The following is a 137416-nucleotide window of genomic DNA, read 5'->3' on the forward strand; positions in this document are numbered from 1 at the left end:
AGAGCACAAGCAGTGCTTGTACCTATTTCAAATCCCAGCATGTAAAATTGCAGAGTGGGTTGAAGGTGATATAATGTTATAAAATGCACTTTGAGTAGAGTAAACACACTCGAGGGGTGTATGGTTCCTGGGAATTGTCATCTCTGCTGCCTGGGGAACCTGTTATGTGGTGAAAAACAGTATTCACTGAGATTTCTAGCATTCATTCAAGCGACTGGGCTCAGGGGGAATATAAATATGAGTTATTCCCTCCATTTTTGCATCATTATAAAAGCTGTTTTCACTCAGTACCCAGACAAATGGGTGCGGGCAGCACGGGGCAGAAACAGCCTCCTGCGAGCAGGAGCTGCGGTAAAAGGCGTGGATGTGTCGGGTTTCCAGCACGGGGCAAGGCGAGCTCCAGGAGCCGGGGAATCCTCAGCCCGGATTCAGCGCAGAGCCGCGGAAGGAGCTCTGAGCAAAGCTCTCCCGGCTCACACACGCTGGGTATCCCCCACCTCTCCCAGGCGTGAAGCTGAAGCATGAACCCGGTGCAAAAAGCTCCGTATCCTCCCGGTTCTTCTCCAAAACAACTGCAAATTCCCAACCTGCATCTTCTCCCGGCCACCTTTGCTGCTGACAGGGGACGTTGCTGTGGCACAGGAGGGCAGTGCTGGGCACAGGCAGCCCACGGGAGCTGCACACAGAGTGATCCGTGTCCCCGGGCGGTGCGTGGTGCCAGGGCAGGGCACAGCAGCCCCTCTGCCCGGGCTGGATGTGCCCGAGGCCGGCCCGCCTCAGCCCTTCCCGTTCCCAGGCCGGGGGACGCTGCAGGGGCTGGATATCAAAGGCCTCCTGCGAACCGCGTCAGCCAAAAAAGCGTAAATAAATCCTCCGGAGGAGTCACAGCAGTTCCTACGACAAGAAGTTACCAGCGGTTAACAAAGGATAAAAGCGAATCCCCGAGCCCCCGGTTCCTTCCATCGGCACCACCCTGGAGCAGGAGGGTGTCCATCACTGCGGGAATCAAAGCCTTCCTCTCCATTGTTTCCTCGGCGGCCGGGACAGCCCGTGGCCGCCTGCCACAGCAGCGCTGCAGGAAAGGAACCCGGAGCCCCCGGGCAAGGGGAGCCGCGGCTCCGCCCGGAGTGTCTCTGCCCCGCGGGGCTGCGGCAAAGCCCCCGAGCAGAGCAGAGCCCGGCTGGCTGTGCCCCCTCCCAGCCCTTCACTGCTGGGGCACAGCCTGGGGCTGGCACAGCTCGGGAATGGCACAGCTTGAGTAATGGCACAGCCTGGGGAATGGCACAGCCTGGGAATGGCACAGCTTGGGGCTGGCACAGCTCGGGGATGGCACAGCTCGGGGATGGCACAGCCTGGGGAATGGCACAGCTCGGGGATGGCACAGCTTGGGGCTGGCACAGCTCGGGAATGGCACAGCTCGGGGATGGAACAGCTCAGGGATGGCACAGCTCGGGGATGGCACAGCTCGGGGATGGCACAGCTCGGGAACAGCACAGCTCGGGAATGGCACAGCCTGGGAATGGCACAGCTCAGGGATGGCACAGCTCGGGGATGGCACAGCTCGGGAACAGCACAGCCTGGGGATGGCACAGCTCGGGAATGGCACAGCCTGGGAATGGCACAGCTCGGGGATGGCACAGCTTGGGGCTGGCACAGCTCGGGGATGGCACAGCCTGGGGCTGGCACAGCCTGGGGAATGGCACAGCTCGGGAATGGCACAGCCTGGGGAATGGCACAGCTCGGGAATGGCACAGCTCGGGGATGGCACAGCTCGGGGATGGCACAGCTCGGGAACAGCACAGCTTGGGGCTGGCACAGCTCGAGAATGGTACAGCCTGGGGCTGGCACAGCCTGGGGCTGGCACAGTTCGAGAATGGCACAGCTGCTTGCTGCAGGCTTGGGAGCATCCCCAGCCCAGCACCCCAACATGATGCTCAGTCCAGCGTGGTGTTGCTGCTCCAAACTCATCATCCTTGCTGAGCTCTGTAATTTGGATGGTTTCTTACACCTGTGCTGTCGACACGTGTAAGAGGAGAGGTTCTGGGATGGATCTCAAGTGAGGGCTCCAGGAGCGCTGTGTTCCCGTGTCCCTGGCTGTGCAGCATTGGCCAGCTGGGATGATTTACCATCCTCTCCCTGTTTTACACACACATCACTCTGCTCCTATTCCTGTACTTCCCCCTCAACATCTCCTGGACGTCACTTCCAGGACCAGGCTGGAGGAACCTTTGATCCAGCAAACCTTTATGTTTCTTAAGGGAAGTTAATGACAGAGTCTGGATGAAACTATTTTGACTTAACCACCTTTATGGTGTCTGTTTGGAGAGTTTGGCCACATTGCAGCCTGAGCTCTGCTGGTCTCCCCAATACCTTTGCAAGGATGTAAATCTCTGCTTCATCCACTGGGAACTTCTCCAACAGGGTCTCCATCAGTGACAGGTTGTTACAGTGACCTGTAACAACCAAGCAGAAAGCAGTTGCTGAATAGGGAAGTAAAAGCTCTGCTCACCATTACCAGCAAAAGCAAGGTTTGCTGTCATGGACTATCTTTCAGGGAAACTCCTATCCTAAATGGGGCTTTTCATCAGAAATCCACTTAGTATTCCTCTAAAATTCCAGGAGGGTGAAATCCCCCACTCCTTCATCTCATTAAGGATGAAAGAATTCCAGGTATGTGGCAGGAATCTGGGCTGAGAGGAGGAGTGCGGTATATTTTAACCACGTTGTAAAGTGGGAAAAATAAACTGATCTAAGGATGAGGATATGAAATATATTTCCCAGAGCTGAGAAGCAATGTCAGCCAGGAGAAATGCGTTAGCGCACAAGGAACACAAAACTGAGTTTAAGGGTGACATGTCATCGTGGATGTGTTCAAGAAAGCACTTTGGGACCCTCTGAAGGCATTTTGCCTCTGGAGCACTGGGAGTTTATCAGCTGATGGCTTCTAGATCAGGTGCATTGTTATCTAAGTGTAGCAGACAAAATGCTGAAATACAGCTGGTGCTCGAGGTGAGGGGGTGACAGAGAGTTCTGTAAACCACAAGGAACTTCTGGTCATTCTGGCAGGGACTGAGTTGTTTCTAAACTTTTATGGGGAAGCCCTGTGAAACCCTCAAAGCAGAGCAGGAGGATCAGACCAACAGGACTGTTTCTCATCTGGATGCAGTGGGGCTGCAGAAACAAGTGTCCGTGTGGCAGGATAGTTTTACCCATTACTATTCTCCTTAGAAGAGTATGAAAACATCCCAAAGAACAAAATCTCCACATCAAAATACTTAGTGGAAAGATAAGACCACCCACAAACTGTTTTCACAGACTGGAACTCACAAGACAGTGAGTTCCCAGCCTCCCAAGCTTGTACAGGGCATTTTTTGCATTGGCATAAGGAGCTCTTGGGAGCACGGAGTACACTCCAGGGAGAGCTGCAGAAACAGGGTGATCATTTAGAGAGGAGGAAAATCAGCCTCTGCTGCAGCCAACAGCCTCCCAACCCTCCTGGGCATCAGAGCACTCAGGAGAGTGTCACCACAGCAGCTTTGAGGCTTTGGGGGCCACAGGTTGCTATCATCTCTCAAACCTTCTCCCACCCAGGGGACCACCATGCATCCTTGCCCTTCACCTAATAAGGAAGGCACCCAATGCACCGTGGTCTCCCTGCTATCCAATACTCTATCACCCACTATATTCCCAAAAAACTCAAACAAGAGGAGCTTCCCAAAGGTCTCTCTCCTCTGGAATTCACTTCACATAGGTATGAACAAAGCCACACCTTTTCCTTGCATGCTATGATGCTCATTAGTCCAGGCAGGGCTGCCACAAGCTTCCCTGGGGATGAGCTTCCTCCTGATGTAACAGCCTGACTACTAGAAGAGCAGGAGCCTGGATGCCTTCACAGAACATCACTGACAACATAAAAATGCTTTCCCCATCAGCACTGCATATTTGCCTCCTGTCAGATGAAGGGAGAAGCTGTTTCATACTTCCCCTCAGTTCTGAAATAATTTAAAAGCTAAAAAAACACTGTCCTGATTAAACCCAGGAAATTTAAGAGCACAAAAGTTTCTCAGTCAGACCACAAACCCAGCTCGCTTCATACTCTGATAGTGGGGAACAGCAATCACTTAAAAAAACCAAAAGGATACCTGATTTTCACCATACTTGAGCCTTCTGCTGGCTTCAGGAAATGCATGGTTTGAAGATTTTTCCACTTGGCACACTATGCATTGAGCACAGATGGACCAAGTCTCCATGATTTTACTAGAGCTCTCTCCTTCCCCAGAGGAGCTGTGCACTCTGTGAAAGCCTCAGCCAGCACCACTCTCAAGTTGGCTCTGCTGAGACAGAACTGAGGGCAGAGCAACAGCTGTGAATTGTCACAAGCAAACACTGCTATGAGCTGGATCCATGAAAATGGTTCTTCCATCACGGCCTCTGCTGCATTAGAAAATAGGAACCAAGTCCAGTGCTCAAAAAGAGAAAGACAAGACCCCTAACGGTGTAAAAAAAGAAATATAACTCAAAATTAACCAAAAAAATCCCTTGAAACGATGACACCTTGCTAACATGAGGGCTGAGATTGTGTGAACAAGGAGTGGGAAAAGGTGTTTGTCAACTACATACAGGAAGCTGAGTGCCTAAAAATGAATGAAAGGAGCCTGAAGAACTCTTGGCAAACCATGCTGAGGGTCTGAGCCATTCAAAACCGCGTTCTGCTGCAGCTGATGCTCAGGGAGCGGCTCTCTCCCTGCACAGAGCAGTGGGAGTGAGCAGTGGGATCAGCACAGCTGCTCTGCGCCTGGCATTCCCAACCATCGGGTGGAAATCCCACCATATGACTTTGGGGATAATGTTAAATCCATTACAGCATTCTCCTCTCCCCTGCTCATCCCACACAAGCTTCAAAACTTGTGGTTTATGACTGACTGCCAGAGGATCACTGTGGGCTGTCTCTGGAGGGATAATCCTAAATTTTAAGTGACAGTTCACGGGCATCTCCTCTTTCTTCCGAGATGCTGTCTTACACAGCACATTAAGTATTCCAGAGATTAATAACTGGAGCAGAGAGTTCTAATCTTGGTGTCCTAGCAGAGATTTAGCAAAGAACATGTTTGAAGTTGCTGTGGCACAGGAAGCATAGGAAGCCTTGAAGCCCCAAAGCGAGGTTTGTCGGCAGCTCCAGAGGAAATCTGGGACGTGGGACACGTGATGGATGTTCAGTCTCCAGGGCTGCTCGCTGACGTGGTGTTTCCACCCAGAGCAGATCTTAGGGACCCTGTGAAAGGTGGGACCCAGTTTGAGCTCTCTTTTAAATAGACCAAACTCAGCACTGCTGTGAAATTGTACTTTTCGCGTTCTTTGACCTGAATTAGGGCATAACTGAATTGTATAACCAGGTTACAGGTTGCTTTGAACTTAATTTACCAAGGACCAAATGGAAACCACTTGGCCATCTCAGAACAGGCAATTGTCCTGGGTCAGCTTGGAGGACACCTGCCAGGATAAACACAGCAGTGATTCTGAGGCTGCTGGCACAGCAGCTCACTCAACAGCAGCCCTGCCATCACTTGCCTAAGGCCCTCACAGCAGCACTTTGAGACTCCTGTCCACAGCAGGATTATTTTTCCTCCTAGTGCTCCTCACACAACCAGAAGTCCCACTAAAATGAGGCCTAACAGGCATCTTTTGGCCTGTTCCCCTCTCAGGGGGCATAACCCAATGACAGGAGACAGCCCAAGCCCCTTCTGGGTTTGGAGAGCCCTGTGCCACTTACATGGAAAACAAGCAAATTCTTCTGCACCTGCACTTGCTACAAGTGTCCCAAAGGGGAAGCTCCACAAGGACTCCAACACTCCTGTCCAAAGTGACACCGTTGTGTCCTCCTGCCCTCAGCACCACGCACACCTTCCTTCCATTTCTCCCCTGCCAGCACCCCAGCTCAGGTGCCACCACAGCAAATCATTACCAGGGAACTGAACTGAGTAAAATTCATCCCCTTCTGCAACATCCATGCTTTTCATGGCGCTGGAATGGCCACTAGCACACTCAGAGCAGCCTGTGACAGCGATCACCTTGTCCAAGTTCATCAATTACTCTGGCTGCTGTGACACAAAGTAACAAATTAACAGCCAATATTCAGATTATAAAATTATGCTTCCTTAAAGCTGTTTAAGCAGCTGCTCTGGCACCTCTTTGCAGAATTAGACAGCTCTGCTTTGAATTAATGCAAAAGAAGTGGCTGGCATGATTTGGCCAAAGATTTAGACTTCACATAATCATTCATTATAGATGCCCTTTCAGGCCTGCATTCTGGAACGGTTTTATGCACAACACACTTATTATTTAGCAGGCAACACCAAGTATCAGAACTATTTCCATACCTTGGGCAGTCCTTCTGCCTAAATTATCTAAAGATGGGTCAGAAAGGGGTCAAATAGCAATGGGACATCATTTACTCCAGGTCACTGAGACCAGAAAAGACATGTTCGGGTGTAACTTCGCTGGTTTCAGCACAGCATGTTTTTCCACATTCTTTACCACCCATAGAATTCCCTTAATTGTCCTAAAAACTGCCTCCAGGCAGCCAGGGATAGGATCAATAATCCAAACTCGAGGTCACCTGGAGGCAGCCAGCTCCCTTCTCCTGCCCTGCCCAACAGCCTGTGAGGAGCAGGCAGTATTCCTACCAGGGACTGGCTGGTGCTGGGAGCCACAGGAATGGTGTGAGAGCAGGTCTGCAACAACCCTTCCCTCACAGGCGCTCTGAGGAACGCTCAGTGCACAGGTGAGACCTCAGTATTGGCCCACAAACATATCTTTTTTCAAAAATTGTAAATCTTGGTAATACTTTTGAATCCAAAAATCTCATCCTGTGGCAACCAACTTCAGCACAAGCAAGTTCCTCATGTTCCTTGCTTTGAATCTGCCAGATGACAACTTACCTTGATGGTCTGCAGCCTTTGGAGACACCAAATCCCCACCTCTACACCTTCTTTATATCAGTTACTTCAGTCTGGATATTTTCCCCTTCACCTTGCCTTTTCCAGCTTTTGCCTAGGAGTCTCCCTAGGTTTGGGTTCAGCATACAGAATGGATTACTCTTTTGGGAAAGCAACAAGTTGCTCAATGAGACAGTTGAATCCCCAGGTAAATTTAAGCTGGAACAAACTGTACAGCAGGACAGGGGCCTGGCTGCAAACCCATGTTTTTAAGCAAGGTAAAACCAATCAAATCCATCCTCATAGCTCTAAAGAGCTGAAATCACTGAAACACATAAGTTAGTGGTAAAGCAAAAGGCTTTGCTTTATTGCTGCAATGACTTCTGATCAAAAAGTCCCATCAGAGCTGCCTTGCTCAGCCTGCAGAGCCACTCAAGGGCAGCACGAGGCTTGGCAGTGCCTCTGCACCGAGCTTCACGGACGGTTGTGTCTTTCTGTGCCCAGCTCTCCAGTTTCAACCACAACATCCGTATCTGCCATCGATGCAGACAAGCAGCAGGCACCGGCGATTTGGAGGTGGTTTAGCAGAAAGGAGACGGAACACGAGGCCTCGGGAGGCGGGGCACGACCCGCCCGACATGTCCCGACAGACGACTGTGAGACGGGCAAGGGGGACACCTGCTGGGCTGCCTGCCTTGGTACAGCCCGGCTGCAAGAAAAACCGTAAAAAACCCGGGCATTTTATTACATTTTAAAAAACTGTAAAACACACACTCTCCAAAACCCCTGAGCCTTACTCTGACAGTCTCCAAGAGGGGATTTTCCTCTCCACGAGCCGCTGTGCGTGAGCGGCACCGAGCGCTGCGGCCGCGCCAGCGTGTCCCATCCTCCCCGGCCGAGGAGCTGGGTGGGATCTCGGTGCTCCGGGCAGCCAGCGGGGCTCCGCCTGCTGCACACCAGGAGCTGCTCCCTGCAGCGCCGGGCGCCACGGACACGGCTACGCCTGCTCACCGGGGGTGCCGGTGCCCGAGGCTCTGCTGGGAGCCTCCGCTGCCCGCGGGGCTTGCTTGGGAAGGCGGATGGGAACGTAGACGTTGGAAGCACAGTGCTCCTTGAGGTATTCCCCTCCTTTCTCCTCATAGTCCTTCCTGCTTATCCAGCCTTCCTCACGGGTCATGTACTCCACCGCCCAGTCCCTAGCCCCGTACCAGGCGTCCAAGACGGGGTTGGAAGCAAGGCCAACCTGGATGGAAGGAAAACAGAATGACGTCAGTTCAGCACAGGAAAGGGAAGCCCTTTTTACCCTGGTTACACTGGTACATTGACACAAAGAACTGAATTTCAGAAATCTGAGGTGATTACTCGGTGTCTCTCAGAAAGAGCAATGTTAGGAAGGGGTTCAAGTGTGTTTTCACCTTGTTATCAATCTGCAAACTTCCAGCCAAACATGCTTCTGTGTGCATGGTCCTTTAGCAGAAGCAGACTTTCCTTTCCCCTACTCACTATGCTGTCTTCACAAAGAGAACTGAATCTTTGCTTAACCTGCACCTTCTCAGGACAAAAAGCTGTTTGCAGAGTCCTGCCTTAAAACCCTCTCCAAGCCCATGCTCTAAGTACCCCTGCTCTGCACCTCACCCAGCTACACCTGAACACAGAACAGGCTGTTCACATAAACATCACGGCAATCCACAGACCTGAAAGGATGACTGGAATGGACTCATTTCCAGGAGTTCTTTTTGGATTCTGGCTTTCAGTCCAGGGTACATCGTATTTCCACCAGTGAGGAAAACATTCTGGACGAGGATAGCCTGTTGTTCCTTTGAATACCTGTGAAGAACAAGAACAACTTCAGCCTGGAATAGCTGTGGGGAGTGCTGATACCTTGTCCCAGGATTCACTTTGAGAAATTTCATTTTCCTAGCATAAAAAAACTGTTTTCTGGAAATTCTTGGGTGGCAGAAGAAATCCTGAAAGCACTCAGTACCCCACAAATCAACAACTGGTTTTCTTTCTAGGGCTGGAATTCTTACCTTTCAGAAAATGTGATCTCCTATGTTCATGAAGTTCAGGGGTGACATTTCATGAATGCTAATTTGTCTGGAAATGTCCAGCAGGTGTGCCTGTATCTTAACTTTAAAATGTTACCCCTTGTTTTGGTCTCCCAAAACCAAAGACTGTCAGCTCACTGTTGCAAGCTTTGTTGTCTCCCTCAATAACAACTTGGACCAGGGATCTCTAAAGAGGGATCTGTTCAAAAGAATCCAGTGGGGTGCAGGAAGAGAAATTGACAAGTACACTTAAATAGTGTTTATTTCACTTTTATCTCATTCTTTTTCAATTTCTATTTCTGTGCATGTTTTAAAATGTTCATAATGCATTAGTTCAGTAGCAGCTGTAATTTACAAATATACATATATTGGAGGTGTGCTCAAAAAGTTTTCATTGATGGGGTTAATGATCAAAAAACTTTGTAGACTCACTGACTTAAAACAAGCAGAGTTACACATGGCTTTTAGGAAGACATGTCTAACCTGCAATGCTTGACCCCACCAAAAAGAACGATTCAACATTTTTTCTCAAATTACTGCTAAACTGCCATCATTTCAAAAGCTGGTATCAAATGAAGAACAGCTTGTCAGAAGTAAGTAGTTCCGTAAACTCACCTCTCAAGGACATACTGCATGGTTTCTGCTATACCAGCCTGGTCCTCTCCTATCAGGGAGGGCTGGAAGACAATCTCTGGAGCCCTGATTCTCTCAGTGCCAAGGAAAAGCTGGTGGTACTCTGCCAGGTTAAACACGGGCTTTGAAAACATTGAGAAGCAGTGGGGAATGATGTTAAAGAACAGTAATATTCTAGAATAAGCAACATTTCCAAACAATTCTGTACAAAAACCCAGATGGTAATGCTCCCAAAGAGACACAGCATCATGCTAAATGTTCCAAAAGGTCAGGGAAGCTGGACTTTTCCTATCATTTATTCTGCTTGGAGTCACTTAATTCTAAGGCTCAATCTCAGAAGTTGGAAGCTGTGTCCACTCGGGTATCAGGCTTTGGATCACAGACAAAAACACTTGAGCAGAACTTTTTTCCCCTTAATAACACAGCACTGCAACACCAAGCACTGCCTGCAGAGTGAGCCAAAAGGGAATTCTCTTCCTAAACCACCAGCTAGGAGTGCCAGGATTTCTCTCTTAAAGTCGTGTTCAGGTAGTTTAAGCATTTCTTCCAAGAGCAGGCAAACAATGTTTGCATGAGGAGAAATGTCAGCAGACTGGCTGGACAACTGGGATGCAAACCCTTGGCACGAGGTGTAAATCCAGAAACCAAACCTGCACTGCAGCAACAGGCTTCTCAACTTCAGGCTGCTCCTCAGCAAATAAAGGTTCAAACTCATTAATGCTTTCCACATCCTCCAGGGACTGTTCACTGCCCAGGGGATCCAAGTCAGGAGTCTGGAAACAGAGCAGGTATGTTATGGTAGGTTAGCTCAGGTGTGATTTCAGTTCTGGTGACATGGCTGGAAAACTCAGCTTCCTCAAACCTCAGCTCCTTAACATGCCTGAAAGCAAATATGCCCAGAAAATAGAAACACAGATATTCACACAAAGCACAAAAAATCAAACACTTCCAATAAATTTATCCAAATGCCAGCTCAGAAATCCAGGCCTCAGGCTGGCTGCCAGGATCCCGGCAGCCATGTCCTAAGCATAATAGCATATTAAAACTTAGTAAAATAGCTTTTTATATTTATAAAACCTGGTACTCTCCCAGCACCTCTAACTGCTCTATAATTACCATTAAATTCCCTATTTTGCTTGTGTGGGACTGGAAAACAAATATTTGCTAGCTACAAAGCCACCACACAATTTTTGAGAGTTTCAACTGTCTACTATTTGCTCACAGGATGCACCAAACCCCCTTTTCTTTTACACAGATGTGAAGCTCTTTCCTAATGAAAAGCATCACTCAAAATCCTACAAGACTCCTGCTGTGAGCTAGGAGCAGCTTTTAAATTACATTCTTTATTTTCTGTTACAATGTTACCTCTGGGGTTTTATTGCCAAATATTTGTTTTGGTTATTTTAAACTTGAAACATTTGTTGCAATGCCAGGATGAGCAAAAATTAAGCCCTCTAAACATTCTTAAGTATCTATATTATATCTACTTGACCACATTCAATTACTAATACTGAAGTTTAGAAGTGTTCATTGTTACAGCAAAAAATGAGGTCTCATGAAGTCCTGTTAAAAGCATTTCTTCTTAAATCTTATTAAAAAAAAGACAAAACCAGAAAGATACACAGACCCCAGCTACACGCTTGGTCTTACAAAGGGATCCTGTGATAATTCCAAGTGCTCTCTCAAGGCACAGACCAAATAACAAAGCTTGTGGATTCCTCCTGAGGTCTGAGATCGCACCCAGCAAAAAGCAGGCGTGTGGGAGGTGCTGGAATTTAGGCACAGTCACTGAGACAAATCACAGGTAACTGCTAATCTTTCAATTCTCTTTTTTCTAGAATATCTTCTTTTGACAGAAGGCAGAAAGATTCTTCAGCACAATGATAAGCAATCATCTCCCTGAATTTTGCTGAAGCACAATCATTCTGGTTTTTGCACTGATAATCACAGAATCATGGAATGGTTTGGGTTGGAAGGGACCTCAAAAGCTCATCCAGTTCCACCCACTGCCGTGGGCAGGGACACCCTCCACCAGACCAGGCTGCTCCAAGCTGAACATGTCCAGGGATGGGCTAGCCACAGCTGCCCTGGGCAACCTCAACAAGGATCTCCCCTCTATGCTTCAATTTTCTGTTCTTTTTTCTACCTTTTCCCTGAACAAGAGGCTGATAAAGCTAAAAAAGCTCTGTCTTATGTGACTTGAAAGGCAATTGAAAGCACATGCACAACCAGCCTTAGAGCACCTCTTGGCAGCAGCTCCCATGTGCTGGGCTTGTGTTAGTGTGGCAAAGCAGACAAGGAGCTTCTCATCTGCAAGACAACTCCAACAACCAAGTGTAGGAATTAATCGTTCATTAAGGAACCAAAACAAAACATGCTGCTTAAATGCACCAAAACTAGACAGCTACAATGAAGGCAGGGTTGGCTGTTTACCATAAAGTTCCCTGCACCTGAAGGGGAAGAACAGAAAGGAAAACAAACACTGTTTTTAACGAAAGATTGATGGGTTCCTCTGTATCTCTAATAGAAGACTACTGAAGAATAAGGATGGTTGTTTCAGAACATTATCTCTGAAAAGAGAGAAGCAGTTGCCAACTTAATAATGACTTGCAGTGTGCTAAAGAAAAGGCTTAGTTCATCAGTGGAAGTCTGAAGGGACACATTTTCAAGCACAGAAGTTTAATTCCTCTCAGCAATAAAACAAGGATTAACTCGGTGAAAACACCCTACCTCTGGCTTGCTGTCCACAACATCCACTTCAATATTGACTTCTGACTGTAGGATTTTCTGCTTCGTTTGCTCAACAGACAGACTCAATTTGTTGATGTAAGACTGAAGCTCTTCTGCAGAGTCCATGTTCAGCTCCACCAAAGCTTTGTGGAACTGATCCATCTGCCCATCTTCTAAAAGTTCCTGTGGACAGGTCAGAGTTAGCTGTGATGAGCAAGGCAGCGCAGTCACAGCAGTCAGCAGTCATGTACTGACACTCTGCTCGCATGATTAGAGACTATGATGTGCACACTTTGACAGCATTTGAAGTACTTCCCAAAAGAAGTGCTGTTCAGAAACTGAAAGCATCCCCTGCATCAACAATCTCTCTGCAATCTCGCACGTAACCTTGGCAAGCTCCTATCAGAGAACACCCACGGCACTCACAGCTTCTTTACCATGATGTGTGACCTTCTGATAAAGCTCTGAGGGCAGCCTGCCCTCCTCCCAGGATACCACACTGAAACTCTGCCTTCATCACCTGCACATACAGCAACCTGTCCAGCCTCTCCTGGTCCAGCTGCAGCTTCTCCTCCCGGCGCCGCGCGTTGAGCTCCTGAAGGCGCCGCAGTTGCTGCTGCCTCTTCTCCTGCTTCTCCTCGGATGCCACGGTGCTGCCCAGCAGCTTGTTGGAGAAAGGCAGCTGCATCTTGTGCACGTTGTTCTCGTAGTACTCTGGGCACCGCCACTTCTGCAGCTCTGGGCATTTGGAAAGCAAAGCAACTTTTTGTTCTGGCAGCCCAAAACGATGAATTGCGTGTTGTCTGTACCCCACGTGAAGGATGAAAGGTGAGGAAAGAAGGCAAAAATAGTGCAAGCACAGAATTTTGTCATCTCTTGGCAGCTGTTCCCAAGCTTGGCTGTCCCCTCTGAGGACTGCCTCCAGGTCACACACCCAGTGCAGGCAGCGCTGAGCGCTCTGACCTCCAGGAAACACCAAGTACTACAAATGCAAGTGCACACTGAAGGGAGGGAGAGGAGCTCTCACACATTTCTAAGGAAGACTCATTCACAAGTGACCAATTAAAAAAAAAAACACTTTTCTTCAGGTACTACTTCAGATGACACTTGCCACGGAAATTTTAAAACTTATTTAATTCACACAAAGCCATGAGAAATGTCCTGTGCAACTTTGGAAACCTTAAAGCAGATAGGAAACACAGAAATCCTAACCAGCTTAGAGGTTTTGTTGATGTATAAAGGAAACAATAACCTCATTTTAAATTCTTTTCCGTTGAAACCATCACAATTTTTATTCACAGAGAAGTTTGAACCAATAAGATTTTTGTTGCAGTAACAGTAGCTAAATTTTATTTCTGCCTTAATTTTAAATATTAAACCACTGTTAAGCATGAGGCAGGTTACCACAAAGAAAGCAAAACAGGAGCAGAATATTTCCGGAAGAATTCGAACAAGGGGTAGAGAGGACAAACCAAGTGTGGGTGGTGAACTAGAGCTGGTTTTACCTTCTATGTAGTCCTGGGCGATGTAGCTGTGCTCGTGCAGGATCTCCTCCATGCGGCTCAGCGTGATGGCTGCGAAATGCCCGGGGTATTTCAGCTGCAGCAGCCGCTGCAGGTACACGGCAGCCTGGCAACCCCCCAGGTTAATGCGCTTGCAGTTCTTGGCATCCAGCCTCAAAATGCAAACAGACACAGCTCAGACTGGGGAAACTCACAGGAAATCCTCCTGCTTTTCCCCAAATTATTTCATTTCTGTCGATGAATATTCGCAGGTAAATATTTCCAGGTTCAGTTACCAGAGAATCTAACACAGCTGCTTTTATCAGGCAATAGCACAATCACTGCTGTGTTTATTCTTTTATTCTGAAAGGCTCTGTTCTGGTTTAAAAATCCCAAATATTAAATAATTTTGGCTACAGCAAGGATATGTTCTGTTCTAACAAGAGAAGTGATGGGTAGTGGTGTTAAAAGTAGTTTTTTAACCTTTGTAACACTTAGTGGTTGGACGAGTGTAAAACTTGAAAATTTGAAGCAGTCACCAGATATAATAAAGGCATCTTCTGCAGTAAGGATTAGAAACGAAAGAAAAGGTAAAAAGAGAAAACAGGGCAATGTAGCAATATAATCAGAATGATAAAAGGCTCAAGCACCGCAGAAGTCTCACACACAGAGCACTTCACCTTGCCCCAACGCTGCTTTTAAACCTAAAATATGTTTTTTAATGCCCAGTTTCACCTGGGGCACATATCCCCTTCTCCCTTTGAAGGTACACACCAAGGCACAATTAGCAACTAAAGCACAATGTTTACAAGAGCCGCACTGCTTCTTCAATTCAAAACTCAACAGAACCCAGCACAATCTGCAGGCCTGGTTTTAACTCATCAGTATAATTAATACAAGAGTTAATAGTGCAAGGCTGGAGGAACAGGTATTTGCATCCCTTGAAGAGCCAGTGGCTACACCAGACTTGAGACACCCAGAACTCACCTGCCTTCTAGGACTGGCAAAATGTGTGTGCACTGGTAGCCTGAGGATATCACCAAACCACTGCAGGGCCAGTTCTGCCTCCTGTTGTGATAAAAACTGTACAGACTGTCCACGCCATAGGACACCTTTGGCACTTGGTAGCATTCGAAGAGGAGCTCAGACATCATTTGTCTTGAGTACAGAGGATTGCAAACTGCTTCTGTCAGAACAATTGGGTGATCCACACAACCCTGGGAGAGTCAAGGGGAAAGAACAGTACCAAAGCCATGAAAGGAAAATCCAGGGTTAGTTATTTCTGCTTCTTCTTTCAAGCATCAGCAAAAACTCCTCCAAAATGGGCATGAGAAAGCACTTTATGTGTAGGGTATTAATCATGAAAGTTAAATTATATCTAGTGTTTAAGGGGGTAAAAAAGATGCTAATGTTAATTCAACTAAAGAATAAATCATAATGGTGGAGAAGAATGGATTTTAAAGGCATGTAGAAATTATTAAAAGCCTAAGTAACCAAAATCTATGCAAAGAGGAGGTGATTGAAAACCAGTGGAAGTTTAGTTCCAGTCCGGGTAAAGCTTTCAGACTGGTGTTGTCATGCATGCAAACGGCTCCATGGTCTGAGAAGAAACTCTCAACACAGCTGGCTGTGCAAGCGGTCAGTTAACGCCACTAATAACAGCATTACCCAACAGTAAGGTGAACGGAGCACGTTTAGATTAGATATCAAGAGAAGATCCCCCCCGTGAAGGTGGCGAGGCAATGACAGGTTGCCCAAGGAAGTTGCGGCTGCCTCATCCCTGGAAGCTCCAAGTCCAGGCTGCATGGAAATCTGCGCAGCCTGGCCCGGTGGAAGCCGTCCATGCCCACGGCAGGCGGTGGAGCGAGGCGCCCTTCCAGCTCCCTTCCAACCCAAACCACCCCGGGGCGCGCAGCGGTACCTGCGAGGAGACGCCGAGGCGCTGGAAGACGTGGTCGAGGAGCAGCTCCTGCAGCTCCAGCTGGACGGGCACGTTGCGGTCGAAGGGCGAGCGCAGCAGCCACCGCAGCGGCTCGGGGCTGCCCAGGTCGTTCCCCACCTGGGTCTCCGCGCCGGCCCCGCCGCGGGCCCCGCGGCTCCGCGCCGCCAGCGAGCGGAACCGCAGCAGCGGCTCGGCGGGCACGGAGGGGTCGGGGCAGGCCCATCCCGCCCGCGTCTGGAAGGAGCCGTTGTCGATGACCAGCGGCGCCGGCTGCGGGCTCCGCACGGCCGCGCTCGGCTCCAGCACCGGGTCCGGGGCCCAGCGCGCGTCCCGGAACGCGAACACCCGCGCGGGCGCCGCCATGGCGGGCGCGCTGCCGCCGCCGTCCGGCCGGGAACTCGGGCCCGCACCGGGGTTCCGGGGCGCCGCCGCGGCCAGGCGCGGGGCCGTAAAATAATCGAGGTTATCTTAAATGAGTGTGTTCCGTCATGGGAGATCTTCGTGTGCTTCTAAACCTAACCTGCAGGAGAGGAGGCCCAATCGGCGGGACAGGAAGCTGCCAACACAGCACAGAATCGTGGAATGGACCTTAAAATGTCCCACTCCATCCCTGTGCTGTGCCAAGCCCATCCAGTGCCACCCCTGCCATGGGCAGGGACACCTTCCACCATCCCGGGCTGCTCCAAGCCCTGTCCAACCCGGCCTTGGGCACTTCCAGGGATCCAGGGACAGCCACAGCTTCCAGGGCCTCCCAGTCCTCCCAGTAAAAATGTTTCCTCCTATTATCGAACCTGAATTTCCCGTCTTTCAATTTGTACCCATTCCCCCTTGTCCTGTCACTGCAGTTCCTGAGGAAGTGTCACTGCCCAGCTCCCCTGTGGCTCCTTGGCACACTGGAAAGGTGCCATGAGGTCTCCACACAGCCTTCTCTTCTGCAGGTTGGGCAGCCCCAGCTCTCCCAGCCTGTCTCGAGGTGCTCCAGTCTCCTCAGCAGCTTCGTGGCCTCGCCAGGACTTGCTCCAACAGTTCCATGCCCATCTGACAATGGAGACACCAGAACTGTGCCTGTATTTGAGGTGGGGGTCTCACTAGAACAGAGTAGAGGGGGACAATCATCTACTCCAGCCTGCTGGCATCCCTCACAGGATCAGCTGGGTTGGAAAATGCTCCCCAGATCATTGAGTCCAACCCACGACCTAACCATGTCAACAAGATCAGAGCCTCCTCCAGCCCTGGATATTGTCCCTGCTGAGCTGAGTGGCCCACAGCTGGATGCAGGACTCGAGGTGCCCCTCTCCAGTGCCCAGCTCAGGGCAGGAATCACTTTCCTGGTCCTGCTGGCCACAGCACTCCTGAGACAGCCCAGGGTGCCACTGACATTGTTGGGCCCCTGGGCACCCCTGGCTCATGTTCAGCCGCATCCACCAGCACCCCCAGGGTGGAACCCATCAAGATTATCTTAATTGATGTAAGACCTTTGTGTGCTTTCAAGCCTAATAAGCAAGAAAGGAGACAGTAACAGTGGACCAGGCAGCAGGATCATTCCTTAGTTAAGGACCTCTTGAAGCTAACAAGCCTTAAGGATGTAGCGGATGAAGATGTTGATGTATGTCCCTCTATATATTGCTAATTTGGCAAAATACTCAAGGTCCGTGTGTCCTAGAAGTGAACATGTTCTTTCTAATACTAAAAAAGACCTTTCTCCTGCGAATGCATAGAAATTGCCTGGGCTGGTGTAACTTGCATGGAACTTACTAACGAGTCCTAAGAGAGGGGCTTAGAAAGTCACTGACTGAAGCTTTGTGTATAAACAATGGCAGGGAAAGTCCACGGGGGTGCACTGGATTTGTGGAATACCACTGAGCACCCGGCCTGGGCAGCTCTGAAATAAACAATATTGCTCTCCAGTGTGTCTTTATTGGCTTGTTACACAGCAGGTAACAAATCCAATTTTGTGGGTATCACCATCAGCCTGGGGCTGGGCTGTACCCCTCTGACCCTTCACATAGGGCCCCCTGCCCTTTAAACTTGGCCTGTGAAACCTCCCCAATGGCTGTAGCTTGTGTGGAGGTGAAACCCCACAGCCCTGGGCTGTGCCACTTGCCCAGGCGGCCACTGACACAGCCCAGGCATCTGCCACTCCTGTGCCACCAGCTCCTCGGGGATGCAGGGATTGGGGAGGGCCTTTCCCTCTTATTTCAGCCCTCATTCCCTGGGGAGATGGGGTTCCAGGGTGGGATCCATCCTGCCATGGCAACAAGGATGTCCCAGGCTGGGTCAGCTCGGTGAGAGCCAGTGTGGACTCCAAGGGCTTCCGGTGATACAACTAAGAGACACAATTCATCATTAAAATTAAACAGATCACAGCTTCAGCTCCTTTCCATGGCTCTCAGCACTGCCTCTGCAGACAAACCATCAGCAGCCTGATTTCCAGAGGTGCCCCCAACCTGCCACCCCCACTGTGTGAAATGGGGACTCAAATATTGAGCATCCTTGAAGCTCAGGGCATTAATGGCTCTCCTCACTTGTTTACCCAATGCACAAAGCACGGCTAATAGCTTTCTTTTATCATGCAGAGGCGTTATTAATGTGAATTAATAAGAATTTGCAGAGTTCATTTAGACCTTGGGATTAAAAGGCTCATTTCAAGGGGCTGTTACTACATGAAAACATGCACACGCTCCCAAGCAAGAACATTAAATGCAGGCAATCATTTGTAACGTGCACGTACATCACTGCTCTCTTCTCCTGAGAGCTACACAAACAATTAATCTAGCCAAACAACCCCCTGTGAGGTAGGCAATAGATTATGGCTTTATTTTATTGAAGGAGAAACACACAGCATGATGAATATCAAGTTATCAAAGTCACATATCTGGTTCCTTCTTTGATCACTACTGAACTCCTTTACACTGAAGCAATGCTTTTATCGACACCCATCCCATGAAACGTGCTAGTTGCCTTTCTTGGAGGGAAGGGAGGCAGAAAGGCAATTAAAATAGAAAGGTTTATTTCCCTAAAGGATTAACTAATAGATAATAGAGGATATACATAGTAAGCTAAAAATAGAGTCTATATGGGACGTATTTGTGCTCTACATTGACTAAGAGCCCGGGAGAAGTATCTTGTAGCTGCTCATCCTCTACACCTCTCTGAAGGGTTGAATCTGTTTTATTCTCAAGAGCAACCTTGGCTACTCAGTCTCAAAGTGGCCAAAGCACTTGGTTCCCCCCTATACCTAAAGACAAGAACTATACAGCTTTAATATAAGCCTCAAAAGCTTCCTAACCTGTATTTATCCTTTAAATAGCAGCGAAAGAAAACATCTGACTTGATTGGCCTTGCTCAGTTGTTCTTATCCCCTGTTAATCCCTGTTGCTCCCTCCCCAGCACGGGGCTGTCCCCTTTGCTGATTTATCGCTCTTCTTGCGATCAGCAGCGCCGCAATGAGAGTTATTAAAAGGTGTTAGAGAAGGGAGCAGTCGGGCTGTTCTAAACTTAGAGTAACCTGAAGCAAGCCATGAGGTACCCCCTGGTTCCTCTGGTGAACGAGCTGACCTTTCCTCTGCTTTTCTTCTGGTTCTGTTTGCCGTTTGTAATGCTGCTGATCATCGCCATTATCTGGCTCCAGCTGCTGCTTAACGAAGGTAAGTTCGGCAGCTGATCAGGTAAAAAGCTGCTTCATAAAGTTAACTTCCTCTTTAAAGCACCCTGCTATTTTTAGGTTAATGCCATTTGTCACAGGAGGAAGTTAAAGGTTTGTTAGTACTGGGGGTAGCATGTAGAAAAGCAAACAAATTATTATGCTTTTCTGTTAAAAATGCTTGTAAGACAACCAAGCTGCAACTTACCCTTCTTACACTCTCCCTTTTTCTCAGCGGTAATTTGATTTAAGAAAGACAAAGGACAAGTAATTTTTATAGGTTTCTATTTCAAAAATCCCTCAGAAAGTATGCCTAATCCTCTGATTCTGCACACTTGAAATTCCAGCCTCACAGTTCTCTTGCACCTCTCCTTTTTGGGAGGGATGGAGGGTTTTATTGCAGGATCTGGTAAGGAATTCTTTTATGCTGAGGCTGATAGAAAGTTATGAAGGGAGCAAGACATGCATTTTCATTTATTTGTGTATTTTGCCAGTTTGTTTTTCCAATCCATCCCTGATCCTTTCTTCTAACATGCCAGTAACCAATAACAGGCTTTGGTTTAAACTAGTAATAAGCTTGTTGTTGCACTCGTGAGGATAAAGCCTTGCTGCTGTGCTCTAATGCTGGAGAAAAACATCTAATCCCAGCTGAGGAAGTTCAAAATCAGTGACAAAATATCTATTTTACATAGCTGTGCCACATCCTTACACTGAAGTTGAGTGCTCAGGCTGTTGTCTGGACATCACTTGATGTTATTCTTAGGGAAGAAGAGGAAGAACTGTAATTCCCTTGATGTTATGAAGGTGAATTTCCAGGTTATTCTTGCTACATTTGAATTGACAATTTCTGACCCTGTAGTGACTGCTCTTAGCACCAGGCTTCCAGCTGTTTCCACAAATGCTCTAAATTACAATTTGACCAGCAAGACTGGACACGTAATTAATTTTTACATACCAGCATATTTACAGAATAAGAACATTAAAGCTTTCCTCAGTTACTAAGAGGTAAAAATAAAAGTGCTCCTTTTAATAACTTCCTAACCATTTCAGTCATATAGTTTACAGCAAGCACAAGTAAAAAGGAAGTGTTTCAGCTCCTCCTTTAATATAATTGCTGATTGAGCTAATGAGTTAAAATTAAACACTTGTGAAGGCTTTTTCTTGTCTAGTTTGGTTTGCAAATCCTTTATTTCAGCTGGAAAAAGTTCAGAGGAACCTTGTGCAGCTCCTAGATGGAATGTGCAAGTCTTGCAGCCAAGGAAAAAAAATCCCATATAGGTGTTTTACATGTTCTTTTTAAACTTGCTTCTAGCACAGATGCCCAGCACAGAAAAGATTGAGAAAGAATCTCCTGATGAGCCTGATTCTGAAGATGAAGTAACAGAGGAAGAAAACCAGAGTGATGCATCCAGTACAGAGATACAAGAGGAGTCACAATCCAGTGGAACTGTGGGGAGACTGGGGCCCAAGCCTGCTTATCTGAACTCAAATCCAAAAAGCCAAAAGCAAAGTCTTCTTGCTGTGACCTCAAACAGCTTGTCCCAGAGGCAGAAGATAAGATATTCCCATGTTGAAAGGAGCATTTTCTATAACTTGCTGATGGTGAGTAGTGGGACCAGGCTGCCTCCTTGCACATCCACTGCTTTTGTGCCTTGGCTCTGACTTCTTTCACCTCTGCCTGACTCAGAGACCTCTTGGGCAAGACAGAGCTCTGAGATTGGTTTCTGTCGGGTTAATAACTAACAGGAGGTTTTATTTTCTGCCTTCCCTATTTGTGATGACTCCTGTTGTATACGAGGTAAAGGTAACACAAAATTGTGCAGAATGACTATTGCAAATATGTGTGTATATATATTTAAAGTACATGGGCATATTTTAAAAGTCTTTGAGAATTGCATTTAAAATGGCAACATTTGCTACTTATTCCTCTCTAAGATAAGACATTTAACACAACCGTGTGTAGAAACTCCCCTGGTATTTATGGCTGATATTACATACTTTTAAAAATTGCTTCACATTTCTTACAGCGGAGCATGTGAGTGAAAATTATATGTACTTCACTTGCTCAATAAGAACTGAGGCCAGAACTCTCTTTGCAAACACAGCAGCCCTAATCCTTTTAGGCTTTACACAAATCCCAAAAGATAAATTTCAAGCAGTGGAAGAGCTTCATGTCTTGTGTGTGTTTTCTTTCCCTGTGCCTTGACTGTCTGTTCCTTTGCAGAAGGGGCTCACAAAGGAAAGCTGTTCTGTGCCTCCACTGTCACTATTCCCAGTCCTGTCTGCTCAGTTATATTGCTGGGATTTTTGAATTCCAGCAACTGAGGTACTCACTCACGTTTCCTTCCACCAGTTCTGCTGCAGTGCTCGCCTTGGTTAGGCTGGACTAGCCAAGGACTGGAATCATCTTAAACTGCTGCAGCTATTTGACTAACACACTCTGAAGCTGAGCTTTAGCATGGCATCAGCAATACCTCAGCTGAAAGCATTTTTAAGCATTAACACCACCAAGGCAGTATCAAATCAGTGTAGTAACAATTTATTAAAAATTCATTAATGCCATAGTTTTTCACAAGTTAACAATGTTAACGATGAGCTCGGTCATGTCTAGGGTGCCATTTGGTTCTCCTACAATCCCTCATATGTACAACTATTGACTTGAACACAGCAGCTTGAACTTGTCTTTTGTAGGACATTTGTTGGCTGTGTCGGGTGGGTGAGGGAAGGGAACAAGCACCGGTGGTTTCAAAATCCTGTATATTCCACTGAAAATGGAACCTCTTCCAAAGACATCACAGCAGTGACAATCCTGTTCTTCCTTTTCTTCCCCAGCTGTGGTGCACCTTGCTTTCTTCTCTCAGCCGGATTTTTTTCTGCCTGTTGCTCCAGACCTTTAACATCCTGAGGACTCTGCTGCTGCCATCCTATCTGGTTACCTATATGGCTCAGCTGTTTGCTTTGCTGGGTGAAGAAGCTGGGAAAATCCTGGGCTCTCTGAGGCTGGAGAGCAGAGGACTGTTGCTTTCAGTCCTGGGGAGGAAATTGCAGCTGAGCCGAGCTCAGAGAACCACCTCAGGATGAAAATAAAGCAGTCCAGGTCAGCATTGGTGACAGCTACTGCAGCACGGCAGAGGGAGGGGAATTCTCTGAGAAAGAAACCCACTCAAGGCTAAGTCAGCACCGACTCAACTCACCACATCTGCTTTCAGAGTGTTGACCGTCTAAATGTGGAATGGATGACATCAGCCAATTTCTTGTCCACTCTGCTCCCCTCCCACCTCAGAGGGATGAGCTCTTTGTTTTATAAGGACCAAGCACTCCACCAGCACCGGTGACAATTTCAGTTCACCAACACTCATCTTTGATTAAATAAGATCAAGGCAATCTCCCTCTGTAGTAGCTCCTACTGGATTTTAAATGCAACACAGCCATTGGATTATTATTCTCTGAGAGTCCAATTAGCACTTTTCTCATCTCCAGCTTGTCAGTTCTCAAAGTAGGAAATTACTTTTCAACACTCAGCTCTAAGAAATGAAGCAGGCCTACCTCCAATTAACAAGAAATAATTAAGCCCTCAGCAGAAGCTGAGCACGCACGTCCCTGATTTCCGTTCAGGCTTTGCTTTTCAGCACAGCTGGCAGGCTGATGTAAGGTAGACTGCAGCCTGGAGAGGCACTCACCAACAGCTCCATTTAACCCGTTAGTGGAACCACGAGGAGCCTGAGACTGGCCATGGCTTTATCGAGGCGCTGGGCTTTGGACGGAGCAGCTGTGTGCTCTTGTGTTGATGCACACACTCAGCGCACGCTCTTTTGTTTTCAAGAGGACCCGAATTACGAAGTAATTCAATGAACACGCCGCCCCTTGTGAAAGCCATTGTTGGCGGTGCCTGCGTCCCCAGAGCCTTACCCGGGCACCCTGCAGCACCAGCCCGCAGTGAGGATGAAACCCTCCCCGGTGGTGTTTGCCTTTCCCTCCCCATCCCCTGAGCCCCGCGTGGCCAAATATTTCTGCGTGCTCTTAAATTAAACTCGTTTGCCCGCCTCTTTATTTTCGCGGCTCCCTTCTTTAGAAAGGAAAACACAAAAGAAAAAGAAAAGCTGTTTGCCGAGGACATCCCCCTCTCCCGGGAGGGAGCTTCGGGAGTCTCCTCCAGCGGGGATCCCCCGTTTCTCGCCCCGCCTGTCAGCGGCGAACGGGAAGGGTCGGATGCTCCCGGGAGATGCGGGGGGAGCGGGGCGAGCTCCGGAGGGGCGGGACGGGGGCGGAGGGAAGAAGGGTCTCCTCTCCTGCTCTCGCCTCCGCCGAGCTCCGCGCCCGGCCCTGGGCTGCTCCGGCCAGCGAGTGCTGAGCTGCGGGGTCGGGAGAACCCCCCGCTCTCGCTCCTCCTCCTCTCCGGCCGTGGTCTGCAGCGCTGGCCGCTCCAGGTGAGCAATGACCCCTCCGGGTGGGCAATGACCCCTCCAAGGTGGGCACTGACCGCTCCAGGTGAGCAATGACCCCTCCGGGTGAGCAATGACCCCTCCAAGGTGGGCACTGACAGCTCCAGGTGAGCAATGACCCCTCCGGGTGGGCACTGACCGCTCCAGGTGAGCAATGAGCCCTCCAAGGTGGGCACTGACAGCTCCAGGTGAGCAATGACCCCTCCGGGTGGGCACTGACCGCTCCAGGTGTGCACTGACAGCTCCAGGTGAGCAATGACCCCTCCAAGGTGGGCACTGACGGCTCCAGGTGAGCAATGACCCCTCCAAGGTGGGCACTGACGGCTCCAGGTGAGCAATGACCCCTCCAAGGTGGGCACTGACTGCTCCAGGTGAGCAATGACCCCTCCAAGGTGGGCTCTGACCCCTCCAGGTCGCTGCTGCTCGGCGCTGCTGGGGAGCTCCGGCCGTGCCCCGCAGCTCCGGTGCTCTGGATGCCGAGGTCGGGCAGTGCTGAGTTGTTGCTTTTCCCGCAGATTTTGGCTTCTGCCCCGTTGGGGAACGGGGTTATTGTCTTGGCTGTGCTGACATGTCAAAGCTGTGTTCTCTGAGTCAGTGAGAAGGGGTTTGCTGAGAGCGTCAAGGTTTTTCTCTTCACCTTTTCCCCCATGTGCACTTAAAGCGTGTTGGCAAGAAAGGTTTCATCTTGCAGCTGCATTGTTGGGGATGCCACTAATGCTGCAGCTGAAGCCCTGGGGATGATACCTCCTGTCCTGTGGGACTTCGCTTGTTTAGGTTACTCGAGTCTTTTAAACTCTGTTAACCTTAGTTCAGAAAGAAACCCTGTTACCTTGAGGTCATTGCCAGAATGCCACAGTTTAAGTTAAAAATGTTTTACTGGGACCATCGCTGCAAAGGAATAGATGAACTGAGGTGAGTAAATAAACGATTTGAAGGTCCAGGAGAATATTGCTTCTTGTACTGCATGGGGATGTTCAAAAGCCTGGTGCTACCAGGCTGTATGCCTTGTGTAGTTTTTAGTCTGTGTAAATACACTCAGAATAGCTTTAGCTTGGCTGGGCTGGCTGTCCCTGGCAGTGTCACTGTAACAGCAGGGAGGTTGGTGCCAGCTTGCAAAAACCTGCCTGAGAAAGCTACTTTGAGGACTCCTGATTCCTGCAGAATTCCCCAGTACCACAGCTATGCTGGTGGCACTAGTGGTTTAAACCTGGTTTTCCTGTCTTTGAGCTATGAGAAATAACGCACAAATAAATATTTGGCTGCTAAGAATAGGACTTTTGTGTGTGAATTTAGCTAGAAGTAGTAGAGAAAGGTCATTTTGGTTCTGCTGTGGGTCAGTGCCTCTTGTAAGACATTGGTGGTGAGTGAACCTGGCCTGGAGGATGGACACAGACCGACAGATGAGGGGTCTCAGTTTGAGCCCTGTAGAATTTGTATTGTGATCCACATTTGTTAAAATATCTGCTTTCCCTGAATCTGGCTGTAATGCCTGCCCCTGTGCCTGTCTTTGCTGGGCATTTGGAGCTCACAGCAGGAATGCATGACCTTGCAGCTGCCTTGTGCTCTGCGAGTGTTCAGTAGCATCCATGAGTTTGTGCTCTAATTTCCTTTTGCTGTTGTGTGCAAAAGCTGCTTCCTGGGCATCAGCAAGAGAGTTTACAGCGTTGGATGCGGTAGTGGAGCTCCTGCAAGTGTGGTTATTTACACTGACTGTGATTAGTTTTGGATTTAGTTCACCTGGGGGTCTCTTGTTCAGCTGGTGCATCATTTCTCATGTGCATCCAGCAGCCTCTGTCCCAGAGCTCTTCTGTGCTGCAGCAAGTAGGTATTTTCCTCAGCTGAAAAGAGACTAAAGCCTGGATTGAACACTTTGGAGCACAGCATTAGTAAGAGTTGTAATTTGGTAGTTCCTTTTGGCTGAAGTTAAGCCTCCTGAGAGGTGGAGGACATATTTCTGTGTGCCAAACTGTGCTATATGCCTTTTGTGACCTTCTGCATGTCACTTAACCTCTCTTTTCCCCTCCCTTCTTGTTTGTAAAGCCTTTACTTTGCAGGCATGTTGCAAGGGTGGGGTCTGTCAAACATTAAGTCTCTGTTGGGAAGCACTGTGTGTATAAAAACATAGATAACAATGTCTTTCTCCTCTGAGCTCCAAACTCTGGAATATGTTGGTAAAGACACCCAGACTCTTATCTAGTGTAAACTGAAGTGACCCGAGGTGTTTTGGTGGATTTAAGTGATAAACATATCTCAAATCACTGTGTCTAAGCACGTTGAAGGTCTTGCAGCATGTGGGGATCCCTAACTTGCCAGCAGGACCTCTCTGAGTAACAGCTGGGTGAGCTGTGGCTGTTTACATCCTCCTGCAGGAGTCATGGGATGATTTAACTTGGTTGACATCTGTTTCCAGTAAAGAGGAATTGGGGTTCTTGGGTCCAAGCTGTATGAAGAAAAATAACACTGAAGGTTTGGCTCAAGATCCCAAGAGGGCGCAGCAGCAGCCAAGCTCTTGGGTTAATCAAGACACATTTTTGAAGTAATTTTTTTTTTTTTAATATGGAAAGGAAAAATCATAACTGCCGTTTCCCACTTCACAACACCTTTGCTTAGTTGGATAGAGTCGTGTTACTTGTCAAAACTTTATAAACTGAGATGGGTGAGTGTCCAGCTTGCCTTAAGGAAAATATCACTCACTGGAGTGCTGAAATGGGAGCCCAAAGAGGTGCTGGCACCTCAGTTCTGTACAAGACACAACTGGCCAAAGCTTTCAGAACTCTGCTCTGGCTTGAGTTTGATCCTGCTTTAAGAGAAGGAGGTTGGCTGAGATGGTGACCTGAGGAGCCCCTCACTCGAGCTTGTGATGGGGTGAACTGCTCCAGGAGCAGTGCCCTTCCCTGTCTGCAGAGCAAAGGAGCCCCCACCCCTGTGGGCCCTCCTTAAAAATCACTGTGTGACCTGCACTGGGATCTTCTCTTTTGGGTAAGGAGGTCACTAGGGCGTATGTGCAACACACTCTTAGATTTTTATATCCTTTAAAAGTTAGAAACTACCCTACCTGACCAACAATATCATGTATTTTAGCTTCATATGCGTCTTAGGCTTCCAGTTCAGCAAAATATTTTCTTGATTGGGGATGTTATGGCCCATATGCTTCTATTCCAAGCAGTTTAAATGCTTTCTGTTGGAAACATAAAAATATCTTAGTTGTGACATGATGTTTGAGCCTTCCTGCTGTGGATGCAAAATCCATATGGCAATGAGGTTTAATTGAAACCTGCTGGAGTTACTTTTCTCCTGCAACATATTATATGAAATATTCTTCATGCAGCTGGCTTGAAAGGACTACCCTTAATTCAATATTTCTAATCAATTAATGCTTTTGGAAGTTCTGTTCCTTTCCAAGACTCACAATTTTGATCTATGTAAAGCCCTTCAGTTCGATAAACTACATATCAAGTACAACCTGGGTGATTTATTCATTATTTGCTTCACAGACTATAGGTGTAAGTCATCCACTACAGAGTTGTTGACTGGGTGGGTAAGTCCTTCCAGGTGTGCTGTGTAATGAAAAGCTTGTCTGAAATCAGAACTTGTTGCTTGAAGAGTTCTCTCTCTAAATTGGTTTGAGATTCAGATGTTTGCAATATTTCCTGGTATTTGTTGCTGTTTGCTCAGAGCGTTGGGTCAGCTTGCAGGGGAGTATGTTTTGTGATTGCAATTAAGATTGGAGAAAGAAACGCAAAAGCTGCTGTAGCTTAAAGCGTACTCCCCAAAGCAGATTACTCCAGGAGTCTGGAATGTGTTGGTGGGAGGCTTCAATTTTAGTGAGATGTTGCTCTGTGCATGCAGGAGTCCTTCCCTTTCTAAATAATTGTTTCCATCTGCATGGCTTATTCCATCAGCCCCCAGGGCTGCCAGTGCCTGGACTGCTGAGCTCTTAAAATCTGTGTCTCTTGTAAGAATGAGGATCTTTCTCACCAAATATTCTGTGCCAGCTGTGTGCAAAGGGAACTTTGCACTGGTCACGCAGAAAAATAATAAGGGCAACCCCCACTGGGGACCTTTCAGAACAAACAACATTCTGGTACCTCTTTCCCATACTTTTAAATTTTTAGAGGGAAAAGTTTCAGGACCCTTGAATCTTCCTGCATGACATCTGACCAGCCCATTATGAATTCAGTAGTTCTCTGAAGGTTTAGTTCTTATAAAATATGGAATTTGGCCGTCTGTGGTAACTTGGATTGAAGGTGGTGGCCTGTGGTCTGTGAGATGTCCTCGTGAACGTGCACGCTCCCATCATATGGTGGAGCCATAGGAAGTGACAACAGCCTGCTGGGCCATTGCACACTGGTGGTACAGCAGGAGCAAACTGGGCAGCCCGGGCATGGAAGAAGCACTGAAAGGAGGCTGCTGGCCAAGAGTTATCTTATATTCCTATATATTTTATATTCGGGTCACCTAGGGAAGCACGGAAGATGCATCATTGCAACTGAGAAACATTGGAAAGGCACAAATCTGGAGTACTCTTCACTCCCTTGCCTCTGCACTTTTCTCTCATTTCTGAATTAGATTTTAAGTGATGATCACTGGAAATAAAAGTGGAATTTCTTGTGTGTAAGCCTTTGAGCGAGCAGGAGCCTGGAACTCTTGTGAAGCCTATAGCAGGTGGCCAATATATAATGGAACTGGAAGGATATCCTCTTTAGGCAACAAATAAATACAGCTTTGCTGATGAGAGTTGTTTTTCTCGGTCAAGGTAAAGCTGGGACAATGTTCCTGTTTGAGAACAGCGGGGCTGACACAGTGGAAGGAAATCCCTGTGTGTCTCCCAGCGGAAGGGGAGGCATGCAGGGCAGGACAGACATCCCTGCAGCTGATCTCCCAGCCCCTTGTTTGGGGCAAACATTCCTCAGCCCTGGCCTCCCTCCAGCCTGTGCACAAGCGGGGTAAAACTAGATAAAGGTAACAGCTGCATTGAGCTGCAGTGTTTCCTTTGACTAACGGGAGGGGAAGGATCCCTCCTGGGAGCAGCCCTTGGAACCACATCCCTCATCCCAGAGTTTCAGAGTTCATTCACTCCGCGCTTCCTACGCTGGCTCAGAGCAGGCGCGAGGCCGCCGGATGTTTGAAAGCCAGGAAGGGTTTTTGCAGCAAGCACAGAGCTGCCAGCTCCCTTGGGAGAACCCAAGGCTTGATGAAATACCAGCACTCACCCTGGAAAAAGCTTTTTTTTTTTTTTTTTTGAGAATGGCTTTTTGCAAGGCTCATTCTAGCTGTAATAATGTGTTAGATGGAAGGAAACCTAGCTGGGGAGTGCAATTGATAAATGAGGTCAGGGGATTGCTGCTTTAAGGTGTTTCTGGGAGTTCTGCTAGTGTGGTCTGTGCAGTTTTGTAAAGGATTAGCATCACCTCATTGTTAGCAAAGCAGATGGCAAAGGAAGAACAGCCTTTGTAAAGGTCAAGACCCTGATCGCTGGGGGTCTGTGGATATCATTTAACCCCATAAAAGTTCTTTTTCTGACACTGAGTCAGATATCACAGTTCATTTGGATCTCTCAAAGTTCCAGGAAGATGTACGCCGTGAAGCCAACTTTATTGTGTGAGCTCATCAGGTAAAAAATTCAAACAAGGGCTCAGTCCCCTCTCAGTGGGATGGTAGCTTGTTAATTCTCTAATTAATTGGTTAATTGGCAAATTCCCTAACTCCCGTGCTTAGGAGGAAGCCGGTTTCCCATCTGATGGTGAGAATGCTCCTCCCTCCTCCTCCAGCACGGTGCCAGTATCACAGTGGGCAGCCTGGGAGCCTCAGCAGCGCGGGTGCTGTGGGGTCAGCTCAAAAGCCTTTTGGGTAAGGCGATGTATTTCCAGCTTCCAGCGTGGAAGATTGATTTCTACCATTCCTGTGGGCTCTTCTGAAGAGTTTGTCATATCACAAACTGCCTAAGGGCTGTCTTTGCAGAGATGCAAGCGCAGCAGTTCTCATCACCTCCTCTCCTTTGTCTCTGCCATATGTGCAGCTCTTGTTTCAGCCCAGTGGCTGCTCCCAGCATAGATCAGGCTGAGCTGTATCAGCATTTTCGGGGCCAAAACATGAGTAGGAGTCAGGTCAGCAGCCACAGCCAGGTGATGCCTGTGTCAGAAAATGGCCATTGTACAAAACTTCAGTTGCTTACACAGGGTTAAAATGTGTTTCTTAATGTTAGTTGGGTTAAAGTGTTTATTCATCAAAATGTCTAGAGCTGAGAGGTAAAAGACAAATGCTTTAGTTCACTTCTTGTGTGTTTTTAGTTTTATTTTTATGGAATCTTCTTTGTTTTCAATTCACCTCTGAGTTCAGGTTGAGTTTCTGCTTCTTTCACTTGCTGATTTCGACTGTGGTTTTTCCATGGCTGTTCTATGTAATATCTTCTTTTGGCCCTGGCACCAGCACCGCATCAGCCTGACCTTGCACACCAGGTGTAAACTGAACAATAAAAATCTCTCTTGCACCACTTGACACTGATGCCTGAGACTTGGTGTCCCGTCTCCTCTCTGGCCCTCCAGTTAGAGCGGTGGGTTTTATACAGCAAACAGCACGTGGGGATTTATGGACACTGCTCTAATCTCTGCCTGACCTTTGAGAGGATCTTACACCACCAGCTTCTCCTGCCCTGAGCTCTTCCTGTAAATCCTGGGCTACAAAGCTGTTTGGGAATGTCTGTAGCGAGCTCCTCCATCTCCTCATTGGCCCCCAAGCTAGATCGTGTCTGACATCTTCCAGTCCTGGTTTTCGTGAAGACTCATGCAATTAAACTTCATCATTAAAATTTCGGAAAAACAAGCCCTCTTTTAATGAGTTAACAGGCTCTTGACTACAAATAGCTCTGCAAGAGCTGTGAGCTGTATTGTGCAATCAGGTCCAGCATCCCAGCCAGTTCTGTTCCAGCTGTTGCATCGTTTATAGATGAAACCAGTACAGACAAGCTCTGTGTGGTGACTTCAGAGCCTGGCGCCAGCAGAGCAAAAATAGTGGATGCTGACTTTTTTTTCACTTCTGAGCCTTTAAACAGCAGTCCAGCTCTCTTCTTGAGGACAAATGAGGAGCATGCCCATAAATATAAATTACAGGCCACTTGTAATCTCTCTCCACACAGAGAGGTTTGGATTCTTCCTGACAGACCTGTTACAGCTGAAGAGATGACAAAGTGGAACAGAAGCCTGTTAGGATAAGTGATGGCACTTTGGAGTACAACAAAACTGTTGCTTATGAGTGGAATAATTGGCACTCACAATTGCCTGGCTGCTAAATAAGAGCTTCTGCTACTTGGCTGTATTAAATCTTCTTTTTACTTTGGAAATAACTGATGGAGCAATCAGGATCTGTGAAAACACAACTCCCCTGAGAAGGAGGTGTCCTTCTGTTCCCCTGCTCAGAGTCTGGTGGATCAACCCACCAATGGGCACAGTGGCATTTCCTTCCCAGTGTGTGTGGGGATCTACTCGGGAGTTATTTTTCTCTGAATCTTGGAGTATTTAGGTGAATGGATTTAGGTTTTAATGTAATCATTCAACCAGACAAGCTTCAGTAAGGGGGGGGGGGGGAGGGACAGGGACTATCTATTCTAATTTCTGAAGTAGTTTCAGATGCTAGTCTGACCCAATATAAAAACTTACGAGGAGATTTTAAAACCACAATATGCGAAAATCTGTTAAAGCAAACAAACAAGAAAACCTAAATGAAACATTTCATTTCCTAAATGAAACATTGCTTTGAAAACCCTATTTGTAGTCAGTCCACACTCAGGTGTTTCACTTTTAATCTTACCAAATAGCTCAGTTGCAGAGCTGGGTTCAGGTCACTCCTACTTTTCTCCTCCCCTTGTCTTACCATCCTTGCTAAAACTCCAGCTTATCAGTAGCTATTGTTGAGCTGTCTCATAACCTTGGTAGCTGCACTGATTGTGCCACGGGCATGACTTCTCCCAGGAGTGGATGTTTGGCATTCCTTGGGCAGCAGCTCCTGTGGGATGCCCACAAACAGACTGACTCACGGTGAGCTCAGCCCGGCGAGTCCATCCCGCTGCTGTGATTATGCTGCAGGAAATAAACAAGATGACAAGCTAATCTATCACATCTTTGGGCTGAGAACTGGGGCACCCCAGGAAGAAAGTCCATTTCTGGCATTCTTTCTCTTTGTTGTTCCATTGTCCCATCCCTTTCCCAGAAGGGAACAGAAAATCCAGCGTGCAAAAGTCAAAATGAGGTTTGTGAAATCAGCTGGGGCGTGAGCCTGGGAACTGGAGCTTTTGCATATTCTCCTTCTGTGAAAATGAAGGGTGTTCAAAGTGCTCTGTGGAGGTGGTGCTGGGCAGAGCGGAGTCTGGAGAAATCCTGTGTGTGCTCACAGCTGGCACAGCTGGGCTGGCACGAGGTGCTGGGCACCCAGTGCAGCTGGAGAGGGGACTGACTGCGGGTCACTGCTCCCCCCTGCCTCTGCTGCAGGGTGATGGGTGGCACTGTCACCTGGCTGCAGGGATAATAGGTCCCCGTGCTTGGAGGAAGCAACAAACAGCTTGCTGGCCATTGCTCTGGTGCCTGTGACTCCTTTCTGCCTTTGGTGTCCAACAAGAGAGGTTTTTTTTGCGAGACACAGCCCCCTGTAGACACCAGGCACGTGTTTGAGCAGGGAGGTAAACGAGGTCATCCTCTGAAACCCGCTAAGGATTCTAATCTTACACCGTCTTCAGTGCCCAGGAGGCAGAGGCATATTCAATTTACATTAATAAGTAAGTCTTGGTTATTCATCAGAATAAGTGTTTTTGAGTGTTAAGAATAGCTACTGTCTTAGTGCTTCCTCCTATTGTTACAGCCCTTCCTTGAGCAGTGGAAATGTTTTGGGTGATTTAAATTACATTTACAGTAGTAATTAGCAGTAAAGTTTAAGCAGTTGACTTATCTGAATATACATTTGTGTCTAAAGAGAGTATGACTTTTTTCCCCCCCTACCCCACCTCCTTCATCCTCCCAAGGCAGGACATTTTCAGATGGGGTGGGCAGCTGGATACTGATATTTATTGGTATTGATTATTGATACTCCAGCTCCCTGGGCATCCTCCCAACAGGATGAACAGATTAGCTCATCTCTCAGGGAGTAAAGTCACGAGTGGAAACACTTAGCAGGGCCTGAGTGTTGCTGGGGCTGTTTCTTGGCAGCTTTTTTCCTATGAGGTGCTGGTTTTCTCCCAGCTCAGGGCAGAGCCAGATGTGTGGCAGGCCCAGCTGCCTGGAGCTGCTGCCTCACCCAGACCTGACTGCAGCTCACTCTGCTGCTCCCTGCCAGGCTGGGAACAACTGGGCCTTGGATAATCTCACAGATTTAGTGACTCCAGAAACTGGAATAGTGTCCTAATCTCAGTGGGTCTGTGTGATGGATAGGTAGCACCACTTGAAGATTTTCTTATGTGGTGGGATTGAGGGGGGATAAATTACTTTCAGGATTTCTTAATGCTGTGTACCCTCAAAATAAACCTGAGAAGAGTTTTATGGGTTTGGGTTACAGAAAGCAATCCAGGTTTTTCCCACTCCACATTGCAGTCTGTCAGTTGCATTCATTTTTCAGGGTAACAATTTAATTTTGGGATGCTTGCAGAATGTAATGCTGCCATAGGATCTTGCGATGCAGCCCGTGGATGTTTTATTCCAGCTGACCTGAAGGCTCTGATGTCCAGCTCTGTCAGGCACCAGGCTCAGGCAGCTCTCCCAAACTACAGAGAGTTCCTGCAGTCTTTAGGTCTGCTGAGATTCCTGACTGTCCAAAAGCATGCTGGATGTTTTTCCTTTTGATCCTGAAAAAGTCAGGCCAAGTCTTGTCAGTTTGGCAGGATGTGTGGATACCTTCAGAAATAACTTGTGCACTAAAGTGGTGACGCTTACAGCGCTGGGTCTGTTCCCGTGATTCATTTGAACTAATTGGCTGCTGAGAGCATCATATGTGTCTTTGTCTCCATATTTGAGTAAGATTCAGCTCCTGTGATCCAGATCATCTCATCCCAGTGAGCTTGTCTCATCTCTAATGATGCCAGGAAGATTGTCCTGGAGCATGAAACACGCTGGAGAGCTCAAAACCAGAGTTGGAATATTTATCCTGATTCACTCTGAAAAAGCAGACTCAGCTGCCCTCTATTCCTCCACCTTTTTCCTCACAAGCACGATCTAGGAGATAAACTTACTGATTACTCCTCTCAAATACCATGAATAACTGAAGGCCAGACAGGAGTGAAGACGTGAAAGGCTGCAGCGCAGCTGTTATTATCCACAGAGATCAGGAACTTTCAGCAGTGCTTGTGTACTCTTTGTGTGAGTAATCAAAGCTGAATGTACTCTTAGAGAATTCTGTCTTCATCTGGATGCTTTAAATTTGCCTCAGTTGTGCAACAAGCCTGGCTGAGTTATTACCACTGCATGAGAAACCTGAGGATGAAACTGCCTGGTATGAGTGTCTGGCAGCCTCTGTCTGTAAATTGACCCATTAAAAAGGATGATCAGCTGGCTGCTGAAGTTATTAAAAGAAATTTAATGACAAGGAACACCATTGAGGGACAAAAGAAATAGAGTTATGGGCTGTGGTGCCCATCTACTTGCAGTTCTGGCAGGTTAGAGGTGATTTCAGGGGAAGGAATGGCCTGAAACCCAACCCCTTGTTTCAGGGCAAGGTGTGCTCGGTGGGGAGTGGTTTGGAAAGGCTGAGTGCTCCCTGGGGAGAAAAAAATGCCTTTCAAATTTGTGAAAACAGAAAGCAAAGGGCAGCCACATCTTCTCTCGCAGATGTTTTTGTTGTCACCCCTCCTTGCTCTCCCCTCCCATGTCTCACATCCTGAGCAGTGTGTGTGGTCACACAGGACAGTGACGTTTCTGCAGCAGCTGGAGACTGTGAAGCTGCACCAAAGGATGAAAAACCTTTAATTTCCTTTCTGCGTGTTCCTACAGTCTTCATTAGTGGATGATTTTTTATGATGGATAGTAGGAAGAAATCCTTCTCTGTGAGGCTGTTGAGGCCTGGCACAGATGCCCAGAGGAGCTGTGGCTGCCCCCGGATCCCTGGAGGCATCCAAGGCCAGGCTGGATGGGGCTTGGAGCACCCTGGGACAGTTGAAGTTGTCCCTGCCATGGCAGGGTGGCACTGGGTGGTCCTTAAGGTCCCTCCCAAGCCATTCTGTGATATTCTGTCTGTGTGTAATTCTGTGCTGCTGTAAAACCTGTGCTCTGTGGGGTTTGGTTATAACCCAATTCACAAGCTGGCACTTTCTGTGGTTGATCTTGGTTTGGGGCTGATGTAGGAGGAGCTGTGTGGATAAACCTGTGAGTTTTGAATTATGGGTGGAGGAATAAGCTTTACAGGAACTGTGGGTAAGGAGGAAAAGAAGGGCTTCCCATGAATTCTTTTGCATAGTTAGTGTGGAGCTGTAAGTGTCCCAGACCAAGCACCTTCCCAGCGCCAGCCCCGGGGCTGAGCTGCGCACTGGGGCAGCGTTCCTCCAGCAGCACGGTGGGCTCACGCAGTGCTTGGAAAAATAGCTGTGTTAGCAGGAACAAAACCGAGATGGGCTCTTTTATCATGAGGGATTGTCTCTAAAATTGCTGCTGCTGTCTTTTAAGCTGTTGGAGGCAAAGCAGGCTGAGCTGGGAATATGGGAAGCACAGAGTGAGATTATTATTTGTGCTGGATGAACTTTGCATGCCTTCACTAAAAAACTTTAATAAGTTACTCATCCCTTTAACTTCGGGATTATGAATAAAAAATGTTAGAAGAAAGCAGAGTTACTGGAACACCATAGAGAGAATAACAAGGAAAGAATAAAACCTGTCAGGAACGGCTCCAGAGAATCCGATCGCTTTAACCCTTTGCTCACTTGTGCATTGCTTGTTGATGAGATTTTTAAAGAATAATCTGGATCTTGCAAAATATTCTCTCAGGGTGTTACAAGTTTACACTGCTCTTTCAACATCCATGTCTTACAGCCAGCTGGGGTTTGCTCACTGCTCGACTATGGCAAGAAATGCTGAATTGCTTTTTTAGTAGGCGCTCGGGGTTTTTGCCCTGCCCTCCCCACGTCCCCGGGCAGATATTTTGTTCTTTTCTCGACGTTCTCTTGAAGCAGGGCGTTAAGGAGCGGAGCCTGACTCCTCCTTCCTCGGCTGCCTTTGGGAGTTCCTTTTTCACGTGGGCTGGCGCTTACGTTAATGTTTAGCCAGCCCGAGCCGCAGCCCAGCCTCGGCGAGCGCTGCCTGCTGTTCTCCGCTCTCGGAGCGCTGGCTGCTGCCCGTGCCCCGCGTCCCCGGCGTGGGCGGCTCAGCCTGGGGCTCCGCTGGATTTACTGTCGCTGCTGCCGGCCCGGGGGGGGACACGGGGAGGGACGAGAGGATGCTCCTGCAGCGGGCACCCCGTGGGTGAGGAGGAGCGGCTCTCCGCTGCCGGCAGCGTGGGGACAGCGCGGATGGACAGAGCGTCCCTCTCCTCCCGGCCCGACATGGACAAACGCGGCACGGGCGGCTCCAGGACGGCCAGGGCAGGGATGGGCAGGCCCCGGGCGGGGCTGGCACCTGTCCGGGCAGCCAGCTGTGCCCAGCTGCTCAGCAGGTACGGAGCGTTCCGGAGGTACGGGGGGATCCCCGCTGCTCCGCTCCCGGGGCACGGTGGGTGAATTTCCAGCGCTGAGCCGGCTCTCGTGTGCTCTCAAAACGCTGCTTTGAGTGCCTCGATCCTGGAACGGGACCTGTGGGAATTCCCTTTCTTTATTTTTTTGTCTCGTACTAAGCCTACGAAAATCCCCGTTCTTTTCTCTGTGGTCACTCTGGGCTGAGAGCAGCGAGCTGGGGAAGTGGGACCCGAGGGGCTGAGAGGGCTGGGATGCTCCCTTGTGACACAGTGGTGACCTGCCTCGGGCTCTCAGGGCTCCCCGGGGGTTTGTGGATCCATGTGAACGTAAGAACTGCTGATTTATCGTGCAAGTAGTGGAGGATAGAGCTGGAGTTTGAACAGATTTGCTTGGCAAACACCATTCTGCTTGTGTGCTTACTGGATGTTATAGGAGTTAAGAATTCATCTAAGGTGTATTTGCATCAGTTTCGAGAGGTTTATGTTGAGTTTTATAATGTTTCCTTGCTGAAGTAGGTCAGAATCTGTTGAATTTGGGTGAATGTGCTGGCTGTGATTTGACTTCTCGTCACAGCTCACATTTCCATGTGTCTGTCTGAGTTCTCATTTTTTTCCAGTCAATTTGATGAGGCTGTGCATTCAAAGCAAGACAGGAAATCTTTAGAAGACCCCAGGCAAAATTAGAGTTGTGGAAAAAAAAAAAAAAAATGTAGGGAGACTGACACAGGAATGATACAGTAAATTACTTCAAAATTACCCATGTGTAAGAGAACGAGATTAAAACCTTCAGTATTGCAGACTTTCTTTGATAAAAATCAAAATATTTGTTAACAACTTAAGGCTTTTGCCAAACGAGTTAGTTGAGTTCCAGTGGCTGTGCTGGTGCCAGAACACCTCTGTGGTCAGCTCTGGAGAGGTGCTACAGCAGGAACCTCAAACTTGCTCACCAGCTTTGCCCAAAACATTGAACTCCAGCCAAGGGACACTTCCCACTGGCTCACTCAGGACTCACCACAGGTGTGAGGTGTCTGTGTAACTAAGCCTCTTTCCTAGGATTGACCTAAAACCCACCTGTACAAAAGGGCAAGGATGTGCCAGCCTGCTCTTCTAATTAGCTGACTGCAATCAGTGTTTATTTTTGATAAGCAGCTCTGACAGGCTCGTTGAGTTCCCAGTGAGGCTCCTACTGCCTTGCATGGGGCTGGTGGTGCTGTCATGGCTCCAAAACAACACTGAGCAAAAGCCACTGCTGAGCCAGATCTGCCTCGCTCCTCCTCTTCCTCTCGGTGTTGTGTGGGTCACAGACAGGGCTGGTGACACTCCAGTTACAGAATTGGTTTTAAATCCCAGCCAAGGGCTTTCCATGGCAGGGTGACAGCCAAGCACCTCGTGTTATGTGTAATAACTCTGCCCTGAGAAATCCACCCAAGGAGTTAACAACTCCTCCCTGTCTTCCTGCATCCCTGAAGCTCTCATGAGTGAAGCATAGCTGGATTCCAGCACACCTCTCCACCCCTCCTTCCCTTGCGCTGGTCAGCACGTCACTCTCGTGACCTCTCCAACATCTCTGGGCTCTTCTCGTGCAGCTGAGCAACAGCTTGCAGTTACTCATTCTGCGCTCTAATGCAGGTACAGCTGGTAGAATGGGCTCCGAGAAGAAATAAGGATGAGTTCTATCATCCTGATTTACTCCAAGTTCAGCGTTTAAGAAGCTGTAGGACAAGTGTTTAGTATGTGTGAACCCGCTGCAGTAAAAGGCCTTTGCGTTGATGAATGAAATAAGTTCACGGCCTTTTTTTGGTGGATTCAAACACGCTGGCAGCCTTTCCTCTGGAAGCCAAGTGGTCCCTCAGCCCTCGCTGCCTCAGCTGAGTGTCTGAGGTGTGCACAGGCTGAGCATCTCGCCTGAGCTCCCAGCAGAGATGGCAAAAAAGCAAAGGAGCCTCAGCTGCTCTAATGGTGGCGTGTTTTGGGGATGTGTTTAGTGACTGGGAGGTATTGACTCACTTGCCTCGGCAGAATCCCTGGCAGTGTGTGCTTGGGGCTGTGACGGCACAGTCACCAAAGGGCAGTGATTCCCTGCCTGCTGCTTTCCTCGTGGCACCGCTGAGCACAGCCCGGGGCAGCTCTGCCCGGAGGAGAGGGCAGTGGGTGAGGACACCGTGTGGGACCTGTGGGGCTGTGGGGTTCGTAGCCCCGTGGCAGCTGGGCTGAGGGGTTTGGGATCCTGGTGCCATACTGATAGGTGGAATTGGAATGGCAGAGCTGGTCCTTGTGGGAACTGGATGGACGGAGCTGCTGATGAGTTAAAATGGGCATGGATTCGGTGGAGATGGAAATAGGGTTAGGAATGCCACCTTTTAATTAATGATTGCCATCTAATCATCCTGTAACTCAGCTTTATCAATTCATAATCACATCAAACATCCCAGTACTACAAGATTTGTTTTGGCCAAGTACCCCTTTCTCCCAGCAGGATTTCCCTTTGGATGAAAGCTCTTTCCTGTTTGGCTTACCCTGCTAAAGCAGGGAAAGTGAGCAACAGGCTAGTCCACAGTGACCTTACAGTCAAACACAAAACCATGCACAGGGAGGATGGTTTGTGTCTTCTGAGGCCAAAACAAACCCCAGTGCGATGGGACAGACACTCAGCTAATAGTCTAAGCTAAACATGACTTTGAATATTTTTAATTTGGCTGTATCTGCATGGGCTTATCAATCCTGTTTTTGTTCTCCTCTGAGTTTCAGTCAGAGATGCCTCTAGGCAGATCTGTAATTAAAGGCAACTTTCCCTATTCCTTAGCTTGTTTATTGAGCCCCTTACTAGGTGGAGTAGAGACAAATCTATTCCAGATGAGGAAACAAGGAAGTAGAGATGGAGTTTCTTTGCCCTTAAATACTTTGATAGAGACACTAATTGTTAGGAAAGTTACAACCTGTGCTTTAGCTGAGATCCAAAGCTGTGGTGGAGGTAACAGAGTCATAGAATGGTTTGGGCTGGAAGGGACCTTAAAGATCACAAAGTTCCAAACTGACTCATGGGAAGGGATGCCCATGATCAGGTCAGGTTGCTCCAAGCCCTGTCCAACCTGGCCTCGAACACTTTCAGGGATGGGACATCCACAGCTTCTCTGGGCACCCTCTGCCAGGGCCTCTCCACCCTCTGGAGTTTGTCCAGCACAGAAAATACTGCAGGTGCTAGGCTGAAGCAGTGGGATACACACAAGCCTCAGGATTCCCATCGTTCACTCCACACAGCCCCGGGCAAAGGATTGCCGTTTGCTTTTTCTGGTGTCACTGAGAAGGCCAGGACGGGAGGTGGGGTTGCGCTTTCTCACTGCTGCACCGGGAGAAAGCTGCAGCTGGTGGGAATTACCCCACACACACGGCACGATCCGGCACGTCCTCTTTATCACTTGCAGAACAGGCTTCTTCAAAACAGCCTGAAATGACGCTGCTCCCCGAGCTGCTTGCATAATGGGAGATCTTGATGAGCTGATTGCTGTGTTGCTGAAAACAAGCTGTAATCTTATTAGCAACTTGTGGCGGTGGCATCTCAGCTGTAGAGACAGACCTTCAACTGTGCCATCCCTCGTGTGCAGAGTCCTTGATGAAATGCCTCAATAGGGACAGAAGTGGGGGCCAGCAGCGGTGCTGGATAAAATAGCCTGGGCTAAAGGCACTGGGACTTCTCACAGGGGATATTCTCAGTGAAACTATTAAATATGTGAGCAAATCTCTGGTCACAGATATGCAGATGTACATCAGCAGTGGCAGAACGATGCTAAAATTGCTTTAATTCTGGCTCTTTAGCTGCTTTGGTTGAGTGAAGCCGGGGAAAGGAATGCATGGTAAGAGTCTGTTGGGTAAGGTACTGTTCCTTGCCACCGCAGTAATTTGATAATTAGCCTCTCTCTGCTTTTATGGTCTGGTCTGAGCAATCTGAACCAGCCATGTGCTTTCCATTTCCTCCTAAGAGCAAGCCTTAGTAGCCCTTTTCTGCATATTGGTGTGGGGAGAAGGGAGGAATTGGAACTGGTGTTCACGTACAAAATTTGGGGTATTTTGAGGGTGACTAAGCCAGACACTAAAGATTTGCAGTAGGGTTTAGACCTTTGGTAGAATAGCTGTGGAATTTTGGTTGGTGAGGCATCTCTTGCATCACTTTGTTCTCTGTGGTAGGACTCGTGTTTTGTGTAGTTCTGTGTGTCTGAATTAAATAGTGATCCTGTGCATTTCATGTAAGGTTTTGATGATGAGTAGATTGACTTCTCCCCCACAGAAACCTGTTTTTTATATTTGCATTGATAATTTTTGATAGACTGAGGTTAAACCTCCAATAAGAAAAATAGCTACATCTATATCTATGCTTTTAAAAAGTGTATATGTGAGTTACTGCTTCAGGATTTTCTCAGCTTTTCAGATACTCCTGTCTGTTATTCCTGGATGCCTTTATCCCACTACATGATTTTAAACAACAAAACCCAGTATGTTATGATGTGCTCATGTGATGTGTTGGTCTTTAGGTGACTTTTTTTTCTCTTCAGAATGAACGACACATTTCATCATTTAGCTTTAAACTGCTTGCTTAGGGTAAGAACCTGGAAGCAATGTGAGGAGCCTGCACTGACTTTTTGCTTGTTTCTTTCAATTATTTGCTTTTATACTCATGAGTTGTTTTTGACCTTGAGGTAGATTGTAAGCAGGTAAGATGTGCATGGTGTAACATTAATGTAGTTTTGTTCTCTGACTTAAGGTCTTTAGCTGTCAAAATTCTGCAAGCAGTTGATAGATTCATCTCTCTTTTTTTTTTTCTTGCAAGATGCTTCTGTTCTGTGCTCGTGGTCTGGGTTGTTGTGAATGATGCTGTGACTTGGTGTGCTACTCCAAAGCTGCTCTTGAGGCTCATTCAGACTTTCTGTCTGTTTCTTTGTTCCATGTGTGCCTTTGTGCTTGCTCCAGATCTTTGGAAATGTCTTTAAAGGCTGGGTGCTGCCTGTGTGGCAGGACCGCCTTGTCTGCCTGAATTCTTCTGTTCCTGTTGCCTTTTTCTCATCTTAGTTTTCTGGAAGCAGTCCTAAAGGAATTCCATTTTCTTGGCTTGCACTTGTTGCCTCCTGGTCTGTTTGAAATGCTTGAGAAGGAACTTTGTTATTTATTCATCTGCTAGAGAGGTATTTCAATGAGGGAGGGATGTTGAGCAAGCAGAAAAGAAGCCCAAGCAGCTCCAGGTCCATTGAGAAGCTCTCTCAGGGGAGTGATTCAAGCCTGGGGTGAACATAGCAACAGTGTTTATTGCATTTTGGTATTCAGGAGGGTGAGTGTAACATATGTGCAGCATGTTGACAGTATCTAGGAACAGATCAAAAACCGCTCTGTGACTTGCAGCCCAGGATCAGCGAGCCCCCAGCACGTGCAGGGCTTCCAGGGATCCTCATGGAGGGGAAGAGAGAAGGAAGAGTAAGAAAATGGACTCTGCAAGGTCTGTGCCAGCCTCGTTTCTCACAGCTGCATTATTAATGCTGTGAAGTCAGGCTTAGGCTGAAGGTGCCAGGTGAATCTCGAGCCTAGTTAAAACTGGCTGTGCTCTTAAACAAGAGGAGAAGGCTGGATTGAGATGCTCAGTCTTTCCACAGAGCCCTTCTTGTATGGCTGTCCGTAAGAAGATCTTTCAATCTTGCCAGTCTCCTTTTCGCTGGGTTAATTTTTAAAGCTCCGTAATCTGCTGCTTTTTCTTTTAACATTGACAGTGCAGTGGAGTGAACTTGATTATTCCACCTACTCTTTGCCCAGCTGCACTGAGCCATTAACATTTTAAGCCAACAATCTCTGCTTTCAATCTCAGCTGTTGCTGCGCTTGCACGTCACAGGTTGCCCTCCAGTTGACTCGGGCATGCAATGAGGAAGAACAATCTTTTAGGTGCACTGAATCTAAAATTAGCCTTCCACCTGGGCAGCTGGATCTGCAAAGCGCTGTCTGCTTAGTTCAAGGCGGGGGAATTCAGCTTAGGCCAGAAAATAAAACCTTTTCTAAGTGTGAAAGCCTGATTTTTTTTTTTATGTTGTCCTGTGAGACAGGAGCAACAGCTCTAGAATAACACTAGTGGAGCTGGGCTTTGGATGCTGCTGCCCCTCTGCAGAGCTGCTGTGTGGGGTCAGCATCCTTGGTGAGACCAAGTTTAGTGCATCAGTAACTGGGCCAGCTGAGGGGGAAAAGTTAGGATGGGTTTTGTTTGACACGCACAAGTGGTGCAGCTGTGGCTTTCCTAGAGTGGGTTTGTCGTGTGACTGGTGGGCTTTTGGTGCCCTGTGTGACACAGGTTTGTCACAGAGCACACCTGCTGGGTGCAAGCTGCTGCTCAGCTCTGAGGTTCTGCTGGAGCTGCAAACACAAATTCTGCTGTTGGATGTTTCTGGGGTGTTATGAGGCAGCTCCAAGCCAAGCTGAACACAAAGGAAATGTGCATTTCAGAGCTGCTTTAACCTGTATAACCTAGATCCCACAGGAATATAGGGCAGTAATTTAAGGCAGGAATAGTTGTTTTGTGCCTGCTGAAAGCCTGCAGTGGAGCATTAGGAGAGCTTCTAAGAGGGCTCCTGAGTGTTGTGCACTGGGAGATTTCTTCAGTGCAATTTTGTCTTCCACTGTTCTTGATACAGACAAAACCAACTCCCTCAAAATAATCTGAATTTCTCCTTCCACTCAATTTCATGTTGCAAGTGATGAGTTCTGTTGACTGGTTCGTAATAAAATCCTAACAAGGTGTTGGACAGTGGTTTTTGATGCTAGCAAGGTATCTTTGTTTAAATCTAGTCTAATGGTTGTCAGCAAATGTGAGAAAGTGGAGAGGAGTGCTGAAGATGAAGAGTTAAGGCTAGGGATACAATTTAACTTTTTAACCCTTAATGGGTAAAGGTAGAAGTAAAAAGTTGGAAAAAAATTAAATTGAGCTAGTAGCTGCAATGAAACTGACAGAACATGAACTGTGCAGGTAAAAAAAAAAAAAAATCTATCTATCTATCTATCTATCTATCTATCTATCTATCTATCTATCTATCTATCTCTATCTTAGCCTGACTATTTAAGTGCTCCACCAGGCTATAAATTGGTGTCTCGAGTGTTATTTGGACATCCAGGAGTAGGAAAGCAGATCGCCTCTGTTTCGCCTGCTGGGTGGCAGAGGAGCTCAAGTCAGTCTTTCACTTTTGTCTTCCTGTAAAACAAACAAACAAACCCCTTTAATTCTTGTTCTAAACACTGTGGCTGTCTCCAGATGTTCCTGGAGTGATGGTAATTGCTGTGGTTCTGACCTCCAGAAGCGAGGGGCTGCCTGTGTGTGTTAGAGCGAGGCGTGAGCGTGATGTGCATGCACGTGTGTAAACACATGAGCAGAATGGCCTACAACATTTGTCTCTCAGTTGTTAGATCTTCAGATTGAGCTCATCATGACTTGAAATGCTTCTCATAACTGAAGCAAGTTGGTGCCAGAACTGCTAATAATGACTTTCTGGCTAAAACTTTCCAGATATTTTGCCAGATATCTATAACTTTTGGCTCCTAGAGCTAGGAGGCTAAACCACATTTAATGAGTGTTTTGTTGTCATGGTTTTCAAGGTGTAAGGCTTAGACTTGATTTTTTTTAAATATTTTTTTTTTAATGAAACTAGAAAGGAATTTTGGCCTGTGGTTGGTGGTCATGGCTGTTCATGGGTGTTTCTCGAACCACCCACAGCTGGAGAAGTGTTCCACCTCTTTAATTTTTGTATTCATCAGTGGAACCATTGAGGTGTTCTCACAAGTACGTTCCACTTATCCCACTTCTTTGTAAGTCTTTGAAAAATATGTGTAGCAGGGCTTAAATGGCTTGGAACTCTTTGAAGACAATTATAGCTCGTTTTAGGAGAGGCCCTGTTTTATGAAGTGATGAGAAGCTCACAGCACAGGGGCTGAAAGCTGAACGAGGCCAGTCTGGGACCTCAGCTGTACGTGAATGAATCAGCGGGGTGGTAAGAAAATTCCATCTGCTTGGGTTTCCCAGGACACCTCTTGTTGTTTCACAGCTGAAAAATCTGGTCTGGGCAGGAACAGGGGGCCTCAGCCCCGTGAGTTATTTTTTTCATGAGCTGAAGTGCAGGGGACGGAGCTGCGCCGGTTTTTGCTTTGTCGGGAGCACAAACCTGCTGGGTCGGGGCTGCTGTGGTGGGAGCTGCCAGGCTCCTCTCTGTGCCAGGTCCTGGAGCACACATGCACTGAGCTTGGAACATCCTGGGTGGCTGTGAATGCAGAGGGTGCCTGTGCAAACTTGCAGGGAAGTCTTGGAACGAGTGTGGGGCGGTAGGTGGTGTGCTGGAGGTCACTGGAGGGACAGCTCTGAAAAGACTCTGTTGATCCCGTGTCCTCTCACATGTTTGGACAGCAGTTTTCCCCATTCTCCAGGGGATTTAGTCCCAGCCTTGCCTGTACTGCTAAAAACACTAAGCAAAGGAAGTTCAGCACTCACCTCTGTTTGGCTTTGCTGCAGTCATTAATCAGTGGAGGCTGGACACCAATGCCATGTGCAATGCGTGGAGCTTAATCTCTCCTTCCTTATCTCTTCCTCTCTCAGCACCAGACACTGCCCTTGGAAAATGAACCAGCTTCCTCCAAAGAGTCCTGTGGCATCCCCGGTGTCAGAGAGCACGAATTCCAGGCTAGAGGCTTTGGACAACTTGTCAATGGACAGTTTTTGGCTGGAAGTGGAGAACATTAAGCAGAGCGCTGAAGCCGAGCAGGAGGAGTGCAGCCTTGCAGATGTCAAAACACAAGAGGGTAGGTGGCCAAAAACGTTGGGAGCGAGGACAGGAATGTGAACATCTGAAGAAGAAGATTTGCTTATGCACCTGAACGATTCAGAAGCGTGTTGGAGTATGGTTAGAATATTATCAGTCAATCAGGGGTAGAGATAGTATTTTAATTGGGTGGTGGATAATGCCCTGCAGAAGGGGAGGGTTGGCCTGGCCTGGTTTCGGCTTCTGAAGCAAAGCTGACTGCAAAGGTCGGCCCCAGGAGCGTGTTCAAGGCTCCAGGATTTTCAATAGCCCCACCAAGGGTGGGGGCTCTCAGTGCCAGTTCAGGTGGTGTGTGATAAACACTCTGTGAGAGCTGGGGCTGTTTGAGAAGCCTTGTTTGTGTGCATGGTTCTGAGATTCATCACAGTGGCTTTTATGGGAGCTGCTTCTGTGGAAGGCAGGCGGTTCCCTCTCTAATTCCCTGTTCAAGAAACCACAATAAACATCCAGAAAGCCCTGAGTCCATCCACACAAGGTTTTTCCTGCACATCCTTTTTCTTTCTTTGGGAGAAATGCGTAGGGGATGTTTTTAATGCACTTTCTGTAGCGCTGACATTTTCCAGTGCTTTGGAATAAGTGGAACCTGGGCCAGTCAGTCCAAAACTTTTGGAATATGTTTTCCTTCTATAAACTCATAGATATCATGGAATGGTTTGTGTTGGATGGGACCTTGAAGTCTATCCAGTGTCACCCCTGCCATGGCAAGGACACCTTCCACTGTCCCAGGTTGCTCCAAACCCCTGTGTCCAACCTGGCCTTGGGCACTGCCAGGGATCCAGGGGCAGCCACAGCTGCTCTGGCACCCTGTGCCAGGGCTTCCTCACCCTCCCAGGGAAGGATTTCTTCCCAATATCCAACACAGCTGTCCCCTCTTTCAGTGTGAACCCAGTACTCCTCGTCCTGTCACTGCAGTTCCTGATGAGCAGTCCCTTTAGACACGGGAAGTGCAACACCCTGGGGTGCTGCAGGGGTGATAAAGGCTGCTAAACACCCAGTGATCCCACAGGAGGGGGTCACACCTTTCCTGGGGCCATTTTGAAGAAATGGAGGTGGTTGGCTGTGCATCCCCTTGAACACAGGTTTGCAGCAATTATTGAGAGCAACCTGTGTCCTGGGGAAACGTTTGTGTGACAGTCCCAGCGTGCTGCCTGGAGAGCAGGGTGGGAATGTCATTGTCCCTGCCTGCCATCCTCGGCAGGACAAGTTAAATACGTCTGCTGTTAATGTCCCTCTATAAAGGACACAAGTTTGATTTTTAGAACTGGAAGAGATGCAAAGTGATTCAGAAAAGGAGCGCACCAGGAAGGAGACTGGAAAAGAGACCATCCCATGAGATGAAAGACTGTCTGGGATATCCTAAACACTGATATGCTGGAGGCAATTTGATTACTGTGCACAGGCAGGGATAGGAGGAAAAGTGTCTTTTAATGCTGTAGCTTGATCTAGCAGCCAGGAGCTGAGTCCTTAATTGGCCATTGAAACCAGACAGGCTTGAAATGATGCTCCGAGTAGCGAAGCCTTCCCAGCAGCCTGGGGAAGGAGGTGGGGCAGGCTCGGGCTCCTGATGCCTTCTCTGAAGGAGCTTAGGCAAATAAACCTCGTGCAGGGAGTGGGGAAGCTTTGGCTGGGGTGCAGGGTTTGCCTCTCACCCCTCTGCAGCTCCTGCTTGGAGCGTGGAGGCTGCGGGGCTCCTCAGAGCCAGAGGCACCGTCACTTTTTGCATAAATCTGGGGAACTGAGGATGGGGCAGCCCTGTCTGGAGACAGCCTGGCTCAGCCAGGAGATGGCTGGTGATAAATAACCACGGCACAGGGACGGTGGGGAGCTGTGTGGAGATAAGGCATTGCGAAAATGCTGACCCAGCTGGGAACGCTGGGCTCCTGTGCAAGCCCTGCGGAGCTGCTGGTGGCGGTGGGAGCTGTCACTGCACATCTGGGGCAGCTGGAAGGGGCTGAGGGTTCTCGTGGCCTTGCTAACAGTTGGTGGGAGCAGGAAGTAGCTTTTTCCTGAAATGCAGCATGGTGCTGTCCTGGCTGTCGCTGTTTGCCCGGCTCTGTGCAGGGCCTGGCAGCAGAGCCAGCCAGGACACAGCACTGCACTGAAACACCTGCTTGTGACCTTACAGCACACAGCCGTGGCTGGGAGCTCTCTGCAGAGGGCGATTCTTCACCTCCAAAAATTAGATAGGAAGTTGTGCTCAATGTTTAGTCTGAAATAGTAGGATGCTGAAGCTGTCCTTTAAATATTTGGAGAGTGAATACTTTATTATGAGCCGTATTTTTGACTAGGTTATGTTTCAAGTAAATTTGTGGAACCGGTGTTCTTTAGTTTTGCAAAATCATTCCTAACTGTGCCCTCCTGAAATGCTGCTTGCCTGGAACTCACAAGGCAAATCTTAGCAGCTCTCCAGGCTTAAACCTGCAGCTCATCTTCTGTGGATCTCCCTGTTCTGACCTGTTTCTCTCCAAGTTTTCCCTTTTCCCCAGAAATAACCCATTTTGCCGGTTTCCTTTTGTGTTACTGGCAAGCATAAGTGGGCCAAAATAGTAACTAGAGGAATTACAATCTGGTGCTTTGGCATCAGATGGGGCAGCAGGCTCACACGGATGTCCGATGGAGGGGCTGCTGTGAGGTGTTGTGTATAAGATCAGTTTCCTGTTATGACGGGAATTGGCTATTTTCAAAATTTGCAAGCAATACACTTCACTTCCCCTAGTTCCCAAAGGCAAAATAAACCAGAGGCTTTTTGTGTGTTGTTCTGCTGTGAAAGCGAGGAACAAGAAGGTGTTTGGTGAGGAGCTGTGGGTGGGAGCACGACTGGCTGTGCCCAGGGGATGCTGGTACCTGCAGCTTCTGTAAACCAGACATGGGAAAAGACCAAAACTTGGGGATGTGTAGGAAAACCAGACAATTTGCTAGAGGATTCACTTAGGGAAATATTTGACTCCAAGTTCAACTCTATTTATTGTGGTGTGATGATGAAAAAAGTTCTGTTTCATTATGACACCTAAAATCACAAAGACCATGCTCTGAAGACTGAGTTTTAATTGTGTCACAACATTTCAATTGTGTTTGCAAGCTGCATGAACACGAGGTTTCTCCAGAAAAATTAAATTATTTAATCTCTCAAGGAGAGCTGCATGGCTGCTTTTTGTGGATGCAGCAATAATAAATCCTGGCCTGAGCAGCTGTGATAACAGAGGAGGTAGAAGTTTGCATAGGACAGGAAGAGTGGGAATTATCTGCTCTGTGCCAATCACTTCAGTTGTGATTTTTCTTTTTCCCGGTATAACCTTAGGTAGGGCTGCGTTGGAGCTGCCGGCAGTGAATGGATGTGGTAGATGGAACTGGAAAGATAAAGGCTTTGTGGTGTTTGCTGTGTTAAGGTTGCAGTCACCTGTTAAATTGTTTCTTTCATCTTTGAATTTCAAGTAGCTGCCTTGCTCAGGGCACTTTCTCACTTGCACTTCCTTATGAGTGTATCCCATAAGAAAAAAAAAAAAAAGTTTTCTGTATTTGAAGTGCAACTTTATATGTACTAAAAAATGAAGTGGAATTGAGCTTGTTTGAATAATGCTGCTGTACTGTCTCCAGGCTTCTCACACTTCCTTCTGGAACTGGAATGGTCTTTAATTTCAGTGATATTTTGAATAGGCCCAGGCATAAAATGAATGCACAGAGTAAAAATAACGTTTTTGCTTTAGTTGAGTGCATGGATACCAATCCATTAAAAAAAAAAAAAAAAAAAAAAAAAAAAAAAAAAAAAATTAAAGAGTAGGGATGATGCACACAAATACTTCAGTGAGTATATGTTTGAATCTACCAGATCAGGATCTGGATATTTAAAAAAAAAAAAAAAACTATGCATGCATATGGATTAAAAAGTAAAAGAAGGAACCAAGTCATTTGGAGAAGTACAAAAGCCAAATATGCAGTGTTGTGTGCTGTGGTTTCTCACACATGTTTTGTCCGTTCTCAAGGCTGTTGAAAGATCAGGTGGGATCCAGGGAAGCCCTGCCATTCCTCTGGAGTGGCTCTGTGCTGCTGCCACAGCTCCCCTCTGCACAGGCAGTCCATGGAAAGGCAGATTTATGGAGCCCACCTGACTTCGCTCCCGTACCCTGTCACCATCCTTGCCTAAACACCACCCAGGGTCACGCTTGTGCCCTCTTCTGCCCAGCTTCTCTGGGAACCTGTGCTACCTCTATCTCCAGAGTTCTTTCTTCTCCCTTTTCCTCACCTGGAGTGAGCAATAAGACCTGTGCGAGCAGCTACACCTGCCCCAAGAGCCGTGCGCTCTCTGCTGTCCCCCCATACCAGCTGGGCACTGGGACTGGCGTTCTGAGAAGGGGCACGAAGCTGTCTCTCTCGCGGCGATGCCCATGGCCAGCCCGGACAGGGGACGGCCCGGGCTCCTGCTCTGTGCCCCCCTCTCGCTGCCCTGCGCTCACTGTGCCCTCTCCCTCCCCGCTCACTCTGCCCTGCGCTCACTGTGCCCTCTCCCTCCCCGCTCGCTGCCCTGCGCTCTCTCTGCCCTCTCCCTCCCCGCTCGCTGCCCTGCGCTCACTCTGTCCTCTCCCGCCCCGCTCTCTGCCCTGCGCTCTCTCTGCCCTCTCCCGCCCCTCACTCTGCCCTGCGCTCACTGTGCCCTCTCCTGCCCCGCTCACTGTGCCCTGCGCTCACTGTGCCCTGCGCTCACTGTGCCCTGCGCTCACTGTGCCCTGCGCTCACTGTGCCCTCTCCCGCCCCGCTCGGCAGAGGGAGAAGCCGAAGCCGAGTGGCTGCAGGACGCGGGGCTGGCCGAGCTGCTGGGGGACACGGGCTCGGACAAGGACAACCTGGTGCTGCTGTCCACGCTGACCAGGACGCAGGCGGCGGCCGTGCAGCGCCGGCTGGACACCTACTCTCGCTCCCGGCGCAGGAGGAACAAGCACCCCGTGCGCGACGTCCGCGACATCTTCGGAGTGGCCGGCTCGGAGGTTTGTTGGTTTGTTGGGAGCCCCTAAAGAGCTTCTTTTGGGAGCTGGCTTGGCTTTTTGGGTCTAGGGCTCGTGTTATGGCTTCTTCTCTTGAACTGAAAGGAAGCTGAGATGGAGGAATCGTGGCTGCAGTGTTGGGGAGTTACTAGAAAAGCTGCAGGTCCATTGCTTTCCCAGGCTGGAATAAACATTCCTGCTGGAGTGCTTCTCTCTAGCGCCGGCAGCGCGGCAGCCTCGTGGAGCACCGGCATCGTTTGGAGCCCTCTTGTGTTTCCTCTGTTCCAGTGACGTGTTAAATCGCCTTTAAACAAAACAAGAGACTTCCCAAATTCAGTTCTGATAACTGACCTTGTAGAGGTGGAAATCCTGGACAAACACTAACACTGTCTTTTTGGGGGGAGGGTTTGGTGGGTTATTTAGATTTTTTTTTTTTCCCTTGATAAAGAAATCATATCCACCATCTTTTCAGCTCTTTTCCTGCGGTTCTGCCCTTTTGGTTGTGGCTAAAACAGCTTCTTTCTTATTTTTCAGGACACATCAGTGGAGAAAGAGGAGCCCAGCCCAGATCCACTGTGGCACAATCTACGGACTTCAAACACTCAGAGAAGTAAGGGGGATAGCATCTTCTGTTTTTAAATGCAGAGTGGGATCTGAAGTGGGGCTGGAACTGGAAGGAAAGCCACACACATATTTAAGTACATCCAAGTTCTGAAACACTGACCTTGTTTGTGTTGGGGTGTGGGTTTCTTTATGTGATTATTCACACCTGTGGATTATTAAACTTTTCCAGGCTCCAGTGTTGTTAGAATTGTCACTCAAGCTGATCATTGTAAGCTCTTGATAAAGCAACTGAAAGATGAAAATAAAATCAGTCTAGTAAAGATCGCACAGCGAAATCTTATAAATGTCACGAGCAGTTGTGTACAGAGATGTTAGCCATAGGTGGGCCCTTTCATTTAAGGCTGTGGTCTTGTCTTACCAGTGACCTGGTAATTTTAGCCAAAATGTTGTGACTTCGCACTGATCATGGAATCATTAACCTTGGAAAAGATCTCTAAAATCACAAGTCGAACTGCTAACTCAGCGCCAGTGTGGTCACCACTAAACTGTGTCCCCTGGTGCTGCATCTGTATGATTTTTGAGCACTTCCAGGGTTGGTGACTCCACCTTGGCAGCCTGTTCCGTGATCCCAGTGCTCGACCACCCTTTCAGGGACGAGTCTCACCCTACGGATCACTCTGTGCTATGGGGACGCTCTTTTCACATGCTACTGCAGGATGTTTAAAAGCAATGATACCAAACCTATCTCAAACTACATTTTTGGCACTTTTGCTTTCTGAGCTTCACCCTCCTGGCTTGCAGAAATTCAAACCAATTTCTCCTCTGCAGCAGAAACCCAGGATTATTCCTGCACAGTTCGAAACCCTGGGAAAGAGGAGGTGTTCAACATGGATGTTGCCTACTCAGAGCAAGCAGCTGTCCTGCTCAAGGGATCGTTCCTGTCTGAATCCAGGAAGTTAAAGGACGGAAATGCCCTAACTGTAAGCACTGGAGGAATTTTTCTTGTTAGAATTTATTAGTCTTGGCTTGTCAAGGTGGTACAAGACACCGAAATCAATTCATACCTATGGGTAGTGTTGCAGTGGGTCTGTGTTTGGTGGTATTTTTGGGTGTGTTGTGTGTTATCTTTGCAATGTTGGGCAAGGATAGACATTGTGTAGTGGAGGATCAAAAGAAATAAGACTTTTATCTAAAACTCCCTATTTTGACACACATCCACGTTGTTTCCTCTGAAAAGAAAAGAGTAACTAACTGCACTTTCTTACTCATAATTCTAAAGTTTTCTCCTCTCTACAAATGAGCTGGGCTGCTTCCAAAGTTCAAGTAGATTAGGGTGGGTCAGGCTGCCTTTAACTTAGAAAAACTGGCATCTCCAGTATGATTAAAGAGCAATATTGAAAAGGGAAAATATTTATTCAGCTGGTGGTTGAGTAGGAGTTTTGGGCATATGTCTGGTCTTGAACACAGCAGGAAGAACAGATGCCTGGTTATGATAATAAATAATAAAACTACAGCAAAAGTTGTTTACTAGTGGGATTAATAGCGGTAACTTGAGCTGAACCTTTTGTGTGTGTTTCCCTTAGAGATTTAAGATCCCGAAGGGCAGACTAGGAGTGACCAGGATTGGAGATCTGTCGGCTCAGGACATGAAGAAGATCCCCACGCTGGCCCTCATTGAACTTACAGCTCTCTGTGATATCCTGGGCTTCGAGCTGAAGAGAAATAAAGCAGCAAAGCTGAAAACAACAGGTTAGCTGTACTCCTTTTTATGCCTTTTATTTTTTTATATGCTCTTCTTCTCATCATACACTCACCAGTTGTCTTTCAAACGTTAGAACAGTGGGTCTTTGATAAGAAACCTCGTGACAGGTGTGTTTTCCATGGATTTGTTCTGCAAATTATTGGATCATGACATTAAGACCTCCTACCACATTTATGTCTGGCTGTAATTGTCCTGTTTAACTCTTCCTCTCTCTCTCCAGTATCTGTGTTCACAAAAGTACCATCTTAGTGGGGATATATATATCCCTTACACCTCTGTTAGAGGTGATACAGACCTGGAAATGTTGTTTCTGTTGTAGAGAAAAGACTCTTTGGAGTTCCACTCAACACCCTTTTGGAAAATGACCAAAAGCTGCTGCCCAACACCAAGGTGCCTCTGCTACTCCAGGCAGTAAGTTCTCTGCTGGTGTCACTCACACCTCTGCTCCTCAGAGTCAGGAGGCTGTGGTAAGGACAGGCTCCTCATCCTCTGTGCCCAAGAGCTTTCTGTTTCCCCCTTTAACAGCTGCTGTCCTGCCTGGAGAAGAGAGGACTTGAAACAGAGGGCATCCTGAGAGTTTCTGGGTCCCAGACCAGAATTAAGGTATGAGCCCTTTACCACTGTTTGGAAGTGCCAGGGGTGATCAGGAAGCATTTACTTGAAGCAAGTGTTTGAATGACCTGAATTATCATGTCCCCTTCCCAGTACAACCAGAAAAATCCACTTCTGGGAAGGCCTGGAGTGTGTGCTGAGGCTCTCTGCACCACTTTGACTTGATGTCTTGACCTCCCAGTGCTCAGCTATAAACTTTCTCTCACATTTGCTCACCAAAGCATGTGATAAATTCCATCTTTTGTTCATAGAGCCTGGAACAGAAGCTGGAAAGGGACTTCTACAGTGGCCTGTTCCGCTGGGATGAGGTTCACCAGAACGACGTATCGGGGCTGCTGAAGAGATTCATCCGAGAGCTGCCGGCCCCGCTGCTGACAGCAGAGTACCTGCCTGCCTTTGCTGCTGTTCAGAGTGAGTGCCTGCTCTGCTCTGCTCTGCCCTGCCCTGCTCTGCCTGTAGCACCAGTTTGGTTTGTGCAAAGCTGCACAGCTCCCCTGTCAGGTGTGTTGGGAGCCTGTGGATCCGATGGGAACACGGCAGAGCCGAGGGCTGGAGTCACTGGTGCCTGGCTGAACCTTCTGTCCTGGCACTGTCCCTCAGCTGTGTGTCACCTGAGCCTGCTGCCAGCAGCTGGGACAGACTGATCAGTGGTGACACACAGACTGAGCTGTGGAAACTGGCCAGGGCACACAGTCTGCAGGTAATGGGCTGCAAGCACAGCTCTTTGAGGCTGGTGCCTCAGTAGGTAGTTTGGATGTGTTAAGCTAAGTGTTTGAGTGCACAAGTTCTTGGTTCAAAAAATGGGGAATTGTGGGTTTTTGTGTTGCCCTTCAAGGGCATCAGGGTTGCTAGTTGATTGAGTACTCTAAACAAAACAAGTCAGTCTTCTAGAGCATGTGTAGCTCCCTTCTTAAGGGCAGTATGAGCTTGATTTTCTTCTGTGAAACAAGGTCTCAAATTCTAGATGGCCAGCCATTCAATAAGCAATTGTCTCATTCCTTGGAGGATTCCTGTGCTCAAAAAGAAAGGTCAGAAACCTGAATCCTCTGTCCTGTTGTCACTCTCCTTCTAGATATCCCAGACCTGAAGCAAAGATTGCAAGCTCTAAACCTCCTGATCCTGATTCTTCCAGAGTCCAACAGGAACACTCTGAAGGTAACTGTTTGCTTTTGATCTAGCTGCTGAAACATAGAATGGCAGAATTGTTTAAACTGAAGAAAAAACCTTAAAATCATAGAGTCCAACCATTCCCCAGCACTTCCAAGGCCACCACGAAGTCATATCCACAAGTGCCACAGCTACTTGGCTTTTAAATAGACACCACCTCTGCCTTTCTGTGCTTTGTAAGAGCTGTGTGGTTGTTGCTGCCTTTTTTATTTTTCCTCCTGAGTAGTTCAGCTCTCAGGTATTAAAGGTAAGGCTGACTTAGCAGCCTGCACACCCCATTGAGAGCACTGGAATATATAATTGAGTCAAAGATGATCTGTCATGGCTGTGATGGGGCTGTGAGATGAAAGAGATAATCCAAAAGGGTTTAATTTTCCACATCTGGGACTGGCTTTGAGGGGGCACTGAAGGAAAGGGGGGATTCATCTTTGGATTCAGAAACTTTTACAGCTAGACTTTGTAAATTACTGCCTGCCAAGGAGTAAAAACTCATCTGTTCCCACACAGACTGTTTTTCCTGATTCACAAACAGTGGATTAACCACTTGGTGTGGTTATTTCTTGCCATCCCAGTACTAGAAATTGGTCACTCCCTGGCTGGAGAAATGGGATTTGCTGTCTATATCAAGAAAAAGAGCTAATTAATGGTCTCTCCAGCAACTGCCGTGGTAGTTTTTTGAGCATTACTAGTAAGGGATGGCTTACATCTCCTTCCCTCTTCTCAGGCCCTTCTTGAGTTTCTCAGCAAGGTGGTTGCCAGGGAAAACAACAACAAAATGAACCTCTGGAACGTTTCCACAGTCATGGCCCCAAACCTCTTCATGCACAAGGGGCTGCCAAACAAGATCCCCGAGGGGAAGGAGAAGCAGCTGGCGGAGGGCGCGGCTGACGTGGTGCGGATGATGATCCATTACCAGGACCTGCTCTGGACAGTGAGTTCCACAGGGATTACGTGGTGTGGTGTAGCAATGTCCTGGTCTTGTTACAGCTGGGATAGGGAAGGGATAGCCTTGGAAATATCAGAGGAATTTAAACAGCTGTGAGCAAAACCTCTGGCTGAACTCCGAGCCTGCCTGTCCTCAAGGCAGACAGGTATTTTTGTCTGTTTAAGGAGCTAAAGTGATGATCAGGTTCCTGAACCTTATCTCTTCTTGATTTAATTCCTGTTTTCACCCTTCTCCCCTGCCCAGGTGTCCTCTTTTCTGGTAGCTCAAGTGAGAAAGCTGAACGAGAGCAACAACAAAAGGTACCAGTTCTGCGACAAGCGAATTAAAAATTTGTTGCGGAAGATTCACGCTGATAAAGACAAGGTGGAAAAGAACCAGGGAGAGGTGAGTTAGGGCTTGGAAAAAAAAAAAAAACAAAACCCTTTGTGGAAGCATGAAGTGTTTTCCTGAGGATTCAGAAAGATGAAAGGGGTTAAACCCTTGAAAAGAGCAAGAGGGACAAAAAAAGAGGAGAATAATGAGGAACAGTTTCCCAGACGCTTTTGGCCAGGTTGTGGCAAAAACTGATCACAACAGCAAGAGCACTAAATACATTTCAGGCTACAAAACACTTGGTTAAAAGCAGGGAAGAGAGCAGGAGCAGAAATTTTGTTTTTCTCCATGTGAAGAGTAGGATTCTTATGGCCCTGAGGTTCCATGTATTGGTGCAGATATGTCTGCTGTGATAAAGGCAGAGTTATTTTCATTGTTTAAAGCATCAGTTCAGGCTATTGCCCAATTTTCTTTTTGCTCCATTATGTCTGTTAAGATGGCACATCTCTTGGTGCTTCCTTTCTTTGGAAAGGACCTTTCTGGAACTCAGTAGCCTGAAACCCAGATCTCAAAATCCCTTTTGAGTAATTTAAATGAATTTCAGAGGAGTCATTCATGCTTGTGCAAAACAGTCTGCCAGAATTTCTTCTGAGCTTGTGTCAGTGCTGTGTTTGAACACCAGAGAGCACCAGCACACGCTGATGGAGAGCACTGAGCTCCTCTCGTGGCCTCAACGCCGGAACATTGATGTTTTATTCAAAATGCTCACTTTGGTGCTTCCTTAAGCTTTCAACCCGTGCTGTGTAAGAAACAAGCCTAAATTCTCTGAATATCTGTCTGGACAGGTTTAATACTTCACACTCTCCAATCTGTTTTGAAAATTAATGTTTTGACTGATAAAATTTAAGCCTTTTTTTGTTTTTGTTTTTTTTTGCCTGCCTTGTTCAGCCTTCCAAGATCGTGAAGGTCCACGCATCACTGCTCCTGAAGGACTCTCTGGAGGTGCACCTGAACAATGCAACCAGGGTTGCTGATGTCTTGAGGCAGTTCCAGAAGAACCTGTGCCAGAATGGCTGGAATATTGTTAACACTGTCAACCTCCTCAAGTGGTAAATGGCTTTTCTTTGTTTTAAAAGGAAAAAAAAAGCAACCTAGGTGGTCTAGATGCTGTTTTCTGTCTTGAGGTAGAGGTGAGGTGGAAGCACGGTGAGTCATGAGGAGAGATTGTTCTCTGCTCCTCTGTTCTAAGCCTAGGAACTGGTGCTGGATGGGGAAGGCAAATGTTAGCTCACGGAGTGCTTCCACCCAGTGCTCAGGCTGTCGGAGGTCAGTGACACCAAGTGAACTCCAGAATCCTTGCTGAAGGGAAGGAAAAAGGCAGCAACACTGACCCTGACAAGCAAACCCTCTCCAGCTCCTGCAGAAAAGCATCACCTCTGTCATTTGCCTGGAGTCGTAATTCCAGCGCGCTGATGTTCGTGTGGGGACATCCCAAAATAAACTCTGCAATTCCCTCCTGTGCTCCTGTGGTGATTGCTGAACTAACCCAAAGAAAGGAACAGATGATTCCTGCCCCCCTCTGTCACAGCTCCTGCAGACTGTATTTAGTGCAGTCCTGTGTCCCAGGTGTCCACACAGCGAGAGTGGAGGGGAACTCGGCTGGATATGGCTCAGTTGCTGTCTCACCCACAGTTTGCCTTGTTTGCTTTTTTTCCCCAATTTTGGGTGTTCTGCACTGTGCAGGAGGATCAGCAAGGTCTCTATAAAATGACCTCTTTGATCATTCCTGGCCTCTGAACCACAAACAATTCTTTTGGAAGGAATATTACTAAACTACCTACCCTGACTTTGCAGAGATTTAACTTTCAGTGTGTTTTCCTTCCCGCAGTAACAACTCCATGGAGTGCACGAACTTGCTCCTGTATGAAGTGGGAGGCAATATTGGTAAGCGCAAATGGTAGCTGAAAACAAGGACTCTGATATCCAGTTTTTATGCTCAGCTTCTTTTAGGAGGTAGTTTAAAAACTTCTCTGGGCAGCTGTGCCATTGCTTTACCACCCCAAGACTGAAGAATTTATCCTAGTATTTAATGTACATCTACCCTCCTTCCTCTCAAAGTAATTACCTCCGATTTGTAGAAGTGCTTCGGAAAGGTTGTAGTATTGAAATGAATGTAAACAAATCCTAGTTTTTAGGTGGGGGCAAAAACAAACAAAAAAACAAATCTAGCAGCTAAAGGACTAAGGATATTAAAAATTTGGGGTTTTTTCTGAATGTCTTGTTTTAACAGGTGAACATTGCCTGGACCCTGACACTTACCTATTGGACTTGTACCACGTCAACCCCCACGCTGAGTGGATCATTAAGCAAAACCCATCTTATCCTCGGATGTTCTGAGGAAAACATCAGCAAAAAAAGCACTTGGCTGCGGTTTTTGGAAGGTGTGGAAATAGACACTCTCCTGTTGTAGTGTCAGAGCAGACACTGCTCGTTTCTTGGAAGGAAAAGCACCTTTATTAAGTGCTTCCTTGGCAGCTGGCAGTGAGAGCACAGCAGCCTCTGTGCTAACAGGGCTGTTGGAAACAAGCAGCAATTGTCACTGTGTAGCAGAGTTTGCAGGGGGAATGACTGCTCCTAAACGAAATATCCCCCAAAACAAACCCTGTGGAGGCAAAGCTGCAGTGGCTGTACAGCAAAGATGGAAGAGAAGAAGAAAAATATTATCTTGAATATGGTGGAAGGCATTTGTGTACTCTGGATTTGCTCTTTCTTTTGGAGGAGGGACAGTCAAATGCTGCAGTGGTACTAAGGGCGTCCCTTTGGTAAGGTCCATCCTGTGGCACGTCACCAGAGGAGTTTATGATCCACTATTAAGCTCCTGTTATGTTCTTTGAGGAATGGAAAAGGATGTTTCCAAAGAGGCCAGACAGGATGTGACACCAACGCATCGTGTATTTCACGACTGCAGTTAAATACAAGACAAGAAAATACCTTTCCTTGAAAAAAGGTATGGAAAATACAGCAGCCTTTCAGATGTGCAGTGTGACAGGAGAGATGCCTGTCCCATGCAGCTCTGCTGGTAATGCAAACCCAAATTGGCACTGGTGAGGCTGAAACATGCATTTATTTTGATGGACAACCTATGTGTCCACAGACAAGGCAGGAAATATCCAGAGGTTAACGTGGGGTTGATAATCTGACCTGGCCACTTGAACTGGACTCTTTGTGGAAGATTCTGTGTGAATGTGTTTGTTTAAAAGTCAGCAAACCTCCCCTGAGATGCGAGGTGGCTGAACTGAGCTGAGCACTCAGTGCTCTGGCTGCACGTTTCCATCACAGCCAGCACAGCGTGGTCACCGTGGGCTGGACAGGTGAGGGCAGAGCAGAACACCCACACCTTGCTGCTGCTTCATCATCATCACCATCACCCAACCCCGGCTCCAGGAGGACTGTGACTGTGAAGAAAGTGCAGAGGTGTTGCTTTCCTTTGTGGTGATGCTGAAATACCTCACGTGAGGGGCCCCGCTGTGCAGTGTGAGGGGTGAAACACTCAGCCTGTCTGGAAATCTGGATGTCTTCCTCTAAATACTGTTTTTAAACACGGTTGGATATTTATTCATCTTGGCAGAAAGCAGGGCTGCCCTGCAAGTGTATACTCAAAGTATTTCATTTGCCAAATCCCAGCTGCACTAGTGACAATCTCCAGTATTATTTCTTTTGTTAGAGATGTTTGTTTCCATTGCAAGCTGAATTTTCCCTCCTCTCCTTTCCTTTTCCCCCAGGATGAAGTGTAGTTTTCCTTATTCATTTTCTCAAACTCCTAGACTCTGTTGTAAAGGTGCTTCACTCCGTGGTTATTCTGTCTGTGTGGTTAAATCCTCTTGGTGCTTAAGATCCTTGAGGAGCAGGTGAGCCACAGGCCACATTCTTTCCAGCTTTTTGTGTATTCTGTGTGAGTGGAGCAGATATCTTAAAATTATTCATATATTAGAGAATCTGTCTATTCCTTTTGGTTGAGATGATGCAGATGCATTGACTGGTTGGATCACCTTCATAGATGTCTTCTTAAGACCCTGTGATAGAACCTCCCAACCCTGACCCTGGTGTCAACAGTGCTTGAGGTGCCTCTTTCCTAGGGCTCAAATTGTGCCTGAAAGGGCCTGATTCTTTTCCTTGAGAGTGGGTGATTTATGTCTCCGGAAAGATCAAGCTGCTTTAAACTGGGGCTTTGAAAACCAAAGGTACCTGTTCAGCATCCCCTCTGGAATTCTTAGTGGCAGTGATGAAGTCGAGATGGCAAAAAGCAAATGCCAGAGATGTGATACCCTGAGAAACACCCAACTCATAAAGGTATCTCTGTGAGCTCAAAGATCCTTTGCAAGGCTGGATTGCACTCTGCAGGTCCCACAATGCTGCATTTTTCCACCCCTCGGATGCTGGTTTGTTAAATATTCTGTCCATATGTATTGAGGGGTCCGGACTTCATCACTGCTGTTGTGAACTACAAATGAGTGGGGTTTTTTGAACACCAAACATTGTGAATCGGTGCTGTGAAAAACAAGGTTAATGGGAGATTCTCATGAGACAAATGTCAGGTTTAAATATGAAAGGAAATGTAAAAAAACCAACCAACCAAACAAAACCCCAACAGAATGAAACAGCTCTTTCCTGATGATGGAAGTGCTTTTTAATTTTTATCCTATCTTTGTATCAAAAAGTGTGAATTTTTCACTGACGTGCAACCCACTCCTGAAGGATGGCTTTTAATACCTTTTATTTTTTACAAATTTTTAATTCTGTATTTAAATTTCATTTATTCAGCAAAACAATAAAAATATGGTAAAATCTCTTGGCTCCATTCTCATTAGCACTTGAGAACGAGTTAAATGGCTGCACATCTGTGAATGCAGCAGGATTTGCCCCATGCCTGAAGAGGGATGTACCTGGGGTCTGAGTGGGCTGGGCAGGAGTTTTGTGTACTGCTTTGGGAGAGGTTTCTTTGGCTGATCCTGTGGGGTTGCTGCAGGATGGCCCAGAGGAGGAACAGGAGCTTGGTGTTGGGTATAAAATAGCTCAGAGGAAGGTGGATGGGAGCTGAAGGTGAGCACCAATGATTAGTGACCTCTGGAGGAAGAGGAGCAGTTGTTCAAGATTTAGGCTGGAGGAAATGTGTTCACATCCCATGGGAACTCCTCTTCCTACCCCCTCAGTCCTGCTCAGCTGAGCTCAGCTCAGTGAGGTGGGTGCTGGACCAAGAATAACAGGAATCCAGCCCAGATCTTTGGTTAAATCATGACTAATAGCATTCAACAGTGATGAAATATGTCATAAATCCACGGTGAAGTGTTTAAAAACAGTGCAGCAGCCTGTCCAGCAGTGCTGGTGGAAAAGCAGCGCTTGCTCCCTACCCAGACACAGAAAGAAGGGGGGAAGAGGATCCAAGTGTCTTCGAAAAGCTTCCAGAGCAATTATCAGAGGAAAACACCAGTTTATCAAACTCATTCCACCCATTCATCTTCAGTAGTATCAAAGTGCTAATCTCTCCCATCCCCAAGGGCTTTTGTGATTGATCATTACACAGCTCTCCCTGGCTCAGAACAGGAGCACAGGATTTATTCTGAATGCAACTGTGTGTTGTGCTGAGATAAGGGACATAGCATAAAAGAATCATGCACAGGCTGGTTAAACGTAGTTGTGGATGAAGTTGAAATATCAAAATAATAATGATTTTTAAAGTAGTTTTCCTTAGGAGAAAAAATACAGAGTCTTCACAGGAACAAGTGAAGCTTCAGCTCTTGGAGGGAAATGGCTCAAGTAAATGCATTTCCTGGAGCAAAGCAAGAGACAGCAACTATCGTAAATAAAACACAACTGCATTTGATTAAATCTGTTTCTTTACTTCCATGCACTCCCCAGTGCTGAAAACAAGACAAATTATATCTGTCATGCATGCTGAGAGGATAAAACCCGAAAGTTCTCTCCAAATCCTGTTTGCACATGAGGGCTGCACATGTTGGGGGGGAATAGAGGCTGAAGTTCAATGTTTTAAGTCACTGGAAAAGAAAATGTGCAGCTATACTGGCTTACCAGCTGGGAAAAGGCCTGGGCAGTCTCTAGTCCCTCCAATCTCAGGTTTGTAGGGGTTGGTTTGTTGTTTGGGTTTGTATGAGTTTGTTGACACCCTTTGCCAGAGCAGCTGTGTGTTGGTCGTCCCTCTCCTGCAAAAGTCCTTCCCCCAGACCTGGACCTGGCAGGATCCACTGAGCTCAGGGAGCTGAAGCTTTCTCTCCACCCTAAGCTCTGCCCTGGGGCTGACCTGAAGAATGGGAGCGGAGGAAGGTATTCCTTTTCCCCTTAGTCCTTGGAAGGGAATTGGAAGTGGCGATGTTTCCATCTCTGTGACCATCTTGGCCGTCTGCACTTTTCTACCCGGTGAAGTTGTAGGGGTGATTACCCAGGGGATAAAGAAACCCAACCAAAATGCAGGGTGTAGGTGTACCTCTGTGGATCATGGATGTCATTTTGTTTGTTTTTCAGCGTTTGGAAGAGACACAGATGCACACGGGTTCTGCTGCCCTCTCCTCACTCATCCCAAACCTTGCTCTTGGCAGGCTGTAGGAGAAACCTGCTTCAGAAATTCCCTATCCTGCAGAGGATGAAGGATGAACGGCTGGCTTTCCCTTCCTTAAGCTTTTGCCAGCACGTCCTTTCTGTGCTGGAAGGGTGAGGTGAGCCCTCAGTACTGAATATACTTCTTGTTTGTCCTTGTGTGCAGATGGAAGCTCCAAGCTGAGCATGGACTGCTTGTGCCTTGTACTAAAATTTAATATTTTAAGCTTTACCCAGAGTTTCCAAACTCCCAAGGAGTGTGGTCATCCATAATCCACTGGTGTTACTTCCCACCTCATCTTTCTGTATGTGCCCAGTCAGTGCAAGAGGAAAGAGCCGCTCTGATGACCCTGGTTAAACCTCCTCTGGACACAAGCACAGCCACGGAGTGGAATAATTGCCTTTTACTTATAACAAACTGGCAGAGCTGCCTCAGGGTTCCAAGAGAGACGATTAAAGATTTTACACTGTTTTTCTTCAAAAGGAGAAATAGACCTGGGGGTTCCCTAATAGTTCTTTTGATTCTGCATAGTCCTCTCAGAGCGTGTTGTTGTGGGTTGCATTTATTATGAGCCACTTATTATCCCTAATTATTGCGCAGGGGGTAGGGCTCTCGGTAACAGGCGGAGCTGTGACTTGATGAACACTCAGCTGTCTCTATTTAAGATAAAATTACTGTAATTAACAAATCGATCAACCCTACTTTCGCTTTGCCTGGCTGGGACGGAACAAATGGGCTAAATGAGACCTATTTAGCACAAAAGCAGAGAAAGGGGTTTGCAGACCTCAGGATACACAGGCTCAGAGCTTTTATGTCACACGCTGCTTTTAATGCTAATGTCGCATAATTGTCTCTTGTTAGGCAATTTTATCTCCAAAAAAAGCTGCACTTTGTTCAGCTCAGCCCAGCAAGGCAGAGTCAGCGGGTGAGCAGCCAGGTGGGCTGATGGTTAAAACCTCCCCCTCGAGCAGGGCTGGGCTGGGTTCGCTGGGTGCTGTGCTCACTTGTGACTCTTACCAGGCTGTTTGCAAAATTTATGTCTTTGAGAGTAAGATCGGTTCCTTAGGTTGTCTTTAGTTGAGCAGATGTCACCTTCTCCAGCTCCCCGGGTGCTGCTCTTCATGTTGGTGTCTGAGGGTATCTGTGCTTTTAGCTCCAGGAATCCTCCCAGCTCCCCGGTGAGGGAAACACTTGTCCCCAGCTCTTCTTCCAGAGCCATGTGCTGTCTAAGAAGCATTTGGTGACAGGAATTTGTTCCTCCTGAAGCTTTTGTGGTGTGTCTGTGCACTCTGGTAAGCTGACACTGCATGTGTTGTCACCCATCCTCCCTGCCTGGCCACACCAGGATTGTGTCACACCCACACATGTATTGAGGGTGGTCCCATTGAGGAGATGAGATGATGGGGGGCAAAGGAAATTCTGTTTCACTGTGTTCTGCCCTGCTAGGAGATGATCTGCCACATCAGAAGGGTCTGGAGCACAGCATGGGGAGCAGCTGAGGGAGCTGGGGTGTTCAGCCTGGAGAAAAGGCAGTTCAGGGGGGACCTTATCCCTCTCTAAGGCTACAGGATAGGATAGAGCCAGGTGGGGGTTGGTCTATTCTCCCAGGTAACAAGTGACAAGATAAGGGGAAATGGCCTCAAGCTGTGTCAGAGGAAGTTTAAATTAGAGAAAAGGAAAAGTTTCTTCACAGAAAGAGTGGAATAGGTTGCCTGGGCAAATGGTGGAATCACCGTCCCCGGCAGTGTTCATGAGATGTGTGGAGGTAGCACTACAAAACGAGTCTGTGCCAGCCTCGGGTGTTTCAGAAGCATGAAGGTGGGGCTCCTGTCAGCAGTGGTTGTTTTTACTACACCAGCTCACCTGGGTTTGCCTACACATGCTGTGTGAGACCATCATGGTCACATTCATTTCAACAGATTGTTAGAAAAAACGATCTGTGAGTGCTTCAAGGGACTGAACAGCCTAACCTGGAGAGTTGTCTTCTGTGATATATGTCCTAAAGTTAATTCGTGTTAGATGTTATAATATGTAATTCATTCTCTGTAAAATGTAAGTTCATTTCTTATCGTGTATACCATGGGTTAACTGGGACTGAGACAGCACGAAGGGGGACACGAGGAATTCCTTTGCTAGGGATGGCAAGGGAGGGACATGGGAGAGGTATGCCAAGAATTACATGAAAAGGGACACGAGAAAACTTCTGCTGGGAAAGAGGAGAACAAAGACGACGGAAGAGGGAGATGGGGAACCTGGAGAACCAAATGATTACATCAGATCGGTATCTTACCTGTCCCCGCCCGACATTAACATCTCTACACTGTATCTGGACACAGCAATCAAGACATTGTTCTCCTGAGAAGATCCTTTCAACCCCACCAGAACCCGACCATGAATATCTAATGAGGCTGCCTCGGAAGGGGGAGTCTTGGAGCCCCGATTTTCCCTCAGCGAACCAGTGTATAAAAATGGACCGCCTCAGACCGAAAATGTGAACTTAGGGGGTGACAGACTGACAGAGTGTGTTACCGCGTTCACCCAGTGCCGAAACCCCGGGGTTCGACGCTGACCTTTTAATTGTGGCTATCGGAGACTGTTATTTTGTCTCACAATAAAATTCTAAATTTTGATTTATAGAATTTGGTCTATCGTATTTATTACATCTTCCTTCTGGCCCTTTTGTATAGGCCAGAGCCAGTTCAGCCTCGCTGTCCCCACACCTGCGGGCAGCACTGAGGCGTGACAAGGGTGTTAGGGCAGATGGAGAAATGGGAACCAGAGAGCGGCTGGCTTGAGCTGTCATACTGATGGCTCAGCGTTTCAGAGGGCCTGCTCATCCCTGCCTGCGGCTGTGACAGCTGTGGCAGCTCTCCGTTTTTGGGGGCAGCTCTCCATTTTGGGGGCAGCAGCCCATTCCAGGGGCTGCTCTCTGTTTTTGGGGGCTGCTCTGCTCTTCCCCAGTGCTGTCCGTGGCTCTCCATCGGGCACCTCCATCCCACCCCGGAGCACCCCTGGCTGGAAGGGACAGCGAGCCGCTGCTCTGCCACATAGGAGCAGGGAAAACCCGCGTTGAGCCGTCAAAGGCAGAGCCAAGAGCCTCTGAAAGCCTCATTAGCGGGGCTTTGTGCTGAGGCGCAGCCAGGCGCGGAAATGAGGCCGCGAGTGTTATCGGCCATGTGCAGGAGGCTGTTGCGTAGCAACCCCGGCTGGGGGACAGGGCCGCCGCTCCGCCGGAAAGAGAAACGCTCGTTTTCCTCACCTTGGAGGCATTTCAAACAGGAATTCACTGCTGATGGGGGATTCGCTTAGGTTTAACATCTCTCGAAGAGATGGCAGCTGGCACAGGCCTTGTTTTAGCATCGTGTGGGCGCGTGCTCAGGAGGTAAATGAACCCAGGACGATCCGGGTTCTGTCTGGGTTTTCATGTGCTGGTTTCCATCCCTTTGTCCTGCTGGGGCTTGAAATGGGATGAGAACTGGAAATTTCATTGCTCCTTTCCTGCCTGATGTTAAGGCGTCTCCAGGGAGCCCTTCCTGGTACCACACTGGTTACTAGAGGTGAGGAGTGACCATGGTCCCTCTTTCCTCTGAGCCTTGTTCAGAGACTAAAGTGCGGGGTTCTGCTGCTGCATCTCCTTGCCAGGCTGGAGAATTGGTCAGACTTCAAAGAAACTACAAACCTGCAACACTTGTGAAGCTGCTAAGGAGCACTGGATGTAAGGATGGGAAAGAGATCCATCAATCTGCATTTTTCTGGACCCTGAGGTGTTGAGAGTGACGCCAACAGAGGCTGCCCAGGCCTGTTTGGAATGGCACCATGGTGCAAGTACGAAACAAATCCCAGCTCTGAGTGGGATTGCCAGGTGTGCAGGTAGGGCAGGGCATCCTGTGCTCTCCCCGTCCTGCTGCAGCTCTGGCTGTTTCACACAGAAAGGGCTCAAAGAGCTTTTTTAAACTTCAGGTTTGATGTGCGCTGTGCAGTAAGAGCAGTAGGGTCGAGTCAGTCTGCCCTGAAAGAGAAACTGGGATGCCCAGACATCATGGGAGCGTCCCTAATGGGTTTGTTTAGATTTTGGTAGAGGGATTCACATGCTCCATGTGCCATCTCTCTGGATGATGTACCTGGCTTTCCAAAAACCTCTGTGGATTTGTACTCTGGTGCCTAGAACAGACAGGGCATGCCCGAGTGCTCCTGGCCGGGAAGATTCATATGGAATTGACAACTCCAGGATATTTACTGTGCTTCTCTGTACCTCCAGTGCACAGTGGAAATCACTCTTTTATTCTCTGTTCACCTGTGCTGTCTGTATTGCCAGGGTGAGCAGGGAACAGCAGGAGCGTGCTGGTGTTGGCATTGGGATCCGTGGTGGAGGAGAGATGAAATGAGCATCCTCTGTGTGGCCTCACCTGCTGAGAATGTGGAGGCATTTTCTGTCACCGGTCAGCTTGTGCATCAAGTGACAGCCAGTAATTTGTACATGGAAAACTCCTTTCTCTGCTCTATCCTCTGACTTCAGCCTTCAATATTGAACAATAATGCATCTTCCCTTCTTATTAGGAACTCAGTTTGAAGAATGATTCAGATTAACTTGGGCTCTCATTGTATTAAGCACTTTAGGAAAAAAAAGCCATAAGAGCTCAGGATGTTTATGAAAAGCAATTTCCTCAATGCCAGGCAGTTTAATAACTCCATGGCCATGGCATTCAGGCTCTCATTTATTTTAAACTGTGTTTCCAAACTGTGACGGGTCAATAATAAATAAAGCAGAATGGCAGATTTTGTGTGGAAGGGAGCTAAAAGGAAAAAGGCACTTTCAGACAGAAGCACAGAGAATAGCGTGGCTCATTAAAAAACCCCAAATTCTTCTTATAATTAATATTTCTCCACTGAGCTATTGAGAACAGGTGAAATTTTGGAGCTATATATGGCAAAAGGGAGAAAATTCTGATCCTCTTGCATCCAAACTCTTTCCTTGTAACGGTAAAATTGTTCTTCTACACATTGGCCTGGATTTTCCCTTTAATCAAGTCCCTGGTGGAAGCAGACACATAGCCCCAGGCAGCTTTTGCACCTGAGACCTCCAATCTACTCAAGCAATAAATACAAACATCACAGCACGTTTCAAAGGACTTGTTAAAATATTGGAAATCAGTACCTTGTAGGAAACAAAGTCAGTTAATAGTATTTGTTGAAAACACCTGTTACAAACCACGTGGGACACTGAGCAGGTCAGGTGCAATGTGTAGCAACATTCACCCATCTCCTGCTCGCCTCTGTGGATATTCAGGCAGAGATTTCGGTGGGTTTAGGTTTTATTCTCTCCCTTTGGGGCACAGAACATGCAGAAGAACTGAGCTGAATTGCTCTGTGTTGTGTCCTGCCCTGTTTACGTGAATTTTGGGCTCTCCAGCTCAGGGAGGGCTTTTCTTCTGCATATCCCATGTTCAGGGCAGCAGGTTCAAAATGTAAATAAGCTCCAAAAGGCTGGAATACTCAGATTGTTGTTAGTATACAGGGATTGGAAAATTGATTTCTGGTGGTCACGTTCCCTTCCAGATTATTCCTGGTAGAAGGATACCCCTTCTCTATGAGGCATGAAGTGCTGTGGATTTTTCCTGGATTATCAAAGTATTGAGCTTGACTAAAGGGGTACTAACCCAACAGATAACTGTTGGATAACTTCTGTGAGTAATTGAGCAGGGAAATTATCTCTGCCATTCCCACCCAGCTGGAAGTTGGGCTGTGGCTGGGCAGGGAGCTGAGCTGCTTCTGCTTTTATTTTGGTTAAACAGAATATTTATAAATCATGTGCTCAGCCTGAGTGTTTATTTAAAAGTCCTAACTTTTCCCTTAATGTTCCTGAGTGCTCACTTATTAGAAGCTCACACTGTGAGCCCCCAGGAATTCATGAGATGTTTTCTGTATCTGGGTACTTTAAATAAATCTCACAAGTGCAGGCTGCAGGGCCTGGGTAGATGAACTGCTCCGGAAGAGCCTTCCCACACTAACCTTCTCCAGCTTGGCAGGAAGAGCTGCACCAAAATCTTGGGATTTTTGCCTGTGGAATTTCATATTTGAAACAGAGTGGTGGTCAGGATGACACCGGAGCTGCAGCTGTCCCCAGGGGTTGTGTGAATAACGGTGTGAGCTGGGGTGGGCTGAGCCTGGCTGGGTGCCAGATGTTCCCTCAAGCTGCTCCATCACTCTCCTCCTCCTGGACAGGGGAGAGAAGATCTGGCAAAAAGCTCATTGGTTGAGATCAGGGCAGGGAGAGATCTCTCACCTTTACCACTGCAGGCAACGCAGACTTGACTCGGGGTAATTAGCTCAGTTTATTACCAACAAAATCAGAGTGGAGTAATGGAAAACACAAACAAATCCTAAAAATACCTTCCCTCCACCCCCTCTTTTTCCTGGGCTCAGCTTCACTCCTGAATTCTCTCCCTCCTCCCCACGGCGGTGCAGGGAGTGGGGTTGTGCTCAGTTCATCACACGCTGACTCTGCTGCTCCTTCCTTCTCAGGGGAGGACTCCTCCCAACCCTCCCCTGCTCCATCACGGGATCTCTCCCATGGCAGACAGCTCTCCCTGAACTTCTCCAGCACTGGGGTGTCCCACAGGCTGCAGTTCTGCATGCACTGCTCCAGGGTGGGTCTCCCTGGGGTGCAGCCCTTCAGGAACAGGCTGCTGCAGCCTGAACCCCCTCAGCATCACCCCCAGCATGGGCTCCTCTCTCCATGGGGCCAAGGATTCTGCCTGGAGCTCTCTCTCAGTGCTGCAGCTCTTCAGTGGGGCTGCATCTCAGACCAAGACCTGGATCTTCAAAGAAACAAACCCCAGGTCCTGACTGTCTAAGGAAGGTCAGGTGTGAAATTACCTCCACCCCCACCTTCTTCCTCCCTCCTGTCCTGAAGCCTGTGACCTCTCTGCCCCAATGAACCGGGACTCTGGAAAAATAACTCTTCTATGAGAGTGCTGCAGCTGGCAGGGTGATGAGACAGAAATGTGACAGATCCTGAGCTCCCACTCCCTCCTCTGCTCCTGCTCAGCGCCCACACACTGCCTTGGCCGTGGGCCTGAGCACAAGTCAACACCTGCAGAGTGGCACACAGGGACACCCTTCCCTTCTCAGCTGCTTCAAGGATTTTATTTTTACAGCTTCCGTAAGAAATGTGCTTACACTGGCAAGGATTAAGTGGGAAGAATGTGTTATGCCTCATCCTCCTGCAGTCCTATCCTCCAGGATGTCTCTGCTCTCAAAGCCATTTCTGAGTCATCTCTCGATGGCTGGGCTGCAGGGCAGTGACCAGGGGCTGCCAGGGTGACTCTCAGTGTGAGGAGGAGGGATGCCCGCTGCTGCATCGGGTGACCAGAGCCTGCACTGCTGCCTGCTGCTTGGCTGCTTTTGTATTCCCTTGATTTAAAACCGTTCTGCAGCATCTGGGGATTCATTTTGCTTAGATGAGCTACTTGCATTTGTAAGATTTGTAGAGAGCAAGAATTATCATCTTAATTCATCGTAATATTTCCAGGAAAAGCCTTTGATTGTGGCTGCTTTTTTTTTCTTGTCTGTTCGTGTTTTGGCTCACAGAGGATTTGCTTTCTCTCTGGGTCTGGAGGGATATGATTTCTTTGTTTGATTCCCCTTCCCAAATATCCTGTCAGCTGCATACTGAAGGAAAACTGTCTGAAAAATAGAGTTATACCTTATTTTAGGCTTCCCTGCTCTAATCTCTGGTCAGGTAGCTGGAATTGTATGTAAAAATGATGGAGACAGGAGATAATCTGCCAGTCTCGACAGTCTTCAGCTCTGGTGGTAGTGTCCCAGCTGTTCCCACTCTTCACCTTGCTGGAGAACCCATTTCCATGATGATGATAATTTGTCAGCTTTTAATCTCCCAGTGCAGATGTGACAAAATAGTTTCATAATCCGCTTGCGTGCATCAGGCTGCTCGCTTCTATTTTGGGAGAGCAGGGCTGACTAATGCCTGGCTCTGGCTGATGGTGTGTGACACCGCTGTGCCAAAGGCTGTCACAGTGCAGCAAACGCCTCCAGAAAGGGCTGAATGCAGGGGTTTCTTAGTATCAGTTGGAAACTCCGAGCAAAAACATCACACAAATGCATGGAGAGAGCCCTGAATTGTGACTCTCAGGAGGAGAAGTGACTGTGTGTGTGCAGTCACCGGGGCAGAGCAGGGCAGTGACGTCCCTGGGGCTGTCCTGCTCTGCCTGGCCCATTGCAGCCCTGGGAGAGGGAAACCTGGGCTCCAAATGCAGGCAGTGGTGACTCTCTGCTGCTGCAGAGGGGTGCAGAGCAGGCTGTAGTGTCCCCCCTGTCACGAGGGACACGGTAACTCCCGAAATCCCCGGGGATGTTCCTATGAGTCACTTGTGGGATGAGAACGTGGAGGGATAATGGGGAACAATTTGAGCATTGTGGCATCTGAAGTGTGCTTTGCTTGTGGGAGGGGGATAAAGCACTAAAATCTAACGTAGGTGCATTGAGTATGGGGGAACTTTGGATTACACGTGAATATTCCATCGTCACTTGCACACGTGGCCATCTGACTGTGTGCTTAGCTGATTTGATCTCACTAAAGCTGACAGAAAGGATGGTCAAACACTTGACCCGAGTAAGAGTCTAGGCATTCAATTGTTCCTAAATAACCAAGAGTGTTTAACTAAAAATTATTAAAATTTCAGTAAGTCCCAATGTGTGTACAGATTAATATGAAGATGAAACTGGGTTGAAATATAATCGATATCTTGATCAATCAAGGAATTTAGTTTTGGGAAATAGTAGTGAGCTTTATGGGGAGAAAATGGCAAAAATCCTTTTTTTGAGAGCATATTTGATTAAGTCAGAAAGTTAGTAGAAAGAAAATGCAGTTTCCAGTTACGCCTCATGAACCCGCTAACAAGCTTGTGAAATGAGTACATGGAAAGTCCTGAAAATGTTGTTTTCCTAATAGTAATAATACTTTAAATGTAAGTAAAGATGGGAACAAGTCCAAAGCAGAGTCCAGGCATAGATCCTCCCATTTATCATCTGTGTTCTTCTGGAAACAAGAAGTGACTGGCATACATGCCTAATTCAAACTAAATAGCCTATAAAACACATTCCCTAAGGCTAATAATAATAACAATATCAGGAGAAATGAATATAAGGATGATTGAGTACAGGATATGCTGAGGAGTGACTATGGGCTATAGATGCATATCGTGCTGGCGAGGATGGGCTGCTGTTTATGGCATGCTGGGAACTCCAATCCATCATCTGACCAGGGAATATAAAGCAGTTAGAATCAAAAAAGATGCCTCTGTCTGAAGCAATGCATGGATGTCATAAACCAGCAAATGCAAATAATTAATCAAAAGCGGCGAGCGGGCCAAAGTACAATATCATCAAGCAATAATTCAAATCACAGCTGTGATTATGAGAAATAACTTTAAATCTGCTATTTAATTAATACTAAGCTCCTGACACCCTCTAGGATGGGGCACACAAGCCTTCTCAGGCTAATATGATAATATTGTGTTCCTTAGAAATTTCAGAGAGGATATTAACCATGGAAGGCTCTCAGATCTGTGTGCATAAACCGTGTTCTCTGCACCCAAACCCTGCCCAGGTCTCCTGGGATCAAGCATCCCTTGTCAGAGACCCCAGCTCAGGCTGGGGCAGGCTCAGCACTCCCATCACCTTTGGGGTCCCTCTTTTGCTGTTGATCCCTGGCTGCTGTGGAGCCTGACCCTTTTTGCCTCTCAGGAAAAAAGAGAGATCCCCTGTGAGACCTTGCTGAGCAAGGCTGGCTGCAGCAGCTCCTGCTGACTGAAGCTTGGTTGCCTCAGTGCGGGATGAGGGTGCCCAACCAAAGCACTGAGCTTCAGAGGAGATCCCAGGATGGTTTGGGGGTGAAGGGACCCTAAAAGCTCATCTCTGTCCAACCCCTGCCATGGCCAGGGATGCCTTCCCTGGGGCAGCTTGCTCCAAGCCCTGATGATGATCTGGCAGCCCAAGGTTCATGCAGAGAGGTGTCTTGCATTTGCTCCCAGAGCCTGGATGTTGGACACAAGCTGATCCATAGCAGGAAGCTTTTTTCCAGCCAAGTGCAGATAGAAATATCTTTGTAGTAAGACTGTAGATTTGCTTCATTGATGGAATGGCTGACTCCTGTGCCTGGGAACCCAGCAGCTTCCCTCACCTTCCCCTGCTTCGTGAGAGTGTGTGCGCGTGTGGTAAATGACCTTTGGAATGAAAATATTAACAGAAAAGGAAAACATGATTGTAATTTATGAAATGTTAGCCCAGCTGCCTCTGGGGGGGAACAGACCTTTCAGCCCTGCAAGCTGATACATCGCTGGGTGCCTGCATTGACACAGGTGCATTTAAAGAGTCAATTAGGGGGAAGCTGTGTATTTACACAGCCTGGATTCATCTCATGTTTTGGCAACTTTCTTTTTAAACAGTTGAGACTGCTGATGCTGCTCAAAGAGGTTTCTTGTTGAGGAAGGGCTGGAGGAGGTTCCAGAGCAAGGAGATGGAGCCCAGACCTCTGGTAACAAAACATTTGGGTGGTCACTGCACCCTGAGAGAGCATCAGATTGATCAGCACCTGCCTGTGCTGGAGCAACGCTTGATGGTGGGATTTGGGCTCTTGAATGTTGTCAAATGGCTGCAAAGAACTGTCAAACCCCCAGGGATGTTTTCTGCAGGAGAACGTCAGAAGTGGGTGCTCTCTTGGCATTTGTTTTGTGCAATTCCATTTTCTGGGTAAAACACCCGAGTTTCTGTCTTTAGTACTGGCCAGGGGCTTCCACATAGGGCTATTAAAACCTAAAAAGACTTTCTTTGAGGCAGATCAATGCAAAATGAAATGGGGGAAAATTGCTTATTGCTGAGGAAAATACAGCACTGTGAATAACAAGGAAGAAAATGCAGCTGAAGGCTTAAATTGAATCTCTATTATGCCTGTGATTAAAGATAATGTGCTGGAAAAGGGGACTGCAGGAGGGTTTCTCTGCTAGGTTGGATGGCTAAAAACGTGGTGATTGTGGCTGCTGGGCCCTCATTGGCCTGGGTTTGATATCTAAATTATAGGGCTATTACCTAGAAATGAGTTTGATGCTCCGTCTGAAAGGCAGAGCCCCTCCACAGCCCAGCTGGCCGGGGGCACTCGCTCTGCTTGAGGCTTGGAAACTGCATTTCTATTTTCCTTGGCAACTAAGGGCTTGGAGTTCTCTGCATAACAGTTTTGAAGTTTTTTAAGAGGCTTAAGAAATTAAGGATGGATAGGTCCTTCCAGTCATCTACATTCCCATGTGAGCCTCCAGAGAATTCATGAGAGACTGCTTTGTTTTAAAGCTGGAGATTTTTCTTGTTTATTTTAATGAAGTTGATGTCTTTTATTGATGAGGGTGATATATGGAGTGATAGAACGAGATTTGTGATGCTTTCCAGAATAAACTTGCATGTTTGTAAGTAGCTGATGTTCTAAGCAGCGGTTGAAGGTTTGTATTTGGAAAACTTAATTACATTTGAAATGAATTTGGGCTTGAACTTGGGAGATACTGCTTTCTGTTGAAAACAAAACTGTTCTCTTGGATGAGAGGAAGATTTCAGTGACATGTTTGTATTTAGTAAGCTCAAGGCACTTTTCATAAACTTCAGAACCATTCAGCATCACACGTTGTTTTCTCCAGGAAATCTTTCCTGCTCCACATCCTCAGCCCCCCGCAAGCCTTGATCTGGGAATTGCTGCTATCAGCTCCCTGCAGTGTTCTGCTCCCGGCTTATCTGCTCCTGGCACAGAAAGGACCCTGACTACTGCTAATCAACCTCGAGCACTCAGATCTCCCTAAACCATCAGCAGCATCTGCACTGCTCCCTCTTCCTCGTTCCCTTCTCATCTTATTGGAGGGGGGAGCTCCTTTGCTGCCTGCAATCTCCTAAGCTTAAAAATTGGAGCACAGTTAATTATGCTTATTGAGTTACTACATCTACGTTTAGCTGAAGGTTGATCTGAAGAACAGAGCAATTTGAATTTGGAGTTTTATGTTCCCCACCTAGTTTTTAACACCAAGGTCAGCCCTCCCTCTGGCACCAGTAACACCAGTGTTTGTACCGTGGTGCTGGGTGGTGTAGCCCTGCTTCCAACCCCTTTGCTTTTGGGGACCTGCTGCAAATCTTGTTTTCCTGGAGCTCCAGCCTGGTTGGTGGCTGGCTGGTGTCACCTCTGGGTCACTCTCTCTGTTGGGGCCAAGTGATTCTTTTGGGGGACCCACAGAACCCCATCAGCACCGCTGCAGGTGCCAGGGGCTCATGTGACAAAATGTAGCTCCTCAGCAAAGGACAAGAGGTGTTACCCTGGTTTTTCTGAGTTTTTTATAGCCTTTTGAATTTTCATAAAATGGAGTCAGATCTTTAGTTACCGCACAATATTAGAGCAGTTTTCTACCTTTTTCCCACAGATGTAACATAAACAAATCCTTTGTTTTTCATTCTCTGTCCTTTGTTTGCATATTTCTAACCTGAAAACAATTGTAACTGACAACTGGTGTGGCCACTGAGGCTGAAGGGTGGAAACCCCAAAAAGCCAATCTTTGGCCAGACCCACAAATGTATAAAAAGTAAGAAATAAACAAAGAGGCTCTCTCTCCGCCCTGTCTCAGCTTTGAGCTGGAACGGAGGAACCTCTGCCCTGCGAAACCTCTCTGTCCATGTGACTGCTTTGCGAATCACGGTAATAAAGAGGAAAGATGCTCTAGTGAGATCTACATCCTCCACTGGAGGGAGCCCAGCCTGGGATTTGGTCTGTCACCCACACTGGTACCTAGAACTGGAGCTGGCCAGTTCACTGACCTCGGTGTCTCTTGGATTATTTTGTAAAAAGATCCCACACAAACAATAATTGTTTTTTTCTTTCAGTGTTTCTGTCGCCACTCCTATTTATCCTGCTGCTCTGGCTGCCTTTGCCTGGGACAATAATATCCCAGTTGTCATCAGAGTGCCAAAACATGGCAGGAATAGCAAGTTAATACCAAGGGTTTCTGCAGGAGTGCGGAGGCAGGAGAAGACTCAGGGTCCTGGAGGCACTTGGGGAGGGTTTGTCTGACAAACTTAAACGTGTGCTTGGTGTTTCTGTGGTTTTACTGAAAAATCACATAATGTGTGCAAGATAAACCTCCAGCTCTAAGTTCTGTGCAAACTTTGCTATCCTTAAAGGAGGAAAAGGGATCTGAAGGGGAAGGTGCAGGGTGCGGCTGGTGGTTCCAGGGTGCAAAGCCCCCAGTCACTGGTCCAGCGTGGCTTAGTTGACTTTCAGCTCTGTGGTGAGGACAAGGCTCTGACCCCTGCCTTGTTCTGTGGGTCTTGTATGACTGGTTGTGCATTTCCCAACAGCTCTTTGTGGCTAATGGAAAAGCCAGTGTGTGTCCACAGAGAGGTTCAGCCTGGCTGTGTCAGACCCTGCCTTGTCTGGTTATTTAATGTGAGCGAACAAGGTCAAAGATAAAATAACTCCCCTTCCCCCTTTCACAATCCTTCTACAATAATTTTTAAGAGCCAGCCATGTGTGAGATCAGGCAAAGGTTAAATTGTCAGACTCTCTTAGCTAAGGAGAGATTTGACTCCTAGCCTGAGGCAGGGCAATCTAACCTGAGCTGTTACATTGCTTGTTAGATCCTGCTTTTTCATAGCCAAAACATACCGACAGCACATCCCCACTACCCCTGCTGGCTGTGAGGGGTGCTGGGTCTGGGTCAGTCTGTGCAAACCCAGCCTAACACACCCTGGTAGCCTGTTATCCGGAGCTCATCCAGCTGCAGGCTGCTAAACTGGCTGGCATTGCACTTTTACTGCTTAGGCCAGGAAGAAGGGGTTTGTTTCTCTGCATCCGGTGAGTGGGGACTGAGTTTATTAGATGTATTTTCAGATTTATGCTGCTGCAGATGAACAAGGCTTGTGTTTCTTGTGTCTGTACACAGGGCACAGAGTTGATTCATGACATGGCTGTGAGTGCTGGCTGGTTGCCTCTGCCTCATCAGGGAATTGAGAAAATTTAACTCCCATTACACAAGTCCTCCCTCACTGAAGTTCATGCGAGTACAACCTGGAGGTGTGTTGCTGCAAGCACCTGAGGTGCTTGGGGTTGCTGAGGGGGAACATGTAACTTGACAACATCACACTTTGCTGGTCCTGACAAACCTTTATTTGGCTTTTCTTATGCAGAAAATGAAGTTGCAGCACAGCAAACTGCAGTGCAGTGGGGGCCCGTCCATGCAGACCATCTGGCAGAGCCCACAGAATGGCTGAGCCTGCAGGCTCGGGCTCCCGTCACACACAGAGGGAAGCCATGCATGAACAAAAGCACTGCTCATTTCATCAGCAGGAACAGCGCTTAAATACAAGGAGGGTTTTACAGTGACAGTCATTTCTGTGAAATCTCTTGTAGTTAATTATTCCCTGTGAAGAAGGTAGAGCTCACTTCGTCCAAACTGGAGTTCTCTTGACCCAACAGAGATGCTGCCATGCTCCATTTTCAGGTCCCTCATCTCATGATGAAGGTCGTGGTTTCTTTAGCCCATCCTTCCAGATTTCCTGAGTATAGAGTAGAACCAAGCAGGAGGAATTGCAAGAAGTCCAGCAATGTTGCATCAGTCTCAAGTATTCAACAGACACTGGGTGGTTTTCTTTCTGCTTAGTTCTTCTAGGTATCCCTCGCTAATTAATTTACTCATAAAATCAAGGTTTTGGTAATCAGCTCCCAACACCGTTACAGAACAGCTCTGAGCTTCTTTAAAAAGCCAGCAGAGACATTTTTATGAGTGTTATGAATAGAAATGTGGACAATGGCACAGCTGCAGCAGGTCGGGGGAAAGCCCATCCCTGTTTCAGCTGAGGCTGAGACATTGACAGCGACCTTCTGGGTAATTTGCTGCATTCTGGGTGCCAAATTAAAATATCTGCAAACCCAAAAGAATCAGAATTTAAGGCATTAAAGCTGCCAGTGTCTAAAGTGGATTTTGAAAGAAGGTGTAGCTGATCTACACTGGCTTCAGTGATAGGCTGGATGGCACTTTGAGCAAACTGTTCTAGTGGAAGTTGTCCCTGCCCATGTCAGGGGGGTTGGAGCTAGATGGTATTCAAAGATCCTTTCCAACCCCAACCAGCCTGTGAATCTCTGACCTTTCCTTCCCTGGCATGGGCTGTTTATTTCTCCAGTCTCTCTATGACACATGCCCCTGCAGACAAAAAACAATCTTTGCTTTCACGTCGGGACTCAGATAAACAAAGGCATCATCAGCGGCCCCCAGAGAGGCTGGGCTGTAATTGAGGTTATTAGCTTTGCTATTTCTCAGAGCACAGAGCAGGCTGGCAAGAAGCCAAGCCTTCCCTGAGCCGGCAGCATCTCTGCTGCTCCTGCAACCTCTGCCTTGGACACCTCCCGCCTCCTCCCCAGCCCCTGCTGCCTCTGCTCTCCCTTCCCCACACTGCCAATCCCCTGCTCACCAGGGAGCTTTTTAAATGGCAGCCTAAATGTCTGCCTAAAAATAAAATGAACTTTTATTGACTGCAAAATATCCCCCTTCCCACCCAATTGCTCTCTGGAGGAAAGGGGAGGGCTGGGAAGTTGGGGAATGTCCAAGGGTTGGTGCAGGGGTTGATGCCTCTCACCTGCCTTACTGAGGTGGTAGGGAGGAGTAAAGAAATAGAACAGATTCTTCAATTAGCCATTTTTAATATTTTATTTTATTACATTGTGGTGTTGTGGGTGAAGAAAACCTGCTGGGAATCATTTGTTTGGCTTGGAGGTGGCATACACAGGCTCTTGGTTCTGTTCATAAAGCTGCAATGTAACTGGGACTTGGACACAGAACGTGTTTTGGGCTCTGACCAGCCCCTCCAGATCTGCCCAAGCTCTGGGAGAGCCAGAGGCAGAAACTCCTGAGCACTGTCAGACCCTGCTGCTGGAGTCCCATTGGCATCCCTGGACCTTGTGACTGGATTTCAGAGAGCTCAGGGCTGCAGTAGCCAGCAGAATCTATCTCTGGCAGTAGCCAGCTCAATCTAGGTTGAATCTGTCACTCTCCCCCAGTTTTTCCCATGGGAACAGACGGTGTTATAACACTTGGTGTTGGTGTTCACTTACCCACACTGCTGAACCACTGCGTGGCTTCCCCCACCTCCCTGAGGCCACTGGGATCCAACACCTCCCTGCCTCTCTCCTGGCAGTACTTTGTGACCCATTTAATAAAATATATGGACACATTGGACTAACCTGTAAATCAATAGTAAGGCAATATCTTATCAGGATGGGACTGGGAGGGAAAACAAGCTCGGGTGCTACGCTCCTCACAGGGTTTCCTGCAGGAAGAAGCATTCCCTGTGGCAGAGCTTTATGATGACCTTCCTCATGTGAAATCCTCCTCTGGAGAATTGCAAACCACAACACTTTGCTCTCAGAGTCGATAAAAACCTTTCCCTGCCTGCACATCCTTGCTTGGAGGGGCACAGAAAGCCTCAAAGCTGCAGCACCAGAGCTGCAGCAGCCCCGCAGCCAGGATGGGGCAGCCAGGGGTGAGCAGCGATGAGGCACCCCAGGAGCTGAGTCAGTCACACAGCACCTCACTGTGCTGACTGCTGGCAAAGGCAGAGGGAATCCCGGGGCTTGTCCAGCCTCCCTGGCTGCTCCTCTGCCAGGTACGTGCTGGCAGCATCCTGAGGGTGCAGCTCAGCACGGGCAGCAGCCCTGTGGGGACAGCAATCACATCACCCTGCTGGGATTCCTCTCTTCCCTCGACAAAAACCTCATCATCCCAATCGCTTTCTCATCCTGTGTTTGCTCAGTCAGAAAAGATAAAGACACTCATTATCTTCACGTGCTCTGTGACTTTATAGGTGAATGGGACATTTCTGACTGCTGCAATTTGATGAGGAAAACAAGGTATTGGCATCTAAAAGTTAGTGACGGGCGCTGTATAAATGTCTAGATACCCAAAATTAGCTGCAGAAGACAGTGCTTCTAGTACATTTTAAGCACAAGAATGAGCAATGAAAGCATTCCCAGAACTGCTCGAGGGAATAGCAGATTTTCATTTAAGGCTGTATTATTTAACTGGATAATCTGATTAAATATATAGGTTATGTGAGGACCTGATACTACCCGCTTTAGGAACTGCTGCATATAGACAGAAATAAAATAACGACCAATTGCATGTGAGGGAGAGCTACAATAAATGCTATTTTTGATGCAATTGCTCTGGAGAAATTGGTGGCAGATGCATCACGCTGCTATTTGATTAAAAGGGCTGTTTTCCCTCAGATGAATCAGTTTATGAGCTGTAGTGAATTGGCTTTTGCCAAAAGAATTGATTAAGCCAGAGCCATTGATATGGGTTATTTTGTTGGAATTTCCATGCTGCCTTTATGCTGCACTGATTTACATATGTGTGTGTATAAATGCCAAATGTATGTGCCTTGCCATGGCTGTGCCGCGTGAATGAGTGCCAGTGAGAGGAGCTGGAGCTGCTCTTAGATCCCTGTGGTTTTGGGTTTGGTAGCAGTCACACCGGTGCTGTGAGTTGAGTATAAATATAAATAAATATATTTAACTCAGCTTTTCCTGTGTCTGAGCAGGGGATTTGCCATAGCCTGTGGCTGGCTGTTTATTAGCATAATTTAATGGTTGTGGCTATAAATAGAAATGAAGGGAAGTGCAGACAGACTTGCCTCACTAACCTGTCTCTTGGGCCCTTGCCTGCGATCTTCCTTTTTTCTAGATTTTTTTCCCCCCTTTTTCCACAGTGATAAACAGTGAAAATGCAATTACGATGTTAATTTGTTGCGTTAATGTGCTACAGCAGGGAGCCGAAGGGAAGGGCTCTGGCAAACCGGAGAGCCAGTCAGCTCCCATTAGCCATCCAGGCTGCTGGGGGAGTCCTCTGGCACGGGAAAACCGGGAAACACAATCAGCATCTTATCAAGGCTGACACCGAAAGTGATGCAATCAGGTTCAAGTGTCCCACAAGGACCGCGGCACTGAATAAAGATAAAGCCACTCAGCCTTTTCTCGCTTCGCTGGGGTCATTGGGAAGGGAAGGATGTCATTAACCGAGCAATAAATCTCATTCCTGAAGCTGCCAGTTTTGGTTTTCTCCCCTGCAGCTCCTCCGTGATGCTCGGGAGGGGATGGCACCCAGGACCCCTTTGTCCCTGCGTGGAGGGCTCTCCCCAGGCACCTCTGTCTGCCCAGAGGGAATCCTGCTGGGGGCACTTCAGGGGTCCATGGGCTCCAGCACAGGCTGTTGTCCTTCCCTCAAGTCCATCCCTTTTTCCTGCTTCTGCTGCTGTGTTATCAAGGGCTGCAGTCCCCCCCTCACTGTGCTTTTCATGGCTCTCCTCCGCCCCACCAGCAGCTGGAAGCTGCCCAGACCTCCAAACTGTACCCCAGCGTTTCTCAAAACCTTGCTTTTCAAGAGACAGCAGGTTTTTCCCCTCCTCCCCACTTATCTGACCTTCCAGGTTCTCTCCCAGCGAAGATGGCAAGAGGCAGAAGTGTTGTCTTTTCTGTTCTTGAGACTGGCAGGATTTCTCCTGCCACGGGCAGACAACCCTCAGGTGAAGAGCCCAAATTGTGAATTAAGATCTGAAATGTTATTCTTGTCTTGAGAGTGATCTGGCTGCTACTGGTCTTCTTGTAGGGCCTCAACCACTCTGTGGGTGTTTCAGTGCTCTCAGCACGTGGAAATTATGTATAGAGCAGGGTGCAGGTAGGAATGCTCAGATTTTTCCCTTTGGCTAATGTATCTATTCCATTCCACCTCTCCTTCCTTATGAATGCTAACAAAGCCCAAGCTGCTTCAGCTGCACCCCTTGGAATTTATTGAAAGACCAAACACAGCCTTAATCAAATGCTTTTTCGGTAAGGTCTTACATAAATAAGTAAACCAGTCTCTAATAGCAGATGATTTGGTGGTAATAGAAAAATATCTTTTTATTGCAGTAGCTGGCTTTTCAAGGAATTAAACCTCATTAGCCTCTCCCATTTAGGAAAAAAAAAATAAAATAAAAAGCTTTTAAACATCAATTTAGAATCCATTTACAGTCTCTCTCAAGGTCCTGTTTTACCACTTGGATCCAGGGTTCTGTCTCCCTAGTAAAATACTGGGAAATGTGGAAAAGTAGTTGGGGAACTGGAATTTCTGAAATATTTCTTGGTTTTTTAAAATGAAAATGTATGTTCAGATGCTTAATTACCATTAAAAAAAAAAAGCAACCACAAAACAGAAACAAACCCCTCCAAAAAAGAAAAAACCAAAACAAAACTAAAATCCCCAAACCAAACAAAAAACCACCCCCACAAACTCTTGTAAACAGGAGATAACTAGAAACTCATTGCCAAAATATGCAAATGATGTGAAGTTCAAAGAGGCCAAATGTCATACTCCTGTTTTTCATAGCCCTGGCCTGGCACAGTGCTCAGCACTTGCAGAGAGGGTTAATGAGGGATATTGGCATTAAAATTAATATTATCAAGCTAAAGAATATTTGCTTCTCAAACTCTGTTCACTAAAGAATAAAGGTAGATCCACATTAGCATTTTGCAACCTGCAATACCCCTGATTTTTGAGTAGTCCAGCTCCTCCAGTCTGCAGTTAAATCCAGGTGGTTTGGATTTTGAAGGCACCAGAGGTGGGAGAATATTAAAGACCTTCGGAAAACCAGGAGATCCTGGTGTGTTTCAAGCTGACTGCACAGCCCAGCTCTCTGCGGCAGAGGTGAGATGGGACTGATGCTGCCGTGTCCTGCGGATTCACTGGGCAGATTTATCAGGGCTTGAAAAACCTGGTTGCTCTATTGGCCATGAAAAATGGCCTGTGGGGAAACACAAACTCATCACTGAGAACAGCGCCTGCCTCTGTGCAATGAATGAAGCTTGTGGCCAAAGAGTGAAGAGCAGAAAGAGATGATGCTGCTGCTCTTCATTCCCTCCTGGAGCAGTGTCCTTTCCGTGTGTGATGTGAAACAGGACCTGTGTGCTGGCTGGAAACCTTGCCCTGGGAGAATAAAGGGCAGGGGGAAACTTTCCAGGGCACAGAGATAAAATGAAGTAAAAATTTAGATTGGTTGTTTGAATGTGGCAAGAAGCGTTTCAAAAATACTAGTAAAGACCACCTGCCAAAGTAGTGTTTGCTCCTCCTACAGCAGCCTGAAGAGAAGGGCACTGTAAAAAAGTCAATATATTCCTGATTTACAGAGATCTTGTCTTGAGATTGCTCCACGTGTCTGTCCTTTCCCCTGTTACACCTCATTGTGGTGCCTTGGGTCCTGTTCCCTCCGTCATCACCACATTAATGAGGTTAAGCTGCTCCTGGAGGTTCTTTTACAGTGTCCAGAGGCCCCTCATGCATCAGAGCTAAAGACCAGGAGCTTACAAGAACCCCTCCCCTTGGTGAACTTCATGAAATGAGTGATTGCTGGCACAGTGCTGGTGTTTCCCTACAAACTGAGCCATGGTCTGTTCCAGCGCTCTCCCCCTTGGTGTAAAGTTCTTCCTCATGTTGAGGTGAAATCTCTTGTTTTGGCCATTGCCCATCCTCAGTGGGCACTATTAAAAAGTCTGGCACCACCTCTGACATCCCCTGGAGATGTTTGTATGGATTGATGAGATCTCCTCTCAGTCTTCTCCAGACTAAACAGCCCCAGCTCCTGCAGCCTCCTCTCACGAGGGAGATGCTCCAGATCCCAAAGGAACTTTGTGACTTCCACTGGAGCTCTCCAGCAGCTTTTACATGTTCTGAGGAGCCCAGAACTGGACACAGCACTCCAGATGTATCTTTTCATATGTCTATTTGCTGCAAAATCCTATTTAATGGCAGCATATCAGCGCTGACAATTATTTTTAAAGGGTATGTCTCGTTCTGTAGGGATTTAAATACATTCCCATATTTGCCAAGGCAGACAGATTGTTAAAGGCCAGAAAAACCCTCTTCCTCTCTTGGCACTCCACAGGGCCAAACAACTGGAGTGAATTTTAATATTATTGTCTCCAATTTAAAAAAACAAATTAAGCCAATTTTAGGAAAAAGCAGTCAGGATTTTCCAGTAAGCCTAACTCATGCCTGCCCTTTAAAATGTTATAAATAGAAAAACATCATCAACAAACTCCTCCACTGTGCAAGAGCCTAATTTCTTCCTCTCCACTGGGATCTGGTGTGTTTTTCAGAGTCTGTCATTAATTGTGCTGTATTGTGAGCATTTTCTGCTTCACTAGTTAGTCAGATAGGCAGCAAATGGAGTCAGCTCTAGGTCAGAGAACACAAAAAGCCAACTCCTGCTGCCTCCCAATCAGGTAGGGATATTGAATTGGGCTCCACATAATTGAAAACATTAGCAGGCTGGACAATAAGCCAATTCTTAAACACACGAGCATGAAACACAACAAAGAGACAAAGTCTGAAATTCCCAATGAGCCTGATCCATCTGCCCATGGAAGCAATAGAATTTCCTCCACCTCTGGCAATGGGATCAGAGTAGGGTGCCTGGAAAAAAATACCAAGGGCCAAGTGATCTAAAGGTAGAGATCAAAATATTTAACTTCCCCAAAAGCTGTGAACAAAAGCAGGCTTAGCACTGCCAGTTTTTGAGCAGGCATGCTGAGACATAGAAAAATATATAGGGTATTTTGCCATGTTTTTAAAGGTGGATGAATAAAACCTTTTTCTCTCTGTGAATAAATAGGTACATCTTACTTTCCCAGAGCATCTTCTTCCCCGATTTCCTGTCTAGAAGTTGCCTTTAGCCTCTTTCCAACAGAAGGGAGTTCTGAAGGGCAGAAAACACCCCTCTGTTCCATGGTGTGCATTTTCCCAGACATCAGCTCTTGTTTAAATGAGACCTGGACGTCCAGCTTTCCTGAACATCGTGGTGTTCTCACCTTGGCTAAAGGCACGAAGGCTGAGGGATATCACCTGGCACTGCAGACACAGTACACACAATGTTTGCTGGCTGGGGCTTCAGCCTAGAAAGAGGCACCATGAGAATCAGCCACTGGCCACCAAATGAGAGGTGGACACGTCTTAGCCAGCCTCCCCCTCTTCCAGCTGGGCAGATCTCACGGGCTGACCCTTCTTCCCCTGCACTGCCCACAGCCAAATGCCAAGCAGAGACTCTGCCACAGGGAGCTGCAGAACCCAGCCGCTGTCTCTGCTGGGGACAGACACAATTTGCAGCAGCTGAGCGTGTCCCTGCGTGGGGCACAGCAGGTCCCCAGTACCAGGGACGGTTTGGATGGCTGTAGCAAGCAATATCCCTGGGGAAGCGCACAAATATTCCCATGCAGGATGTGTAGAGGACAAGCTTTCCTTGTGGCCATAGCTATGAGCTCCCTTTTCTTAGCTTGCTTTTTTTGGTTTCACTGTCTGAGTCAGTGGCAGTGGAGTTCACCTTGGCATGGGAATGTGCAGGAGGAGAGGTTACAGTACCTCAAAACGCTCTGATGTTTATTTACAGCGTAATGCAGCCAGAGGGGGAAAGCAGAGACTGCAGCTCACATGGGATGCGCAGGGAAATGGTGCCCTTGGGGATGGGCTGCTCTCTGTGGAGTATTTCAGACATCCACTGAGGCTCACCTCTGCTGCTAAATGTGGGGAAAGGAGAGACACAGAGGTGAGTGCTCACCACATCTTATGCAGGCATTTTTTTTTCTGGGGCAATTATCATGTTGCTTCCCATCAAATATCAATTTGAATATTACGCTGTAATATCAGGCCTCCAGGCCTAGTTCCCTCTGTGGATGCTGTGACAGCAGCAGCCTATACGTGCATTTTAATCAGAGTTCATTGCATGTGTCTTCCTGTACAAGAAATGCAGAATAACAGTGTTGGCTACGCAAGATATATAAGGAAAGAACTGTACAAACACACGTGATGGAGCTTCCCTTATCAGGTGAGCAGCACTGGCAGCCACGTCCTCTGGGACCTGTGAGATCAGGATGATGACGTGCACTGAGCAGAGGAGATAAGGCAAGGAATAATTCCCGTTGCCTCACGCTGTTTCAGGCCTCCTATCTACACAATCACAGCCCCTCGCTCTGTGTAGGCTGAGTGTTGCACTCAGTCCAACAACACCCACCCAGCATATCAGCTGCACAGCAAAATGGTCAGAACTCAGCTCTGAGTCTGCCCGGATCCACCTTCTGAGAGGTGGAAACCACTGCTGGCTGCTCCTCTGTGGCTGGCACCAAAGAGCAAAGGGATCTCCTGAGCAAAGGGGCAGCTGGAATAAGGATGGAGGGATGGAGGGATGGATGGGTGGATGGATGGATGGGTGGATGGATGGGTGGATGGATGGATGGGTGGATGGAGGGATGGGTGGATGGATGGATGGATGGATGGATGGATGGATGGATGGATGGATGGATGGATGGCTGGGTGGATGGATGGGTGGCTGGCTGGCTGGCTGGCTGGCTGGCTCGCTGGCTGGCTGGCTGCTGGATGCATGGCTGGCTGGGTGGCTGGCTGGCTGCTGGCTGGCTGGCTGGCTGGTGGCTGGGCTGCTGGCTGGGTGGCTGGCCTGGCTGGCTGCTGGCTGGCTGGACTGGCTGCTGGCTGGCTGGCTGGCTGCTGGCTGGCTGGCTGGCTGGCTGGACTGGCTGGCTGGCTGGCTGCGTGGGTGGCGGGCTGGGGTGGCTGGCTGGCTGGCTTGCTGGCTGGCTGGCTGGCTGGCTGGCTGGTGGCTGGCTGGCTGGCTGGGTGGGTGGCGGGCTGGGTGGCTGGCCTGGCTGGCTTGCTGGCTGGCTGTCTGGCTGCTGCTGGGTGGCTGGCTGGGCTCTGGCTGGGTGGCTGGCTGGCTGGCGCGCTGGCTGGCTGGCGCGCTGGCTGGCTGGGTGGCTGGCGGGCTGGGTGGCTGGCTGGCTGGCTGCTGGCTGGCTGGCTGGCTGGCTGCTGGCTGGCTGGCTGCTGGCTGGCTGGACAAATGGGTGTTGGTGAGTGGCTGTACCTCCAGGATCTGCCCAGGAACGTACAGAAACTCCCCTAGAGAGAATCTGAGGACATAAAACCTGAACCAAGTCACACTCTGCTGTAGCTTCATAGAGGGAAAAAAAAAAAAAAAAAAATCTCCTGTAGCCAGTGTATTCTGTATATAACAGATGAATCCATGTCAGGCCAAGGCTGCCAGGGCTCAAGGAGTGCTTGGACACTGCTCTCAGGCACAGGGTGGGATTCTTGGGGGTTCCTGTGCTGAGACAGGGCTTGGACTCAATCCTTGTGGGCCCCTTCCAGCTCAGGAGATTCCTGATTCTACATACTGGGCATATGCGTACATTTCTCCACCTCCATGTTTGAAGACAATTAATATTACTATATCTCAGGAAATAAAATTGCTTCTTTCATAAGGCAGTACTCTGCTGAGGAGGTTGTGCCCATTCAGAAATTCCTCTTTACATCCCCAGGCATTGTTTTTTTGCTGTTGCAAATCCCACACCAGAGGCATCACCGTGGGCACAGGGAAGCGCTCCAGCTGCACAAAGCACAGCTCAGGGCATGCCAGGAGAAGCACTGTGGGTTGTAAACGCCAAGCTGACGAAGTCTGTGTGAGCTGTTAAATGTACAAACGGTAAAACGCATTTCAGCTCTTTATTTTCCTCAGATGCACTCAGGAAAGCACCTCAGAGGTGTGTCCCAGCTCCTGAGAGCAGACGGCTGGGGAGGAGGAGGGGGAAGCACGGCTCTTGTGCAGGTAAGGGCTGGAATGCCATCGGTGACAGCAGCAGAAATCCCTGGAATGCAGCGATGGAAAGGGGAAACTCTGGAATCAGCTTCTTGGGATGCTGCTGCTGCTGTGCCACAGCTCGTACAGGCACAGAGTTGTGGGGATCACAGAAAAACAGCTGTTTGCAAGCAGCACAGGAACACAGGTCACCTTCATGGAGTTTCAGAGCAAACACCTCACAGGGATGAAGGAGGCAGTTCACAACGCTCAGAGAATCGTGAAAGAAAATGACTTTCAGGCTTTGCAACAGTTCCAGAAAGGTGAAAATGAATCTTTGCCTCACCGCAGCCCTGTGCTATAAACTGACACCTTTAACAATGTGCTTTTCCTCCGGGTGCTGCTGCAGCTGAGGCCCCTGCACCGCTCCCTGCGTGTGATGTCTGCGCTCAGGTCCATGTGGGAGGGCAGCTGCCACCTCAGCAAAATGAGAGAGCTCTGCTGGGATGGATGGCAGGAGAGGGAGCCTTGTGCTTTTACAGGTGCTGGGAATTTGATGATGGCCCTGGCAGAAGTGAGAAGAGGATCCAGTGTTTCCAGTGACAGGTTTCACGTGGTGGGCAGTAACCAACCCTCCTCCCACCCTCAGCACGTTCCAGAGGAGCCCCTGTGTGCTCCTCATGCAGAGCTTGGAGTCTGACCAGAACCAAGCCCCCAATCCCCAGGTGAGACAGTCCTGGGACACGAGTGAGTGGAAAAGGCTCAACTCCCACTGCTGAGAGGAGGACAAGGCACACAGGCAGAGAAATCTCAGGTGTGTTTAGTCTGGCCCCACGCTGGGCATTCCTGCAGAGCCCCCATCCCTGAAAGTGTCCAAGGCCAGGTTGGACACTGGGGCTTGGAGCAAACTGGGAGAGTGGAAGGTGTCCCTGCCATGGCAGGGGTTTAGAATGAGGTGGTTTTCAGGTTCCTTCACACCCAAACCATTCTGTGATTCTATGAAAACAGTATTTTCTGTACTATCACTAAGACTTGGATCCTGGCAAGGCTCTGTGTGTGTGTGCTGGCAAAATGGCATTGGTACTACCTGAAAATCAAAGGAAACAATCCTGGAGTGATAAGAAACCTGGGAAAAAAAAAAACCCAAAAAACAGAGAGAGAGAGATACAGAGTTTGATCATAAAATAAAACTTTAATTCTTATAAAGCCCTAAATGAGACACAGGCAGAGCAAATATTTGTTCTGCTGCTGACCTTCTCAGGCAAATAGCACATGAGATCCTGTGGGGCTGGAGGCATCATGCTGCTGGGAAGTGAGAAATCACCCAAAGCCAGAGTGGGCTGTAGAGAACCAGCTGATTACTCAGGGGAGTCAAATTCCAGCACCGTGAGAAGCCCTTACCTGGATGAATGTGCCCAAATAACAGATATATCTTTGCTATTACTTTTTGCTGCTGAAGAGAGAGGAATTAATTTCCAGTATATGTCTGGAGTTGAAATTCAAACATATTTTCAGCATATCTATAATTTTCTGCATGCGATTGGCCCTCCCATCTCAGCTAGAGAATAGTTTTTAGTAATTTGAACTGAAAAATGATCTTCTAAAAATGTTTGGTAGGATTTCCCATTCCATCACACTAAGAAGCTGATTTTGGTGATGTCTGTGCCTTCGAGGGCACAGCACTGCTGTCACAACAGGGAAGGTTGCTCACCAAGCTGGGCACATGGCACAGTCACAGAATCGGAGTGGTTTGGGTTGGGAAGAACCCTGGAGACCATCTCGTTCCACAGGACCTTCCAGTATCCCAGGTTGTTCCAAGCCCCATCCAGCCCGGCCTTGGACACTGCCAGGGACAGGATATCCAAACCAGCCACTTATTCTCAGCTCCAAAATGTGGTGTTTTATTTTTTTTTTTTTCTCCTACCTCGAGTCTGTGCCTGGGGGCTGACACCCATCAGCAAAGCAGTGCTGGCTCTGTGCTCTGCCCAGCCTGGAGCTTAGGGCAGGTTTCAGAGATAAAGGAAAACACTGCCCAGGAGATGAGTGACAAAATTAACCCCTGGCTGATGGGTTAACAGGGAGTGGGGTGTGTGTGCTGCTCCTGGCCTCAGGTCTCCTCCTCTCAGCCCTGCTGGTCCCGGGAACACCCCTTTCCCTGAGCCTTGTCTTTATTGGGGCAGCTGATCACCTCGGTAATGATGCCGTTTGTGAGTAATCTTCCAGGATTAAAAATGAACTGTAGCTGCTGCGGCTCCCACCTTTGCCGCATAGCAACGAGAGCAGAAAGTCAATTAATTACCTTCTCGCTGGAATCCAGGGGCCCTTTCATCCTCGGCTCAGCCGAGTGTGTAATGGAAAAGGGATGGAGGCAGGCTGCAGCTGGCCAGCTGGGAATTGCACGACAGAGTGAAAGATGAGCTCCGGGAAAAAGAGGAGAGGGAGGGTGCCAGGGGGAAACCCTCATCCCACAGGTTCATTAAAAAAAAGTGAGATGCTACTGATTACACAATTATTGACTTATTCCCCTGCTTTCAGCCCTGATGATGGTTCTGCAGGCACCCTGTGTTGTTGCAGGGCGCCACCTGAGCTCCTGGAGACATGGGATCACCTGCCCTGAGCCCCTCCCTGCTTCAGAACTGGGCTTTCAAGAACTTTATTTGGGTAATGGTCCCTTTTGGGCTGTTGTAGCAGCTCACATTGCCCCAGAAGGTTTCCAGCCAGCAGCTGTTTGGTTGCTGTGAGAGCTGGTTTTGAATGTGACTCTTTCACTGCTCTTTCTGGTGGCTCTCTGTGGTGAAGGTTAATGGGAAAATCTTTCTAAAGATTGAATTTCCGTGGAAAGATTTGCCTGATGGGTACAAGCACGCTGAGAAGCCGTGGGTGGTGATCTGAACAGATACAGGGTTTGACTCAGCAGGACGTGCTGCTTTTTGCAGCTCCTCTGGACACAGGGGCTTGTAAGGTCACCTGAGTCCTCCCAGACAGGGCTCCTGAGCAGCGCTCTGTTCTGAGGGAAACTGCAAAAGTGAAGGAAGATAGGGACTATTTGAATGTCCCTTTATCAGCTCTGACAGCTCCAGAGCCCTCGGTAATTGTCTGTTAATGAGAGTAAATAAATGCTACCTCTGGCCCCTGTGGTTCAGCTGTGTCACCTCGCAGGGGCTGGAGAGGGGACATCGGGACTGCCACTTCCTTGGGCAGGGAAGAGGGCACAGTGGGAGGGAGGGGCATGAATGGGGATGTGCAGGAGCCTCCAGCATGGCCAGGGGTTGAGCCGTGGGGTGAGGAGGGGTCCCTGTGCAGGGCTCTGCTGCAGTCACAGCCAGTGAGGAGATAGAGGGAATGTCAGGGAGAAATTTGACATCCGGTGCCAGAAAAGAATCCTGGTTTGTAGAAAGGATCAAACCTAGAGAGACCAAGGAATGTGAGACCATCTAGTTTAACTTTCCCTCTGGGCACTTCTGTCCTATTATTGGTTGGGGTGAGAGCTGAACCAGGCTCCAGTGATTTATCTACAGTGACAGAGCTACAGTGACTGAAATGAAACAAGGAAGTTTAATCTCTGCTTTCCTGCACAAGCTGGAAATTTGGAATCCCAGACTGTCCTCTGCCCATCAGGAGTTTGTTCTATGTACAGAAGTTTTGGGCAAAACCAATGGCCAGCTTTAACAGCCAAAGACCTTTGATGTGGCAGGAAGGATGCCAGCTCCTCCTGGAAAAACTGAGAGGCTGCTGTGCCCAGTTTGGTGAGTTCAACAACATCTGCAAGCCTCAGGAAACAAATCTTGAGGATCTTCCACCTGATGCAACTGCCAAATGTTTATTTAATGGCTAGTCCTGCGGTGAGGTGTTTCAGAATTGGAAGAGAGTTCCTGAGTCACAGTGCTGCTGTGGGACAGCACAGCCCTCTCCTTTCCCAGCCTTGCAGTCTCCTCTCATTCATCTTCCCAAAGTGGAGAAATAGTAACTTTAAGTCTCCTTATTAATTTACCTCATCTGCAGTTTACATGTGTGCAGGGGGAGGTAATCACAGAGCTGCCTTCCCTGCTGTTCTCTTCCTGAGGTTTTATACTCTTCAAATTTTCTTTTTGTCATAAATCAAATTAACTAAATTGCTTAAGAAGTACTGTTCTATTAAAAGCAAACAGTGCTGTAACGCCAAAAGTTTATTATGAGAACTGTGTTTTTAATAGAAATACTTTGGGATTGCAGGCTACTAAGTTCAGAGTTTCAAAGTTTAAAGGCTGCTTCACACCTCCCTGTGAAATAAATATTCTGGTGTGCATTTACAGAGGCCTACAACATGGTACAAATGGCTGAAAAGGCATAAATGCGGTTAAAATATTGGTTATTTTATTTGCCACACAAAGCTACAGAGGTGCCTGAGGTCTTGGTGGTCCTGGGTGGGCTTGGGAAGCTCCTGAGCCACAGGGAGTGAGCCCAGCTGGTGCATCCATGGATTCTTTCATGGGATGCAGTGATGCACTCCCTCACCAGCTCGTCCCCTTCATTAGGAGGAAACTGCTGTGGGGGAGCAGCAAACCAGCACAGCAAGGCTCCCCAGCCTTTGAGTTTCCTTCCTGCTGGAAAAGCAGCAGCAGGGGAGGGTCAGGCTGCTCCATAACCTGCAGGGTGTCCCAAAGGGATGCACCACACGGGCCTGGGCTCCTGGAGTGCTCAGTGCAGGGCTGCTGCCCTCAGCTCGCTGCAAGGATGCAGGCAGTGGGCAGGAACTCTGCTTTAGTGCCCAGAGCACTTATTTACAAATATTTTTTAATCTCATTTACCTTCCTCTATTAATTCAGAGGCATAAGCCAAATTCCTGGAAAGGCTCAGAACCTGTCCCTGTAACACCCATGAAGCAGAGACCCTCGGGCTCCTGGCAGCTGCAGAGCAGACCCTGGCTGAGAACCTGCACCCTGCCTAGTCCTGGGCTCATTCCTGCCTCTTTTGGAGCAGGGCATCCCACCAGGAAGTGACCAAAGTCCCCTCAGGAGGTTTGCTGCAGTGGTAATAAGTGAAATTTCCATTTTGCTGAAATATTTGTTGTGTGTCAGTGTGTCCACTGTGCACTGAGCTGTTGCATCACCGAAAATACCTCCTCTGCTGCAGCTGTGATTTCCAGCTCGTGGTCTGTTCCTTCCTTATTGTCTCCTGGCAAGGGATAATTTCAGTCCTGCCCCAGTGCCTGTTCTCCTTCTGTCCATTATCCTAGATGACAGAGGAAAGACCCCTCTGCGAAGGTCTGCTCTTCTGCCTGTGGGGTTGGTGCTGAGACCCCCAGGGCTGGCTGGACTCCTCTGGCGCCCCTGGACAAGAAGCTCACTGCTTGCTGGCTCCTGAGGACAATAAATATTACCCTGTCCCAGCTTTGCTAATCTGAAGTGCTGACAGGAAAGCTTTTCAGGTCTGAGAATTTGAGAAACTCTGTAGAAATGCTACATTTGGGCTGCAATCACTGAGTGCTGTCCCCGTGACTGGCTCTGGGGCCAGCACTGCCTGCAGGGTGAGGTATCTGGGGTTATCATGGGCGCCCTGCAGGAGCAGATAAAGCCACTGTGATGAGCTGACCTCCCTGAGCCATGTGAGAAACAGGCAGGGTCTCTGCTGCTTGTGCTGGGCACAGGAAAGTGCATTTCCTTGCAGCCTGTGCGTGCAGGACCGGGAGGGCTGGCTGTGCCCCGTGCCAAATCCCCCTCTGGCCGCAGGGAGCCGGGCACTCACACCTCCCTGTGCTCCAGGGACCTTTCCCAGCACTGTGCTCACACTGGCATTGTGGGATGAGAGGGAATGAGGTGTGTGGGGCCTCCCTGCAAAAAGAGCGGTTTTCTCTTTTCATTTTTTGGCTTTCTGTGCTAGCAGCAGGGCTCTGCCCGCACTGCAGAGCAGAGGCAGCCAAGGGGAGTGCAGCACCCAGTCCTTGCCCACGAGCAGCAGCGTCCCCTCAGCTGGCAGTGGGCACGCAGGGGCTCAGAGCCAGCAGCACGGGCTCCTGTCTCCTCCTCTCCAGCCCAGACTAATTGATGATATCTGCATACAGAGGCTGCACATCCAAATCCACACCCTCCACGTGTGAGGCTCCACAAATTGTGTGGGAGTCGTGTTCAGAGACCCAGCTACAATTTTGCCAGTAGCCCCAGCCCCTGGCTCGGGTGAACCTGGTTTCTGTCACCCCAAAACACCGAGAGACATCCTGCTAAAGGAAGATCCACAGACCTGTGCCTGCTGTCTTGCCTTGCTGGCCTTGGCTGAGCTGTCAGGAGTATCTCAGAGCAGGATTTGGGGTTTCCCAAATTGCTCCTCTCGGCTTTTGGATGGAGCTGGGAGAGGTTTGCAGGAGATGTGAGTGACTGCGTGTTGCTGACCTGCTTTTATCAGAAATGGGCACAAAAAGGAGAAGGCAAATGCACAGATGGGGGATGGAGCAGGCTGAGATGGAGCCCTCCTGACAAGAAACACCCCAAGGCAAGCTGGCTGCTGGCTGGCCCTCTGCCCTGACAGGCCCTTCCCATTGCACACACAGATTAAACACAATTAAGGAAAAAAACCAGCATTAAAAGAATAAGAAAAAACATAGATTATATAAAAAGTCTCCAGGACTGGGGCATCATTTGACCACAGGGAGAAATTTCCCGTACAGACCAGTCACTGTTTGTTACAGCCTCTACAAATGCAGCAGAAGAGCTTTTTATGTGGAAGTTGATATTAAAAAGCTTGGCACCTATGAAGAGTTCTCCTTCCTTTCCTAGTCCTTTGTCATTTCCTGTGAAATACAACAGCACGTACATATATGAATATTTAATTTGACAGTGATGAAGCTTTATGTATTAAGTGAATGAAAATGCTGTTAGGCTCGTGGGAACAATACTACAGAGTTGTGAGCTGGGAATTTGGTACCCAGTGGCTACTGCTTAATTTTGATGTGAAGTATAAAGACAAACAATGAGTTGAATTTAATTCCAACCTATTGAAAGTGTTTTTGGGAATGTGTTGTGCTCAATTTGCAAATTAATTTTAGGTTTATAGGTGATAATGGTTTATCAAGGCTCTTCCCTCCTGGAAATGGAAACTACAGTAATTCATGTACAAACTTTAACCCAAATTACAGAGCAGAAGTTATTTATTTTGCAAATAGTGAGGTTAAATCAAGAAACTTTCCTTTTTTCTTTTTTTTCTTCTTTTTTTTAACATACAGTAAAATTTTCTTATCATAATAAACATTAATCTAAAATTATGATATTCCCAATCCTTAGTATGTGTGGCCTTTTTTTATTTTTTTTTAATGAGTCAGTAATTTAGGCAGCCATTTTGTGTTCAGTATAAACAAAAAGAAATAAAGAGGAGACATCCACTGCGGGCTTTCTCCTGGGGACCCTGTTTTGGATTTCACTGTTATGGTTATTGACTGCAGAGTATCTGTCAGGGTGGCTGCTGCTGTCTTTGTCTTGAACACCTGACTGTGGATTCAGCCACAGCAGCCAGAGCACAAACCCAGCAGCAGCGTGTGTGATTCTACACCCAGAGTTCTCACTTGGTGCTTTTTTTGCTGCTGGTGAGCTCTAAACACACTCAAGAGGGAGAACCCAAGGTCTGGCACATTCCAGCAGCCCTCAGCCCCCCCATCCCCTCCCCTCCCAAGCCCACTCACCGTGCACCACGTCCTGACACCGATGCCTTTTCCTTCCCTACCGTCCCGAAATTCCCAGAGCTATTAACTAGGTCACGGGAGCTGGTCCCAATCCAGCAGTTTATCTAATTGCCTTTTTATAGTATATCGTGCAACTCTTCATTATCCTGTCAGAGCTGCCCGGCGCCGTGGCGGAGGAGGATGAGGAGGCAGAGCCGGGATGAAGGGCACTGCTGTGCAGCCTCTCCTGCTTGTGCCCTGCTGGTGCTGCAATCAGCCTGGCCGAAAACCCAGGAGCTGCTTTTGGCAACGGCTGCAGGAAGGTGGAACAACTTCCATGTCCTGGGATCCCCTCCCCAGGTGTGCACATGTACCTGTCCAGAGGGCTGGGATCACCTCTCCTGGTGCACAGTACCTGTCCAGAGGGCTGGGATCACCTCCCCAGGTGCACATGTACCTGTCCAGAGGGCTGGGATCCCCTCCCCAGGTGCACAGTACCTGTCCAGAGGGCTGGGATCACCTCCCTGGATGCACATGTACCTGTCCAGAGGGCTGGGATCACCTCCCTTGATGCACATGTACCTGTCCAGAGGGCTGGGATCACCTCCCTTGATGCACATGTACCTGTCCAGAGGGCTGGGATCACCTCCACAGGTGCACAGTACCTGTCCAGAGGGCTGGGATCACCTCTCCTGGTGCACATGTACCTGTCCAGAGGGCTGGGATCACCTCCCCAGGTGCACAGTACCTGTCCAGAGGGCTGGGAACACCTCCCCAGGTGCACAGTACCTGTCCAGAGGGCTGGGATCACCTCTCCTGGTGCACATGTACCTGTCCAGAGGGCTGGGATCACATTCCCAAGCACACATGTACCTGTCCAGAGGGCTGGGATCGCCTCCCTTGATGCACATGTACCTGTCCAGAGGGCTGGGATCACCTCCCCAGGTGCACAGTACCTGTCCAGAGGGCTGGGATCACCTCTCCTGGTGCACATGTACCTGTCCAGAGGGCTGGGATCATCTCTCCTGGTGCACATGTACCTGTCCAGAGGGCTGGGATCACCTCTCCTGGTGCACATGTACCTGTCCAGAGGGCTGGGATCACCTCCCCAGGTCACATGTACCTGTCCAGAGGGCTGGGATCACCTCTCCTGGTGCACAGTACCTGTCCAGAGGGCTGGGATCACCTCTCCTGGTGCACATGTACCTGTCCAGGGGGCTGGGATCACATTCCCAAGCACACATGTACCTGTCCAGAGGGCTGGGATCACATTCCCAAGCACACATGTACCTGTCCAGAGGGCTGGCTGCTGCTCCAATAGTGCCTGGGCTGGGCTGTATGAGTTCTATTCATTGGCAGATGTGATTGTGGGATTCTCTTGGCTGTTTGGGCAGAAGTGCCCCTCAGCCGTCCTGTCCCTGCAGCTGGCAGCTGTGCTGCAGGTGCCCTGCAGCAGGTGAGAGGGATGTGGGGAAATATCGTGGTGTAAGCCAGGAGTCTGAGCAGGAATCAGGGGTTTGCACATCTACATGTGGACACCCACTCTTTTCCTGAGTGTTACAGGGCAGGATGAAGGTGAACATTCGGGATTTGCACACCCCCTTTTTCATATGGTCACAATTTGCGGTCTGGTGTGTTTGTAGCTGCTCACAGCCCCCCAAAATCCATGAGAATCAAATCCTTTGCGGGTTGGGAGCCTGAGCAGTGAACCTGGAGTGATGCCCATCCTGCTCCCAAATATCTGCACCTCACGCAACCAGCACAGCTCCGTGCTGCCCAGCAGCCCGGAGAGGGGCTGGTGGAGAGGGATTTAGTAAGACAACACACCCAGCATTGGCCTTCCTGGCTCGCTTTAAACGCTTTGCGAGAACAAATTGCTCTTTTCCCTCCGTTTAACAATCAGAAGACCCAGCCACAACCCTCGCACGCCTGGTCTGCAGAGATAAGGCAGAGTTGCTCTCCCGGCTGGGATGTGCCTGGGGAGGATGGTGGGGTCTGGACGAGCTGCTCCCCGCAGGAGCAGGACTGCACATCCCTAGGGCTGCTCGGGGGGGGGGGGTACAGGAGACCCCCGGCCCGCCTGGGGAGCGGCTGCAGAGAGCGCAGATCGTGCCAGAGCCCCCGGCTTCAGCGCCGGCAGAGAGGAGGCTGCGGCTCGTTCGCGGGCTCGCTCTCGTCTTTGAGCTTCGGCTGAAACCATTTGCAGCTCAAACGCCCCCCTGAGAGCCGCTAACCTTTGGATAAGGTTTGGCACCATTATCCTGCTTGGGTTAATTGGGAGTTAGGGAGAGCCCAGGAGTGACGCGGCTGCCTCCATCCGTCCGTCCGTCCGTCCGTCCGTCCGTCCATCCACCAACCCCTTCAGCCTTCCCCGGCGCGCTGCGGGCAGCGATGGGGAGAGCAGCAGAGGTAAATGCCCCGACCTTCCTCTCCATCTCTCCGGGTTTTCCTCTCTTCGTCTCCCTCTTTCTGTGTCCGTAGCCCTTCCCTCCCCACGTCCCCTCTCCTATTTTTGTGCTTTCCACCCGATTTCAGCCGCCGTTGTAGTTCGGAGGGAGAGAGGAGAAAGCATTTTTTATTTTTCCAGCCGCTGCTGCAGAAAACCTTTTCCTCTCTCTCCTGGAAACGGGGCAGGAGCGAGCGGGCGTCCCGGAGGCAGAGGGACCCGGGTGGGTGTTCCCGGCCGGGCAGGGGTGGAGCGGGAGGTTCCGAGGAGAGAGCGGGCAGAGGGGAGGGGGCTGCGGGCTCTAAACCGGGGGGGCACAGCGGCAGCCCCGCTCCTGCACCGCTGGGAGCCCCATGACCTCCTCAGCATCCTCGGCATCCCCCACAGCTCCTGGCTGAGCTCGGGGTCCGACGAGGCTCGGCAGCCCCCGGAGCTGCGCGGGGGCCCCGGGCGGGGAGGGGGCACAGCCCGGTGCAGCAGTGGGAAAAGAGATCCCCGAGCCCAGGGCATCCCCGGCCGGAGGAACGGCCCGAGCCCCCGAGAGCGGAGCGGCCACGGCCCTGGCGAGGCAGGAGAGAGCCCCTGGACTTATTTTCAAGCTCCCTGTGGGTTTTTTTTTTTTTGTGCCTTTTTTTTTTTCTTTTTTTTTTTTTTTTTTTCCCTTGGTTGGAGTTTTTGCCTAATTAGTTGTTTGGGGGGGGGATTTTGCTTGGTTTTGTTTTTTGGATTTGTGTTGATTGTTGGTGGGTTTTTTGGTTTTGGTGGGGTTTTGGGGTTTTGTTTGGGGTTTTTGTTGGGTTTTTTTGTTGTTGTTTGGTTGGTTTTTGTGGAGGTTTTTGGGGTGTTTTTTTTTTGTTTGGTTGGTTGTTTTTATGTTGGTTTGTGGGTTTTTTCCCCCCTTTTTTTTAACATATTATTATTTATTTTGGTTAGGTTGTTTTGTTTTGTTTTGTTTTTCTGGTTTGGTTTGGTTTGGTTTGGTTTGGTTTGGGGTTTTTTTGTTTGTTTTTTGGGTTTTTTTCCTCTAAGAGATGTCTCCCGAGCCCGACACATCCGTGACATTCTGGACGCTCAGCGAAGAGCCGAAAGCCCATTCCCTCCACCCTTGGCGTGATCATAGAAAGGCTCGGGTTGGAAGGGAGCTCTAAGGTCAGCTGGGTGTCTCCCAGTGGAATTCCCTCCACTCCCTGGCATCGAGGGCTGCTGGCCGGGGGTGCAGCGCGATGCCCGGCGGGACAATTTTGGGTCTCCCAGCCCTTCGGGGGTGCCGGGACAGGGGCAGGGATTGCCCAGGGCTATTTGAAGAAATAATCACGCACCAGACAGAGGTTTGGACGCATTTTCGTTCCTTCTTCCCTGATGCCCCCTGCAGCCTCCAGAAGCAGAGCTCCTTCGGGTCTTCTTTCATAACGAACTCGTCTGGATTAATAAAAAAATAACGTTAATAAAAAGAAAAAGAGATGGTTGGATTAATCCCTCACTGTGCCCGTCCTAGCGCAGGTTTTCCCGGGCTGTGGAGAGGCGAACCGGCGGCTGCGGCAGCCGAGGGCAGCGGGGACGGCCCGAGCTTTGCCATTTCGCCCTTTAAATCCCAGCCCGTCAAGACGCTGCTAAACCCGGGGCGAAGCCGTGCCCCGCTCGGCTTTCTCGACCTATCTGTGCACTGACATGTAATAATTCCCACGCAAAGACAAGGATGCGCCGCGTTCAGTCGCCCTCCTCCTCCGCTGCCATCAAAAAAACCTCATTTTTGGGTGGTCGGCTGCAGAAGCAGCTCGCCCATCCCCGCGCCGGGAGCAGCGGCCGAGACACCCCTTAGGGGAACGGCCCTCACCGCGGATATTTTAGGGATTTTAGGGATTTTTCTGGGGTTTTTTTTTGCGCCCTTCAGCCTCTTTGCACCCGATTTGGTTTTGGATTGTGGCTGGGAAAAGAAAAAAAAAAAAAAAAAAAAAATAAAAATAAAAATAAAAATAAAAAAAAATGTATTTAAGGTTTTTTTTTTTTCCTTTGAAATGTTCCCCCCCCCCCCCCCCCCCCCCCCAATCTCTGCTTGATACCGCATCTCCTCCGCAACCGCAGCCTGGGCGCTCCCTCCCTGCTCCCTCAACAACGATACTAGGAAATAATTTAGTGGTGGCTTTTCCTCCCATCTGTTGTAAAATAATGTTCTTTTTTTGCCTTCCAAAACAGCAAAGGAAACAGAAATTCCTCCCTCCCCCCACATTTCAGAGAACATATATATATATATATATTATATATACACCTTTTTTTTTAAACAACGATTCAAAGGCTCTCCCGCCGCAGACGGGCTGTGCTTTCCCACACACCGCCCCCGAATGCCATCGCTCCCCCTGCCCCTCTCCACTTGTCCGTGCCACAGCACAGGACCGGGATTTCCCGTTGCCGTTGTCGGCTGTGTTGGCTGCTCACCTCGGGGAAAAAAGAAAAAAAATTAAAAATCGTAAGGCTTTTAATTTACAAACGAATATAAGCGCTTGGAAGCAAACCGGAAATTTTGTTTAAAGAAAGGAGAACCTCAGTTTTAGCCGGTGAGGACCGAGAGCTCTGCACGGAGCATCCCCGGGTGCCGTTGCCCCCGCGGCCGGGCGGTACCGCTGCGGTGCCCATGCGGTGCCACCCGGCTGCGGGCCCCAAACGAGATCTGCGCCCCTCGTCCCGCCGGTTTTGGAGCTCACTGATCCCAGGAATCGTTACAGAGAGCGGAGCCCTCGCCCCGCTGTGTCCCCTGGGCGGGGGCCGCTGCTCAGGCCGCCCCCCGCCTCCGAAGGGGCCGCGCGTTTTGGGGGACAGAGAAAAGAAAAAGAAGGGGGTGCGAGGAGGAAAATCCCGTTGAGAGCCTGTCGAAAGCCGCCCGTCTGCCTCTTCAACGGGGCTCTTTTGTTTCTCCGTGGGGAAGGGGCTGGCGGCCGGGGGCCCGCGGGGATGTGCGGGGCAGGTGCGGGGCAGGTGAGGGGCAGGGCGGGCAGCGCAAAGGATGCGGAGCCGGGCGGGGGGGGTGGTCCCGGGCTGCGGCGCTGCTGGCGGAGCCCGGCGGGCTTGGGGGGAGCGGGGGGGGAGTGCGGGGGGCCGGGCTTGGCCGGGGAGGCTGGTACCTCCCCCAGAAATGCAGCAATTCTCTCCCCTCTCCTCTTCTCTCCGCGAGGTGGGCGCACTGCGATGGAGACGCGGCGCGCTGTGCCAGGGGCTTGCGCTGCCCGTCTGGTGACATCCTCCGGCCGCTGACAGCCCCCATCCCGGCCGAGTCGCCCCCCGATCCCGCCGCGGGGCTCGGCGGAGCGGCGCGGAGCGGGCGGAGGGGGTGCGGGCCCGCTCCCCCCGCAGCGGTGTCATGCCCCTGGGCATCCCGGCCGGGAGCCGCCCGCACTGCGCCGGGACAAGGAGGTAGCGGCTCGGAGCAGCCCCTCGCAGCCGCCCCTCGCCGGGAGACCGAGTCCCGTCCGCCGCCCCGCCGCCTGCCCGCCCCGTCGGGTGTCTGCATCCGCGAGGGTCCGCGAACCGCGGGGTCACCGGAGCCGCCGCCATGGCCACCCTCCTCCGCAGCAAGCTCTCCAACGTGGCCACCTCGGTGTCGCACAAATCGCAGGCGAAGATGAGCGGCATGTTCGCCAGGATGGGCTTCCAGGCGGCCACCGACGAGGAGGCGGTGGGCTTCGCCCACTGCGACGACCTGGACATGGAGCATCGGCAAGGGCTGCAGATGGACATCCTCAAGTCCGAGGGCAGCGAGGAGGGCGGAGAGCCGCCCCTGGAGGGGGACATCCACTACCAGCGGGACGGCACGGGGCCCCTGCCGCCCTCCGGCTCCAAGGAGGCCTGCTCCGAGCTCTCCGGGCAGGGCAAGCCCAAGATCACGGCATGGGAGGCGGGATGGAATGTCACCAACGCCATCCAGGTAGGGCCGCCGCCGTCGCGGGGCACCGGGCAGCGCTCCGTGACCCCCGTCCTGTTACATGCTCTGTATCTCGGCCGTGGGCTGATTGCAAACCGGCTTCAGGGAAAAGGGGGACATGAGAATAAAAGGGGGAGAAAGAAGCAACAAAAATAGATGAAAGATAGAGGAGAAAAATAGGGCGGGAGAAAGGAAAGAAAAGGAAAAACAGATTAAAAAAACCTGGAAATTAAAACCCACCCAACCCATCTTTGTGCTTCGCCCCCCCCACCCCTGCACAGGGCACAGCTCAGGGAGGGGCCCAGGCCCCAGCCCGGTCACGCTGCAGTTTCTGACCCCATCAGGCTGCTCCAGCAGGGTCATGGGCAAGGAGAGACAGCGGGCCCAGGGGGATTGGGCTGGTGGTGGGGCTGCACTGCAGTGGACCCAGTCTGACCCCTCCGGGTGTCCCCAGGTATGGAGGTCTTGGTGCCCTGAGAGGGGCTGGGGACACAGAGGGAAGACTCTGGGGCAAATCCCTGTCACCAAAGCCTTGCTCGGCTGTTGTGGGTGCTCGGGGGCGCGATGACGCGGGTGCGACTGCGCGGGTGTGACTGTGGGGGCGGCACGTCACACGGCAGGGGCTGCGTCAGCGCGCGTGGCCGCGGCGGCGTGGCGTGACTGTGAGGCCGCCTGCGTGGGTGTGCCGTGCGTGGGCAGACAGGGAGCACACACGTGATGGCCGCGGTGCGGCTGCGTGCGCTCGGCCGCGGGCCCGGGCCCCTCGGAGATCCAACAACGCGGTTTCCGTTTTGTCTCTTTCTAGGGGATGTTTGTTCTGGGCCTGCCCTATGCCATCCTTCACGGTGGATACCTAGGACTCTTTTTAATAATTTTCGCTGCAGTGGTTTGCTGCTACACTGGGAAAATCCTTATTGCCTGTCTTTACGAAGAGAATGAGGATGGGGAGATAGTCAGGGTGAGAGACTCCTACGTGGACATCGCGAACGCGTGCTGCGCGCCCCGCTTCCCCACCCTCGGGGGCAGAATTGTGAACGTGGCTCAGATCATCGAACTGGTCATGACCTGCATCCTCTACGTGGTGGTCAGTGGGAACCTGATGTACAACAGCTTCCCCAACCTGCCCGTCTCCCAGAAGTCGTGGTCCATCATTGCCACGGCAGTGCTCCTGCCTTGCGCGTTCTTGAAGAACCTCAAGGCGGTCTCCAAGTTCAGCTTGCTCTGCACGTTAGCCCACTTTGTCATCAACATCCTGGTGATCGCCTACTGCCTCTCCAGGGCGCGCGACTGGGCCTGGGAGAAAGTCAAGTTTTACATTGATGTCAAGAAGTTTCCCATCTCCATTGGCATCATCGTCTTCAGCTACACCTCCCAGATCTTTCTGCCTTCCTTGGAGGGGAACATGCAGAACCCCAAGGAGTTTCACTGCATGATGAACTGGACTCACATAGCAGCTTGCATCCTTAAGGGACTCTTTGCCTTGGTCGCCTACCTGACTTGGGCTGATGAGACCAAGGAGGTCATTACAGACAACTTGCCATCCACCATTAGGGCAGTAGTCAACATTTTCTTGGTGGCCAAAGCCTTGCTCTCGTACCCCTTGCCGTTCTTTGCAGCTGTAGAAGTCCTGGAGCGGTCCCTTTTCCAAGATGGAAACAGGGCTTTCTTCCCCAACTGCTATGGGGGTGACGGGCGGCTCAAGTCCTGGGGACTCACCCTCAGATGTGCCCTGGTAGTTTTCACCCTGCTCATGGCTATTTATGTCCCCCATTTTGCCCTCTTGATGGGTCTCACTGGGAGCCTCACAGGTGCAGGGCTCTGTTTCCTGCTCCCCAGTCTCTTCCACCTCAAACTCTTGTGGAGGAAGCTCTTGTGGCATCATGTCTTCTTTGATGTTGCCATTTTCGTTATAGGTGGTATCTGCAGCGTCTCTGGGTTCATCCACTCTTTAGAAGGCCTCATAGAGGCTTTCAGAACCAATGCCGAAGACTAAGGAGGGGCCAGAGTCGGGTGCAGGAAGAGAATCACATCGAACATCCGCATAGCCAAAAAAATTCTGCATCCCTTTAATGGAAAGATTCGTTATTTTCGTTACGTGCGTCCAACAAATTCTATGTCATAGAATCTGCAAACTAAGGAAAATAAGAAGAGATGAAAGTGCTCGCCCTGATGTCTTTTTAAACAAGCTCAGATTAAAATATATTTTTTTGTTATTTAGATTTTTTTTGAAGGAAATTATCTGGTGCCCCACCCCTATCTCCTCACTCGTTGCCTGAAGCTTGGCCCCCCACAAACGGCCTGTTGGGAAACAGTGGCAGTTTTCAACACTCCTCACAGATATGCAATTCAGTGTTTCAGGAGCTGAAACACAGGTGCCGATCCCCAGGGATCGGGTCTCTAAACCCGCCGTGGGCGCCGGGAGCAGGGACCTTTGTGTTAACGCTTTGAGAGATGGATGTAGATGAGACCCAGATTGTACGACCAGCCCAACAAGCCCAAGCAGCGTCTGACGACCGGTGATGCCGCTTGCCTGCAATGTTTACACCGCAGTCACATAGATGTCAGGACTGCTCGATTCTTCCATCCGAATCCGCACCGAGGAGTGGCGCTTCCCATCAAATACAAATGCGTTGCCTCCGGTTCTCTGGTTGAAATGGCAGCCCTGGAGTCCACTTCTCGGTGACTTATGTTCCGTTTCGTTTTAACAATTGTTATTTCTAAATTATGAAAAGCTTAAAAGAAAAAAGATTAATAATAATATATGGTTGGATTTGATGTCGTTCGGGATTACAGGAAAAAAACTACGACACAATTCATTCTGTGCAATCTACCAGATCCGTGGAGCTGTTTCCAATGTACGTGTGGTGTCATTGTGGTAAATAAGATGAAAAATGTATATCAGAAAAAAAAAATCTATCTTTAACATATAATGTGGTACATAAATATATCGAACAATAAAGAGAAAACATAGATGATGAGGCTGGCCTGGTTCGTGGGGGGCTCGGAGGAGCAGGGCAGGGGCAGAGGGAGGTTCACCCTCCCCGTGTCGGGGCTACAACGGATCCTCGGGCGAAGGGGAGGCAGCGCCGGCTTTCCGGAGAAGGTGGCGTTCAGCTGTTTGCAAGAGGTAGGATACTTCTTTGGGAAGAGAACGTCTTACAGCTGGGGGTGGCGGGGCTGCTTTCACCCCCTCCTCAGAGTTTTGCTTTCCCTCGTAGTGCTCAGACTCCAGGGACGGGAGTTTGTTGATGCACCCCGAGGTTTTTGTTCTTGCGGAAGAGGGAGGAAAAAAAATCCCGTCACAAACACAGGGGGAGAAATAAACGAAATAAAAGGCTGGGTGTACCCCTGGCTTGATCCAAGCTCACCAAACCCTGCCCACGGGTGTGGAGCGTCGGGCTGATCCCCGCTGCGAGAAAAGCCGCCACCGCAGGGGAGATCAGCCCCACACTCCAATCCTGTGACCGAAAACATCTCGATTTACACCATTTTAAAAGCCACGACAACTAATTGTCCATCCGCTGCCGCTATACAGCGAGGATGAGAATGGAGGGACCCATCGGCAGCGCTCCGCAGCACAGGCACAGCTGAGGTCCCCGTGGGGCTCCTGTTATTGCCCCCAAAACACGCCGAGCCCCGGCAGGGCTGGGATGTGCCCCCATGTCCCCGTCCGGTCCGGTCCGGTCCGGTGTTAGCGGGCAGCTCCGCAATGCGGTACCGGGGGCGGGAGGGGGGTGTTGGCACAAGCGGAAAAGGGGCTGCTGGCCGGAGCGGGGGATGTCCGTGCCCGGGGAAAAACGCATTCCGGGCGATTTTCTGGGCAGCCTTCGAAAGAAAAGAGCAGGGGAGCTGTGGGGTCTCTGCCGTGTGGGAACACGGGTGGGTGAGTGTGGGGGGCATTGTAGTGGGGCGCCTGCCCCCGGATTAGCCACGTCTCCCTCCACGCCGCCTGGGGATATCCAGCAGCGTCTTATCCCATTCTCAAGCTCATCCCCATCTTCTTCATGTTCACCCCTACCTCCATCCTCACCGCTTTCATCCTCATCACCCCTGTTCCCACCCCGATGCAGGTGACCCGTGATTGCCGCCCTGCCGCAGGCACCGACAGCCCGATCCGCCCCCAGCCCCGTGCGCTCCCCGCCCGCAGCCGGCCCGGAGCCGCCACGGCAGCGCAGCGCCCTCGCCCGACGGCGAGCCCGGCCCGGAGCCACCACATCCACCCACAGCCGGGGGCAGGGATGTGCCCGGCCCGGCCCGGAGCCACGGCATCCACCCACAGCCGGGGGCAGGGATGTGCCCGGCCCGGAGCCACCGCATCCACCCACAGCCGGGGGCAGGGATGTGCCCGGCCCGGCCCGGAGCCACTGCATCCACCCACAGCCGGGGGCAGGGATGTGCCCGGCCCGGCCCGGCCCGGAGCCACCCGCAGCCGGGGGCAGGGATGTGCCCGGCCCGGCCCGGCCCGGAGCCACCCGCAGCCGGGGGCAGGGATGTGCCCGGCCCGGCCCGGCCCGGAGCCACCCGCAGCCGGGGGCAGGGATGTGCCCGGCCCGGCCCGGCCCGGAGCCACCCGCAGCCGGGGGCAGGGATGTGCCCGGCCCGGAGCCACCGCATCCACCCACAGCCGGGGGCAGGGATGTGCCCGGCCCGGAGCCACCGCACCCACCCGCCCGCCATGAGCGGAGCCGGCCCGGACGGAGGGCTTCTCTTCGGGGTGCTCTCTGCTCTCGCTTCTGCCCTGAACTCTCTGTTCCAGCTCTGCTTTCTCCCCAGGGCGATGATAAGGGGCCAGCGTGGGAGGAGATCCATCCCATCTCCCTGCCCTGAGCAGGGCTGAGATGTACCCTCGGATCCCGGGAATAAGTGGAGAGCTGAGGTTCCCAGGCAGGTTAATACACTGCTTCAGACATCTCTGCTTTGCATCGGCTCTGCACGCGGTGCTTTCAGGGCATTTCTGCCTCTGTGTTCCCCACCAGGGAAGCAAAGGGACCCATGCCATGCCATGCCATGCCATGCCACAGCAGCATGGCAGCTGGCTCTCCTCTCCTCCGGGCAGCTGCTTGAGTCCGGACACAGGATGCTCACAGACAAACGTGTCCTGGTCTTTGTGCTTTACAGAGGCCAAAAGTTCTCTGGTTCAGGGTACACGATGATGGAAACCGTTTTGCAGAACTTTAATTTTTGCAGAGGTTTTAAACCTAATTCAGCAGTTTTCCCCCCCTTCCCCTTGCGAGCAGAAGTGGTCCCTGCTGCACTTGGGGCTGTCAGAAGGTTTGTGCCGTTTTTGTGACAGCGAGGGGAAGGTCAGGGATCCTCGCTCCTATCCCTCAGGGTGAAGAACAGGGAAGCTTGGCCAGAGAGTGCCTCAAGCCCTTGCAAGGCACCTCAAATCCCCGAGCTCCCCAAGCTCCGCCTGCAGGGAGCTCTCCCCGGCTGGAGGAGCTCCGCCAGGCCCCGGCTCTTCCCGGCGCCGCGGGGCAGCGGCCGGCGGTGCTGCTCCCGGGGGTGCCAGGGCACCTCCGCGTCTCCTCGCCGCCGTTCTCAGCTGTGGCCGAGCCGGCGATTTCCCATCGAGCCGCCCCGAGCTTTGTCTCGCTGTCAGCTCGGCTCGGCTCCGGCGCTTCCCTCCGCGCTCCTGCCGGGAGCCGGCGCTCGCCGGCGGCTGACGCGCGGCCAGTTGCGAGAGCAGGCGGCTCTGCGAGCCGGGCGATAAGCGCAGGCTTTGTCCTCTAAACTTGTCCGTGGCCGCAGCGGACGCGGCTGTTGGTGCAACACTGGTGCCTTGGGCTCGGAGCACGGGCAGCCGCTGCAGCCCGTCGCAGCCGAGCTGGTGCCGGGGAAAGCCTTGGTGCGTCCGGGGCTGTGGGACGTGCGCAGCCCTGACAGCAAGGGATGCAGCTGAGGGAGGAAAATAACCCCCAAAATAGCAGCAGGTTTAAGTTGAAAAAGGCAGAAATCTACTGAAAAGCCAGGGCGATGGCAAAGTCTGATCTGTGTTCCAAATGGCTTTTGTCTGTGCTTTGTAGCTTCTGGTCATGTGCTGCAACAATCCTCTAAACCTTCTCATCCCGAAAACCAGGCAAACAAAGGCCTCTCTGCACTACCAGGGAACGGATTTATTTCCCTCTGTGTCTTTACAGTTCCTCAAACACAATAGGGACCTCTATTTGGGCTCCTTTCCTGAGACACGAGGGTGATACCGAATCTCTGTTGCCCTCGTGCATCCACACATTTGTGCCACCCAACGGGCCATCGGTGGGAGGTGCAGTGAGGTTCGGGGCTGAGCCCACTCCTCCCGTGTGCAGAGGGCAGGGATGGCTCTGCCTCCTGCTCACACATGGAGCCAGAGGCCTTGCCTGTGCTGCCAGCTGGATATCTCAGCCCCATGGAGTTTAGTACTCCATATCACGTATTCCATACCACATATTCCAGGCTGTTTCAGAATATGCTTATTTTGATAGTGTCACCAATGTTCTCTGTCAACTGTTTTTGTACAGCTTTGGAGTTTGTGTTTCAGGTGAGGAGCTGGAGGCTCCACCAGTGACTCCACCAACACACTCATCTGTCAGACCCTTGTTCGGGCCCCCACACAGCGATGTGTGACTGCTGGCGCTGGGCTCCTGCAGAGGGGAAGGGAGAGGAGTGGAGCAAATTGGGAAGGGCATGGAGGGCAGCAGATTTTGGCTCTAAGAATGCTCCTCTGGGCTCAGTTCTGATGTGCCCATGGGTCTGGGTCCTCCTTGGATTCTCAGGTGGTTTTTCCTCTGTATGAGTGGCCCAGGATCCACAGAGTGGGGGACACACAGGAGGCAGAAGGGAGGTTGTAGGACTGTCGCCCCTGCACAGATGAAGCATGTAAAAGTCCCTGGATTTCTCGCCCCTCGGTGCTGCCAGAGGGCAAGGCTCCCTCTCACCCAGCTCCTTCCTGCCTGGCAAGGTCTGTGGGCTGCCGGGGGATTGGCAACCGGTCATGTCCACAGCCAGGAGGTCTTGCTGGAGCTTGGGAGGTGACCCATGCCTCATTACCTCTGCTGGGACTCAGCATGTGACCCAGCACAGCCTCCGGCAAACAGAGCACTTTGTTCTGACCCTTTGCACTTCCCTGCCAGCGAGCTGCCCTCTAATCCCCCCAAGGAGGGATTTTCCTCTCCCACCCCAGCTCCCTGTGCCTTGGTCCCCTCGGAGAGCGGTCCAGGGTAATAATTTACTGCCTGCCACAAGCCACTCCTTCGGACTTCTCCTTCGACCTTCAGACTGCATTGCCAAAATAAAAACAACGGGAGGGAGAGCTGTGCAAGCTGCTTCCCACAGGGAGAGCGTGGCAGCGCCCGCCAGCCCCGCCGCCGCGTCCCAGGAGCCCTGTCTGCAGGTAATGGCCATTTGCTTTCTCTGGGATGGTTGCGACTTTCTCCTCTTTTAATGAGTTCCTGAAGCCCTTGGGGAGCAGCAGAGGTTTTGTGAAGGGCTCGTCCCTTGCCGCCAGTGGAAGAGCTGCTCCCCAGGGCCAGCAGCTGGAAGTGGAGGGGGTTGAGTTCCAGCAGTGGGGTTGTTTCCCAGCTGTGGAAAAGTCCAGAGAGGAGACGAGCAGCCTCCTTGCTGCCCCTGCAAACTAGTTGGGAAAATTTGTGGTGTTAGCCCTGCTTCCTCCAGAAAACTTCCATCAAAGGGGCTTCCAGCACCCTGCTTGTCGCTACGGCCCCACATCGGCTCACCTCGGTGAGCTCCTGTGGGGAGCACCCATGAGTGTCCCTGCTCTGGGTCACTTCAGGAGCTGGCAGATCAGCAGAGACCATCTGTGTGTCCCCATGTTCCTGGGCCACCTGCCCATGGAAAGGAGCCTGGGCTCCGCTGGGATTTGCAGCAGCACCAGAGGGGTGAAGTTTCCATGAGAAATTGCAGGTTGTGCTGGCTGTGGTGTGCTGGGCAGTGAGAGTCTCTGAGGCCAGACCTGGTGAAGCTCAGGGGTGTCCAACAGCCTTCTAACAGAGCTTCCCCAACCCCGTCTCTGGCAGGACAGGGAGGGCTGCTCCTGCTCAGCTCCAGAGCAGGGAACAGCGCTGGGCTTGGCAGGTGTCAGGACAGCTCTGCTGCTCTTGCACAGGAGCTCACAGGTCCTGGCACTGCCTTGAGCCCAGCTTGGACTGGGCTGCTCACTGGATCCTGTACGTGTTGGATACAATCTCCGGCTCTGCCAGCACCAGTTACTTCCCAGGATCTGCACGTGGATAGAAAGGGTGGAAAACCTGGATCCCAGCTGGCAGCCCTCAGGGATGGGGCAGGCAGAGGGGAGGAGGCATTTCCAGGGACACTGCACCCACAGCTTCTCCTGATGAAGCCAGTGCTGTGCCAGCAGCGAGGGGCCTGGGTTTGGGCAGGGCAGCTCTCAGGGCCACTTCTGAGCTGCTAAACCCTGCTCAACCCAGCCAGGAAAGTGCCTCTCTGCCCTTGTCCCCACCAGGCTGGGCACATCTGGGGCTCGAGCTGGTGGTGGTGGGCCTGTGTCAGTCACACTGACCTGTGCTGCAGGGGAAAAGTGGTACTCACTCCAAAAAACAGGTTTTGAGGTTCGTGTTTTTCAGGTTTGTGGTTGGTTTTTGTTGTTGGTGTGTTGTTTTTTGGTTTTTTTTTTTTTTTTTTTTTTGGTGGCGGGGGTGTTTTGTTTTGTTTGTTTGTTTTCTTGTTTATTTTTAAAGACCCTCAAGCACAGGCTGTAGTGTGTCCTCAAGTGCTGCTGGGAAGGAGAAGAGGGGCCAGCAAGCAGGACAAGGCTGGCCAGGAGAGGCCACTTACAGTGAGGCTGCTTCCAACAGTGTTATTTATTCACTGAGACTGTGCCTACATTTGAAAAGCATTTGGGAGGAAAAAATGCCCCAGCTACTTAATTTAATGGCAATAATAACCCCAGGAATTTATTCCACAGGAGATATAAATGCTTTACAGGAGATCAGTAATGTTCTGCCACATGCATATTTACAGAAACATAGACACAAAAAGTGGCAAGAGTTGCTCAAACCTACCTTTGCTGTCCTTTGGAATAAAAACCTGATCCCCAGTGGTCTCCTCTTGTCTCCTTTTTCCAAACCAATGGGGAATATCCCAGCACTTACGTGGGATTCCTTGGCAAGATCAAAGGCGAAGCCTCAGGCACAGCCCTGGTTTTTGTAAGCTGAAAGAAAAATGTAGAAGGGGAAAAATAAAATAATATTTTAAAGAGCTGCAATGGTCACCAATAATCTATTTAGTCTTTCATGAATCCTCCTAAAAGGAACAAATGGCCTCTGAGCTTTTAAAGGACCTCCTATCCTATCCTATCCTATCCTATCCTATCCTATCCTATCCTACCCTAATCTTAGCTCTTACCCAGCACAGATAACAGAGTAGCCAAATATTTTAGGTCAACTTTCACTGCAGATCCACGGACTCTTGCTTTGTGCTCTCCATAGAAGTTATTTGTTTTAGCCTTATCTGGACCTTCCCTGCGATTCCACCTGCTCAGGACTGTGTGGTTCCACTTCAGTGATACTTTTATGATTATGGTTATGGATATTGCTAGACAGGGAGATTAGGTTTATCTTTCCCTGTAAAATAGCATATAAAATACTGTAAGAGAGAGAGAGAGGGTACTTCTCTGACAATGGGCTGGACCTGTTGTCCCCACTGGATGTGTCGTGTCCAGGTGAAGCTGCAAACGTGGCTTTGCTGGGATGGTCCTTCCTGGAGGGATCCAGCTCAGCCACGGAAGGACCACGCAGCCCTTGACCCCTTCTAGGGCTGGGGAAGAGAAAGGCAGCTTCCCTCCCTTGGGGGAAAAGAAGATGTTTCCAAGTGTAGGCAATGTCTGGAGGCTCTGAGCTGTGCCAGTCCAGCTGGAAAAAATCCCTCTCTGTGGCCAGAGCTTGTTCCCAATGGCCTGTCCGGGTCCCAGCAGGAGGTGTGCACAGAAGGGGTTAAATTGCCCAAGAGCTGCTCCTCACCTTTGAACTCAGGTCCAGCCAGAGGTTTTCCTGGCACAGATGTGTTCTCTGGAGGGCAGGGAAACAGCAGCCAGGCACAGGAGAGCAGCAATGCTGGCAAAACCCAGCCCTGACATCAGCAGCCCTCCAGCTTCACCAGATTTGTTTAATTTTTTTTTTTTAGGAGTGTGTGAGTTCTGGACGGGGGAACGGGCCAAGGGCAGTGCTGGTGTGAGGGGACATGGTTACCCTGGTGGCACCAGCAGGGACACGTGCCTGTGTGATGTGTGTGCTCCCGCACTCAGGGGTCCCTTCAGCGTGGCACTGGCGTGTCCTGCCATGGACACAGGACACCACGGGCGAGGGACACGAGCTGCTGCAGGGAGTGACTGGCTGTGGGCACGGAGCAAGGGCAAAGCCTCATCTCTTACGCATGGGGAGGGCAGGAGGCTCACCCTGCTCACACCTACCTGTCCCACTCATGTCATCAGGGTGACAGCTGCTCACCCTGGTCACCTCTCCAGGGAGAGTCACAGGGCTCCAAGGCAAAGCCCTTTGCAGCTGCCCCAGGTGTCTGGTGGTGCCTGAACTTCAATTTCCAATGAGGACCTGTCCTACACTGGGAATTTACCGGTGAGCCATGTGTCCCTGTGCTTCCAGGGAATGTTTTCTCCTGTGCCAGGGAGCCACTGGTGCCAGGGGAGTCACCCTGCATACAGGTAGGGTGAACTGGGTTTCAGCTCCTCAAAAGCATCTAAACCCCAGATCCTTTCATGATGGCAGAAATACATGAATTAAACAGGTTTGGGGTAAATTTCTTCTGTGTTACAGGAGCCAAACCTCCCAGTTCTCTTCCATTCCCTCTGTCTGCCTGTCCCGAAGTGCTTTGTCCCTGGGGTGATGGCAGAGCCCCCCAGTAATCCCCACCAGACTGAATGCTGGCTGGGTGCTGCCCACACGAGGCTCAGGAGCTGTCCCCGTGTCCCTGGCTGGCTGGCAGTGCTGCACCCAAGGACTTGCTCCTGCTCTTACTCCTGTGCCCTTCACCTTTGCAGAGAGAGGAACATCACATCTGCGTGCTCTGCTTCCCGAGGACACCCGGAGCCAGCGGCTGAATTCCTGCCCCAGCTGCAAGGAGAGGAGATTATTTGGGTGTGCTTATGCTCATGGCCTGGATGGAGACCTCCTCCACTGCCCTGGAAAAGACAAAAGGTGGGTAATGCTGCAGGATTGCACGGTGTCCCTGAGCCCTGGCGATGCTGAGGCCATGGAGGAGGGTCCTGTGGAGGTTTCTCACCAGCGCTGGGCTTTCTGAGCCTTCCTGGTGGGCTCCAGCCAGGCTCAGCCTGCCCAGCAAGGGCTGCAGGGACCCTGGTTCCCATGGGACACACACAGGGGACTCATGTGTGATGGGAGGTGGCAGCTTTGCCTCTTCCCTGGCCCTGAGGACACCCAGCCCTGCAGGGCCAGTGACCCTCACACAGGGCGTAGGATGGACAAAACCAGCCCAACATCACTTTATCATTATCCATCAGATTAGGTGTTTTACACATTTCAGCTGTTAAAACTTTCCTTACAGGATCCTCCTGCTTTCTCTTCTTTAGATAGAAAGTGGGTTTTTAATTAAAGATGCCTTCTTTCATGGAATTTAAAATCAAGTGAATTTTGTTGATAACACTGAGATTTTCAGTAAACAAAAAAAAAGCAGAAGGCACTGACTAGAAAACGTAAGTTAACTGATGAAATTATTCTGAAATTTGATCATTTCAATGCAAGCGGAGGCAAAGCTGGAGAAAAGAAAAAACAAGAGATATTCTTAAAAGATGTCAATGCTGATAGCTTGAGAATATTGGCTGAGCAAAAAAATCAGGCTTTGGCCAGAAGGAAGGTAATATTTCAAGCAAAATGTTGCTCCCCCTCCCTTGTTACACAAGGCACCAAGCACATCAGATGTTCCCAGTGATCTCCCCCTGGAAGCTATGGTCTGGAGTGAGGGACCCATCCCACAGTGACCAACCCCTCTGCTTCCCACAGGGAATGCTGCCCACAGCCTGGCTTTTACCTCCTTGCACCCAAGAAGCTGCTTTCCTGCTGCTGCAGCTGCACACTGAGATTTTATGGGAAATTGCGGAGGAAGCAAAAAGTGACTGCTTTATTTGTAATGAAAAGAAGACATCAGCCCTTCTCCCAGGTCTTGACTCCCCAGGCTCCCTATGTGTTTATATTTGCAGTCAACAGTGCTGCAAAGCACCAGCCTGGCTGCCCTCTGTCCCCAAGGACACTGTGAAAAGCAGCTTCTTCAGGGCTTGACCTGAACCAAGTGCCGGTTTTGAACTTCCTCCAAATCGCTGCACAGTGGACAAATTTCCAGCTGACTTGCAAAAAATTATTCAGAACACCTGAGCTGCCTGCCGGGCTGTAATTTGCTCCTACCCACCACCTGCACCTCTTCCTCCTCACCCAAAGCTATCCCTCCCACCCAAATTCTCACTCCTTGGGTAGAGCTAGCAGGTGTTTCTTCATCTTTTGCAGCTGGTCAGATCTTCCTGCTCTCTTTAAAGTGCTGCAGTGAGGCAGCAGCTGTGGCACGATCACTCTAAGGAGCTGAGGGTGGCTGTGTTGAGGGGCTAAATGAACTGCTGCAGGAAACAAAGCTCTTCCCCTCTGGGTTTTAGGAAGGGGCTTTGGGCTCATGGGTGGGCTAGTGCAAGGAGGGGAAGCGAGGGGAATGAGAGGTCTCTGTGCTCGGTGGTTGTGGGCTGCTTCCCGTGCTTTAGGGCTCAGCCTTTGGGAGATGTGTTCCCAGGTATGTTTGATGACTTGTTTTCATGGAATTTTTTTTTTTTTTTCTTTTTTTTTTTTTTTTTTTTTTTTTTTTTTCCTACAAAGTGCTTTAAGCTTTAGCCACCTGCTGTTTTCTTGAAGTTCTGCATGTAGCTTTTCCCTAAAATGTTGAGGATTTGTTGTTTCTGGCTTGCCCTGAGCCAGGGCTGCTTGGCTGGGCTCCTGCTCTGTTTTGAAGTCTCCCTGGGGTGTAGGGAACAGGATCTACAGGAGAAAATTGGACAAGCCAGGAGCTCTCCAGAGGGTGGTTAAGAAAGCTTCCTGAAATGCAGAAGTGCTTTAAAGTCTGTCCTAACCTCTTCCTGGACTTGCTGTAGTGTCTCAAAGGGAAAGAAAGTGGAGTTCAGTACTTGCTTGCAGCTAGCTTTTAGATCTGTAGCAGGGGAAAATTTGAGCTTTTTTTTTTTTTTTTTTTTTTTTTTCCTCTTCCCCACTAAAAGCACGTGTTTGCACATGTTCCCACTCCCTCCCTGCTCCTCTCTCAGCTGAAACTGGGGCATCTCCCCCTAAAGCTGCCAGCAGCCCCTGTGCTGGGTGAAAGCTCTGGGCTCCTTGGGTGTCCCCCTCTCACCGCTGCCCCTCCAAACTCTGCGCTTCCTCCAGAACCCCACCTGCTGTCCCAGTGAGAGCCCCGCCGGGCCTCCCCGAGCTGCCAGCCAGCCCTTCCCCGAGCAGGAGGGGACCCGGCACTCGCTCCGAGGGGTTTGCAATGTAGGTTAGGCAGGGAAGGCTGCCGAGAGCGGTGACATCAGGGAGGAGGGTGGGAGCAGCCCGCAGATGACGAGTCTGTGAGGTTGTGTCTCCGTGCAAGGTACGCCTTGCATTAGTAATGTGTTTGTAGCAAATAACGCTGGGCTAGCATGGGAATGTGGGTCACCACCGCCAGAACTGTGCAAGGAACAGGGAGCCGCTCGTGCTCTGCTGGGAAGCAAACGTATGTTACCGAGGGATGTGTGCTGGGGGGAGGTTTAGCTGCTCCCACTCGTAAGTAGCAGCTTTCTGTTGTGTGAGCGGGTACTTCCCGCCTGGGGGGTGCCTGTGGCCGGGAGTTGGGGTGAAATGGTCTTTGGGGAGCGGGGTGCAGGGGGCTGTGCTCCTGATGTGTAACAGTCACGTTGTATTGGGGAACTCCTAGCCTTGCTCGCCCATGCTCTGCGTGGCCCTGGCTGTGCCTGGAGCGTCCGTGCTGCACCAGCAGGCACAAGGAGGGATGCAGCCGGGCATGGATAACCAAGGATGCCAGCGTAGCTTCCTGACCTATTTCTGGTTCTGTTGTTCAGTGTGTGCGCTCAGGAAATCTTTGTGCTTTAGGGGGAGTGGGGTTTGTTCGTGATAAGGAAAAGTGTGGTTTGTTCGTGATAAGGAAAAGCCTGCTTGACTGCTCGTGAGGTTTGAACCGCAAACTGACGTGGTTCTGAAGGTGGGCTTGGGCTGGGGAAGGTGGTTCTGGTCCTGAACAGAAAGTGATATGGGATGGGGATGCACGCCTCCTAAAAATGGGTAGGGTACTTCAGTGCCAGAGACTTTAACCTCAGAGCAAGTCCCTTTAATGAAAAAGCTGCCCTTGGTCAGCAGGGACTTGTTGAGTGGCTTCACTTCCAGCAGAGAGGCAGTGGAGCAGAACAGGGCTGGTGGAAGGAGGCACAAATGGGCTGCCAGGCTGGAAGGGGCTCCTGCCTAGCTGCAGGTTGCTAGAACAGGCTTGTCCAAGCCTCTTTGAGAGAGTCAGGAACTTGTTCTGCATCCTTTGCTGCTCGCTAATACCTCTGAGACACGTAGATGTGCTTCCATGGCTTGCCCCTGTGCTCTCCAAGATGCCCAAGCTGTGATATCTCCATCTGTGCCTGAGTCCAGTCATTATTTCCCCCAGTCTGGGATCAGAACAGTGGCAGCAAGCTGGCCCTGAGGCCAAACCCAAGCTTGTGTGGCTTCAGGAGGAAATGGACTGTATCACCTGATGGAGCTGCAGGCAGCGAGCAGGAGTGTGAGGTGTGAGGTTGGGTTGCTCTGGCGAGAGGCTCCTGAGCAGGGGTGGGAACTTTCACTCCACTACCTACTGCTGCAGTGTGCAGCCTGGGGCTTGTCCACACACACCTGTGTGCCCTGTGCCAGCCTCCTGCCAGGCCTGGCTCCCTCAGGGGGTGTTGTCTGCTCAGGGACAGCAGCAGGGATGTCCCTCTGCTGTGGCCATGCCTGTCCTGCAGCCTGTGAGACAAATGCAGCCCCGGGGCAGGTGCTGGATGACCTTCAGCAGAGCTGGGAGAGCCAGGCTGTCAGGGAAAGGACTATGCCCAGGGGGAGGAGATGGGGCTTGATCTGTCTGGGTGCTGCCTGTGTGCTGTCCCTGCTGGTGGGTGCCAGCTGGGACACGATCCTGGACTTGCTGCAGGGCAAAGTATGGACAAGGTCAGGGGCTCAAGCCAGCCTGATGTTGCAAGTTCTCTCTCTGCAGGGTTTGTGGGCTTTGCTTTAAATTCCTGCCTTGCCTTTCTTATCCATTCAGAAACTCTAAACTCACAGCTTAGGGTTTTTTTGGCTGCTCATCGGAGCTGCCCCCAAATCCCAGATCTGCTGGTGGGGCCCGTTGAGGAGCTCTCAGGAGCTCATGGGACCCTCTGCCTGGCAGATCCACGGACCCATGGAGGAAAGGCTCTGTTATGGGCTTGTTTGCCTCGAAACTCCTTGTCCTACAAAATCCTTGCCCAGGGAGATGGGCTCTGGCAGTCGGTGCTCTCCATTCCTTGGTCTGTAGAAGAGCTATTCCAGAATGAGAGCTTGCTTGAGTCTCTAAAGCCCCTTCTTTTTTAGATGGAGTGGGAAGCACACATTTCTGTGAATGTTTTGATTCTTGCTTTCCCTTCAGTGGCAGAACTGAGGAGTAAAACCGAGTCTTGAAATAAATTTGCTATCTGTGCAGAACAAGAACTCCTCTGTACAGGCTGCATCCCTTGGGCTTCCCTCTGGCTCAGCCTGTGCAGCAGGGAGCAGGCTCAGGGCTTCCTCTCTCTGATGATGATGATGAGTGGTGGCAACTGCCCGCACAGCTGAGCGGCAGGGATGCTCCGTGGTGGGAATCCCAGCTTCTGGCACTGGCTGTGTGTCCTTGGGCGAGTTACTCCTGTGGTGTGTGTGCTGCCTCACCTCCTGCAGGGCCTGAAAGGTTTCATTCACGTCCCTAATTACTCGCGGTCCTGAATGAAAGGGACAGTGGATGTGCCAAGTGTGTGACGTATCCCAGTACAACCTCGTGCTTGTAAGCGCTCTCCTTGTCCCTCCTGGGGACGCAGGGGTGGCTTGACAGTGGCGCTTTAGCCTGAGTCCCCTCAGCCACCAGAGAGGGTGTCTGTTTTGTGGCACTCATCCCCGTCCTGCGAGCTATTGAGGGCTCCTGGTGAGGCTGGGAGGGAAGATGTCCTGGTTCCTATAATTTCCTGGTTATTTTGGTATGTGAGTGGAAGGAGGGGGGGAGGAGGGCGGCTGTGGAGAGAAGAGCAAGGTCAGTGAAGAACAAGCGTGCCTCTGTGCACTTGTGATCACGCTGCCAGCTAATCGCCTTCGGTGCTCCAACTTTCCTCGCAGAACTCATCAAGCACGGCCGGGAGAGGATAGAACAAACCATCAAGGCCTCGGGCTCCAGGCTCTGCTCGTAGTGAGTATCACACCCTCCCCGTGGGATGGGAGCCCTTTAACAGCCCAGCCCGACAACCCCTGTGCTGCCTGGCTGGGGGATGGAGCTGGCTGGCACCGGGCAGATGTGGGCAGTCCCCGATCCAGCTGCCAGCGTCTGCTGCTGCCCGGCAGCTGCTGCCATGCTCAGCCTGCCTGTGCCAGAGGGGTTTCTTTGGGATGGCTGGGGGTCTGTGCCTGGCAGTGCGTGGGGCACAGGGTGGGAGCACCCACAGGTGAGATGTGGGGTCTTTGGGCTGCCTTTTTGGGAGGGGTGGGGCAGAGCTGGCTGTGGGGATTCAGAGCCTTGATGCAGTGTGGTGGGGCTGAGGGGGAGGCCAAGCTCTCTGGGGCAGGGGGGAAGGGAGCAGAGCTGTTTTGTTCATGGTATTTTCTTAATTCTGGCTTTTTTCAAAGAGCGTAAGGGAACCCTTAAAACCAAAGGGAAGAATCCCTGAGGCAAGGCTCACCCATCCCCAGTGATGCTCAGGCAGGGTGGATCTGAACCAATAACTGTTCAAGTCTGGCTTCTCCAGCCCCAGCAAAAGCTGCACCAGGCAGACAAGAGGTCTTCCATACCTCTGCTCACCAAGTTGGCCCTGGCAGCTCCTCTTCCCTGCAGTGTCAACAGCCCTGCCCTGGCCTGACCTGGGGAGTGGCCTCTGGCTGCTGCCAGCCCCATGGACCGTGGTGGCTGGACCTAGCTGGACTCTCCTGGCCGCCCTGTGGGGATAGTCACTGGGCTGCAGCATCCCTGTGCAGTGGGGAGGGGGCTGCATCTGCCTCGAGAGGGGTCTGACCACGGCCAGGAGAGCTGTGACTTCACCTGGGCTGTGCTGGTCCTCATGTGCTCATGCTGTTTCTGCTATTGCAAGCCAGGGGCTAACATGAGACATGCTCGTTCACCCAGGACCCCTGCCTCCCCAGTCTCCTGTCAGCACACGCTGTTCCCTGCCTGCCCCAGAGTGCAGGTGCCCCATCCTTTGGGGATGGCAGGGCTGGGGAGCTCATCTGAGCCCTTCTGTGATGGAAGGGGTGCACACACTGGGGTTTGCACTACTCCCTGGTAGGTTAATGGTGTGAGACTGTTTCTCTCTCAGATTTTGTATTCAACACTGACTTCCTCTTCTTTTCCCAAGTGCTGAGCGAGTTGTTTTTTTAATGGATCGTTCTCGGAGCCCAGACAAAAGCACCCAGGTGAGATCATGGCTCTGAACAAGCAAATCCTCACTTTTGGGACAAAGGGAGATGGTGCTTTTAGACGAAAAAGAAGGAGAGAACCTGTGTTAGCCTGGTGGGTGAATTCTTATTGCTGCCCTGTGAGTGATGCTGGGTGGAGAAAAACAGCAGAGAGGCTCTTTTGGACAAGGCATGATGTTTCCAGAGTCTGAGGAGGGTAACGTTCCTAGGGGGCTGGAAGAGAAGAAGAGTGTGTGTGTGTATCCCCTTGTCTTTGGGAAGAGGGAGGCTGCAGCTCTGTGGTGCTGAGTGTGCATAAGGCCAGCTAAAGAGACCTTAAATATTTGCTGAAGTATCCACTGGGTCTTTCACTGATGGGCGTTTATCAACGGCTCTGTGTGAAGGATGCTGTGTTGAGGAAGGGAAAACCCAACCCACAGCACAGTCATTGTGACTAAAATTCTGATTATCTCCTCTAGCCTTCAACACCAACAGACAACATCAACCTCGGACCTTCTGCTAACCCCAAGTAAGCTCCCTGCAGAGCCAGGTAGGGTGTGGAGCACGAACAGGTCTGGCAGGGGGATGCAGATGGTCCCTGTGTGTCACAGGGTGGTGTCTGTAGGAGTCTGGACAATTACATTTCTTGACGTTTAACACCAATGCACCAGCTTCCAAGACTAAGCTGTAGCTGGTATTCGTTATAATCATCCTCTCCTGGTCACATCTGCAGCCCCTTGTCCCTTTTCTTTAGAGAGGTAGTAAGGGAAAGTCTTCCTCATCTTGCTGGCTTCCTGACTATCTTTCCTTAGAGACAGGGATAAACTGTGTCCCCTGTAAAGGCATCCCTTTGTCCTTACAGGTGCTGTCACTGCTGCTGCCCTCAGCCCGTGGGCTGCTGCGGGGTTGCTCACGCTCTGTGGGGTGCACTGACACTAACAGAGTGAATCCTGAGCCCCCTGGGACCGAGGGTCACCCACCAGCGCCCTTTAATCCCTTTTACAAACACTCGTTTTTCCAAGCAGGAATTCTGCTTTGGTGGTGTTAGCGTTGCGTGTTTCTCTCCCAGAAACATTAACTTATTTCATTCTTGCCCAACAGTGCCAAGCCAACAGACTTTGACTTCCTGAAGGTTATTGGCAAAGGAAGCTTTGGAAAAGTAAGTGGGTTTGTGCAGGTGGGCTGCAGCTGTTTGGAGGCAGCTTGGAAGGAACGTGTGCTGCTGAAGGAGTTTCTGGCTGTGTCCTTTGCTTGCAGCTCTCCTGAGATGTTTGGCCTGAGTGGGATTGAGATTAAATAAAACCTGAGACACTGTTATTATTTAAGGTCCTTCAAGCCCTCTAAGGACTGAAGATGAGGGGTTTTACATGCAGGGTGGTGATGGTAAAGAGCAGTGCTTGATTCAAAAGAAGTTTCAAACTTGTTCAGCAGAAGATCTCCAGAGAAGCCTTGGAGACAGCCAAGATTCACTTTTAATGGGACTGGCTCCACAACTATTTACTATTGGGTGTCTAGGGGATATATGTGGAGATATTGAGTGCTTTTCTTCTGGCAATGACAGCGTGCTGGGAATTGAGGAGACTGGAGCTTGGTCCTTAAAACCCTGTACCTGGCCTTCTGAAGTAGTTTTCTGTGCATAATCACCCACAAGAGTGTTGAGCTAATGAGGACACACTGACCAAGGTGAGATAGCTGTGACCAGGACCTTCTGTTGCAGGTTCTCCTGGCCAAACGCAAGTGTGACGGGACTTTTTATGCAGTGAAAGTCTTGCATAAGAAAACCATCCTCAAGAAAAAGGAGGTATGTCTGCTCTCCTGGGCTATTCTGGAAATTGTGGTTGATGTATGGGCTCTCTGGGTAATGCAATCAGGGCACCTGACATTCAGGCAGGCAGTTCACATGTTAAACGTGGATTTGCCTGTGCCATGAGCACTAGAGAACAGAGATTATTTAGGTCAGATAGGAGGGAGGGGTTCTCTTTTTGGGGCTGGAAGTGACCCTTGTGGGCTCTCAGCTTCCATCTGTTTTGATAGCAGCAGCGAGCCCTTAGGGCAGGCTGGGCTGGATCCCTGCCTGAAACCTTAATGCCTTGTCTGCTTTTCGATAGCAAAACCACATCATGGCAGAACGCAATGTGCTCCTGAAAAATGTCAAGCACCCCTTCCTCGTGGGGCTCCACTACTCCTTCCAGACCACAGAGAAGCTTTATTTTGTGCTTGACTATGTAAATGGAGGAGAGGTGAGTGCACTTACAGGCTTTGTTTTAATCCTTTTCGGTCCTTCACAAACATGCGGCTTTATTTAAAGCTATTTCTTGTCAGAAGATAATGATGTTGAGAAGATGATAATGTTGGTTTGACTGCTGGCAAGGAGCAGCCAGGAATAGCTGGCAGGATACCAGGTATCCTCACATGTAAATTGAGTCAAGATCCTGCTGGCTGTGACCTGAGTCAGATGATTCCCAAAATAAAGGTTCTGAGGAAAGCAGTATTGGAGCATTTTTAAATCCTATAGACAATACAGGAAATATTGGTGTTGGTGAGCTTTTGAGAAACCCCCTGTGGGCCAGCTCTGGATCCATGTCTAGCACTCAGAGGTGACGCCATTGCAACTTTCTAGACTTTTTCTGCCCTGTAGAAGTTTACCTTTCTCAGCTCTTTCTATGCTGTCTGAAACTGGCTGGGAGATATTGTTAAGGTGGATATCTTGACCAGATCAAGTTCATGTTGGGGAATTCTGCATGTTCAGCTCTCTGCATGTAACACTTCTCATGGCCATGCTACCACTGTAATCAGCCTGTGGGTTGTAGTAAGCCAGGAGCTTAATCAAGTCAGCTGATGATGGGGGGCGGTTGAGAATTATTAATTTTTGTGAATGATGAGGAGAAGAAATGAAACAATTTCTAAATAGATGTTTGGATTTCTTTAATTCACTTGGCTTGGGCTTATTTCATGCTGTTCATGTGCTACCTGCTGCAAATCACTTTGCACTTACGTAGCTGGCTTTCAGCCTTGCTCCAGATTAGCCTTCATTTATTTAGAGCATGACCAACCCTCTCACCTTCCCATAGCTCTTCTTCCACTTGCAAAGGGAGCGCTGTTTCCGAGAGCCCCGGGCCCGATTCTACGCTGCAGAAGTGGCCAGCGCCATTGGGTACCTGCATTCCCTAAACATCATCTACAGGTAAGGCAGGGGCACCCAGCCTCCCCAGGCAGTGTTGGGAGGGAAAGGGGTTCACTGGGGAAGTGAAATGCAGGACTGGAGTAACTGCAGGATGTCCTACCCCAGATGAGATGGTGCTGCTGCCACCTTACCCTGCAAGAGGGTCTGCACAGGACCTGATGGGCAATAAACCATTCCTTCCCCTTCCCAGTATCAGTCTGAGGGTGTTAAACTTAAAGACATAAAATAAACCTAGCTCAACAAGTAAGAAATCATCCCTCAGTAACAATTCATACACAGAATTGCAGTCTAATGGCTGATCCTGTGTGAAAGCAGCCTATTTATGTTTGCATGTGGTGGCAGTCTGCAACTTGGGAAGGTCTTAGTGATCTGGATTGGGAGCCCTTAGCCCCTGTTCTTAGCTGATGCTGTTTCACATCTGTGTTTTCTAAATATCTGGCAAAATCTGCTCAAACAGCACTTTGTCTTGCAGGGACTTAAAGCCTGAGAACATCCTCCTGGATTGCCAGGTATATTCACAGCTTGTGCTCTCTTCCTGCTGGCTTTAAAAACATTGGGACCACAAGCAGAGGGCTGTGGCTCTGCAAGCTGGACTCTAGCTGACATGATGGCGTGGATTTTGTCTGTCTGCCCCACTGCACTTCTGTGCAGATCCTGGAGGGATGAGTGGGCTTGTCCCTCTGAAGAACCGTATGTTTTTGAGGCTTTTGGCTCACTCCCAGAAGCTGGGACTTGACCTGTGGGCAGGGATCAGGGATATGAAGAGCAGATTACTGCTGTAACTCTGGTGGTGACTGTTACATAAGTTGGCTCTGGGAAAAAACAGCAGAAAATCACAACAGTGCTGGATTTCTTCCTGGCTATCCTAGCTGTAGACAAAAAATAAGAAGAAATCTCGACTTTATTTTTTCTACAGGCTCCAGCACCTGTACTATAGGATGAACATAAAGGGAGGGAGGGGAAGCAGATGAGCAGTGGGGAACTAAAACCCACATGAGAATTAATGCTTAGGCAAATCTTTAGAGATCCTGTCTCCTCTCTAGAAAGAGTAGGACAAGCTAAAATTTCTCCTTTTTTTTTTTTTTTTAGGGACACATAGTATTGACAGACTTTGGACTCTGCAAAGAAGGAATGGAGCAAGAGGAGACAACTTCTACCTTTTGTGGCACTCCTGAGGTACTCCATGTGCTGGGGTTTTGCTATGACCTGGGTGCTGGAAACTTTCAGACACTTGGTGGTCTGGATCTTGAGCTTATGTGACACCTCCAAAAACTATGGGCTCTGAGGTTGTCAGCCTGAAGCTGGAGTTCAGATAAGGCCTTCCCTATCCAGCAGAGACAGCTCTACCTGTAACAACACAGCAATTTTGGAGTACTAATGAGCTGTTGGAGCAGGGGTTGCTGCACTTGGAAACGGCCAGGCTTGTGAAAATAGCTCTGCAGGTGGAGACAACCTTGTCCCTGGGAGCAGGATGTTTACCTGCTTGGAGACCCCAGAGGGGCAGAGCAAGGAGCCTGCTGGTACTGGCATGTACAGGACCTTGCTGTGCTCTCCTGTGTGTCCTTGGTGCAAGCAGGAGCTGCAGAATGCCCTGTGTAGAGGAGAGGAGCAGGCTCTCCCCTGGAATGCAAACACTCCTCCAAGGGAGGAAATGCCCTTCCTCCAATGCATTGCAACTGGCTTTTGTGAAAACCTATTTCCAGCCCGGGTTCTTAGAGGCTTTTTTGCCTGCTTCTTACTGAGCTTGGGGATTTTGGTGCTTCAGCCTAGGTAATAACCTGTACTTCTGCTTTCCCTAGGCAGCTTGACCAAGGGTCTGTAAACACAGCACCTTTCAGTGTTCAAGCCCAGCAGAAGTGGGCAGGAATTTCCCTCCTTTTTCAGCGCAGTGTCACTTATGCAATAGCACAGCATGAATTAACAGGAGTGTTTGAGCTTTTCTTTCTAGTTTTGGTGTGTGTTGGTATTTTGCTGTTCTAGACAGAGCCTGATAGTACACAGAAGTAATTCTGTGGAAACTGTTCTGCAGACTGCTCAATTTCTTGCCTGTGGCTCCCTGATGGTGCTTCTTGGTAGTTTTGTTGCTTTGGACAGACTTACTGGGACTGAAAACTGCAGCTTTTTCAAAAATGCAGGAGCTTTTAAGAGATATGATATGTCATAGTGGGACAGGATTGCTGGCTGAATTGCAGCAGGTGGCAAATACTTGTAGAAGTCCTCTTGAGGAAGAGCACCTCCTGTAGCCTGCAAGGACACTTTGAGGGCTTTGGTAGGTGTCTCTCAACCCCGTTGCTCCAAAGCAATTGGAAAGTTTATTAGATAGTACCAGGAAATGCATCTGTGCTATTCCAAATGCATTTGCTCAACTTGAGCTGCAGCCAGGTTTGGGACTAAGGGCAAAGCCCTTCCTTTATAATTTGACTCCAGTATTTCCTTCTGACTTCCCAGTACCTGGCTCCTGAGGTGCTAAAGAAGCAGCCCTATGACAGGACCGTGGACTGGTGGTGCCTCGGAGCTGTCCTCTATGAAATGCTCTTTGGACTGGTAAGTTTGGAAATGGGCTGGTTTACTTTACATAGCAAAATTTTATTTGCAAAAGCTGCAGTGTGAGGTTGGTCTGGTGTTCGCTAGGTACTTGATAGACAACTACATCCTGAATTAATGGTCTGGTTCAGTCCTGCCACTGCCCTTTTGAGCAGAGGTGTGGCAGGTCTCCCTCATCTACTCACTGCAGGACTCATTTTAACCTGCAAGGTGTGGCTCCTTCTGGCAGCTCATGTTTTACCTGGCTGCTTCTCCTCTCTTTCAAATTAGCCTCCTTTTTACAGCCGGGATGTGTCTCAGATGTATGACAACATTCTGCACAAGCCACTGCAGATCCAAGGAACCAAGACTGTGGCAGCTTGTGACATCCTCCAGGGACTTCTCCACAAGGACCAGAAGAGGAGGCTGGGTGCCAAAACAGACTTTGTATGTGGCCCTCACTGTGAGCTGGAAGGGAGGGAGGATGGCTGGGAAAACTCCTATTCTGAGCATTTCTTTCATAAGAGCACTGCCGTGGAAAAACCTTCCCACACAGTCTGTCCCTTCAGCCTCCTACAAGGGACACGTGGAGTTGACTTGGATTTCCAAAGGGAGAGGGGTGGTGGTCAGCTAAGGACACCAGTGTGTGATGTGTGATTTCCCTCCAGGGGATTCCTGGACCAGGACTCTCATGTATTAAGGGTTTCTGGATATGGGTGTGTGGTAACTTCAAGCCTTTCTTAAACCACTTAAAGCTGAGACCAGGTGCTGGAAAACGAGGGTTGGCAGAAGACTGACTTTTCCTTCCTGCTTTCTGCACAGCTTGAGATAAAGAACCACGTATTCTTCAGCCCAATAAACTGGGATGATTTATATCACAAGAGGATTACTCCTCCATTCAACCCCAATGTGGTAAGTGGATAATTCTGTTTTACAGAAGGGATCCTCTCCAGATGTCTCCTGCTGACACTGAGGGTTCTGAGGTGTGGGTTGGCACCTGCAGATGCAGTGGTGATTGCTCTTTTGGAAGAGCAGCTGTGTTGGACTTCTGAACACAAGGGTGTGGTCTGGCTCTGCTCACTCGATGACTGTGTGTCTCTGCTCCTTGGCTTAGGCTGGCCCAGCTGATCTGCGACACTTTGATCCAGAGTTCACCCAAGAAGCCATCTCTGCCTCCATCACCCGAACGCCTGACCTAGCAGCCAGCAGCTCCAGTGCCTCAGATGCATTTTTAGGATTTTCATATGCACCAACTGAAGAGGACATTTAAGTTTTACGAAGGCTTTGTGAAGCCATTTTTTAAATGAATGGGTTTTATGTTTATTTTCCTTTTCTTTTTTGCCTTTTGAGACAATTGGTATTGTCCTTTGCTCGTGGTTTAAGGAAACTGGCACTAACACACTAACGGGCTGGGATGGAACAGAGCTCTTAATTTTTGCTGTTTGGTGGATTTTCTCCCTAAGTGAATGTTCCCCTGCCAGGGAAAGTGGGACACTGACTATGATTTTCCCTGAGTGTCTTGTGCTACTTGGCAGAATTGTATTCACTCTGTGGTTGTATTTATGGTTGAGGTATGTGCCATCATTCACATCAACAGTCCCTGTAACTGGACACTCTGTTTTGTTTTGTTTATTTTGTTTGTTTGGGGGTTGTTTGTTTGTTTGTTTGTTTTTTGTGGAGCTATGCTCAGCTATGTCCAAGCTCTTTCCCCAAGCCTTCAACAGAAAAGGAAAGTCTTCATATCATCATGAACAGTGACTTCCTTCCTTTAAGTGAACTCTGTCACTCAAGCTGCTTATCCTGGGTTGAGTGAAAAACTGTTAATCAGTTATTGCTTGAAAGGCAGCTGCAGACTTATAAATCCTGAACTGCACTGTGGATTTTCATGCCAGTCTCATTCTCACTAAAGTGAGTGGATCATCTTCCTGGCCCGGGATTGGGATGCTACTGAAGTAACAACAAGGCTGTGATGGAGGAGCCAATGTGTAAGAGGAAAATCCCAGATCAGAGTGGGGGTGTGGAAAGAGGCTGACTTGCTTGGAAAAATAAAAATAACTTTATAGCTGAACTCTGGCTGGGGCTGCTTTCACAGCATGTGCACAGGCACACCAACACTACTGCGATGAGCACGGGGCAGCGAACAGCGAGTGGTGACCAGGCTCCAGCACTCACCTGAAAATGCCCACCGCTGATGTGGATCAGTTATTTATTCTACCTTAATTTAAGTGCTGGTGTTTTCATTGAATATCACTTCCCACTTTTTTTTTTTTTTTTTTTTTTAATTTTCTTTTTTAAGCTGTTCTGCGCTGCTGCTGTGGGGAGGAGAGGGAGCTTAGAGCAACATGGGGATACACAAGGGGCTTTATAAAAGTTGTGTGATGCTCATGCTATGAGGAACCTTGTGCTGGTACAACTGTCTGTTTGGGGTTTTTTTTAATCAGGCTCTATCTTGTACATGCTGAAGTCATTGGAAATATGACATGGTTTATATTAAAGTTGCAAACACTGCTCTGCTTCTCTGGTGGTCCTGGACAACAGGGGGAGGTGGTTTGCTTTCTGCTGGGCCTGAGAGCACAAGCCTCCGTGCAGAAAATCACTAACACGGCTGGGTTTAAATAAGCTAAGCGGGGAAGCGTTGAGGATATTAAAGGTTATGGGCAGGGACACCTTCCACTGTCCCAGGCTGCTCCAAGCCCCAGCGTCCAACCTGGCCGTAGACACTGCCACGGATCCAGGGCCAGCCACAGCTTCTCAGAACCCTCACACGGGAGAACCTGCAGCTGTCAGGATTGGGATTTTAGACTCAAGCGAAACCAAAGGCCTAGCACTGCCAAGAAGGGTTTCAGGCCAGCGGGACCGCGCTGGATCCTGACACGCGTGGGTTACGGCCAAGAGCATAGAGAAGGCAGGAGCGCGCAGCCTGTCCCTGCCCCGTCACACCCCCCGCCCTCCGCAGTGGTACAGCCCCGCCCCTTTCCCTGGCGGATTGTGGAGCGAACCACTGCGGCGACCTCTGCACTGGGGGGGGAGGCGGACACACCCCCCCGCGCATGCGCCCGGCCGGAGCGTTGCTGGGGCGCGCGTGGTGACGGCGGCAGGGCGGGGACGCGCCGGGGACCCGCGGGCGGCCGGGGCGCTGGCACTGGCCCGCTGCTCCCCACAGCCCTCCGGCGGCCCCGGGGGAGCCTATGGAGAGCGGCCCGCGCAATGCCATAGCGTTCAACGCCTCCAAGGGCGAGAGCTTCACGCCGGCCGGCGGCTACAAGGCCCTGCGGAAGAGGCTGCGCGGCAGCTGGAAGGTGCAGAGGTGAGGGGCGGCTCTCGGGGCACCGAGAGCCCCGGCGGGGGTGTGTGCGGTCCGCGTTGGGTACACGAGTGGCCTTTGGGGATGGATCTCGAGAGCTGAGGTCGCTCTCTCGCGTTGATTGCGCCCTGTTGCATCTTCTCCTGCCGCGGGATGCGGTTCGTGGGAGCTAAGGCTCACCTGTGGAGGAGATGGAGTGTAAGGGGTAAGGATGAAGCTCCTCCTGCAGGTTTGTGATTTGGAGTTTGGGACAAAAAGAAAACAGGGGTTTTGTTGATAGTACTGTTTACCTGACCGCTGGAAAATGGCACAGCGTTGAGCTGTTTGGGAGAGGATATCAGGGAAAGGTTCTTCCCCAGAGGGTGCTGGCAGTGCCCAGGCTCCCCAGGGAATGGGCACGGCCCCGAGGCTGCCAGAGCTCCAGGAGCCTTTGGACAGCGCTGCCAGGGATGCCCAGGGTGGGGTTGTTGGGGTGTCTGTGCAGGGACAGGGCTGGGCTCCGTGATCCCAGTGAGTGCCTTCCACCTCAAATTATTCCATGAAATGTGGCCAGACCAAAAAGAAGAAAAAAGAAAAATGATGGGAAGCTCCTCAGGTGCAAAGTTTAATAGCAGCTGTGACAGCTTGCAGCAGTTCTGGATCTGCCACAGTGCCTTGTCGTAGGAGCATTACTATTTAGCTGGTTGACATTTGTGAGGATTTTTTTTTGCTCAAGTTGGCAGCTTTAAACCCAGATAAAAGGATGCAAAGTGACAGAAGTGATTTGCTTTGTGTTCATTTGCCAGCCCTTTATAAAAAAAAAGAAAGGAAAAAGTTGTGGTTCGGGACTATATCCAAGAATAATGTGTGTCTTTAATAACCTATTCATAGCTTAAAAGATGAGATCACGTCTGAGAGACTGTTCGGGGTGAAATTGTGGATTACAGCAGGACCAAGAGAGAAGTTCAGTGCTGATGAGGTAAGAAGTCAATAATTGTTTTCAAGTTAATTATGTTTTAGAATTTGTTTAAGTAGAAAAGAACAAGGCGGAGGACTTTGCTGTAATGCTGTTTTAAATGAATTAATATAAATTAGAATTTGAACAAAACCTGCAGTTTTGTATGTAACTTCTCATGTTTGTTTGTTTGTTTTCCTGGATCTTTGTTGATTTCTAGTTTTCCGTTCTGAAGAAATTCCTGGAGGATGGTGGGGCCATCCTGGTGATGCTGAGAGAAGGTGGAGAGTCCCGGAATGGCACAAACATTAACTTTTTGTTAGAAGAGTATGGGATCATTTTCAATAATGGTAATGGGGCTCACTGCTACCTTTAGTCATCCATTTGCCGCAAAATTGAAAGAGCAGCTTTAGCCTTTGTGGATGCAAGCCAAGCAGTTCTTTCTCACAAAGTATCTTTTGAGTGAAAAGATTTTTTTTTTTCTTTAAATCTCCACATACATGGTGATATTGGAGCACAGCAAAGGCTTTCCATAGATAGAGTACACAGTCAACTTAGCCATTTCCATTCCCTTGCTGTAGTTATTAGTTTTAATTTACTAAAAAAAAAAAAAAAATTCTAGGGAAATTTCTTGATTAAAAAGCCCTTAATTTAAAACATTTTCCACACATTTTAAAGGATTGACTCACTTAAGGCTCACCCTGAATAAGAAGTGGTACTTTTCTTTAGCAGACCCATAAAATGTCATTCATTACTTTTGTGCTACCAATATGGAAAAAAACCCCAACAACCCAAGGCAAGTGAGTCTCAGTGTACATAAAATATACGGGGTCTTTGGTGGCTTTTCTAGCCTATGCCTTTTTTGCATCAATAGGATTCAACTAATCAAGTGTTTGGAAAATGTTTTAAAAAATTGAGTTGTAAAAGTTGATACAGGCTGTTTTGACTGGATCATCTTTTTGTCTCTTTTGCTTTGCAGAAGATGGCGATGTGCTTAAATTTTTGTATCTTTATTTGAATTTGCAAATATATTTGTATCTCAAATCTATTCCATCCAAAAGGAAGCAGTCATAAAGGCTGATTTCAGTTCTTTTGGTTGCTAAGTGCCAGCTTTGTGGTGTTAGAAGCAAACACCTAGGGAATCCAAGAGCTAAACTAATTTTCCTTTGCTAAGTCTAACACACTGATCAGCTAAATGTAAATTTCTGTACTTTTTGCTTATTTCAAGATGCTGTAGTACGAAATGTGTATTGCAAGTACCACCACCCAAAAGAAGCTCTAATCTCTGATGGAGTTTTAAACAGGTAAATATTTGGGGTTTGTGAATCTTCCCGGTAAGCTCTCGTAATCTGGATTGTTTTCAGTAAGGTTTGTTTTTCAATATCTCGTAGAGGAATCAGTGAAGCTGCAAAGAAAACAGTGCTTGAGACAACAGATGAAGATGGAAGGGGCCATGACTCACAGTGAGTGTTTTCTCTGAGGAAACTGGTGTGGAAATATGTAGAACACCTCAGAACTGGCAGGGCTGGGTTTAGCAGCAGTACACTGTGCTTATGGTGAGGTTTTCTAATGCATTTCTTACGTTCTTATATCTGCAGAGGAGAATCTGTTTAGTAGAGCTTGGTAACTGCTGAAGGAGCAGGGGGGATAGGTTTGGAAAGGAATTACCGTTCTCATGACCAGATCTTTTTTGCCTCTAGTCTATGGGTTTCAGTTTGAGTTCTGTGAATCCGTCCAGCCTGCCTGGTGCGTGCAGGTGCTTATGGAATTTCTGTATTTCCTGCAGAGCTCTCACCTTTGTTTACCCTTTTGGAGCCACGCTGAACGTGATGAAGCCAGCAGTGGCAATTCTGTCCACAGGGTCCGTGTGCTTCCCGCTCAACAGGCCTATCCTGGCTTTCTATCAGCATGAGGTATGAGCTGCCTGGGGCACTCCCTGCATTCCCCCTGCCCCACCCAAAAATTGTGAGTGGATCTTTGGGGGATACTTACAAACCCACCTCAGTTTTTGATGCATCTGCAAACTCCAGATGAGCCCAGTGACTCCTGACTTTATGGTAAAGTTCTTCCCAGGGGGTTCGGAGGAGAATTAATGAGGTGGTCAGCAAAGATTGCATATTTTTTGGTTGACTGGTGGATGTCTTTAGTTCTTTTAAAGTTTTGGGGTTTTTTTTTTCTGCTGATTTAGTAATAATTTATTAAATAATATTATCCTTAGCTTTGTAAATACAGCATAGTGAATTAAACAAGAGGCCTCTCACCTTGGAACCAGTCGATTTTTCATATGTTGTCTTACTCATCCAGCCCTGTTAATTTATAAAAATAAATTCAGAAATGTAGTAGTAAAGAGTTACAAGCCCAGGATTGATATTGTTAATGAATGTGAACAAGTTAACACAGTTTTTTACTCTGCAGGCGTGTAATGCAATGGCAATAACAGTTGCCTCTAAAACTGTGCTCTGGTAGGAATTTTTGCTATTTTGTATTCTTTGTTGACAGAGTAAAGGTGGAAAGATGGCAGCGCTGGGATCTTCCCACATGTTCAGTGACCAATATTTAGATAAAGAAGAAAATGGTAAGATCATGGTAAGTTGGAGGTTTTTAGGAGTTATTTTTGTTTTTCTTTAAAAACACCCTGTTGTATCTTCACAACATTTGCAAAGCACTCCAGGCTTCATTTTAGAGCAAGACAGCTATGAAATGGATTGAGTATGGGGATTCTAAGCCAATACTAACAGATATTCTCTGATTTATTATCTTATTTTTAATCTTTTTCATGGTATGTTATTTAATAGATTTAATGCAAATAGTTTAGCATAGTATGAAATTACTCCTGAAAGTAATTGAGTTTTGTCCTTCCCCAGGATGTGCTTTTCCAGTGGCTCACAACATCAGATATCCACTTAAACCACATGGATATGGAGGACCCCGAGGTAAGAGAGAGCCATCACGAGGAGGTAAAGAGCAGTGGGGTCTGGCAGGACAGGTCTTGGCACACCATGTGTTTAGCACAGAGTGGTTAACAGCAAGATTTGTGCTGCTTTTGTTGCAGAACCTTTATTAATGGCCTAGGATTGAGTAGACAGATGGCTCAGGTGTAAAAATTAATGGTACCACTCAGCCTTGGATTGCTATTCATTATCAGATATAATTTGTGAAAGTCTCTTTCCCATTTACCCGTGTTTATGAGATGGACTGCTCCAATGTAATGAGTTTGCACTTCACTCTGAGCCCTCAGACAAGAGGAATGTGCAGGAATTAAAGGCAGATTTTCTGTATGTGAGCAGGGATCAACCTGTGTGTCAGTTTTAGTTGTATGAAAATGCTGTTTTTATTTGGAGATATCTTTATGTGATAAGGTTGTATACTTTGTGTGCATAAAACAACGGTTTAGCACAGTTGTTTAGTAAGCTGTCTGTTTTAAAGAATTAACAGAAACCCAAATAAAACATCCATGTGTTGGGGAGCTTTACAGCTGAGAGGACACAGTTACTGAGCTAGTGAGCATCACTGCAAAGGGCCATACCTTATAAAGAATGAAATAATTATTTCTAAGTGAGATTTTAGGTGAAATATAAGGTAGAAAGAGGCTGTGGGAATGGCTTGGCCGTTTCAGATGACAGGGGTGTGTATCTGTGTGTCCAGATTTCAGACTACACCATGCTCCCAGACATAGCCGCGCTCTCCGAGCAGCTGCAGGTCTGCCTGCAGGAAGGAGATGAGAACCCAAGAGACTTCACAAAGCTGTTTGATACATCCCTTTATCAGCTGGACACAACTGGCCTCCCTTCAGTTATCAAGTCAGCGGCTGTAATTTTCTTATGTATTTATTCCATTTGGTGTTCTGCATTTTCTGTTTGTGCTTAACTGTGTCTCCTTAAGAGCAGGAAGGACTGAACTGTAGGCAGCACTTTTAAAATGGGTACACCAGGAGATAGATTTGTACAGTGTGGCAATGATGTGTTCTCTTGCTTGTCTTAGATGTAGTTTCTGGCCTTCTTTTCTCCTTTTTTATTTTTCTGACTACATGAGACTCATCGATCTGATATTTTGAGAAATGTCTGCAGTGAAGTTGGGCACTTTCTGGAGTGATAGCTGAGGGTTGCTCGTTTTTCCACTTTTGAATTGCTTGGCATTTACTGAAAACTGCATTGCAGTCACCTTTGCATTTCCCAATAATTATGTTTTAAGGTTTATCAGCTGCTCACTTTTACCAGTTTGTATCACTATCAGCTTTGTCCATCATAACTCCCCTGTTCCCCAGATCCTGTCTGCACACATTGTGTAGTGGCAGCTTAACACAGAATCCATGAAACTCCACTCTGCTGGGGACACTCTTTCTTCTTACTCCATATTTCTTATATTTTCACTAGTTGTGAATTCACAGGAGGATCTCCCTTCTGACCCCATAAAAAAATGTCTTTTTAGAAAATTACTTTTGGTTATTGACTTCCTTACAAACTTTTTTGAAATCCCTGTTCTGCTAGTGTTGTGCTGTGATCACTTTTCCTTCATCTGCATTCATCCTGCTGAAAGTTGATAGTAGAATTGAGCTGTGATTTTTTTTAATCATCTTATATATCCACCTATCATTATCTTCCTCTGAGACAACTTTCATTTTCTCACTGTAGAAGTTAGTTATTACTGATCTGTAGTTCTCTGAGGCCTTTATAAAATAGACATTTCATTTTTTTTGTGCTGTTACAGTGCAAAACTTTGATGGTGGTGTGTTCACAAAAATCCGTCTCTATAGCCTGCTTGTGGAAATAGATGTGTTATCATTTTTTCCCTCATACTTTGAGTTTTTCTGTGCTGCAGAGCTTATGAAGAACTGAATGTGCAACATGAACCCCTCCAACTCATTCAGCCTGAATTTGAGACTCCACTACCTGTCCTTCAGCCAGCTGTGAGTAATCTTGCTTGTGCAGTACAGGGAGAACCCTTCTCCGTGAAGGTTGGACATGATAATCTTGGATGTCTATCCTAGCCTTAATGAGTCTCCATTTCATTTGTTCCATGCAAAACCTCTGTGTGTCATTTCCATAGTTCTGTAAATGAAGTAGTGAGAAATGCTGTAGTAATAATTAATCACTCGGGAGCTGACTACACTGGGGGGACCATCTTTTAGGAAAGAGCGCTTATTTACACTTCTAATTTATTCAAAGAGCTTCAAAGCATTGTGTGTGTGCTACCAAAACAGAATCCTTGTAATATAAGCCTTGACTGAGTAGCTGTTCCTAGTGCTGTGAGGTGCTGGCTCAACCCTCCCTGTGAGAAGAGGATGTGGTATTTCAGAAAGCAGTGGTGGTGTAAGTACTGCTGCCAGTCTGTGCTGCTCTGCCTCCAGCTCCCACATCCTCAGGGGAAGCAGAAAGTGGAGCATTGCTCTTGTACAGCAGGAGCTGGTGAAACTGCCACCAGCAATGTTGGGGCTGACAGCAGCAACATGAGCTATGGGGGTCTCAAACTCATTTCAAAAGGCAGGAATATCTGAATTTTGCCATCACGGTTCCAACTTTCTTTACCCTGGCCACTGAGAAAGTGCTGCTGGGATCATTTAGAGCTGCAGGAGTGCAACTGAAAGTGGTGTCTCATTCACTGCTTTTTGAAAACCCAGTGTCCAACTTGTGACGTAAATGGTGCCTGCACAAAATGGAAAATACTCTGGCCAGAATTATTGTAAATATGTTTTCAGGGTGAGCTGTTACGGACAATTGAGTTCCTCAGCTCTAAGCCATTGGGTCTCGTGGAGCAAAACTGAAACTGCAAATAGGAATGTCTAGTTGTGATGCTGGGTGATAATTCTGGCATACATGTGACTAAACTCTTTTCAAATATTCAGTTATTTTTACAGCATAAAAATGGGATTTTCAAATGGTGCTCCTTTGGTGGCTTTGGAATTGCTTTTGACTTTTTAAAGGGTTTCTTCAAGTCCAGTATAAGTTCAAAACTGTTGTCTTAGAGATCTGTAAAGTGTAAGAAAAATATATGGCAATCAACCATACTGTTTTTTCTCGTCAAGGTTTTTCCACCTGCTTTCAGAGAATTGCCTCCTCCTGCTTTGGAACTGTTTGACTTGGATGAAACTTTTTCCTCTGAGAAAGCACGTCTTGCAGAGATCACAAACAAATGTAAGTGGAGCAGGTTGCTTACACATTTATATTAAAAGTCCAATTATTTAGAGGAAAATTATATTTAATTTTACATCATGGACCTTATTTGGGAAAATCTACTGCTCTTACTCTGTTCTAAGAAAATTAAAGCCTTTGGAATTTGATAGCGTGATTTTACGTACCATGACATTATATTTTGTCTGTTACGTGACATTTTATCTTGCCCCTGCCTGCTGTTTCCTATATTGCTCATAAATTGCTTTGTGTAGTCTTGCTGATGAATTTCACACCTTTTTTATGCTTTGAAGTTAGAATGTTAAGATTATTCTAAACACCCAAAGAAGGTGAGCAGGTACTGGCTGCAGGAATACATCATGGCTAGTCCACTGAGCTTGGTTATGGGACTGAACCTCCCAGGATGCCAATGAAATGGAGATTGAGAGCAGGTTTTTGGCCAGCTGCTCCAGATGTGTGTGATACTCACCTGCCTCCTTCCCTGGGCGCTTGTTTAGGCACTGACGACGACCTGGAGTTTTATGTGCGGAAATGCGGCGATATCCTGGGAGTGACGAGTGAACTCCCAAAGGACAAGCAAGATGCCAAATATATCCTGGAGCACATCTTCTTCCAAGTGGTTGAGTTTAAGAAACTGAATCAGGTATTTTTAATAACAATTACGAGGGAGTAGTTGGTAGTAGCAGCAGTGAGGGTGGTGTGTCATTGTAGCAGCTACACTTACCACAGGCAAGAGGTGATGTAAGACATCAGCTGTGCAATAAACGAGACCAGTGCAGAGTATTTATGACTGTTAATCTCCAGAAAACATGTAGTGCTCAATTTATTAAGTCTCTCATTTATTTTAATTGGGGGATTAGTACATGCAAGTTTGTAATTGCAGCTAAATCTAGTTCATTGCTGGTGCCTGAGTGAGAGCAGGGAGTTCTCAGGAGTGTTCACAGCTCTGGCCAGTGCTGCAGCACAGAGGTGACACCAGCACTGTTCCTCAGGAGCTGCACTGCACTGCACCTGTGCTGAAAGAGTTCTTCATAGCAGATTTGATGCTTCAAAGTGTGTTTGGAGCATATTGGGAGAGCAGCAGTTTGTGCTAACAAGAATTGCCTGTTTCACATGTAATCTAGTTAAGCCAAAAATATTACAGTTCTACCCGGTTGTTAAAACTTTTTTCTTCTTTTTTTTTTTTTTTTTTTCTGCTTCCTCTTTCCTCACTTAAGGAACACGATACTGACCCAAGTGAAGCTGGATTCCAGAGTGGTACCTAAGACCTGGCTTTCCCCAGTTTGAGATAGACCTTCTATGAAAAATATATTTTTCCATTTTTAAAGCCTCTCTTTCAGTGTATTGGTTGGGACTGTGTCAGTAGTTCACTGGATACTTGGATCATTTATGTGTGGTAGATCAGATAATTAATGCCTTCTGGGGAACTGCTTGTATTTCACAAGCACTTTCCAAAGAATTTCTTATTTTTCTACTTTATTGAGACTGTAATTTTTTTAATATATTAAAAAATATTATACCAAGAAAATGTGATTTCGGTCCTTCTTTCTGGCTCCAGCATTTATTTTCTTATAGTTGAGTCTTACTGTTGGTTCTCCTGGTGTACATGAAATCCTTAATTGCACTGTCACAAGGGTTGTTATTTTGGTTTGTGAACTGAGGACAAAAAATAGAGCCGTGATTTTAACAGGCGCTGCTGAAAATACATTTATCACCCTGAGGCAGCCTCCTTTTGTCTCTCTGCCAGAGAACTAAGGAGAGGTGAGTTTGCTACTGTAGAAATAAAATATTTCTTCCAAGGGATGGGAGGATTTGAAATTAAGCAATAAAGACATTGTTGCAGATCGCTGCCTCATATCAGCCTGGAACCACAGAATTTTAAAAAGAGGACGGCACATGAATGAAAACCTTAAGATTTAACGGTTCATTACTGAGGAACTGTGATACTGCACAGAAACTCAGGAATATTTTTGCTTCCAGTTATTTGATATCTAGCCCACTCCCTGAGGTAGTGACTTCAGTAATGCACAGGAGTGGAAATTCAGGATAAATTCATTGACTGTGAAATGTCGAAGCTCAATGCACAGCAAAAATAGAGCCAAGGAGCTCAGTGGTGAGAAGAAAAGATTTGTCAACATCATCAACACTACACCTCTGTTGCAAGGACTGTTTTTTTTATATTAACCTAGTGAAATTGCATTATAAAGCCTTTTTTGGCTGTCAGTCTGACACTCAATTTGTTAAATTCTTCCCCCACTCAGGCCTTCCATGACTTCTGTGCTTTACTTTGCCAGGGTTTTTAAATTCAGAGCTGCTTTTTGCAAAAAATCTGTTTATATTTTTATCCCCCCAAATTATCATTTTATTTTACATTTCTTCGTGCTTCACGTGGCATCTTGGCACAGGTTTTTCTACAGGAGATGCCCCAAAGCCCCTGCCAAGGTCCTGCCCAGTTGAGGTGTGCTAATACAACATTAGCAGAGGTGGTTGTACCTCTTCCTCCACTGCAGCCATTCCATTTTCGCAGCAGCACGTTGCAATGTTTTCATTTCTTCCTCTGTTTTTCCTTTAAGGCTGTGGTTGTGTTTGTCACCCAGAGCACTTTGTACATTCCAGCTACGGATTTACACAACAAGCTTAATCTCATCTCCTGTGCAGTATCAATACTGATCAGTCAGCCAGCACGGACTGCAGCTGAACCGAGTGCTCCTCTTGCTA

At 49.0% G+C, this 137416-nt stretch overlaps 6 protein-coding genes across 11 annotated transcripts; 5 read left to right on the forward strand and 1 right to left on the reverse strand.

Annotated features, from left to right (window-relative positions):
- Positions 1–7274: 7274 nt before the first annotated feature.
- ACTR5 (actin related protein 5) lies at positions 7275–16165 on the reverse strand. Of its 2 annotated transcripts, XR_005703343.1 has the most exons (10): positions 15770–16156; positions 14836–15065; positions 13852–14021; positions 12867–13084; positions 12347–12529; positions 10267–10389; positions 9599–9738; positions 8630–8762; positions 7733–8178; positions 7275–7644 (listed from the first exon to the last, which is right to left on the reverse strand). XR_005703343.1 is itself a non-coding variant. In XM_040080344.2 (9 exons), exons 1-9 carry the CDS (start codon positions 16151–16153, stop codon positions 7933–7935), a joined length of 1827 nt encoding a protein of 608 aa, XP_039936278.1. In that variant the 5' UTR covers positions 16154–16165; the 3' UTR covers positions 7275–7932. The 2 variants fall into 2 exon arrangements, 1 of the variants encoding a protein (XP_039936278.1); XM_040080344.2 differs by having other exon boundaries at positions 7275–8178; positions 15770–16165.
- Positions 16166–19220: 3055 nt separating this feature from the next.
- Positions 19221–22799, forward strand: ADIG (adipogenin). Of its 2 annotated transcripts, XM_040080048.2 has the most exons (4): positions 19311–19437; positions 20746–21035; positions 21658–21759; positions 22266–22363. In XM_040080048.2, the coding sequence occupies exons 1-3, from the start codon at positions 19311–19313 to the stop codon at positions 21742–21744; spliced, it is 504 nt and encodes a 167-aa protein (XP_039935982.1). In that variant the 3' UTR covers positions 21745–21759; positions 22266–22363. The 2 variants fall into 2 exon arrangements, with proteins under 2 accessions (XP_039935980.1, XP_039935982.1); XM_040080046.2 differs by lacking the exon at positions 21658–21759 and having other exon boundaries at positions 19221–19437; positions 22266–22799.
- Positions 22800–24732: 1933 nt separating this feature from the next.
- ARHGAP40 (Rho GTPase activating protein 40) lies at positions 24733–60977 on the forward strand. Of its 2 annotated transcripts, none has more exons than XM_040080328.1 (15): positions 24733–24787; positions 45118–45320; positions 50099–50319; positions 50851–50926; positions 51709–51860; positions 52464–52629; positions 52962–53053; positions 53168–53245; positions 53506–53665; positions 54327–54409; positions 55146–55352; positions 55611–55751; positions 56628–56788; positions 57568–57623; positions 57970–60977. In XM_040080328.1, the coding sequence occupies exons 1-15, from the start codon at positions 24744–24746 to the stop codon at positions 58074–58076; spliced, it is 1947 nt and encodes a 648-aa protein (XP_039936262.1). In that variant the 5' UTR covers positions 24733–24743; the 3' UTR covers positions 58077–60977. The 2 variants fall into 2 exon arrangements, with proteins under 2 accessions (XP_039936262.1, XP_039936260.1); XM_040080326.1 differs by lacking the exon at positions 24733–24787 and adding an exon at positions 36158–36493.
- A 39259-nt stretch (positions 60978–100236) lies between these two features.
- SLC32A1 (solute carrier family 32 member 1) lies at positions 100237–103955 on the forward strand. Its single transcript, XM_040079925.2, has 2 exons — positions 100237–100986; positions 101789–103955. The coding sequence occupies exons 1-2, from the start codon at positions 100615–100617 to the stop codon at positions 102974–102976; spliced, it is 1560 nt and encodes a 519-aa protein (XP_039935859.1). The 5' UTR covers positions 100237–100614; the 3' UTR covers positions 102977–103955.
- Positions 103956–108230: 4275 nt separating this feature from the next.
- SGK2 (serum/glucocorticoid regulated kinase 2) lies at positions 108231–126400 on the forward strand. 3 transcript variants are annotated; one of them, XM_040080233.1, is made up of 15 exons: positions 108231–108352; positions 111992–112148; positions 117360–117429; positions 118586–118643; positions 119105–119154; positions 119727–119784; positions 120343–120426; positions 120734–120865; positions 121697–121809; positions 122282–122318; positions 122899–122985; positions 124258–124353; positions 124624–124779; positions 125155–125244; positions 125447–126400. In XM_040080233.1, the coding sequence occupies exons 2-15, from the start codon at positions 112097–112099 to the stop codon at positions 125600–125602; spliced, it is 1239 nt and encodes a 412-aa protein (XP_039936167.1). In that variant the 5' UTR covers positions 108231–108352; positions 111992–112096; the 3' UTR covers positions 125603–126400. The 3 variants fall into 3 exon arrangements, with proteins under 3 accessions (XP_039936167.1, XP_058278720.1, XP_039936166.1); XM_058422737.1 differs by lacking the exons at positions 108231–108352; positions 111992–112148 and adding an exon at positions 113030–113127; XM_040080232.2 differs by lacking the exons at positions 108231–108352; positions 111992–112148 and adding an exon at positions 113519–113742.
- A 1047-nt stretch (positions 126401–127447) lies between these two features.
- Positions 127448–136226, forward strand: IFT52 (intraflagellar transport 52). The gene is made up of 13 exons (XM_040080356.2): positions 127448–127639; positions 128507–128594; positions 128791–128920; positions 129799–129874; positions 129962–130033; positions 130357–130483; positions 131070–131156; positions 131435–131503; positions 132216–132370; positions 133389–133476; positions 134593–134701; positions 135196–135341; positions 135916–136226. The coding sequence occupies exons 1-13, from the start codon at positions 127521–127523 to the stop codon at positions 135961–135963; spliced, it is 1314 nt and encodes a 437-aa protein (XP_039936290.1). The 5' UTR covers positions 127448–127520; the 3' UTR covers positions 135964–136226.
- Positions 136227–137416: the final 1190 nt, after the last annotated feature.

Source organism: Hirundo rustica, chromosome 16, assembly GCF_015227805.2.
Source record: "Hirundo rustica isolate bHirRus1 chromosome 16, bHirRus1.pri.v3, whole genome shotgun sequence".
Lineage (NCBI taxonomy): Eukaryota > Metazoa > Chordata > Aves > Passeriformes > Hirundinidae > Hirundo > Hirundo rustica.

Bases quoted from the DNA above. Each gene is read 5' to 3' on its own strand.
- IFT52 (XM_040080356.2), top strand. From the start codon at position 127,521: ATGGAGAGCGGCCCGCGCAATGCCATAGCGTTCAACGCCTCCAAGGGC. The intron at 129,875-129,961 runs GTAAATATTTGG...AATATCTCGTAG, and splicing joins TCTGATGGAGTTTTAAACAG to AGGAATCAGTGAAGCTGCAA. The intron at 132,371-133,388 runs GTCAGCGGCTGT...TCTGTGCTGCAG, and splicing joins GGCCTCCCTTCAGTTATCAA to AGCTTATGAAGAACTGAATG.
- ARHGAP40 (XM_040080326.1), top strand. From the start codon at position 36,351: ATGGACAGAGCGTCCCTCTCCTCCCGGCCCGACATGGACAAACGCGGC. The intron at 51,861-52,463 runs GTAAGCACTGGA...TGTTTCCCTTAG, and splicing joins AGGACGGAAATGCCCTAACT to AGATTTAAGATCCCGAAGGG. The intron at 55,752-56,627 runs GTGAGTTAGGGC...TGCCTTGTTCAG, and splicing joins TGGAAAAGAACCAGGGAGAG to CCTTCCAAGATCGTGAAGGT.
- SGK2 (XM_040080232.2), top strand. From the start codon at position 113,568: ATGAACTGCTGCAGGAAACAAAGCTCTTCCCCTCTGGGTTTTAGGAAG. The intron at 117,430-118,585 runs GTGAGTATCACA...TCTTTTCCCAAG, and splicing joins GGCTCCAGGCTCTGCTCGTA to TGCTGAGCGAGTTGTTTTTT. The intron at 119,785-120,342 runs GTAAGTGGGTTT...CTTCTGTTGCAG, and splicing joins GCAAAGGAAGCTTTGGAAAA to GTTCTCCTGGCCAAACGCAA.
- SLC32A1 (XM_040079925.2), top strand. From the start codon at position 100,615: ATGGCCACCCTCCTCCGCAGCAAGCTCTCCAACGTGGCCACCTCGGTG. The intron at 100,987-101,788 runs GTAGGGCCGCCG...GTCTCTTTCTAG, and splicing joins ATGTCACCAACGCCATCCAG to GGGATGTTTGTTCTGGGCCT.
- ACTR5 (XM_040080344.2), bottom strand. From the start codon at position 16,153: ATGGCGGCGCCCGCGCGGGTGTTCGCGTTCCGGGACGCGCGCTGGGCC. The intron at 15,066-15,769 runs GTACCGCTGCGC...TGACTCTCCCAG, and splicing joins GCCTCGGCGTCTCCTCGCAG to GGTTGTGTGGATCACCCAAT. The intron at 12,530-12,866 runs GTGATGAAGGCA...ACCTGTCCACAG, and splicing joins ACAGGTTGCTGTATGTGCAG to GAACTTTTAGAAGATGGGCA.
- ADIG (XM_040080046.2), top strand. From the start codon at position 19,311: ATGAGGTACCCCCTGGTTCCTCTGGTGAACGAGCTGACCTTTCCTCTG. The intron at 19,438-20,745 runs GTAAGTTCGGCA...ACTTGCTTCTAG, and splicing joins CCAGCTGCTGCTTAACGAAG to CACAGATGCCCAGCACAGAA. The intron at 21,036-22,265 runs GTGAGTAGTGGG...TTTCTTCCCCAG, and splicing joins TTTTCTATAACTTGCTGATG to CTGTGGTGCACCTTGCTTTC.